Source organism: Natrix helvetica (genome assembly GCF_964273705.1).
Source record: "Natrix helvetica genome assembly, chromosome: 2".
Lineage (NCBI taxonomy): Eukaryota > Metazoa > Chordata > Lepidosauria > Squamata > Natricidae > Natrix > Natrix helvetica.
In genome coordinates this window covers 293,346,992-293,491,170 of record NC_138552.1, presented here as the reverse complement: position 1 = coordinate 293,491,170, position 144,179 = coordinate 293,346,992, and the positions used below count along the sequence as shown (strand labels likewise).

Genomic DNA, 144,179 nt, shown 5'->3' with positions numbered 1-144,179 from the left:
TGGAAGTGAGATGTTCCCCCTAAACGAAGATACAAGGCGGCAGGATGAAAGAAGAGAAGGCTAAAGGAGACACAATAGCAGCTTTCCAACATTGAACAAAATAACAAGAGTTGGAAGGGACCTTGGAGGTCTTCTAGTCCAACCCCCTGCTCAAAGCAGGAGACCCTATACCATTTCAGACAAGGGATTGTCCAGTCTCTTCTTAAAAACCTCCAGTGTTGGGGCACCCACATTTGAAAGGCTGTCAAAGGGAAGATTTGGCTTTATGTTTACTCTCTGTAGCACCAAAGGACGAGAACCATGAAGGGGAAGCTTTACAAGGGGTAATTTCCTGCGAGAGCTCTTAAGGAGTGGGACAGCCTGGTGGTTAACTTTTTTTTCTGGAACGGTATAATTATTCCCGCCTGTCGCAGCGGGTTGGACTTGAAGACCTCAAAAGTCCCTTGTATGTACAGGTGGTTCTCGACTTACAACAGTTCATTTAATGGCTGTTCAAAGTTACAACGGCACTGAAGAAAGTGACTGAGGACTGTTTTTCACACTTACGTTGCAGCTTCTCCGTGGTCCAGTGGTGGGTTCCGGAACCCGTTGCAACCGGTACGTCATGCACGGGGCCGGGCATCCTAGTCGGGCATGCGCACCGTGCACACGTGCGCACAGCACTGCCCTGTGACACCCAGCTGCTTGGCGGAGGTTGCGCAGGCGCCGCACGTTGTGTGCGCGTGCACAATTGGCCAGTCGCGTTATAAACAGCTATGGAATGCAGGTGGGTGGGTGGGCCAAACGAGCCACCATACCGGTACGGTGGCCGCTGCTCCCAGCTACTACTGATACAGCCGTACAGGGCCGTACGACCCGGAACCAACCACTGCCATGGTCATGTGATCAAAATCAAAGAGTTTAGAACTGACTCGCACTTATGACAGTTGCAGTGTCCCGGGATCACCCGATCCCCTCTTGCAACCTGCCAAGTCAGTGTGGAAGCCACATTTATTTAATAACCATATTGCTCAACAACTGCAGTGATTCACTTAATAAATATGGCACAAAAGGTCGTAACATGGGGCAAAGTTCTCGTAACAAATGTTTCACTTAGCAACAAAAATGTTGGGCTCAATTGTGGTTGTAAAGCCGAGGACTACCTGTATGTTCTTTTTCCAGTCGCACCGAACTTACCCCACCGCTATTCCTTTCCTGGGCTTTTCCCCAGCAGCTACGCCATTTAAAGCAGAAGCACCAACATTGGCATCGGAAACCTCACATATTCTCTCTTCAGAATTAGACAGGGGGTCTGAAGCGCAAGCCAAAGATCTCGGGGAGGCACGCCGACTGCTGGGCTTCGAGTTTCCTAGGCAACCTGAAAAAAAAACCAAGAAAGGTTTCTCATGATGCTTTTTCCAATCTTGAAAGAATGTACATCTAATACATAATACATATTTGCCACAAGCAAGTCGTACCTGGGAAAAGGCAGGATTTTTGTTTTCCATCCCTATTGGTTTCAGACACAAATTAAGTTTAATTCTACCAGATCCATCAGCAACAACATGGAAAGCTCTGTGCAACATAAATGCAGATTAGTCCTCAGCTTACAACCCTAACTGAGCCCAAAATTTTCACTTCTAAACAAAGGCAATTGTTAATAGCAATAACACTTAGACTATGTATATACCACTTCACAGTGCTCTACAGACCTCTCTAAGCGGTTTACAGAGTCAGCCTATTTTGCCCAACAATCTGGGTCCTCCTTTTACCCATCTCGGAAGGACGGAAGGCTGAGTCAACCTTGAGCCAGTCAGGATCAAACTTCCTGGCTGTGGGCAGAGTTAGCCTGCAATACTACATTCTAAGCACTGCGCTTCCAAAGAGGGAGGGGTGGGAGAGGAAAGAAGGAAGGAAGGAAGGAAGGAAGGAAGGAAGGAAGGAAGGAAACAATAACAATAGTATTATATACTGCTTCACAGTGCTTTTACAGCCCTTTCTAAGTGGTTTACAAAGTTAGCATATATCCCCCAACAATCTGGGTCCTCATTTTACCCACCTCGGAAGGATGGAAGGCTGAGTCAACCTTGAGCCTGATGAGATTCGATCTGCCAAGCTGCTGGCAGCCGGTGATCAGCAGAATTAGCCTGCATTACTGCACTCTAACCACTACGCCACCGTGACCTTTGCCCCATTTTACGACCTTTTCTGCCCCAGTTCTTAAGCGAATCATTGCAGTTGTTAAGTGAATCTTGCAGTCATTAAGCAAATCTGGCTTCTCCGGTTGATTTTGCTTGTCAGAAGGTCACGGAAGGTGATCACATGATCCCGGGACGCTGCAACCATCATAAATATGAATTAGGTTCCCAAGTCCCCTAATTTTGATCCTTCTACTAGGGCAGTGGTCGGCAAGCCGCGGCTCGCGAGCCACAAGCGGCTCTTTACACATTTTAATGCAGCTCTTCTGTGTGCCGGATTATTATCCTCCCTAATCATTGTGGATCGAAAAGAAAAAAGGGAAAGGGGCGCTTGTTTTGAAGTGCCCGAGAGGAGGGAGGGGAGCGGGCGCTTCAAAACAAGCGCCCCTTTCCCTTTTTTCTTTTCGATCCACAATGATTAGGGAGGATCCTGAAGTCAGGCGGGGACCAGCAAAAATCTAACCGGGGAGCCGGGCAGTAGCAAATTAGCCAATCATGCGAGGAAAGCGAGGTCTGACCGGGTGGGCAGCGAAACTCCAGGGCTCTCTGTTCTAATTCCCCGTGAAAACTGTTGCCTCTGAAGCGTTTGCTCTACTGTTTGAACCTTTAAGCATCCCTTTCCCTTTTTTCTTTTCAACCCACAATGATTAGGGAGGATCCTGAAGTCGGGCGGAGACGAGAAGCGAGGAGGCAGTTCCCAAGGGGGAAGCTCCTTGGCCTCCGTCTCTTTTTCTCCCTCCTCGCTTCTTGGGGCTCCACCAATGGGGGAGCAAGGCCCAGCACCAGGCTTTGGGCTAACACAGGGGTCTGCAAAGTTGGCTGTTTTAAGACTGGTGGACTTCAATTCTCAGAATTCTGGGAGTTGAAGTCCACCAGTCTTAAGAGCCAATTTTGCAGATCCCTGGGCTAATATGATTGATGCCCTTGGTGGACTTCAATTCTCAGAATTCTGGGAGTTGAAGTCCACAAGTCTTCAAGCTGTCAGGTTTGAAGACCCCTGGGTTTTTTTTTTTCTAAAGGGTTAGGGGTGCAAATGCCAGAGTTTATTGAAACTAAAAACAGTGTACCATCCTATGTATTTTCGGTTTTAAAAATGTGGCTCTCAAAATAAATTTCAATCGTGGTTTTGGCGAGATTTGGCTCAGTTGAAAAAAAAGGTTGCCCACCACTGTACTAGGGGGATCCTGCGACGGTCGTCAGTGTGAAAAAGTCACTTTTTCAGTGCCATTATAACTTCAGTCACTAAACGAATGGTTGTAAGACAAGGACTATCTGTAATGGTGTGTCATTGGATGGGTGGGCAAAATCTGAATATTTTTTTTCCTGTATATGCACACGCTGTAAACTAATCTTTTTCTGAACCATACGGTCTTTTTGCTCACCATAGGAAATCCTCGACTTACAACAGTTTGCTTATGACCGTTTGAATGGCACTGAAATAAATGACTTACGACTATTTTCCACACTTATGACCGTTGCAGCATCCCCACGGTCATCTGATCAACATTCAGAAACTTGGCAACTGACTCATATTTATGACCATTGCAGTGTACCCCCTGGGTCGTGATCCCCTTTTGCGATGTTTCGACAAGCCAAGTCGACAGGGAATCCAGATTCACTTAACAACCAGGTGACTAAATTAACAACCGCAGTGATTCGTTTAATGAATGTGGCAAAATGAAAAGTGATAAAATGGGGCTTAACAAAATTTCTCATTTAGCAACAGAGATTTTGGGCTCAATTGTGATCGTAAGTTGAGGACTACCTGTATTTGACAAAAAGCTGTTGGCTCTTCGCCAACTTTAAATAATTCTGTGGGCATTTCATCCTGCAGTCATAGGTGTTTTGCTTTATGTTCTATTGTAACTGCTCTAACAGCAACCACAGGAAAAACCCATGTATAGAAGAGCAAGAATCTATAATATAGAGCTGGAAAAATGGGGGAAACTTTGGGAAATAAATTTGAAACTGACCATGTGGGCAGCATACAAAACCAGTACAAGATGTTTTATACATGGCACCTCCTTCCTGCGAGGCTTGTGAAAATGTTCCCAAATATACCACCACCATGTTGGAAGTGCAAAAAATCATATGGGACTTATTACTATATGTGGTGGACATGCGAGATGATGAAAAAATTCTGGACCAAAATTAAAAATAACGGGGGATCATATAGACTGGAAGCTGGAAGTATTTTTATTAGGTATAACCACAAAAATGTATAGCAGAGAAATACTGTATCTAATCCTACATATTATAACTGCAGCTAGAATAACGTATGCCCAAAATTGGAAGAACAATGTAGTACCAAATGGTAGTGATAAGAAAGATTTTAGAATGTGCCAAGATGGACAAATTGACGAAGGAAATACAAGGAAATACTATTTAATTTGGGGGAAATGATATAAATGGTTAGGGGACAGAAATAAGAAATAGGGAAATATTAAATAACGATGTAGTAGAAAGTTAGGACATAGTGATAAGATAGGAGTCAGTAAAGATAAGTTAAGATAGAGTAATTAAATGATAGTAAGAATATAAAGCATAATATAGGTAAACGATATTTTGATATAAATAGCTAAGTATAAATAAATATAGAATAGTACATAAAAATGGATAATGAATAAGGGGACCATGAATGTAAGATAGAAATGTATAGGAGGGAAAACTCTAACTGTAAAGACACCGATATGTGTATGATATATGATGGAACCTCTAGTTCCTATGTTGTTTTAAGTCATGTGTTTGTTTTTGTTGATGTGTTTATGTGTTTAAAATAAAAAAATGTATTAGAAAAAAGAAGAGCAAGAACCTCAAACCAGCAGCAAAATAGCATTCAAATGCACACATATTCTACAAATATGTTTATACCTTCAGAGGAAAGCTGACAGTCTGGCTTCAAAAGAATATTTCCATCCCCACAATCCATTGCTCTTCGCAAAGAGAGGCTGCCTGCTGCTCCTGAGCGATTACCTTTAGTTGAACTGTTTTTCTTATTTGCGGCTACAGGATTAAAAAACAACAACACTTCAGCTTTAAATACAAATAACATTTTAAAAAGAGAGACATAAGGTATATCTGGCTGAGACTTAAAAGAGAGATCACCCCTTATCGTTACCATTATTTTAGAACTTTTAAAACAAGATATTTTGTCTCAGCTCAAAGATGGGCATTTTCTTCCTTAATTGAGACTCCCATATATAATTGGGTGGTTTACAACCCCAGTATCTTCCTAATGCCTGGGAATTAACTCTCAAAATTCCTGAGCCAATGTGGCCATTGATGAGAATTCCAGCAGTTAAAGTATACATATCTGGAATTTATTAAGTTTGTCGAAACTGTGTTATTGCTACATGTTACTATTTACTATCCATACCATGTGTACAAAATGCACAGAGTACAGGGAACAAACAAGACAAACCAGAAAAATTAATGCAGGAAGGTGAATACTGGTAACCTGGTAGCCAAAACCTAAATGGAATGTAAAGACTTAAGGGTATATCTTATTGAAAGGAATAGGCCAGACTAAAGGATTAATAAGATCTATCTATCTATCTACCTACCATCTCTTTCTCCCTCTATCTCTTGTCTGTCTGTCTGTCTATCGAAAAGAGCCACTGTGGTGCAGTGGTTAGAGTGCAGTACTGCAGGCTACTTCTGCTTACTGCTGGCTGCTTGCAATTTGGCAGATCGAATCTCATCAGGCTCAAGGTTGATTCAACCTTCCATCCTTCTGAGGTCGGTAAAATGAGGACCCAGATTGTTGGGGGCAAGAGGCTGTACAAACTGCTTAGAGAGGGCAGTAAAAATAATATGACGCGGTATAGAAGTCTAAATGCTGTCGCTATCTTATATCTATCTATCAATCTATCAATCATCTATCTATCATCTATCTATCTATCTATCATCTATCTATCTATCTATCTATCATCTATCTATCTATCTATCTATCTATCTATCTATCTATCTATCTATCTATCTATCATCTATCTATCTATCTATCTATCTATCTATCTATCTATCTATCTCTCAGCTATCTGTCTAGCTATCATCCATCCATCCCTTCATCTTCCTCACTGACTTTGCTTGGGTTGGCTGGGAAGGTTACAAAAGGTGATCACATGACTCCAGGACAATGCAACTATCATAAACGTATGCAAATTGCCAAGTACCCAAATTTTGACAGGTGACCATGGGGATGCTGCAACGGTCATAACTGTGGAAACCAGTCAATAACTCACTTTTTTTCAGTGCCATTGTAACATCGAATGGTCACTAAAGGAACGACTGTAAATGTCAATGTGAAAAGTGCAGCATTAAAGCAACGGCCATCAGCAATCAATGCGTTGGCTAAAGCAGATTAATCTTCCCAGCATTCAGCCTCTGTCTGTTCTCAAAGTATATGGGATTGCAAAGTTTATGTTCATTTGAAATCAGCACTTTTTCAAGGCAGGCATAATCACGTCTGCACACAAGGGGGTCGGTAAATGGCTCCCTTCTTACAGAAACCCCTTTCCACTTACTATTCCGAATATAGCAGCTAGAGAGGGATGATTTTGTCAGCAGCTCCCTCCCAAGTTCCTGCAGCTTGTTGTAGCCTTCTGTCCCACAAGCTGCCAAGGCTCCCTGGTCACCAGGGAAGACGTACGTGGCCTGCCCATCCGAGGAGCTGGTGTTGCTACTCCGAACCTCGGACAGCTGGTTCTTGACATCAGACATTTTACTCCGTACTTCAGCCATCTGACTCTTCAACCTCTTCAGCATTTTCAAGTCTGGTGGGACACGCCACATAGCCTGGTGCCTCCGGTGGTCTTTCTCTGTTAAAGAGCCAGGAGGGTTAACAGAGAGGAAATGGGAAGAATGGTCAAGCTCTCCAAAAATGTTTCAAGGGCACCTCACGGTAGCATCCATAGGGGATTACGGCCTTGGTGACAGGGTTTAATTTCCACAGAACTCTTGTCATTGCTAGTCCTAAACCTGGAGGAGATGGGAGGAAAGTCTCATTCATACAAAATCCCTTAAGAGCAAGGCGGGTGGCATATGTCAGGTTTCTGAAAGATGCCCTAATTAATTCATGAGCCTCGAGCCAAGTTTCAAAAGAAATCCAGTCATTTATTAGGAACCCCATTTCGCAATTCCCCACTGCAGTCAGATCTGATCTCATTTAAATTATGGCTGAACTTTGCCCACGTTTCTTCCCTCCCCTCAGTCTGTGTCATAAATCACATTCCCCAACAAGGTGCATGCCTCACAAGCCTGCTGTAGTAATCTGAGATCCGACTCTAGCCGAAGGTTTGCGTGGAAAGCGCTCCCCCCGCTTTCCTCACCATGGCAACTTATAACAGACATGCAAATGCTTTATGAGTGGATAGCATATACATGCAATTCAAAGAAATAAATAAAGGTTGGGCATTGGGCTAAAAACTTGATGCCCCAAAACACCAAGATTCATGTTGTTCAAGCAATAAACAATACCCCAGTCAAGGAACTATCAATTCAGACAAACAAGTTAACAATAAACAACACCCTAATCAAGGAATCACCAAGAATATTACCAACAACATGGATAAGGCAAGCAGAGAGCAAACCCCACTCCCTTTCAGCACTGATGATGTTACCTGCAGATAATCCTCGACTTACCACCGCAACTGAGCCCAAAAGTTCAGTTGCTAAGTGAGACATTTGTTAAGTGAGTGTTGCCCCATTTTACGACCTTTCTTGCCACAGTTGTTAATTGAAGCTCTGAAGTTGTTAAGTTAGTGACACGGTTGTTAAGTGAATCCCGCTTCCCCGTTGACTTTGCTTGCCAGATGGTCACAAAAGGGGATTGTGTGACCCAGAGATGCTGTGAACGTCATAAACGAGTCAGTTGCCAAGCATCCGAATTCTGATCACGTGACCCTGGGGAACGCGGTAACGGTTGTAAGTGTGAAACATGGTCCTAAGTCACTATTTTTCAGTGCCGTTGTCACTTGGAAGGGTCACTAAATGAACTGTTGTAAGTCGAGGACCACCTGCATTTGGGTAATGAAATATCTGCAAGGAAATAGCCAAGCTCAGAGAGCACCAAGGACCCCATAAAACCTATTCTACCACTGGTAAAACAATAAGTGCAATTCAATGAGATCTCAAATTGTTGGAGAGTAACTGTTGCCCAATGCCCTGTACTGCAGAGGCAGAGCTACGTCTAAGTACTGGTACTAAGTACATAATTTCTTTTAGCAATGTATTGCTAACCAAAGCCTTATACCAGACCTAGTTGAGACTTCATTCTTTTCATTGCTCATCCATAATGTTTAATGGATTAAATTTATTAGGGTATATTTAGTATCAAATTAAAATTGTATTTAGTATCAAATTAGAACTGCAGAAAAAACAATTGCTACCAATCTGCCTTCCATAGAGGACCTGTACACTGCATGAGTCAAAAAGAGGGTTGAAAATATCTAGAGACTCCTGGCATCCTGGACATAAATTGTTTCAACTTCTACCATCAAAATGGTGCTATAGGGCATTGCACACCAGAACAACTAGACACAAGGACAGTTTTCCTCCCATGCCATCACTCTGCTAAACAACTAATTCCCACACCACTGTCAAACTATTACTAAGACTGTATTACTCTTATTCTTCTCACCCTTCCCATTACCTATCTCCTCCTACTTATGACTATAACCTTGTTGCTTGTATCTTTACGATTTATATTGTTTTATTTAGTTTCCTAGTGGGATTTGATAGCTTAGTTCAGCGATGGCGAACCTTTTTTGGCTCGCGTGCCATAAGTGGGGGGAGTGCAGGGGGGTCATGTGTGGGCGTGCCGCACCCATAGTGCAATGTGCGACACCCCCGCCGTGTGCATGCACGCACTACAGGTGCGACCCCCCATTTTTTGCATGCTTTTTTCACCCTCCCCAGGCTCCAGAGGCTTTATAGGAGCCTGGGGAGGGCAAAAACAGCCTCCCCCGCCTCCCCTGGAAGCCCTCCGGAGGCTTCAGGGACCTTCAGGAGGCTTCCCTGAAGCCTCCGGAGCGCTCAAAACGACCCTCCGAGCAAACCGGTTTCCCTGAATCCTCCGGAGCAGTCAAAACGAACCTCCGAGCAAACCGGAAGTCCATTCCAGTTTTTTGCGCTCTGGAGGCTTCAGGGAAGCTCATGAAGCCTCCGGAGGGCATCCGGGGGGGGGGGGGGGGGAGAGGCTCTTTTCATCCTCCCCAGGCTCCTATAAAGCCTCTGGAGCCTGGGGAGGGCGAAAAATGGCTTTAAAAGGGGGTGAACTCAACTGGCCAGCGCGCGCATGCACGTTGGCCAGCTGACAGGGCAGCGCCTCGTGTGCCCTGACAAATGGCTCTACATGCCATAGGTTCGCCATCACTGGCTTAGTTAGTATCCTATGACTATCCCTAAGTGTTTTATCTTATGATTCTTGATGAATATATTTTTATGTACATCGACAAAGACAAATTCCTTGTGTGTCCAAATCACACTTGGCCAATAAAGAATTCCATTCTATTCTAAATGAAGCCATATCAAAATACTTTGCAAATGATCAGTTAGGAAAAGGATGATGGAGGGCTTCAGGAATGTAAGGACATGCAGACTGCAGTTCCACTGCTGTGACTTTGGGAGGCTCCCAAGTGAGAAAAAGCTAATTTATAGCAAAAAAAATACTCCCCTAAAAGAAAATCAAATTTGAAATGGCTCACTAGAGATTATAACGTTGGACTGTAATATGCAACTACTTGCAGTATCCAAATGGCATGTAGCCCCATTACCTGAGATATTATTTCACCGCAATAGCATTTCAGTAATGGATCAAAACTAGATGGGTTTTTCTACCAAACATAAAGGCGCCTCTCTGGGGGACAAATCTGCAATAAATTGCATAAAAGTAGCATAACCAGGGTGTTAGCTTTAGCTAATTTTTCCCTGCTTCCTGTTAGGGACAGACCTGTATTAAAGAAATAAAAATGTTAAGGGAAAAGGTCAGGCAGCCGAGTCTTCTCTATGTGAAATGACAAGTAGTTTACTGTGGAAGATTCTGAAAATATCACAGGGAAAGAAAAGATCTATTCAACTGTTTAAAGAGTCCTATTTTTGGCTCTTTCTCCTCTCCTTTCCTCCACCCTCCTCCTATTTCTGGCATGGATAAAACTAGAAACAAAGGCCTGATGGAGTTGCAGGAGCAGAGAGTTTTTAGGGGCTGGGAGCTGCGTATAGTGTTATACCAAGAGAGCCAATAAATGTAGTTTGCTACAAGATGGGTGGCAAATAAATTCACTAAATAAATAAATAAATATAAAATAAGGACGGGGAAAGAGGTTAAAACAAAGAAGGCAGAGTGTCTGTACGTAATACATTAAATGTCTAATTAAACTGTAAGTACTTCCACAAGACACAGAAAAAGAAAACCAAAGGAGGCAGGGTAGCATGTAGTATTATTTATATACTCGCCACTATCTAATGTTCATTTTTTTAAAAAAGGAAGGTAGCTATGAAAAACTACCTGCTTGTATTTAAAAAAGAGAGGTCAAAGAACACAAGGCAGATCCAGAAGATGGAGATACAACATCAAAGATACCCTACAACGGGGGAGGAGGGAGGAAGCAAGGAAGGAAGGAAGGAAGGAAGGAAGGAAGGAAGGAAGGGTGAAGAAGGTGAAGGAAAAGGTGAAGGAGGAAAAGAAGTGATGTGGGTCCCTGCCCTTTCCTAAGAACAAGAAGCAACAACCTTTTAAGGTTGGGGTCCCCAACCTGTGGGCTGCGACCCACTAATGGCCTATTTGGCACCGGCACTTGCAGCCCCACACGCACGAGCGGTGGGGGCCCTCACATGCCGCTCACACAAATGAAGAAGTATGTTTTATGCCTGCAGCATAAAACCACCCCCTCTTCCCCAGCCCCCCTCTCCCCAGAGCTGGACCAACCGGGAATGGTTGAGGAAGGCTGTTTTAAGGCACAATTTATGTCTCAATCAAGTTAATTAAAATCAAAAGTAAAAACTTTGCTAAACTAAAAGAATGTACAGGATCCCTATGGTGGTATTGCCAACTGCATAGTTGTTAAAATATTATCATGAATCACATCTTAACAACAATTGTCAAGAAAATCAGCCCCTTTGAGGGGGATTCCCAAAGTGAGAAACGATGGGTCCAATTTTTAGTCTCACCCTAGAAAGTCTCCCTACTCACCTCTGTTCTGCAAAAGTGAGGCAGGTGGGCGTGGCTGTAGACCCCACAGGTTTTCCATCCCATTTCTGTCTTTCAGGTCCAGCAAATGTATTAATATCAAGGGATCTATATCAAGCAAGCTGCTACTGGCAGAAGTGAGGGCACTTCCTCGCCTTGACAAATGGCTGGCTGTTGTGCGGTATGCATGGCTCCCACCTAGAAGAGGAAGAGGAGGAGGAGGAAGAGGAGGAGGAGGAGTAGAAAGAGGAAAAAGTGAGATGAGTAGTAGTTTGCAATGATTTTAGACACTCAGTAGTTCTTAGATGTCAGCTAAATTTGGATAATCTTATTAGCATTGCCAATAACAGTGAAATGAACTGTGAACACTAGCAAACCTGTAACTAAAACAGACCCATAGAGAAATAAGAAAATTACTTAGGGTATTTTGTGGAGAAACATGAGATTTTTTTCTCACAAAATAGCCTAGCGCCACAGTTGCACAGTGGTTAGAATGCAGTACTGCAGGCAACTTCTGCTGATCACTGGCTTCCAGCAGATTGAATCTCACCAGGCTCAAGGTTGACTTAGCCTTCCATCCTTCCGAGGTGGGTAAAACAAGGACCCAGATTGTTAGGGGGGCAATATGCTGACTCTGTAAACCACTTAGAGAGGGCTGTAATGGATTGTGAAGTGGTATATACAATAATACAATAGCAGAGTTGGAAGGGACCTTGGAAGTCTTCTAGTCCAACCCCCTGCCTAGGCAGGAAACCCTATACCATTTCAGACAAATGGCTATCCAACATCTTCTTAAAGACTTCCAGTGTTGGGGCATTCACAACTTCTGGAGGCAACTTCTGTTCCACTGATTAATTGTTCTGTCGGGAAATTTCTCCTCAGTTCTAAGTTGCTTCTCTCCTTGATTAGTTTCCACCCATTGCTTCTTGTTCTGCCCTCAGGTGCCTTGGAGAATAGCTTGATTCCCTCTTCTTTATGGCAACCCCTGAGATATTGGAACACTGCTATCATGTCTCCCCTAGTCCTTCTTTCTATTAAACTACCCAGTTCCTGCAACCGTTCTTCATATGTTTTAGCCTCCAGTCCCCTAATCCTCTTTGTTGCTCTTCTCTGCACTCTTTCTAGAGTCTCCACATCTTTTCTACATCGTTGCCACCAAAACTGAATGCAGTATTCCAAGTGTGGCCTTACCAAGGCCTTGTAAAGTGGTATTAACACTTCCCGTGATCTTGATTCTCTCCCTCTGTTAATGCAGCCTAGAACTGTGTTGGCTTTTTTGGCAGGTGCTGCACACAGCTGGCTCCTATTTGAATGGTTGTCCACTAGGACTCCAAGATCCCTCTCACAATTACTACTGTTGAGGAAGGTACCACCTATACTGTACCTGTGCATTTCGTTTTTGTTGCCTAAATGTAGAACCTTACTCTTTTCACCATTGAACTTCATTTTATTAGATAGTGCCCAATGTTCAAGTCTGTCAAGATCCTTCTGTATCTTAAGCCTGTCTTCTGGAGTGTTGGCTATTCCTGCCAGCTTGGTGTCATCTGCAAATTTGATGAGTTCCCCATTATATACAAATATATAATGCTATATATATGCTATATACCATATAGTGGTATATACAGATCTAAGTACTACTGCTATTGCTAACATGGTCTCAAAATCTTGTACTTGCGAAGACAGTAATGCAGGATAGAATATTAGTTTCTTTATACATTTAGAAACGTAAGAAGAGGAAGCAGAATCTATATACCCAACAATTACAAAACATGAAGATTGGTTAATCTGATTTTCTAGCAATCCAAAACAGAGGTGCTAGATATGGATAGATCAACAAATGATGCTAAATATGGGTGGGATATGTGCCATCACAAGAATGAAGACAAGAACCCTTTCCCTGTTGACGGACGATCCATTTAAACATCTTTAAAAATTAAGATATAAAGAAATCTGTATCAATCAGTGAATAGCTGAAGTTTTTAAGAAGAGACTGGACAACCATTTGTCTGAAATGATATAGGGTTTTCCTGCCTGAGCAAGGGGTTGGACTAGAAGACCTCCGTGGTCCCTTCCAAGTCTGTTATTCTGTTATTAAATAATGTTAAAAATGGAACTGCAGATACAGTATGAAGGAATGAGGAAGATCCAGGAACAAAGTTAAAAATCCAGAAGCCAATACAAAATCAACCATCGCCTAACAACTATTAAAAAACACTTAAAGCAATAAAAGTATTGTTTACATTATTAAACTATATTTAAATTGTTAGTTAGGAGATCTCTTGTCTCCCTTATTATGAGCTCTCTTTAAAAAGGAAGAAGAAAAGTTGGGTAGTATTACCCCTGTTGATAAGTAGCCTAGAATTAATTTTATAATGGATTAATTTAACTGGGAAGTCAAATTCCCATTTTAAAGCTCCCTAAAAACAAGATTTAGAACAAGAAAGGAACAGAATGGGAGATCCTTTCACATGAGTGGGCTACAGAGACTATTAACTGAGGATTTCACCAACATCAAACATTTAAAAACCTAAATAATGCATTCAATCACTTTGCTCGGAGACTTCATGTCTCCATTTCTGCTGTTGTAAAGGGAGGTGGTATTAATCAGCTAAATACCAATTAATTTTCTCAGCTCACAAGAAATTCTGTCAGAGGTATAATTTGCCTGCCATATGCCAGTGATTGTTATCTAAGTCACAAAAGGATTTTGACAGTTATAAACGGAACTATAATATGAAATTACGGATGCTATTCTCTGCTGCCCATTCTATGTGTATACCTGGAAAATCTGTCCTATATACCCATATTTGCAGCATAATTTTACCAGCCTTGCAGTGCTTTTTTAAAAACAACCCTTTTCCAATTATTAAAAAAAATCTCATCAAGTACAGATAGTCCTCGACTTAACAACAGCTTGTTTAGAGACTGTTTGAAGTTACGACGTCACTGAAAAAAAGTGATTTTTTCACATCACACCGATGATTGTTGCAGCATCTTAGTGGTCATGTGACTTACATTCGGATGCTTGACAACTGACTCACATTTATGTCGGTGGCGAAGTCCCAAGGTCATCTTTTGTGACTTTCTGACAAGCAAAGTCAGTTGGGGAAGCCGAATTCACTTAACAACCGTGTTACTAACTTAACTACTGCAGTGATTCGCTTAACAAATGTGGCAAGAAAAGTCGTAAAATGGGACAAAACTCACTTAACAAATTTCTCACTTAGCAACATAAATTTTGGGCTCAATTCTGGTCGGAAGTTCAGGACTGCCTGTATAAAGAATCTGTTACATTTGAATTACATTCAAATCAACAATCGAAGAGATAGATTTATTGAAATTCTTCTCCATCCACTGCCTAAAAAAACCTCTTTTATTTAAATTCTTCTCTACCTACTACTTAAACTATCTCCTCCCACAGTAAGACGATGTACATCAGAAGAACATCAGAAGTTTTAAATGAAGGCATTAAAGCTTCTTAGGTTATAAAGGCAGGAAGGCCCAAGGACAATCTTTTTCTTGAAGTAAGGCAAACCTCTCAAAAACTCAAGTTTCTCTGATAGCTTTCCCCAAAACATAATCTCACAGCTAGTATTATACCGACATGCTTTTTTTAAAAAAAAAATCCCAGCTGCAAGCCTCCATTGAATTTGAGCTAATGGGACGACTGCCCTACATTAAATAATCTCTACATATGATGTGTGATGCAGCAGTTCCAAAAATAGAAAATCCTACAGAATCCCCAACTCCACGTGGCTTCTGATGAGGGCAAAGGAGGAAGGGATGCTTTATACAGAGATGCCGTTATAAAAAGGATTTTCTCTACGTATACCTGAAGCCCCTGCTGGGGCAGATGTGGCTTCTTCTACAAGGTCTCCTTCCTCCAACTCCATGTTGTGAGTGTATTCCACATCGTTCTCTCCAGACCTTGAGGGCAAAGTAAAATCACAAAGTTCTTGCTAAGTTTCAGGTTTGAGAAAAAGTCCGTTCTATTAAATAGAGCTTGAAGAATTCTGAATTGCACTGAAATTCTGAATTGCACTGAAATTACAATTTCACTGTAATGGGGTAAATGCTGAGCTCACCTGCACCTAGGAGCATCTGCAACACAAAGTAGAAACAGTGACCTGTGGTAATAGAGTCAACTGTACCATTACAGAGTGAAAATGAGTAAAGTAAAGAACCCAGAGAGCTATCTATTTAAGGCATTCCTAAAGTGGGGGATTTTTATATCTGAAGTAAGATTGGTTAGATTAGCTGATCTAAGATCCCCTTTTTAGAATACAGATAGTCCTCGACTTATGATCACAATTGAGCCCAAAATGTCCACTGCTAGCGAGACAGTTAAATGAGTTTTGCCCCATTTTACAAGGGTTTTTCCCCATAGATGTTAAGCAAATCATTACAATTGTTAAGTGAAACTTGCTGTTGTTAAGTGAATCTGGTATCCCCCGTTGACTTTGCTTGCCTGAAACCAGCTGGGAAGTTACAAATAGTGATATGACAACTGTCATAAATACATTCCAGTTGCCAAGTGCACGAGTTTGATTGTGTGAGCATGGGACTGCTACAATCTCATAAATGTGGAAAGTGGCTGTAAGTCACTTTTTTCAATGCCATTGTAATTTTGAACCATTCAGTAAATGAATGGTTTTAAGTTGAGGAATACCTGCATGCACTTTACAAGTTCAACAAAAAGAGAAACTCTCAGAGGTGAAAAAAAATAGTTCAACTAATTTGAAACCCTTTGTCCCCAATCCCTAGGCTGTGAAGCAGTACTGGTCTGCGGCCTGTTAGGAACTGGGCTGTGGAAGCGAGCAAAGCTACATCTGTCCATGCGCCAGATCTAGGTGGTGTGTGAAACCAATTCCACCACCACTACCCACTCTGTGGGAAAACTGTCTTTTCTGGAAACTGGTCCCTGGTTCCAAAACATTTGGGAACTGCAGCTTGTGAACCTAAGGGGTTTTGGCCGCCCGTCCCATCACCCCAGCCACCACTAGAGGTATGACAATTGGCTTCCATTAAATCAGGGGTGTCCAAACTTGGGAACTTTAAGACTTGTGGACTTCAACTCCCAGAATTCCCCAGCCAGCATGGCTGGCTGGGGAATTCTGGGAGTTGAAGTCCACAAGTCTTAAAGTTCCCAAGTTTGGACACCCCTGCATTACATTGTGGGTGCTACATCACTGGAGGTTTTTAAGAACAGATTGGACAACCATTTGTCTTACCGAGACGGAAGTCAACTTTTTATCAGATGCAGAGATCACCAGATCTAAAGTTAAGAAGGGTAACTCAGATGTTCCCCTACATCTTTTTTTTTTTTTGGGTTGCCTCAAAGAAATAGCTTGTTTGCTGAAACTGACATCTCTTGGGTCACCTGATACAAAGCACCTGAAGGCAGGACAAGAAGCAACAAATGGAACCTAATCAAGGAGAGAACCAACCTAGAACTAAGGAGGAATTTCCTGACAGTGAGAATAATAAACCACTTATTTGACTTGCTTCTAGAAGTTGTGAATTATCCAATACCGGTGGTTCTTAAGAAAACATTGGACAGCCATTAGTCTGGAATTGTATACGGCTTCCTGCCTAAGCAGGGGGTTTGGCTGGAAGACCTCCAAGGTCCCTCCCAACTCTGTTCAGTTATTCTGAGAGTTAACACCAACTTTTGGAGAAAATGTTTATCTATCCCTTATTTAGGAGGTCTCTTCCATCCATTAAATTCTATGTACTGTATTTTTCGGAATATAAGACGCACCTTTTTTCCTCAAAAAAGAGGATGAAAATCTGGGTGCGTCTTATACATCGAATACAGCTTTTTTTTGCCTCCCGAAGCCCTGTCCCCTTCACCAAAATGGCCGTGCATACCCCTATGGAGGCTTTCAGACAGATCCTGGGGGCTGGGAAGGGCAGAAATGAGCAAATAATGGGCCGCTTTTTGCCCCAGCCCCCAGCAGCACTCTATAAGCCTCCATAAGGCTATGCATGCAATTTTTGACAAACGGGTCCGTTTTCGTGAAAAACAGGCCGTTATTTGCTCGTTTTTGGCCCCCCACACTCCCAGGAGCACTCTGCAAGCTCCCCCCCTCCAAGGCTATTCATGCCTTTTATTTGAAAAAAAACGGGCCCGTTTTTGCGAAAAATGGGCCGTTTGGGGGAAGTTTGCAGAGTGCAAAAACTGCCCCCCTCCCCTTTCGGAAAGCTCTTTAGTTAGAGTGATTGATGAGAATTACCATTGATCAAGTGCTGTCCCAGCAGAAACAAGTCTTAGGTGCTGCAGGTTGTCAGCGATTTCCTTCTCCAGCACATGGATAAATACACCTGGAAACATCTACCTACCTACCTTCTCTCTCTCTCTCTCTCCCTACCTACCTACTGTATTTCTCTGTCTCTCTCTATCCCTCTATCTACCTACCTACCTACCCACTCTCTCTCCCTACCTACTGTATTTCTTTCTCTATCTCCCTCTACCTACCTACCTACCTATCCACTCTCTCTCCCTACCTACTGTATTTCTTTCTCTATCTCCCTCTACCTACCTACCTACCCACTCTCGCTCTCTCCTTGTCTACCTACTGTATTTCTCTCTCTCTCTCTCTATCCCTCTACCTACCTACCCACTCTCTCTCCCTACCTACCTACTGTATTTCTCTTCCTCCCTCCCTACCCTCTCTCTCTCCCTACTGTATTTATCTCTCTCTCTCCCTCTCTCTCCCTATCTACCTACTGTATTTTTCTCTCTCTATCCCTTTATCTACCTGCCTACCTAACTACTCTCTCTCCCTACCTACCTACTGTATTTCTCTCTCTTTCTCTCCCTCTCTATCCATCTACCTACCTACCTACTTTAAAAAAAAAAGCCTCTTCAAAACCTTGGTGCGTCTTATACTCCGAAAAATATGGTATTTATCTGTAAAAGACCTCTGACCTTCCAATCTGATTGCCAGGTTTACAATTAAAGGGCTTCCCAACGCAGCTTAAATATATGGATTAGTTGCAGTCCAATCCTACGCACAGGAAGTCTCACCAAGTTGAGTGGATGTGGGGGAAAAAAAGTCTCGGCTTTAGGCTTATATGAACTTAAGTTAAGCCTTCCTGGTGACATTTTTGGAACATCGCTGAAGGGTTGGGGATTTTTACTCAGAGACGTGAAAGGGGATTTACATGCCAACGGACGCAGGGAAAGGAAATCCCTGCCGTGACTTACATGGTCTCTTCGTCTATGTCATTTTCCTCAGTGTTGCTGGTGGCCGTCGAGCTCACGGAGGAGCTGCTGCCATCCAAATGGTTCGCCTCCTCTTGCCCAACAAAATCGACATCCAGATCGCCGTCAGAGAGTTCGTGCTGCAATTAGAGCAGATCGGGGGTTGGTTGCTGGCAGCATTACTGCCGGTTCGGCGTGCAAAATAATGTGCACCTAAAAAGATCTGCACATGCGCACAATGTTAGAAAAGGGGGGGGGAATACATTTTTGCAATGAAAATTGTTCTGTGCATGTGCAGGACCAAAAATCAAGATGGCGGCGCCACCGATAGAACCGGTTCAGGGGGCATGGCAAGGCCACGTTACTACCTACTTGGCCGAACTGGGCCGAACCAGTAGGAACCCACCTCTGGAGCAGATGTGGAAACAAAACACTTACTTTGAGTAAGGGCTGCAAAGAAAGCAGCAGTTCTCACACAAACAGCTAATTAGAAAGAAAAAACGCGACTCTGAAAAATTCAGGAACACAGAAGCTTCCATACGTACTTTTCAAATCCTCTGTTTATAAAACCAAAGAGATGAATTACAGGTAGTCCTTACAAAAGTTCATTTAGTGACAGTTTAAAGTTACAACAGCACTGAAAAAAAGTGATTATGACTGTTTTTCACACTTACAACCGTTGCAGCATCTCCATGATCATGTGATCAAAATTCAGATGCTTGGCAACTGAATTTTTGCCATATTTCTGATGGTTGCCGTGTCCTGGGGTCACGTGACCATCTTTTATGTCCTTTCGACAAGCAAAGTCAATGTGGAAGCCAGATACTTAACAACCGTGTCACTAATTTAACAACTGCAGTAATTCATTAAACAATTATGGCAAAAAAGGTAATAAAATGGGGCAAAATTCACTTAACAAATGTCTCATTTAGCAACAGAAATGTTGGGCTCAATTGTGGTCATAAGTCGAGGACTACCTGTATTTTCTTAGTGACATGAGACAATATTGGGGGAGGAAGAAAAAGCAATGAAATGTAGCATTACTGATCTTTTTTCACATCGTAAGTAATCTTTAATAACTTCAGGTAGTCCTCAAGTTACGATCACAATCAGGACCAAACTCTCCATTGCTAAGCAAGGTGACTGCGAAGTAGCAGTGCCTAATTTTATGACCTTTTTTCCCCACGGTTGTTAAGTAAATCACTGCAAAGATGAAGCAAATCCAGCGTCCTCTATTGACTCTGCTGATCAGAGTTGCAAACGGTGGTCATGTGACCTTAGAACGCGGCAACTGTCATACAGGCCAGTTGCCAAACCCCCACATTTTGATCACATGACCAACAGAGATACTGTGATGGACACAACAACGGTCTTGCTTAGCAACAGAAATGTTGGGCTCAAAGGTGGACGACCTGTGCTTTCCATTCACTGAGCAGAAGAGCCACAGGTGCTGTTGATTAGGCAGTAAATTCACTGGAGCAGGGGGCAAGAATACAGGTAGTCCTCGAGTTACGAATGCAATGGAGCTTGCCCATTCCACTTGCAACCCGAGGATTCGTGGGAGTGAATCTTATACCGTGAACAGGGAGCACTCCCTCTTTTTGCCCACACATTCCCTAATCGAATGTGTGGCTCCTTAGACACACATGGGTGTTTCAGGGTGGGGAAGGCCATGGGGGGTGCCTAGTGATGCAACAGGCCACCTGCTAAAGACCACCCAAGGTCTCCTTAACCCACTGAAATACTTCATGCTCCCCACAACTGCTTTCCCCCCTCCCAACCTGTCGCACTGGGTCACTTATCATGGGAAGATCCAGCAAACTGTCTCTTCTCCAGCCTTTCGGCCGCGCACGCCCCTCCAACGCTCCCTTTGGGCCTTCACAGGCCTCGCCCCCCACTCCCTTTCAGAGCTCCCTTTCGACCAGCAAAGTGCAGGCCGAATGTTACAGCTCCTCTGTGGTTGTTCGTAAGGGCAAACAACTGCCGTGGTGCAGCAAGATTTGTAGTTTCAGGACTTGTTCGTAAACACTAGGGGGCGCTGGTCGCGTAACTTCGAATGTTCACTCAGGGAACACTCACAACCCGGGGATTATCTGTACTTACATTAAAGTCTTCATATTGTACTTTTTCCTCCTCTTCTTGTTTTGTGTTTCTGGGAGGTGCTGTACCGGCCACTGCCTCAAGAAGCACTTCTGAGTTTGGTCCTGATTTCTTCGGTCTCGTTTCCGGGCCATCATCGCTTTGTGGGCTGAGGTGAGTATCTGGAGGGGAGACGCCGTGGGATTTCTGGGTCCGGGAAAGCTCGATCGCAAGCCTCTTCATTTTTTTTTAAACAAGTAAGCAAAAAAAGAGGGAAGAAAAAACAAAGACGAAACTTAGAAGTTGTGTTGATGGGCTTTCTGAAAGGAGCGAGAGCAGGATCCGACCCAAACTAACATGTTCTAATTTGGGAGCATCCCTGGTACAAGAATCCTCTGTAAAGATGATACCGAATCAAGTGTTTTTCTAAAAGTTTTGAAATGATTAACAATTTAAAAGTAGTTAAAAGGGATGATTTAATAAAGGGAAACTACGAAGGAGTAAAAAACAACATGTTGGGAAATCAAAAGGGGGGGGGGAGAAATTCTGAACTCTGAGGAAGATGGGCGGTTAAGAAATAAAAAATATTAATAACCATAGTTAAGTAAAAAGTGTCTCGGTAGCATATACATGAAAAGTGGCTGAATTATATACAGATAGAGGTACAAAAAATGATTTAAGTAATTATGACATTGTCTTAAGAATATGGATTATGCATTAATCTCAGTAAAATCACCTTAAAATGTGTAACCAAAAACACATGTCTGCATTTGAAGGATTAAATAATCTTATGTCATTTGTTCATAACTAACTATCCAAACATCAAAATACCAAGAAAGGGTAGAGGAGTGAGTGGAAAAATGAGGACCTGAGCAATCCTTGGGAGATTTCTGCGTGCCCCCAAAAAGAGGCAAAAGTAACGCCATCTTGTTAAGCACATGAAATGACAATGGACCAACAATCCCTCCAAACTAACCAAGTCACCAAACTATAACATAAAGCCCTAAAGTGAGTGGCCTGGAATGCGAAACACTGGACTCCTCCAGTTCTCTCTTCTCTGAAGATTCCTTGGTGTTCTCTGACTAGGTTGTTTTCTTGCAGACGTTTCAGTACCAAAAGTAGATAACTTAATCAGTGTCTAGCACTGTTGATGTTACCAAGTTGGGTAATGAAATGTCTGCAAGAAAACAACGAAGCTCAAGACAGCACTCAGTTCAACCCTGAGCTACACTTATTCCCCTTTATCTGACTTTTCTACTGCAGAAGAAACTAAGTCAGTGATGGCTAACCTTTTCTGGACCCAGTGCCCAAAGCGCTTGCGTGCAAGAATGCACATGCTCGCCTGAATCCCCTAAATGCAATGAGTTCCCCTTGCATGTGCCCCACTCCCTCCGCATGCACGCACATACCACGCCCCTGCACATGTATGCATCACTACATGCCCCCTCGCCTGTGTGCGAGCCCTTCCTGCACAAGCCCCGCCCCAGCGCATGCGCAACAGAGACCCAAAAACCACTGCCCAGCAGGAAGCATGTGCCGAAGATGAACTGGGGGGGGATGGCTCACATGCCATCAGAGGGCGCTGCATGTCACCTCTGGCATGCGTGCCATAGGTTCACCATCACCGGACTAGGTAACAGAAATGGATGACACGAATCCTTTCTTCCACCTGGTCTCCACAATACACAACAGATTGGCACTGTCACTCAGATTCAGCTTCCGGATGAGTGAGATTTAGCAGAATGATAAGAGTTGGAAGGGATCTTGGAACACTTCTAGTCCAACCCTCTGCTCAAGCAGGGAACTCTGTACCATTTCAGACAAGTGGCTGTACCATTTCTTCATGAAAACCTCCAGAGCTCCCACAACGTCTGGAGGGAAGCCATTCCAATGATTAATTGTTCTCAAAGTCCTAATTCTAATTTTTCTGTGCAATTCCTGTTCCAATTTTTCCAACAGATGACCCATTAAAAATAGATTATTTAAACTGGAAGATCTAATGGCTATCATCAGAATTCCCATGACATGTATTCAATGAGGTATGCATAGGGTTTGAGATTTGAAGTTTAAAAAGTGCGTCAGGGAATTTGTGGTGTTGATGATAATACTAAACAAGATTAAGTCAGTTTTTTTTAATACAGGTAATTCTCAATGTATGACCCCAATTGGCACCAAAATTTCCACTGCTGAACACATGCGCATCCATTTTTATGACCATTTTTTTTGCCACAATTGTTAAGCGAATCACTGCAGTTAACTGACGCACATGGTCATTAAGCAAATCCTGGTTCCCCCATTGACTTTGCTTGTCAGAAACCCAGGGAAGGATGCAAGTAGCAAGAGCACTTAGACTTATGCACCGCTCCATAGTGCAATGGAGATCACATGACCCGAGAAGGCAGCAACTGTCAATTGCAGGTTGCTAAGCACTTGAATTTTGATCATGTGACTGGTGTAGGAATGCTGCCATGGTCGTAAACGTGAGGACCAGCCGTAAGTCTATTTTTAGTGCCATTATAATTTTGAAAGGTCACTAAACAAGTGGTTGTAAGTCAAGGACTCTCTGAATATCTTAACTTGAACCTTGTTACACATACTTCCAGCTTGAATTAGAAAAAAAAAGGAACGCATATCAGTTATTACAATCTTGGAAAGGCAGTACAACATAGGAGGCTGTGTTAGTATTTTAATGCTTTAATCTAATTTCATGGTTTTAATATGAGTTACATGTTGTTTTACCTTTAGATTGGGAGCTGTCCAGAGCTGGTTAGAAGATAGACGGCTATATAAATGTTTCAAATAAATAAATAAATACCTACAGTATGTTCTGCATGAAGTAGTACTGCTTACCTCTTTCAGATTATTTATTTGCTGGACGTAGCTTGTTTGAGCAGCTTCCAGCTGAGAAATGTACCAGTACTGATCCCGACATTTCTGGAAGAACGTAGGTGAACGCACCTGGAACCTTTAGAAGAAACAGCACGTCAAAAGGTCAGCTAAGCTTACCCCCAAAAATGCAAGTCATTTCAGCATTTGGATTCTCTCCAACTTCCTCCAGTATGTGTGTTTCCATAGTCCAAACAGGACGGCTTTATTAGGAGAAGCAGGGTTGTGTTATCCAATGCTATCCCATTTACTCCAAGGGATTAGGGCTTTAAACTGCATTCCGTTAATTAAACTGGCTAAGGCTAAAATGTCACCTTTTGTTTATTGATGTTTGTTTACTTGGCTTCTAAAACAGGACTGGGAAAACTGTGTTTCCTTTTAACACTTAAGTGCTAGCTGTTATTCGTTAAAGTGCAATAATCCCAATAAGGAACCTGCTAAGAGATTTAAGCAATTATCTAATTTTGCTTAGGGTCCACCAATTAAAAGACGCAATTAGTCATTTGCATTTAACATTTATATGTAATTCTTTAAAAAAATCAGATTTCCCCAGGACGACTTACAACAAACTAAAAATGCCCAAAGTTCTAAAATGATCAAACTATACATTGAAACATTATAATTAAAATGTGCAACATAGAAACAATAAAAGGAGCAATAAAAGGTTAAAATCTGGCACAGAAAAGATAATCAAGTCTGCAGGATCCAACCTGAATCAGTCACCAGGACCATAAGTTTTTTCTTCCGAGCTTTCGGATAAATGCTGGAGCCCATCTTCAGGGAATTTCTCTCTAGCCTGGAAGACAAAACCTCCGTTCCCGGTAACTGACCCAGATTGGATCCTGCAACATTATCCCGGGACAGATATAAAGTCTGCCTCAAATATCCCCACTAAAGACAATATTCCAGAGAAGAAGGGCTACCAATGAAAAGATTCCCTCTTCTTATTTTTGAACCCTACACAATGTATTTTCACAAGAAAAACATTTAAGACCAAAAGCCACTAATGTGGCATAAAAAGATTTACCATTCCTATTGCCATGAAGACCAACCACGATGCCCTTTCATAAACTTTCTTACCGTAATATGACCGTGTCATTTTGTCTGTTCAAATAGCCTTCATTGGCAAGCAAATCCAGTCGGAAAAACCTGTTGTAACCCCAGCATTCCCCAACTTCAAAATCAGATGCAAATTCTCTAATGATGTTCTTTGCAGGATCATTAGTGGATTGATGGACCATCTCAACACGATATTCATATCTGGAAGGAAGGAAGGGTTCAGTATTTCATTATTCCTACATTGTATCTGTGCATTCCCATATTCTTTGCAGGTAATTTTCAGATCAACTTGGGTGTATATAATAAGATGAAGTGAGGAAAATAAGAACTGCAGAGATTGACGTAACACATGTGGCAAGGAAAGTCATAAAGTGGGGCAAAACTCACTTAAGAAATTCCTCACTTAACCACACAGATTTTGGGCTCAATTGTGGTCATAAGCTGAAGGCTACCTGTACAGAACTAGTGTAAAGTTTAGTATGCAAAACCCATATTTTCCAAAATTTTAGGTACACATTAACGATTGATGGAGATCTTCTCAACCAAAAGAATGCAGTGAATAAAAGTCAAAAGTTCTGTTTTCACTGGGTTACCTTAGACTTATAAAATAGCCCAACGTCTTACATTATCTGGAAGATTTACAAGATATTAGTATACCTTATGTTCTCAAGGATGCATGTTCCAAATCTATATTTTTGTGGAGTGTATAAAATATATACAAAATCTTTCATTAGAAAAATGCATTAAATACATTAAAAGGTACTACTGTGGTGCAAAGCAGAGAAAGAAAGAAAGAAAGAAAGAAAGAAAGAAAGAAAGAAAGAAAGAAAGAAAGAAAGAAAGAAAGAAAGAAAGAAAGAGAAAGAAAGACACAGACAGACAGATATGTAGGTTCTGGCCTTCCCACGCAACATTGTGCACTGCAGATGGTGTGGTAGCTTGGTATTAAAATGCCACCAAATGGTTTAGAATGAGAGGAGACAAATAAGTACATAACCAACTTGGAAACTTATCTGGAAGATCTAAAGCAGTGTTTTTCAACCTTGGCAACTTGAAGATGTCTGGACTTCAACTCCCAGAATTCCCCAGCCAGCGAATGCTGGCTGGGGAATTCTGGGAGTTGAAGTCCAGACATCTTCAAGTTGCCAAGGTTGAAAAACACTGATCTAAAGTATGCAGTGAGAGTTGAAAAACTGAAGCAATCAAGATAAAAACTAAATCTCACTCCAAATGTCCAAGCTTTCCCAAAAGAAAGAATTCAGATAAAGTATATTAAATAGCAACCGGGACCAGGATTTTGATTTTTTGATTGTATGGAAGCCAGGCAAATTTCTCAGCTGGGCTTCTGTTCCCTGCCAAAGTTAAGGTATCTTCTCTACAGCAAGTTCAGCACAACACCCAGTTCAGGAATCTTAGCCTGCTAGGTTTGGCTAGTCTAGAGAAAAGAAAAGACTGGGAGGGCATGATAGCTATCTTCCAGTATTTGAGAGGCTGCCACAAAGAGGAGGGGTTTAATTTATTTTCCAAAGCACCAGAGGGCAGGACAAGAAATAATGGATGGAAACTAATCAAGGAGAGAAGCAACCTGGAATTGAGGAGAAACTGCCTAACAATCCAGACAATTAACCAGTGGAATAGCTTGCCACTAAAAGCTGTGGGTGTTCCATCACGGGGGATTTTTAAGAAGAGACTAGATTGCCGTTTGTCTGGAATGATATATGGTATGGGGTGTCCTGCTTGAGCAGGGGGTTGGACTAGAAGACCTTGAAGGTCCCTTCCAGCTCTATTCTGACTGATTGCTAAAGATGACTGGCAAAAAACACAACCACTTTTCCCATACGCAGAGCAATTTAATAGCCACACGTAACAGTCTAGTGCAATGCTCAGCAGGCAAAGCTAATGGAGAAAGCCTGCACTTTCAAACTTCTAACAGTTTCACATTTAGAAAATAGTATTTATTGGTCAGGGTTATCCTAGCCCTGAGGATGTTACCTAGTTTGGTAAACAAATGTCTGCAAGAAAACCAAGCTCACAGAGCATTAAGGACCCTGCAGTTTCATATTTCACAGAACCATTTCTAATCCAGAAGGTGATTTCTGAAGAGTAACATGGAGAATACTAATTTTTGCCAATTTCCCTCTTTTCATATCACTGAAAATTCATTCTTTATTGTTTATTTTTTACTCACCTTTCTACCCCTCTGCAATCCAGAGAACCTTATGGTTTACACAGAGTAGGAGACAAAGCAGCAGCAATACAATGATAAAATGGTACCATGTTTCCCCGAAAATAAGACAAGGTCTTATTTTCTTTTGGACCACCCCCCCCCGAAATAAGCGCTTGGCCTTATTTTCGGGGAGGTCTTATTATTTTTGAGGTGCAGGAGGTGGCGAGCGTGGTCACCTCATGGCTGCTGCTGTATTGCAATGTTTTCGGGGAGGGCTTATTTTAGCGCATGCGCTCAAAAGCCCGATTGGGCTTATTATCCGGGGGAGGTCTTATTTTCAGGGAAACAGGATAAAATAAATTCCGCACCAGCAGAAAACTACAAAAAATTAAAATAGAACAGGAAAGATGGCTTGATGAACTTTGAAGGGTCTTTGGAACATCTCTAGCCTAAGGCATTCAAAAGGCCACCAAGGAGACGGTTAGATTCTCAGCTGGGACGCTGCTCTACGGCATTAGCAGTGTCACACAAACGCACCTCCTCCTCATTTTAGCTCCCAGGCCTCCCCAAAATGGAGGGTCAACAGGAGACTCTCTTTGTGCCATTGAATTGAGCGGGCTGATGTCGGATGGAATTGGTGGTCCTACAAATGTTATGTTGTGAATCATGTGGGAAGTGCAACATAAGATCAAGTTTTTCACTCTAAGGCAGAACAGTTGAAATGAGACTACCACCTGTCATTTTTCCCTTGTAACTCCTAGCCAGATGCTGGGCGTTTAGCAAGTTAGATTTATAAAAGGCAAAGTCAGACACATAACTGCGCCTATGCTTACATTAACACAACATTAATTAGGGATTGTCATCTGGTAGGACCACAAAAATGGGACTTCTTGGTGGTGGTCCCTTCTTTATGGAAAATCAACCCACCCACCCTGAGAGCTGTCCCCCGCCCAGTTGCTTTTCTGAAAGGCTCTAAAAAGTTGGTTTTTGTCAGTGGGCCTTGGGGCCACAAATTACTATCATATGGGGGGTAGGGCAAAAGGTTTTTTAAATGGGTATTTATTATACGGTGGATTTTTTTTTCCAATTTGGTAAGGTGCCCAGACTAACCAATGTGAGAGTTGTTTAATGAATAATAAATAAAACATGGAACAATTTTCATTGTGGGAAAGGCATGCAGTAGATAATATCAGATGCTTGCATTAGTTCTTACTTGGATGTTTCTGGCAATCCGGCTGAGAGCTCAAGAAATACCGATAAATAGTAGCCACGTACCACGCCGTTTCCATCCTTCACACACAAATTAAAATAGAAGTTAGGAATGAATCCGGAGCAATCAAAAGAGCTTTTGAAGTTCCTATTTATAGATGCCTACTGTGACGGAAGTCAACTTTGTATCATATATGAAACTAATCAAGGAGAGAAGCAACTTAGAACTGAGGAGAAACTTCCTGACAGTGAGAACAATTAATCAGTGGAACAGAAGTTGCCTCCAGAAGTTGTGAATGCCCCAACACTGGAAGTCTTTAAGAAGATGTTGGATAGCCATTTGTCTGAAACGGTATAGGGTTTCCTGCCTAGGCAGGGGGTTGGACTAGAGGACCTCCAAGGTCCCTTCCAACTCTGCTATTGTATTGTATCAGATGCAGAGCTCACCAGATCTAAAGTTAAGAAGGGTACCTCAGATGTTCCCTTGCAGCTTTCTTTGTTGCCTCAAAGAAATGGCTTGTTCGCTGAAACTAACATCCCTTGTGTCACCTGATACAAAGTACCAGAAGGCAGGGCAAGAAGCAACAAATGGAAACTAATCAGGGAGAGAACCAGCCTAGAACTAAGGAGGAATTTCCCAACAGTGAGGACAACAAACCAGTTATTTGACTTGCCTCCAGAAGTTGTAAATGCACCAACACTGGTGGTTTTTTAAAAATAGATTGGACAGCCATTAGTCTGGAATGGTATACGGTTTGCTGCCTAAGCAGGGGATTGGGCTAGAATATCTCCAAGAATACCTTCCAACTCTGTTATTCTGTGCTGACAGCTTGAACAAAAAGTTGTCCATAATGAATCAAAGCTCAGTTTTTCTTAAGTCAGCAGAATGGCAATAGACTTGTATACAGCTTCACAGTGCTTTACAGCCCTCCCTAAGCGGGTTTACAGAGTCAGCCTCTTGCCCCCAACAATCTGGCTCCTCATTTTACCCACCTCGGAAGGATGGAAGGCTGAATCAACCTTGAGCCGGTAGACCCAAACTGCCAAATAGCTTAATATTCATTCAATAAACAAAGCGCAACAGAAAGCTACAGACTGATCTCAAGTATGAAAAACAGTGAATCTAGGATGTCTTGTACAAAACTTAGACAAGCTGTCAAAGCAAGTGACTTTTGTTTCGTATCCATTTTTGCTATATTTTCAAACAATTTGTTTGACTAGGAATGGGCTTAAACAGAAAATAATGTCCAGGCTTTCCCAAAAGAAGGATTTTAGGTAAAGCATATTAAGTAGCAATTCTGACATGACTTAGAAAATAATGAGCTTTATTTTTAATAGTCAATGAAAATCACTTGTGGTTAATCAGCTTTTTTTAAGGGGAAACAATATAGCAGTGATGGGGAACCTTTTCAGCAGCGAGTGCCGAAAAGGGAGTGGGTACGCTCACTGGGGCCACAACTCAGGGGGCATGCGTGTGCCAGAAAACGCACTTCCAGTTTCCCGCACGTGCATGCGCACCGGCCAGCTAGTCTTCCGGTTACTGCCGTGCATGTGGGCGACCATCAGCTGGCCAGTGCACATGCTCATGCCGGAAAACGGAAGACCAGGTTTTCCAGTTTCCAGCACTGCCACATGCATGGAACCCAGGTGATCGTCGTGTGTGCGTGCGAGAAACCCAAAAGACGAACGGGTGATGCTGCACGTGCCAGGCGACATGGCTATGCATGCCACTTTGGGCATTCGTGCCACAGGTTCGCCATCATGGCTATATAGCATATCATGAATGGGGGGTTGGGTTTTCTTGGCTTATCTATTCTAAAATATATTTGTTAATATTTATATTGGGGCTCTATGTTTAGTCTGCATTCCTCAAACATTACATTCAAATATCTACATTTTGAAGTCCTGAATTTCAGTAAGTTGAACAATATTCTAGGATTAATCATAGGACCAGAGTGCTGAAGTGCATCAGAAGAATAATTCAAATATCTCTTAATGCTATCAATCCTATTTCATTTTTAACATCACTTGTCTCCTTTAAAGTTTAAATTTTATATTTTATATGCTGCTTTTAATGCTATTAATATTTTATCTTTACGCTATCCAGAGTCCCTCTGTGAGGGAGATGGCTGGCTCCTAAATATGATGAATAAATAAAATTAAATAAGTAAATAAACATCAATGAAAACTTACTGGATACACTTTTAGCCTCCAACAAAGCCCAGAAATTTGAAGTGGTGGGCTGTAAACTGGATCTGCTCGCTGGCGTAAAGTGCTATTAACAAAGTTGAAAGAGAAGAATTTAGCACATAGAATGATAGCAGCCTTTGAATATAGACTAAGTTCCAAAAAGCAACCGTTCCTTAATAGCAATAGCTACAGCACTTAAGACTTTTATATGCCGCTTTACAGTCCTTTACAGCCCCCTCTAAGCTGTTTACAGAGTCAGCATATTTCTCCCAACAATCTGGGTCCTCATTTTACCCACCTCAGAAGGATGGAAGGCTGAGTCAACCTTGAGCCAGTCAGGATCAAACTGCTGGCAGTTGTCAGAATTAGCCTGCAATGCTGCATTCTAACCACTGCGCCACCACGGCTCCAAAGCATGTGTTATGCTTTGGATTCTGCTTCAAACAGGGGCATCCCAGGGTATGTGGACAAACAGATGGAACACTAAGATGTCATTCTTTTCAGCAGACGCATCTTTTCCTGGAATCCAGGGGCAGTTCATCGCAGACCCACCTCTAAAGAACTAGAATTAGGCAATGTTCTTACCTAAAATTTTCCAGGACAAAGGTAGTTGAATCATAAGCAGGAACTAACTCACTGCAGAGAAAAAGCAAAAGCATGAGACCCCTATATTTTTTTTAAAAAAGAACCTCTTGACGTATTTCCTTATTAAACTGCGGGAAGTTTCAAAGTTCCTTCACAGGATTTTAAAAAGAGATGGCAATAGTTTATTGAAATATATGGCCAAATACAAAACATACAGATGTTAAAAATAAATCCATCATACAACGTTCGATACACACCTACAGTACTCATGAAACACATATTACATACACCTGGGTAACAATCAGGTCTAAAAGCTTCTAATCTTCATAGCAATGATACAAAAGCCTAGAGGCTTTCTTATTTATTTATTTGTACCCCACCTGATTGTTTTTGTAAATCATTCAAAGCGGCAAACACATCCAACATTTTCTTCCTCTTATTTTTTACACAATAACCCTTTGAAGAGAATTGGGCTGAGAGACGGTGACTGGCTCAAGGCTACCCAGTTAGCTTACATGGCTAAGAACTAGAACTCACGGTCTCCCGCTTTCTAGCCTGGTGCCTCAACCATGAGACCAAACTGGATTGTTCAGTAGACATTGCAGAACTGCTGCATTAGAGTGATCCCAATAGTTTGTAATTAAAGAGGAATTTAATTCTGCCCTCTAAACTTGGCAGATAGGATATTTCAGAAGCAGGTGCACTATTGTCTCAATTTTAAAGTCTGTCTTAATTTCAAACTACATGAATCCTCTTGGCAAGGAATATCTAGGGGGTGACACGATAGTAGAGTTCCAATATTTGATGGGCTGCCACAAAGAAGAGGGGGTCAACCTATTCTCCAAAGCACCAGAAGGCAGGACAAGAAGCAACAAATGGAAACTAATCAAGGAGAGAAGAAACCTAGAATTAAGGAGAACTTTTAGAGAACGTTTAGGAGGAGGAGCTTCCGGAGGGAATGGCGACCGGCCTGTGAGCTCCGCATGATTGCGGGGGGCCTCCCTGATGGGGAGGGGTGCTGCCGGCCCTCTGTCCCATCCTGAGGGCCGGAAATTTGTCGACGACCACCCCGGCTTTGCCCTGGCTTTGGGCTGGTCGGACAGCCAGGCGGAGAGGCAGAGAAGCGCGCAGAGGCGCGCTAGCTGGAGCTGGAGCTGGCGACTGCCAGCTTTTGTGTGGAACGGAACGGAGCAAAGCAGAGCGGGGCGGAGCAGTGCAGCGGCAGCCCGAGGGAGGAAAGGAGTGGCGACAGGATGGGGATGACCTAGACAACCCATGCGGCCCAAGCGGCGAAGGTTTGGCGACGGCGGTGGTGGAGGTGGTCGGAGACGCCAAGCGCCAGACCCCTCGGCCGCCATGAATCCCGGACCAGCGGGGGGGCCGCGAGAGGAAAGAATGAGGCCCGGGGCGCCAGAGAACGCTAGCAAATCAGTGGGAGGACTGCAGGGAAGCTCAGGGAAGCCGAGACGGCCCTGCGTGTTCGAGAACAACAGCCCCGGGCCGCCGGGTTGCCGAGGAGGCAAATGGCCACTCATGTCTGAGACTGGATATGGAGGAGAGACGCTTGAGAGACTGGTGGCCGTTTGCTGAAGGTTAGACTCTTTACCCTTCCATCCTTGCTGACAACCTGCCTCCCCTGTTCAAATTACTATCTTGACTATGGCTTTGCCTTAACGCCCTGCTACAAACTGCCCCCCAGTACCACCTTGAGACTCCACTTTTAGACCAATCTGGCTAGCCGGCTAGCTCACCAACCTACCCTTTCCATCCAGGGTAAGGACAACCATGATCTGCTTATCCCTTTTGTAGGGAGCCCTGGCTTACGAACAAACCTATGATTTCAACCACAGCACCCGAAAATGAGCTCGCCCCTATGACAACCATATGAACTCAATACACTCAAGGTCAGACCTACTGCTACTGCGAGAGTCCCCCCTCTCGCAGGTATGGCCCCCAGCCCTCTCAAGGGCCCACCTTGATGACGGGTTTATTAACCCAGAGAGGTGGAGGAAGCGGAAATTAAGGGGTTTTTTAATCAATTGTTTTTTAACAGTTTTAAGGGGTTCCAGGATAGGGGGGAGGGTGAATCAGGCCAGGAGTGAAAGTAGAGCCAGGCAAATAGGTGTGGTCGGGAGGGGAGGGAGTGGAGTGGGGGAGGAGAGGGAAAATAGCATTCCAGCACAGGGCTCTGTCATACCAATGCTCGTGGGGAGGGGTGGGTGTGAGGACAGACTAAGAACCTGCAGTTGGTTGGGAGACCGTGGCTGTTGGTCACAGCCGGTCGCTTGTACCAAGCCCCGCACTCTAGGTGGCCAGGATCTACAGAGCCAGGGTCTGAGGCTGATGTTATGCAATGCGAGGTCCGTTGTTAACAAGGCCCCCCTCATTAATGATCTGATTTTGGAGGGGGAGCCGGACCTTGCAGGAATAACGGAGATCTGGCTGGGCCACGAGGGAGGTGTACCCCTCGTGGAAATGTGCCCACCAGGTTACCGAGCATTTCACCAGCCACGGGCCCAGGGTAGGGGCGGTGGGGTAGCGGTGATTATCCGGGAAGATCTGGAGCTGAGAGAGTTCACTGTGCCACAGATATCCGGGTGTGAGTCTCTTGTCGTGAGATGGGGCCCAGGGAGACAGTTGGGCCTGCTGATTGTATACTTGGCTCCTCGCTATACATCAGCGGCCCTGTCTGAACTACTCGAGCTGATCGCAGCGATGGCAGTTGGGACCCCCAAACTTTTAGTTATGGGGGACTTCAACCTGCCATTGATGGGAGAAGCATCCGAGGTGGTTCAGGAGTTCATGGCTTCCATGACAGCCATGGACCTGACTCAATTAATTCAGGGCCCCACACACGAGGGAGGTCACACGCTGGATCTTGTTTTTGTCTCTGGCCAGTGGACAAGTGATCTGGGAATAGGGGACTTAGCTATTATTCTCCTGTCATGGTCAGACCACTCACTTCTCCGACTTGACTTCCCTGGTGCTACCCCCCGCTGCGGGGAGGCGGAACCGGAATGTCCCAGATGGTTCCGCCCCAGGCGCCTGATGGAACCGGATAGGTTCCAGACGGAACTTGGGCCACCTCCTGTAGACCTGACCCGCCCCCGGATAGAGGACCTGGTAGCCGCCTGGAATAATGCGGCCACCGGGGCCTTAGACCGGGTGGCGCCTTTGCGGCCTCTCCTGCGGCAACGAACCACCCTGGCCCCTTGGTTTACCGAGGAGCTAAGGGTGATGAAACGCCACAAGAGACGCCTAGAGAGCCGATGGAGATCCTCCCGTTCCAAACTTGACCAAACACAGGTACGAACCTATTTAAGGACATACCTTGTGGCAATAAGAGCGGCCAAACGTCGACATTGTGCCGCTCTTATTGCGTCCGCAGATAACCGCCCTGCCGCCCTGTTTCGGGTGACCCGCTCCCTTCTGTCGCAGAGGCCGCGGGAAGCCCCTCTACAGGGCAGGGCAGAGGAATTTGGGAAATATCTGCAGGATAAAATCGCTCAAATCCGGAGGGAATGGGTCCCCCTCAGTGGGCTAGGAGGGACGCCCGAGGCGAGTCTTGAGAGACCATTCTGGGAGGAGTTTGACTCTATTGCCATCAAGGATTTGGACAGGTTGCGTGGGCGACTACGAGCTACCACATGTTCATTGGACCCGTGTCCCTCCTGGCTTGTACTGGCATCCTGGGAGGTTACACGAGACTGGCTCTTGGGACTAGTGAACGCTTCATTGGGCGAGGGGTTCTTACCAGCCGCCTTGAAAGAGGCGGTTGTGAGACCCTTACTCAAGAAGCCTTCCCTGGACCCAACGGAGCTAGCCAATTACCGTCCTGTCTCCAACCTTCCCTTTTTAGCGAAGGTTGTAGAGAGTGTGGTGGCCCAACAGTTCCCACGTCACCTGGAGGAAAATGATTATCTAGACCCACGCCAGTCTGGCTTCCAACCTGGGCACAGCACAGAGACGGCCTTGGTCGCGTTGGTAGATGATCTCTGGAGGGCCAGGGATAGGGGTTGTTCCTCTATCCTGGTCCTATTAGACCTCTCAGCGGCTTTTGATACCATCGACCATGGTATCCTACTGCACCGGCTGGAGGGGCTGGGGGTAAGGGGCACCGTTTTACGGTGGTTCTGCTCCTACCTCTCCGACCGGACGCAACGCGTGTTGGCAGGGGAGCAGAGGTCGACCCTGAGGACTCTCACTTGTGGGGTGCCGCAGGGGTCGGTCCTCTCGCCTCTCCTGTTCAACACATATATGAAGCCGCTGGGTGAGATCATTCGTGGTTTTGGGGTGGGATATCATCTGTACGCTGTTGATACGCAGCTGTACATCTCCACCCCGAACCACCCCAACGAGGCCGTCGAAATGATGTCCCGGTGCTTGGAAGCCGTACGGGTCTGGATGGGTGACAACAGACTCAAGCTCAACCCCTCCAAGATGGAGTGGCTGTGGCTTCCGCCTCCCTGGTTCAACCAGATGATTCCATCTCTGGCCATTGGGGGTGAGCAACTGGCCCCCATGGAGCGGGCGCGCAATTTGGGCGTCCTCCTGGATGCCCGGCTGTCTATGGATGACCATGTGGCAGCCGTGGCGAGGGGGGCGTTCCACCAGGTTCGCCTGGTGCGCCAAATGCGCCCCCTATTGGACCGGGATGCCATTCGCACAGTCACCCACGCGCTGGTGACGTCACGCCTAGACTACTGCAATGCTCTCTACATGGGGCTTCCCTTGAGATGCACCCGAAGACTACAGTTGGTCCAGAATGCGGTCGCGCGGGTGATTATGGGGAGTACCAGATACTCCCATATAACACCTCTCCTGCGCGAGCTGCACTGGCTCCCTGTGGTCTATCGGGTGCGTTTCAAGGTGTTGATTACCGTCTTCAAAGCGCTCCATGGCACAGGACCTAGTTACTTGCGGGATCGCATCCTGCCCCATACATCCCTGCGACCAATTCGCTCTCACAGAGAGGGACTTCTCCGGGTGCCGTCCACTAAGCATTGTCAGAGGGCGGCAACCAGGAGCAGGGCCTTCTCTGTGATGGGCCCAGCCCTCTGGAATGACCTCCCCCCCGACATTAGGATTACTACTGACCTCCGCTCCTTCCGTTCAAAACTCAAGACCCACCTTTTTCAATTAGGAGGAGCTTCCGGCGATGGCAGTCGCCTCCTGAAGCTCCAGAATACCACGGAGCTCAGCGATGGGCGAAAAGGTTATTCCCGACCCTCATTTCCATCTGAGGGTCGGGAGTCAGTTAGCATGACCACCCTGGCCCATTTTCGACCCATTTGGGTCCGCTAGGGTGAATCAGAAGACTGGAGGGAAGGATAAAGAGCGAATGATCTGTGGAATGGGGGAGAGCGACCGGCATCAGAAATGGCGGCGTGTGTGGAAATGGCAACGTTTGGAGCGTTTTGGAGCGTTGTGGAGCGTTTTGGAGAGAGTGTTTAGAAGGAGGAATTGTGAGGAGAGGCTGGAAGGAAAGAGGCTGCTGCGCTGGCGAGGAAAGAGGCTGGAAAGAGGCTGGTGAGCTGGAAATGGCGACGTTTGTGACAGCGTTTTGGAGTGTTTTGGAACATGAGGCTCGAAGGGAAGAGGCTGAACGTGAGGCTGGAGGCTGGAGCGTTTTGGAACGTGAGGCTGGAGGCTGGAGGCTGGAGCGTTTTGGAACGTGAGGCTGGAAGGGAAGAGGCCGTTTCTGCTGGCGAGGAAAGAGGTTGGTGAGCTGGAAATGGCGACGTTTGTGACAGCGTTTTGGAGCGTTTTGGAACGTTTTGCAGAGAGCGACAGGAATGGAAGAATGTGAGAACGGCAGGAAGGAGGAATGTGAGGTTGGAAGGAAAGAGACTGGTGAATAGGTGAACCGAGAGGATTGGAAGGAGTGAGCTGGTGAGCTGAGAGGTTTGGAAGGAGAGAAGGAGAGACTGGAAGGAGAGCGAGGAAAAATGGAGAGAGAGGAAAAAGAAGGAGTTGGAAGGACACTGGAAGGTGAGAGGCTGGTTCCAACAGCAGCCGCTGAAAGAGCTGTCATGGATGCCAGTAACATCACTAGGACATTGGGACTACTTAGGATCATCTACCCTTAGACCATCTCTCCTCCACCCAGACCACCATTTGGTCATCTAAGAACTCTTTCCCCCCCTTTTTTTCTATGACTGACCACTTACCATCTATAACATTTTGACCCCATCGTGTTTTTAAGATTCTGAAGATTATTTATTCGAGGTTTGACCTGCTCCGCCTGCGGGAGACCCCCCTCTCGCAGGCATGGCCCTTGACGCTTGCAAGGGCCCGCCTTGATGACGGGTTTATAGACCCCGAGAGGTGGAAGAAACGGAGGCTCAGGGGGTTTTTAGTTAAATGTTTTTTAAAAATTTGTAGGGGTTCTGGGGTTGGGGGGTGGGTGGGTCAGGTCAGGAGCGATCACAGAGCCAGGTCACCAGGTGTGGTCACGAGCAGAAGGAGCGGAAGGGAGGAGGAGGGGGAGGATATCGTTCCAATACAGGGCTCTTTGATTCCAACGGTCGTAGGGAGGGGCAGATACGAAGACAGATTAAGATCTCGCAGTCGGTTGGGAGACCGTGGGTGCTGGTTACACCCGGTCGCTTGTACCAACCCCCGCGTTCTAGGTGGTCAGGAGCTGCAGACCCAGGGCCTGAGGCTGTTGCTATGCAACGCGAGGTCCGTTGTTAATAAGGCCCCCCTCATTTACGATCTAATCTTGGAGGGGGAGCCGGACCTCGCGGGAATTACGGAGACCTGGTTGGGCCACGAGGAAGGTTTACCCCTCGTGGAAATGTGCCCACCAGGTTACCGAGCATTTCACCAGCCCCGGGCCCAGGGAAGGGGCGGTGGGGTAGCAGCGATTATTCGGGAGGATTTAGAGCCGAGGGAGTCCACTGTGCCACAGACGTCCGGGTGTGAATCCCTTGTCGTGAAATGGGGCCCTGGGAGACAGTTGGGCCTGCTGATAGTATACCTGGCTCCTCGCTATACATCAGCGGCCCTGCCTGAACTCCTCGAGCTGATCGCATCGGTGGCGGTTGAGACCCCCAAACTCTTAGTGATGGGGGATTTTAACCTGCCATCGGTGGGAGAAGCATCTGAGGGGGTTCGGGAGTTCATGGCTTCCATGACAGCCATGGACCTGACTCAATTGATTCAGGGCCCGACACACGAGGGAGGTCACACCTTGGACCTTGTTTTTGTCTCTGGCCAGTGGTTGAGTGATCTGGGAGGAGGGGACTTAACCATCACTCCCCTGTCATGGTCAGATCACTCACCCCTCCGACTTCACTTCCCTGGTGCTACCCCCCGCTGCGGGGAGGCGGAACCGGAAAACACTAGATGGTTCCGCCCCAGGCGCCTAATGGAACCAGAGAGGTTCCAGATGGAGCTTGGGCCACCTTCTGTAGCCCTGACCCGCCCTCGGGTAGAGGACCTGGTGGTCGCGTGGAACAATGCGACTACCGGGGCCTTGAACCGGGTGGCGCCTTTGCGACCTCTCCGGCGGCAACGATCCACCCTGGCCCCTTGGTTTACCGAGGAGCTAAGGGTGATGAAGCGCCGCAAGAGATGCCTAGAGAGTCGTTGGAGATCCTCCCGTTCCGAATTTGACCGAACACAGGTACGAGCCCATTTAAGGACGTACCTTGTGGCACTGAGAGCGGCCAAACGTCAATATTGTGCCGCTCTCATTGCATCCGCAGAAAACCGCCCTGCTGCTGTTTCGGGTGTCCCGCTCCCTCCTGTTTCAGAGGCCGCGGGAGGCCCCTTTACAGGGTAGGGCAGAGGAATTTGGGAAATACCTGCAGGATAAAATCGCTCAAATCCGGAAGGATTGGGTCCCTTTCAGTGGCCCAGTGGAGACGTCCGTGGCGAGTCTTGAGAAATCGATCTGGGAGGAGTTTGACTTGGTTGCCATCGAGGATTTGGACAGAATGTGTGGACGACTGCGACCTACCACATGTTTACTGGACCCGTGCCCCTCCTGGCTTGTACTGGCATCCTGGGAGGTTACACGTGACTGGCTCCTGGGCCTAGTGAACGCTTCATTGAGTGAGGGGTCTCTTCCGGCCGCCTTGAAAGAGGCGGTGGTGAGGCCCTTGCTCAAGAAGCCTTCCCTGGACCCTACGGAGCTGGCCAATTATCGTCCTGTCTCCAACCTTCCCTTTTTGGCGAAGGTTGTAGAGAGTGTGGTGGCTTATCAGTTTCCACGACATCTGGAGGAAAATGATTATCTAGACCCGCGCCAGTCCGGCTTTCGCCCCGGGCACAGCACAGAGACGGCCTTGGCCGCGTTGGTGGATGATCTCTGGAGGGCCAGAGATAGGGGTTGTTCCTCTATCCTGGTCCTATTAGATCTCTCGGCGGCTTTTGATACCATCGACCATGGTATCCTGTTGCGCCGGCTGGAGAGGTTGGGGGTCCGGGGCACCGTTTTGCGGTGGTTCGGCTCCTACCTTTCCGGCCGGACGCAACATGTGTTGGCAGGGGAGCAGAGGTCGACCCTAACCCCCCTTACTTGTGGGGTGCCACAGGGGTCGGTCCTCTCGCCACTCCTGTTCAACACATACATGAAGCCGCTGGGTGAGATCATCCGTGGGTTCGGGGTGGGATACCATCTGTACGCTGATGATACTCAGCTGTACATTTCCACCCCGAACCACCCCAACGAGGCCGTCAAAGTGATGTCCCGGTGTGTGGAAGCCGTACGGGTCTGGATGGATGACAACCGACTCAAGCTCAACCCCTCCAAGACGGAGTGGCTGTGGGTTCTGGCCCCCCCGGTTCAACCAGCTAATCCCATCCCTGGCCATCGGGGGCGTACAACTTGCCCCCGTGGAGCGGGCGCGCAATTTGGGCGTCCTGCTGGATGCCCGGCTGTCCATGGATGACCATGTGACAGCCGTGGCAAGGGGGGCGTTCCACCAGGTTCGCCTGGTGCGCCAATTGCGCCCCCTACTGGACCGGGACGCCTTGCGCACAGTCACTCATGCACTGGTGACGTCTCGCCTGGACTACTGTAACGCTCTCTACATGGGGCTACCCTTGAAATGCACTCGGAGACTGCAGTTGGTCCAGAATGCGGCCGCGCAGGTAATTATGGGGAGTACAAGGTACTCCCATGTGACACCTTTCCTGCGCGAGCTGCACTGGCTTCCTGTGGTCTATTGGGTGCGTTTCAAGGTCTTGATAACGATCTTTAAAGCGCTCCATGGCTCAGGACCTAGATACCTGAGGGATCGTATTCTGCCCCATACATCCCTGCGACCAATTCGCTCACACAGAGAGGGACTTCTCCAGGTGCCGTCCACCAGACAGTGCCGGGGGGCGGCGCCTAGGAGCAGAGCCTTCTCTGTGGCGGGCCCAGCCCTGTGGAATGACCTCCCCCCGGATATTAGGATTACCTCTGACCTCCGTGCCTTCCGTGTAAAGCTCAAGACCCACCTATTCCAAGTAGCTGGCCTGGCTCAACCATAGTCTGATGATATCGCTCCTGATGGGTTTTTTAATTTTGTAATTTTATTTAGGGGATTTTAAACTGTGGTTTTAATTGTTTCCATCCATCTGTCTACCTCCTCCACGTATATGTCTATTCTGTGTATGTATTGTCCATATTTGTATTTTATATGTTTTTACTGTACGCCGCCCCGAGTCCTTCGGGAGAGGGTGCGGCTAATAAATAAAATGTTATTATTATTATTATTATTATTATTATTATTATTATTATTATTATTATTATTATTATTATTATTATTATTATCATTATCATTATCATAATTAGCTGGCCTGGCTCAACCATAGTTCCATTTTAATCCTCCTGGCAATCTTTTAAACTTGTAATTTTATATTGGGGTATCTTAACTTTTAATCTTATTATTACTATTTTTATGTACTGTAATGATTGTGTGTGATTTTTTATACCTCCTCCGTGAAATGTTTAACTGTATATATGTGCTTTTTATTTATTGTACACCGCCCCAAGTCCCTTCGTGGAGAGGGAGCGGCTAACAAATCTAATAAATTCAATTCAATTCAATTTTCTGGCAGTGCAAACAATAAACCAGTGGAATGGCTTGCCACCAGAAATTGTGAAAGCTCCAGCCCTGGAAGTTTTTAAGAAGAGATTGGACAACCATTTGTCTGAAAAGGTATAGGGTTTTTCTTGGAACTGCTGAATGTTGTAAACAGGATAGGTGGTGTTGTATATCTCCCTTTCTGCCTCATTCACAAAAGCTTACCACTGGCTAAAAAACATATTTTCATCTAGAAATCTAATGTACATTAATTTACAGTAAAGATTGTTTGTTTATATTTTCTGTTTATCATCATCTCCCTCAGAGAACCATTTAAATTCTTCTTGACTGCTAACGGTGCAAATCTCTTCTCCAAAACTCACTAAACTATAGTGATTAATTATCATAGAAGCGTTTCCATTAAAAAAAATGTTTCTCACATCCTTTGCGTAAATGTCAGGCCTTGTGCAAGTTGAGAAGGTTACATGTTTTGAGCTCAAACGCCTTTCATTTATTATGCCCGGCTGGGGAATTCGGGGGTTTGAAGTCCACACATCTTAAAGGTAGCCAAAATTGAGAAACAAGTGATCTAGGTTAAACAACACATTTGATCGATTGTAAATACCGTAGCTGAAGCTGTACCTTGTGAAGTCTGGAGGGACAGGAGTGGTGACAAAAGAGGCCATGGGCTTCCGATGGACTTGTTGGAACATCATTAAAATCTCGGAGCTTTTTGAGATCAGTTCACTTTTACTGCACGACCTCAGCTGTAAAGAACGAAATGGAGCACAAGGTAGGCCTGAGTCGAACGTCCACCTTAAAATACAAACCAACCCAGACTGGCTCCTGCAGCATTACCTTGGGACAGGTAAACTTGCCTTCACTCATGTTAAAATGCAATGCTCATAAAATCACAATGAATTCAATGCTAGAGGGGGCTTTGTCTGACCCAGGCAAGCTCTCCTCACTTTATAAGGTAGTCTTTGACTTACAACCATTTGTTTGAGAGGGTCTTTGCTGGTCTCTGAATTGGGTTGCTTTCTTGAAGACATTTCATTACCCAAACTAGGTAACTAGCACTGAGGATGTCCATGGAGATTCTCAGTCAACCAAGCCATGTCTCAGAGGTGCTTTTTTTCAAGAGGACTTTCTGGTTTTTCTTTGAAGATGTTTTGCTTCTCTTCCTAGAAGCTTCTTCAGCTCTGACTGGATTCCATTCCAAACCATCCAGTCAGAGATGAAGAAGCTTCTTGGATGAGAAGTGAAAGTTTTCTTTTCCAAGAAAAACAAGTAAGTCCAGTTGCCTCTTGAAAAAAGCACCTCTGGGATAGCCCTGATGATGTTACCTAGTTCGGGTAATGAAATGTCTGGAAGAAAACAACCAAGTTCAAGAAAGCACCAAGGACCCCTCATTTCAACCCTGAGCTACAAATATTATCCTTTATTGACAACTGTTCGTTTAGTGACCAATCAAAGTTAAAATGGCACTAAAAAAGCAACTTGTGACAGGTTTTCCCACTTATGATTGTTTTAACATCCCCATGGTCAGTGGAGTACCCCAAGGCTCTGTTTTGGGCCCAGTACTCTTCAACATCTTCATCAATGAACTCATCCAATTTGCAGATGACACCAAGCTGGCAGGAATAGCCAACACTCTAGAAGATAGGCTTAAGATACAGAAGGATCTTGACAAACTTGAACATTGGGCACTATCTAATAAAATGAAATTCAATGGTGAAAAGAGTAAGGTTCTACATTTACGCAAGAAAAACGAAATGCACAGGTACAGCGTAGGTGGTACCTTGCTCAATAGTAGTAACTGTGAGAGGGATCTTGGAGTCCTAGTGGACAACCATTTAAATAGGAACCAGCCGTGTGCAGCAGCTGCCAAAAAAGCCAACACAGTTCTAGGCTGCATCAACAGAGGGATGGAATCAAGATCCCGTGAAGGGTTAATACCACTTTATAATGCCTTGGTAAGGCCACACTTGGAATACTGCATTCAGTTCTGGTCACCACTATGTAAAAAAGATGTGGAGACTCTAGAAAGAGTGCAGAGAAGAGCAACAAAGATGATTAGGGGACTGGAGACTAAAACATATGAAGAACGGTTGCAGGAACTGGGTATGTCTAGTTTAATAGAAAGAAGGACTAGGGGAGACATGATAGCAGTCTTCCAGGATTTGAGGGGCTGCAACAGAGAAGAGGAAGTCAAGCTATTCTCCAAGGCACCTGAGGGTAAAACAAGAAGCAATGGGTGGAAACTAATCAAGGAGAGAAGCAACGTAGAACTGAGGAGAAATTTCCTGACAGTGAGAACAATGAATCAGTGGAACAGAAGTTGCCTCCAGAAGTTGTGAATGCCCCAACACTGGAAGTTTTTAAGAATATGTTGGATAGCCATTTGTCTGAAACGGTACAGGGTTTCCTGCCTAGGCAGGGGGTTGGACTAGAAGACCTCCAAGATCCCTTCCAACTCTGCTCTTGTATTGTATTGATCAAAATGTAGCCTCTTGACAGCTGAGGTGTATTTATGACCGCTGCATAGGCCCAGGGTCGTGTGATCATCACATGTAATCTTCCTACCAGGCATCTGACAAGCAGTCAATGGGGAGGCCAGATTCACTTAACAATCGCACGTTTCACTTAACTACAATGACTTGCTTAACTGTGGCAAAAAAGGTTGTAAAATGGGAGAAAACTGCCTTAACAACCTTCTTGCTTAGCAACTGATGTTTCAGGATCCACCCTGGTTGTCAAGTCATGGATAACTTGAACTGCCAGAATATTGCAGAGGCAGAGTTTGTTATTTTAAACATAGATTTCATGCCTGGGTAACCGATCTTAAAATCGCTTTCTAAATATTGAGAATCCACAAAAACTGGTTGCCATCACCTGATGTTCTACTTCTTGCAGCAAAGACTCCAGAAGTTCCGTTTCTTGCGTGAGTGATGTCTTCTGACCTATTCAGTAGAAAAGAAACCTAAATCTAAACAAAACGACAGTATGCCAGCGCAGTGCACTCAAGCCAAAAAGACTTTAACACAAGGCCAAATCAAAGGTAATAATGTTTAAATATAAGAAGTCTAACATACACCAAGAGCCACGGTGGCGCAGTGGATAGAGTGCAGTACTGCAGGATGCGTCTGCTGACTGCCTGCAATTTGGCAGTTCAAATCTCACCAGGTTCCAGGTTGAATTCAACCTTCCATCTTTCCAAGATGCATAAAAGGAGGACCCAAATTGTTGGGGGCAAGAGGCTGACTCTGCAAACCGCTTAGAGAGGGCTGTAAAGCACTGTTAGGAAGCGGTATGCAAGTCTAAGAGCTATGGCTATCTGTGTGGGAAAACCAGAAGCCCATGGCCAGGACTGGAGAGACATGGCTTGGCAGCAGTCATATGAGAAGAGTCCAGAAGTACTTATTTCTTTAATCAAATTTAAAAATTGCTTCAATCATAATCACAATTCTAGGCAGCTCACAAAGTACAGGTAGTCCTCGACCTATGACCACAATTGAGCCCAGAATTTATGTTAAGTGAGTTTTGTCCCGTTTTATCACTTTTCTTTCCACATTTGTTAAGTGAATCCTTGCAGCTGTTAAATTAGCAACACGGTTAAATGAATCTGGCTTCGCCATCGACTTTGTCAGAAGGTCGCAAAACGTGACCCCCAGGACACTGCAACCGTCATACTTATGAACCGGTTGTTAAGCACATGATGGGGATGCTGAAACAGTCATCACTGTGAAAAACGGTCATAAGTCATCATCGTAACTTTGAATGGTCACTAAACAAACCATTTTAAATCGAGGACTACCTGTAAAAAAGTCTCTTGTGACAAAAAGGACCACTATTCGAACATGTGCACTAAAAAGCCAGTGCAAGCTGGAGCTGCGTAATAGTTTCATTATGGTATGTTCTGGTTAGGGCTTACTTTATTTGTTTATATATCAAATTAGAAACTGTCCATCTCACTCAGAGAGCAACTGTGGGTGGTGTCCAATCAAAAACATAGAAACCATGTAAAAAATATTATCAAAGGATTACATCTAGTATTGGGCATCGCACATTAGCAAGGACGCAAAGAAACTCCAGACCTTAAAGTTCTCTGTCAGGAACTGCAAGGTGGAACATTTCTTTTGTGGCCATAGGAACTGAATAAATAAGGTCAACAAAATACACAAATTTAAAGGGGCAGGGAAGATCTGGCTTGCCAAAATAAAGCAAAGAGGATATGAGAACCTGGGAATATCGAAAAGACTATCACATGCAAGAACCGGGCAGACCTATTTTCTATTGAAAAACAGAGCAGGTGTTTTGCATCAATTATAATATTCTGCTTTCTAAATGTCTAATTATATCCAGACTTATTAAGTTATAGCCTAATACTACACCAAGAAAATTCCTGCTCAGTTCAAGGCTAAGCCATCTTTGACTAATAAGCAACTCAACTTTCTTATAAAATAATCTACCCCTCCTACTGTTGGAAGATGGAGGAGACAAACACTTTGTTCATGCATTGCTGAATGCTGTGGGGACAAAGCCAATGCCAGAGGCATAAATAAATGCATAAATAATCTTGGAGACAGAATGGGAAGTCCCATTTCTTTTAACTCAAACACACCAAAACATAGTCCTTAATTAATGGTGGTAATCAGAATTTCCATTCTTAAGCAACATGCTTGTAAAGCGCAACACCACACAATCCCATTGGAAATTCCAGAACTTCCAGTTGCCACTGTAAAGAAAATCACTACAGATTGTTAAGCAACAATCTCATGTGGTCACCATTTGTGACCTCCTGCTGGCTTCCCCACTGATTTTGCTTGTACCGTGTTTCCCCGAAAATACAACCTGTCCTGAAACTAAAGCCTTGCCACATTTTTCACATGGGCAAAAATATAAGCCCACCCCCGAAAATAAACCCCCTGGACAACCCCCTCCTGCAGCCAGGCAGAGCACCGCTCACCGACATATCGGTATCCTGAAGGTGCCAAGCCGCAGTAGCCGGGGGGGCAGAGGAGAAAGGCGCTTACATTGCTTGGTGCCTTCGGGATACCGCTAGGTTGGGGAGTGGCGTTCTGCCTGGCCGTAGGGGGGAGTTGCCGGGCGGCTGCTCCCTTGCCTCAACATGTCCGGGCCCAGCTCTGCCTGCAGCAGCAGCCACCGTCGTCACGCTCCGAGCAATACAATAATACAATAGTAGAGTTGGAAGGGACCTTGGAGGCCTTCTAGTCCAACCCCCTGCCTAGGCAGGAAACCCTAAACCATTTCAGACAAATGGCTATCCAACATCTTCTTAAAGACTTCCAGTGTTGGGGCATTCACAACTTCTGGAGGCCCAAACTCCCAAACTCGACTCCTAGAGCGGCCGCTGCTGGAAGACTCGGCAGCCGAGTTTGGGAGTTTGGAACCGGAGAAGACATTATGCTCGGAGCCCCGTGGCAGCGGCGGCGGTTGCTGCAGGGAGAGCTGGGCCAGGACATGTTGAGGCAAGGAGGCATGCTTGCTGGGGGCGTAACAGACACTCGTGCAACCCCCTTCTCCAGCTGGGCAGAGCTCCTTGCACTGACCTAGGGGGTATCCCGAATGTGCCAAGCCGCGGGAGCTGGGGAGCGAGCAGAGCGCCACGTGGATTGGCGCCTTGGGGATACCCCCTAGGTCAGTGAATGGCGCTCTGCCCAGATGGAGAGGGGGTTTGCCGGGCAGTTGCTCGTGAGTTTGGTCACCTCATGGCTGCTTCGCCCCTGAGGCTGTGCCCGGCTCTTCGGGAGCCAGTTCGCGAGGGAGCAGCCGCCCGGAAACCCCAAAACAATGCCCTCCCCTATAATAAGCCCAAGGCCATATTTTATAAGTAAAAAGAAAATAAGACCCTGTCGTATTTTCGGGGAAACACGGTAAGAAGCGGGTAAAGAAAGTTGCAAGTGGTGACCACATGACTGCAGGAGGCTGTGACGTCATAATCATGAGCCAGGTACCAAGCGCCCTGACTGCAATCATATGACTGTGGGGATGCTGCAATGGCTGGAACTTTGAGGACTATCGTAAGTACCACTTGTTCAGTGCTGCCATAAATTTGGTCACTGAACAAGTGATGCTAAGTGAGGACCAACTGCATTGTTCAATTAAACCTCACAAACCACTGGCACACACCCCTCAATAAATGAGCAGCAAGAGGACAAAGACCAATCTGTCAAGTGCTAAGTTCAATTCCTGTCCTAAAATATAACACACACCCAAAAAGGCAAACCTACCCATTAGTGTTATAAGTTTGTTCTTCAGCTGGGTATCTAACCTAGCAATCATCATCTCCACAGCATTCCTGATTTCTCGAACACGTTCATCTTTCGCACTGCGAACCGCTTCAACGTTCCTTTCCTGAAAAACACACATGGCATCAATTTAGAACTGCCTGGACAGCTTTTCATTGTTTACATGGGAATGACATTCTAGGTTGTGCAGTACAGTACATTAACCTGGCTTTCAGAGTACAAGCTGGAATAATTTCTGAGCAGCTAACACCTTCATTTTGGAAACAGAGAAGCCACATAGGAAGGAAGAGAAAGTAAAACTTATAATTGCAATATAAAACATCTGCCTCTGTCACTAGGATCTTTTACTCCCCCCCCCCAAATATCAGGAGAATGTCACCTTGGATTACACCTCGGGGTTGTTATACATAACTCTAATTCCCTTCTAAACCCAGGAAAACAGGTGTGAAATTTTTATTATTCGCTGTCTCTCAACCACTGTCTGATTGCTGCAACACAGATATAATAAGTAACTTGGGAATTGGGAGGTGTCAAATTGATGATGCTTTGCTCATTTTGTTTTTTTAAAGGAGCAGCATTAAAAATATCCCCACCTTGAAAACATTAACCAGGATGTCCCTTCTCTAGATAAAGGTAGTCCTCGACTTACAACCATTTGTTTGATGATCGTTCAAAGTTACAAGAGCACTGAAAAAAAGTGACTTATAATCAGCTCTCAGACTTATGACTGTTGCAGCATCCCCACAGTCAGTGCTTGGCAACTAGCATCTTTTTATGATGGGTGCAGGATCCTGGAATTACCATTTGCAACTTTTCCAAGGAATGTCTGATAAGCAAGGTGAATAGGGGACGCCAGATTCGCTTGGTGACTGCAGAATGCACTTAACAACTGAAGTGATTCACTTAACAACCAAGTGGAAAAGGTTGTAAAATGGGGCACAACTCACTTAACGAATGCTCTGTTGAACAAATGAAACTTTAGGCTCAAATCGAGGATTATCTGTACTTTTTCTTTGTATTATTTTTTGCCAAGGCTGAAAATGCTAAGCTGAAGATTGAGAGACTCAACATCTCATCTTAGTGAAAGCTGTGAATCTGTTTATTACTGTTTCAACCTGGAAAATAATTATTTCTTTCACCTTTTTCTCCTCTCCCAACTGCCCCAGGTTAGAAACCACCTTCCAATTTCAAACAATGATCCCATTAGGAGGGCTTTGAGAATATGAAAATTATCATCCTCTTTTAATGACTCCCATAATCCCTTGGGGGTGGAGTCTGGGCAACTGAATGGAGCTGAGTGTTTACTGGCCAGATGCCCTTCCTGTCACCAATGCGTAGTTTTTGTTCAGCAGATATATTTGAATATGATAATTATACATCAACAAAATTGAAAGAGCTGTTCTCACCACTTCTTGTACCAAACTTATCAACTCCATGAGTCTTCGACGAAGCTTTGCCACTTCTTCATTCACTTTTGTGACATGCTGTTCATATATTTCCGCTAAAGGCTTAAAAGTATGTCCGCCGTGCTGTTAGAAAGATGCAGATGAATTTGGTAGGGTCATCGTACCAGCTCAAAACCCTCTTACCAAAGTGAATCCCAAAGATTATTATTGGAAGAAAGCACTTTTCAACCTGCTGAATCTGTTTTTTCTTCCAGTCACACTTCCCACAAAAATCTATTCAGGTTCTTAGTGAATACATGACTGAAGTAAAACTGTCTAGCTTGCTGCCTCATTAAAGAACTATTGTAGATGTCTGAAGTTAATATTTCAGGAAAAAGCTAAATTAATTCCCCAGAAATACTTCTTATAAATGCTTAATTCAAGGTTTAAATAGTAAAAGGTACATGATATGCCTTTCTTGTCAAAGCTGATCTTCATTCATTGATTTTAAATAGCTGCACCTTAAATTACATGAACATTATGTCAGCACAGCAGATCAGAGGAAGAGTCATTGAAGAAATCCCTGCCAAATAGTGGGGAATAGATGTTACTGGGTGTTAAATAAGGGGAGGAAGATTTCCTGATTGTAGTCCATCCTCAAATAAAAACAGAACTTTATATTCTTCTTCTTGAAAGCTAATATGTTTTATTATATGCATATTATACTTGAAGAATTACTTTGTTCTTTGTTCAATAACTGCATTACAGGTAATTCTTGACATAAACATTCATTTACTGATTGTTTGAAATTACAAAGGCACTGGAAAAAGTGACTTATGACAGATCCTCACACTTATGACTGTTGCAGTATCCTCATGATCACATGATCAAAATTCAGGCATTTGGAAACCGGCATATATATATATTTGAATGAATGAATGTTTATATATATATAAACATATATATATATATTCATATTCACGATTTGTCACCTTCCTAGTTGGCTTTCAACAAGCAACGTCAATGGGTGAAGCCAGATTCGCTCAACAACTGAATAATTCACTTAACTACAGTGCTTCACTTAACAACCATGGCAAAAAAAGATCATACCACAAGGTTAATGCTTTGGTTTCTATAAAATAAACATTGCATAGATAACTCTTTGTTTTTCATCGGTACATAAAAAGCTTACTCACCATTCCACCCCAAAGTGCACACTGGTGGCAGATGCATTTCTTACACGTCCAGCAAAATACACTAAGTTTTTCATGATGATTTTCGCACCTTAAAAAAATAAAGGAAAAATTGCAATTATAGATAAATGGAACAGCAGCCATCGTAAGTTTTTTTTTTGCCCTCAATCATTTTAACAAGGTGGGAAGTGCCATTAAGGAGCTTATTTTTATTGGACATCAGTCAAAGTGAGCTACTGCTGAAATGCCAATAAAAACAGGAAACAATGTAAAATGACATACATAGAGAGGTTTCAAGTCAGCAATTCAGTTATTATTATTTTTCTCTGTGGTTTTGCAAGTACACTGAATGCTTTTGTACCAGAGATAAATTCTTTCAGTATTTAATAAAATCATCCTCCTCTTCGTTTTTCTCCTCCTCCTCCTTTACCTCACTCTATTTCCCTTTTCCCTTGCCTTTTCCCGCATGAAAATGTCTTCATTTTCATTTGTATATTCAGAAAATCTTTAATAAAAAATTTATGTACTTTAAATTAAGGAAAAATTTATAAAGACTTGGCCTCTGACTGCTTTCCACAAGCTTCTAGTTCAGTCTTTCCATTATCAAGATGCAGGTTAGTTACACACATAGAAATTGAACAGTTCCAGCTACAATGTTTAGGTTACATCTAAAATGTACTGCAAGTCAGCTTAGCTTCTCACGTAGCTTCTCTATAAAATCAATATAATACAATAGCAGATGTTCCGCAATAATTATGAATCAATAATTGGTCAGTGTACAATACAATACAATACAATACAATACAATACAATACAATACAATACAATACAATACAATACCAGAGTTGGAAGGGACCTTGGAGGTCTTCTACTCTAACCCCCTGCCTAGACAGTAAACCCTATACCGCTTCAGACAAATGGCTATCCAACATCTTCTTAAAGACTTCCAGTGTTGGGGCATTCACAACTTCTGGAGGCAACTTCTGTTCCACTGATTAATTGTTCTAACTGTCAGGAAGTTTCTCCTCAGTTCTAAGTTGCTTCTCTCCTTGATTAGTTTCCACCCATTGCTTCTTGTTCTACCCTCAGGTGCCTTGGAGAATAGTTTGACTCCCTCTTCTTTGTGGCAACCCCTGAGATATTGGAAGACTGCTATCATGTCAGCCCAAAGGCTTTTTGTTCTTGATGCAAAAGGAAAGGCTTTTTATTTTCTATCCTTTCATCCAATGCTTTCTTTCTATTCTAGGCAAAATTCCAGGTTGGCATAGGACTAGCAGGAACTGGATGCTTGGAGAACTACCAACATCCAGTTTGCTTGAATGGAGGAAGTCTGCTTTCCTGCTTACATTCCTGATGCCCTTCTTCACTACAAATTGGCTATCTCTAAACAGATAGGGGCCTCATCACTTTGGGGTATAAATTGTATGCAAATGCTGTTCTGGAAAAGCACGTTTAGGAACACAGAGATCCAGCTATTTTCCCAACAAATGCTCCTTAAATGACAGCTACCAGGTTATCCATGTCATCTTTAATTAAGAATTATAAAGCCTATGTTTAACCTCAGCTCAAGCCTCCTTTGGAGAATGCTTGGCAGGTGATCACTTCCTCATAAAATACATTCATTCAGTAAAGCCTTCCACCCTAAATTGTGGGTCTGTTTGGTATGCACCAGTGAAGGATACCTCCTATCCTTGTAGGAATATGAAATTGTGAGCTGCGGAATAGTTTTCTACTTGCTGTACAAGTGGTTTTTAAGACCGGTTGCTTAGCTACCATTCAAAGTTGCGGCAAACCAACCCAGAATAAGTTACTTATGACCCAAAGTCAAAGTCCCAACATCTGCCCTCCCCCACAGTTAAAGGACTAAGTTTTAGGGGCTTGGCAACTGGCCTGCATTTACAACTGTTTGCAGTGCCCCATAGTCACTTGATTACAATTTACATTTTTGCCAGAAACCTACATTTACTTCCCGTTTTCCAGGGGGGGAAAGCCTCATAGCTAAGAAGGGGTTTGTTTAACAACTACAGTGTTTGCTTTATAACTGCTGCAAAAAATTAAGTCTAAAATTAGATCTGGTCACATGGTAACCCACTATACCATCATCATGATTTTAAATGAAAATTGTGTGCTCAATTACAGTCCTAAGTCAAAAACTCCATGTAGTGGATGGAGCACATTGTTCACAGAAATAGGAGGGGGTATCAATGTTTTTACTTACCATATTTTTTGGAGTATAAGACACCCCTTTCCCCCCGCTAAAAAACGGTGAAAATTTGGGTGTGTCTTATACACTGAATGTAGCCCCACCCACCCTTCGCCTCTGCCTCCCAGCAATTTACCACCTTGCAGCAAACGGGGAAAATAGGGCTTGCAGAGGCTGCAATAAGCTATAGCCATCCCTGCAGCCTGAAACAGCTGGTGACCGGGAGGTGCGCTCCACGAGGCAAATTGCTGGGAGACAGAAGCATTTTTTTTCTTGTGCTAATCAGGCTGTTTGCTGCAAGGAGGTGAGTCAATAACTATAAATGCCTATAGAATGTTCAAATTATTAGACTTATTTTTTAAATACTGCTTTATTATTGTTCTAGACAGCTTAACAAAATGAAGAAGCTTTTTAAAATAAATGCTTGATCTGAAGAGGCCCAGGGCTATTGTATCCTCTTTTAGCAGAGAATAACTATACTTCCAGAAAGCCACATCAATTTTAACAGCATCTGTACAAGTATAGTCTGAAATATAACACTACAAATAGTGTATATTGTCTATACCGTTTGCTGTTTGTTGCAAGGAGGCAAATTGCTGGGAGGCAGAAGCAGATTTTTTCCCCCTTGTTTTCCTCCCCAAAAGCTAGGTGCGTCTTATACTTCAGAGCATCTTATACACCCAAAAATATGGGTAGCTTAACTTTTTGCTGTTCTGTAACCCTTCTGGGTTTGTAAAGACAGGCCTTTGTTCCTTCCCATGACTGCATCTAAAAATTCTATGACACCCCTGACCTAAAGCAAGTGGGAGGATGGTTGGCACACCAATGACACCCTCAATCCATTACAGAAGACAAACTTCACAGTAAATACCAAAGTGTTCCATTTTAACATCTCACGTAATGTAACTGTAAATCCACTCCAGGAGAAAAAAATCATCAGTTTTTAAAACGTCTTGATTATGAACGAATTTAGGGGTAATGCATGACAAACCCTTCAGTCTACAGGCCATTTAAATCTACGTACTTGTCTTTTTCATTTTCTTCATGCTTGCTCAGATTACACAACTGGAGTGTGTCAAGTTGCTGGGTCACCTCCTCTGCCCAACGACAGTTGACAAGTTCTCGCAATTGAAGTGGAGCTCTGCAAGGAAAAGTTTTGAGTAAAAATCCTGCTTCTTAGAGGAAAAAATAGAATAGAATAATTCTTAATTATTATAGAATTGAAAACAGGAGTTTATGCAGATGCACAAGATCTTTATCCAATCTCTCTACCTTTGAAGCATTTAATAAAAACAGACCATATTAGAGGTTGCAGGTGTTCAATTAATAAACTACAATTCAGGCACTCTAATTTGAAATGTTCCTTCTAATTTCTTCCACATTCAGAGGAAGCTAATTAATGAAGAATGGTAAATAATTTCATATTCATTCAAGGAGGGAAATCTTGTCCAACAGATTTTGAAACCAGGAATAAAAAAAATATTTGGGGGGAATAAAAGCTTGGATATAGCCAAAAGTTTAAAGATTTAAAGAAGAAATAGCATTCATAAGTTTGGGATTTACAGCAGGCAGAGAAAGCATTTGTTCGTGATGGCTCATAGGATGGAAATCGCAGAACCTGAAGTCAAAGGTACTATAACAGGGCTTCCCAAACTGTGAGTAGGCTTCCCCACAGGGGAGATGAAGACTGATTCCAGGTGAAACGTAGAGAACCTTTAAGTATAGTGTTACAATAAATCTATCTTTAGTTTCACTGTATTGTTTTCACTATCCATTTGTATTCATTTTGGTATATGGATATTTAGGTAAGTGTACATTAAGATTACAGTAAATGAAAGTGTGATGACAAAAAGTTTAGCAATCCCTGTTTTAGAGGGAACTAGGTTGTCTACACTTTGACCTAGGAAGAATTGTTCAAAGTTACATCAGAAAAGCTGGCTCTTTTTCCCAGAACTTTCAAAAACTGCTCTTTTATCCTCAATGAGTGACAATTATGGACAATTTTTAAAATTGTACCTTGGCTAAACTTTCATTCATGACTGTCAAGAAGGTAACATTCCATCATGTGCCAAATTTAAATTATAACCTGTCTGCTCCTCCCAAATATCAGCAAAAAAAGCCACCTGAAATAAAGAATTTGCTTTGGGTACCACAACAGTCCAAAGGGCTTCAAGTGAAAGCTTACCGACAATGTGGGCACTGAGCTCTTTGTTCCGTCAGCCAACGCTGTCAAACAAAACAGGCATATTATAAAACACCAGAGTGTTCCAGAAACATTAGAAAAGCATAAATCCTATAAGCATGGACATATTTCTTCAGCATAAGTAAATTATCCTTAAATGGAATTCACATGCTGCCGTCTATCCCTATTTATTGTATCTGTATACTATTGCATTCAGAAAATGACTCCCAATGCTAAATTATAACTTGTTGAACGGGCTGGATCACACACAATGGCTGAATTCCCAGAACATGCTCAGATATAAACTAGCCAATCCCAGTTTAATTTAAAATGCTGTGCAAACCGAGTCTATATGTTAGTCTAGATTTATATTTATTTGTATCCCTCCTTTCTTATTTTTACAAATAACTCAAGGCAGTAAATATATCCAACACAGCTTCCTCCTCCTATTTTCCCCACAATAACAACCCTGTGAGGTAGGTTGGTCTGAGAAAGAGGGACTGACCCAAGTTCACATAACCAGCTTTCATGACTAAGGGGGTTTTTGAACCTGTGGTCTGTTAGTCACACATGGAGCTAACAATTAATCAAGAAAGTTGGTCATGGCACTTCTTTGTATGTTATCGATGCATTAAGCCTAAATATTGGTCCAACCCTATTTAATTATTTTGTTCAGAAAATTAAATGTGTAAAAGCTCTCAGAGAATCACTAGTCCCAAAACAATTGTGATTGTAATAAACTTCTGGGTTCTTAAGAAGTTTAACAGCAACATACAAATCTAAGTATATAAGGAGATTCTCCGTCATCCAGGTCATGGTTGTCCCAAAGGTTGCTTTTTTCAAGAGGCCACTGGACTTTCTGTTTTTCTTTGAAGACGTTTCGCTTCTCATCCAAGAAGCTTCTTCAGCTCTGACCGGATGCTGTGGAATGGAAGGATTGATACTCCTTGCAGACATCCTTCAATTCCCCACTATCCAGTCAGAGCTGAAGAAGCTTCTTGGATGAGAAGCGAAATGTCTTCAAAGAAAAACCAGAAAGTCCAGTGGTCTCTTGAAAAAAGCACCTTTGGGGATACATATCTAAGCATAATCGGAGGAATAAGTTCAACTGGTTGAAAGGTCTGAAAAGAAAGCAACATTTTTTAGCTCTTGGGCTGAAAGAAAATATGAAAATAAGTCAGAATTAATCTTTAGTTTTGGAAAAAATATCAGTTTACATTCAGAACTGCTATTTTTTTAGGGAAAATACATTGTTCCAATATTTTCTCTGGGCAAGGCTACTAGTAAATGGAAAGCAGGCAGGCACCAGAACAAAAGGTTAACATTGTTTTTCTTAGTGTGCCAATAAATTAGAATCCTTGTACACTTACATCTGTTTTGAAGTATTTTCAAAAACACACATCCAAAATCCAGTTACTATTTCCACATGAGTAACTTGGCTCCAAATTTGTGATTACTTACCCGAATACAACTGAAACAACATAGCTTGGAGCAGTGTGGACACAGGCGTGCATCACGCAACTTTTCCATACAAATGAAACATCTAAATACTTCAGCAATACTCTGCAAGAAAGAAACACAATCAAGACAAGTATGGGTCAGCTTTATCTGTAACTGCATCTACATTATCTTATTCATATCAACTCACATTTTACTTAAACTTAGGCTCAACTACATTGCTCTGGGATACTATACAACCGTGTCTGGAGAGGAACCAACAAGCAATTATTTTTAAATGTCATTGTTTAAACGAAAAAAAATCATTTGCTACATCTACACCTCAGTATCTTGCTAACACTGCAACCAAAGAGCAAAAAATAAGTATGTATATAATTGTTTAGAAGACACTCTAGAATATGGGTGTCCAACCTTTTGGCTTGCCTGGCCGCAATGAGTGGAATTGTGTTGGGTCGCCTATAAAATATATAATATAGTTAAAGTATATAAATCACATAATATTGTTAAGAGGTTTACAATCTTATGGGCTTGCATTACTAACGGCCCAGAACTGTAACTGTAGACCACAGGTTGGACACATCTCTATAATCTTGCAGAATACAACATCCCCATAAGCAGGACGAGGGCACGTAAACCAACCCAACCCATTGGTATGTTTCTAAGATGGACTGAAATGCATGATTCATAAAATGCACATTCCACAGTACTTTTTTTGCTTCAGGTAAGATTCAGAAAGATATGAAAACAAATCACGTTTTATTCTTGCTTTCTCTTGCTTTCTTGCTTTCTGTGGAATACGATGCAATCCAAAATTTGCACTTTTATACGTTTACATGTTAAACTCATATCTTTCCTTTCCTTCAGGAGCTCACGGTAATAGAGGTAGTCCTTGCTTAAAAGCCATTCATTCAATGACTGTTCAAAGTTATGACAACACTGAATAACTACAATAATACTTATGGTCAGTCCTTAAAGTTATGGTCATTACGGCCACATGACCAAAATTTGGATGCTTGGCAGCCAGCCTGTATTTACAACCAGTGTGTGATGGCCTCACAAGTGGCCAGTAGCTGTCTCTTCCAGGTGCATGTCATCAGCAGCAGGAGGAAGGGTGAAGATCATTTGGGAGGGCAGGGATAGATGGAGGAGTGTGAGGCAGCCAAAAGGGAAAAGATGGGGAGGGAAATGGGGGGGGGGGAGTTGAAGCAGATGCAAGCATGACAAACATGGGAGAATTGTGAGGTCCTGGCCTAACAACCCCATTGCTAAGCAGTTTGGTCATGTGATGTTTCATCTAACAACTGAATCATTTAGTGATGGAAATTCTGGTTCCATTAGAGTCAGTAAGTGAGGACTACCTGTATATTTAATACACCCTCTGATTATATCCTTATAACATCCTTGTTAGGTTGAGACTATTGATTCTTCCACTTCTAATCCCTTCCCATCCCATGTATGAAAAAGGAGATTTATGGCAATTTCAAGTTTGGATCTAGGAATTCTGATGCTAAAACAGAGCATGCTCTAGATACTATAACCTTATCCATAGAAAAAGGTTTTGGGAGCTCTGTGTCAAAACATTCTCAAACAAAACAGAGCACAGAAACACTAGCATCATGGATTCCTGCCTGTTTAAAGAGTCAGCATATAAGAGAAGTGAAAAAATTATCAGATCCCGGATCTGTGACTTCACTGCATTAATTTGTTGCATTAATATTTCCCTGCAGCAACTCAAACAGGAGATATATCAGTTCACAAACTTTCAGGAACCACAGTACCCCTTTCCCGTTTTGACTTAATTGCAACAATTCATGTATCAGGGAAAGAAGAGACCAAGTGTGCTGAATTTATACCAACCCAAAGAACAATAATGCCGTCTACTCAATCTGGGAAACTAGAAATGTACAGTAGTTTAACAGAAAAGTGAATTGTTGGTTATGAATATCAAACTGGCAAAGATCATTTATTAATTAACAAGATCTAGATCCTTTTCCAAAAATGTCAAGATGGCTTATTTAAAATAAAGACAATAGTCAGCACTATTGTCAATTTGGTCATAGTTTGACTTTAGTGATTAAGACAGGCTAGAAAATGGGAGATGGTGACTTCTAATCCCACTTTAATCATGGAAACCAACTGAGTCAGTTTGGGCCAATTCCTCTCAGTTCATCTCACCGGACTGTTGTTGTAGGGAAAATAAGAGAAAGGAGGTGTATTACCTGTGTTGATAATTCATAAAAATAATGACGGTGGGATATTAAATAACCATGCTAATATCGCAGAAGTCCTTGACAATATAAGAGATATATTGTTTGTACTATTTTTGTGTAATTTACACTTGTTTTTTCTTAAATATTAATTGTAGTTAAACATGATTGCCACACACCATGTTATCAATAACATTCCTGTTAATTTCAGTGTCTCTGTTCCTATTTTTTTCCTTTACTCTCTCCTGCAACATGTACAACACTGAAGTCATGGACCAGTAAACAGCACAGACAAACCCAAAACAGAGAAGATTCATGGGTTACACTTTGCCCAATTCTATCATCTTCAATGAAAACTTTTGTTGTTTTAATCTGACTTGCATTATAGTATTTATACAGTTGTGATGTTTTTTTTTAAACAAGTTTTATTGATTTTTACAAATTTTTCCAAGGAAAAAGGGTTAAAAGGGTGTAAAAACATTTTGACAGCTACATCGTGCAGGGGAGAGCAGTCCCCCCAAGTCTCACAACAGTTGTGATGTTTTAATGTCCGATTGGTATACTGTTCAGAGTCGCTCTGTGAGGGAGATGAGCAGTTTCTAAGCGTGATAAATAAAATAGACATAAATAAATCTAAAGGTTTTGAAAGGTAATCACAAGGAGGAAGGGATTGCAGGTAGTCCTTAACTTACGACCACAATTGAGCACAATATTTCCATCAGTAAGCAAGACAATTATGAATTTGGTCATGCCCATTTTGCAACCTTTTTGCCATGGTTGTTAAAACCAAATCATTCCAGTTGTTAAGTAAACTGTGTTGCATTTAAGCAAACCTGGCTTCCCCCCATAAATTCAAACTTATTATTATTGACTTTGCTTGTCCGAAACTGGTTGGGAAGGTCACAAATGGTGATCATAGCATCTCAGGACAGTGCTATCATCATAAATGCATGACAGTTGCCAAGTGCCCAAATTTGATCACGTGACTGTCGGGATGCTCAACAGTCATAAATGTGAGAACTGATCATAAGTCACTTTTTTCAGTGCCATTGTAACTGCAGACACTAAACGAATGGTTGTAAGTCAACAACCACCTGAATGTCACATTCACCTAAGCCAAAAAGACATTTTTCTACCCTCTTTCATGCCTGCCTGTTCCATTAGGAGAAAGAGAAGCTTAGGAGTCCCAGAAGGGCTTTTTCAAGAGGCAACTGGACAACGATAGCCTGGGATGACTGAGAATCTCCATAGACAAGAAGCTCAGGAGGTTTTGGTAGAAAGCAGGAGAGAGTCTTCTTGGTGATGGCCCCAATTTCTAAGCCTCTGTCCTGGGGTACCAGTTTCCTTTACTGGTTTTTCAGGGTCAGGCAGGGAGGGAGCTGCTGGTTTTCAGAGGTAGATTTCCAATTCTTCATTTTCCTGGTTTGGATCCTTTTTTTTTCTTTTTTAAATTCTGCACAGGTACTCCTCGACTTAAACCATTCATTTAGCATCCATTCAAAGTTACAACAGCACTAAAAAAAAGTGGCTTTTGATCAGTTTTCATACTTACCTCCCACAGCATCCCCGAGGTCCCGCAGTCAAAAATTCAGACGCCCGTCAACTGGTTCCATATTTATGACGGCTGCAGTGTCCCGGAGTTGTGCAATTTCCCCCCTTTCGAGACCTTCTAACAACACAAAGTCAACGGAGACGCCCGATTCACTTAACAACCGTGTGACTAATTTAAACAAACCAGGGGTGATTCACTCAACAACCGTGGCAAAAAAGGTGGTAAAACTGGGGTGGGTGGGTGGGGGGAACACATCACTTTACCAACCGTCCCGCTTAGCAACAGAGATTCCCTGGGCTCAATTGTGGTCGTATGTCGAGGACTGCCATTCTGGATGCCCTCAAAACAGGAAGGGTAAATCATGTTCATGTATGTCAAATAAATAAACACACATGCAGGAATTCTCCCCCCCCCCCGCATTTCAGGAGACCCTCCCCACCTAAAAAAAACTCCTTTGGAGTCCTGTCCATGGGGGGGGGGAAGGTCCTCCCATATGGGGGGTCTTTTTTTGGAGGGAGAGGGCAGGCACCCCTATCCCACCCAGGATAAGACACCCCCCCTCATAGATCCCTCCCCCACCCCTATCCTGGGTGGGGTAGAGGTGGCTGTCCTCCCCCCAAGGTCCTCCCCTGGGGGGGGTGTCTCCTTTTGGTAGGAGGGGGAGGGCAGCCACCCCTATCCCACCCAGGATAAGACCCCCCTTTTAGATCCGTCCCCTACTTTTTGGGGGGGTGTTTCCTATCCTGGGTGGGATAGCGGTGGCTGTCCTCCCTTCAAGGTTCTACCCTGGTAGGGTCTCCATTTGGGGGGAGGGGGGAGGACAGCCACCCCTATCCCACCCAGGATAAGAAACCCCCCAAAAGTAGGGGAGGGATCTTATCCTGGTTGGGATAGGGGTGGCTGCCCTCCCCCTCCCCCCAAAAGGAGAAACCCCCCCAGGGGAGGACCTTCCCCCCCCCCCAGATAGACAGGACTCCAAACAAGAGTTTTTTTAGGTGGGGAGGGGCGTTGAGGGGGAGAAGCCCCTCCCCCGCTCCAACAGGTGCACCCCTCCCCCCCTCACCGCCCTTATTATTATTATTGTTATTACCGCAATTCCGAAGGCTTCTTACCTCAACACTTTGCTCGTCCATGACTGGAAACCGCCTCCCTCGAGGTATGGTTGCCTCCGTCTCCTCAGTTTCTTCTCCTGAGGAGAAACGAAGGGCGTGTGAAGCCCCCCCCGGGGGAGAAAAAACGGGGGTCGGGGGTCTCTCTTTTTTATCCTCCCGCCTTTTTTTTCATCCCACAGACTCTCCCTCCCCAATTCCGGCCATTTCTCCCCCTCCCCTCCGCCCCCGAGAGGAGAAAACGGGGAAACCGAGTCATTAACGGCCCCGCCGGCTGTGGGGACGAGGGAATGGGAGGGGGGGTTGAAGCCCCCCTTCTGCCGCCTTACTGCGCCTGCGCGGTTATGCTCGCCAACCGAGAAGCGAAGATGCCGCATTAGCCGGCGCGCGCTGAGAGCGCCTCAGTGCGCCTGCGCGGGAACCGAGCGCCCGTTCGGATTTGCCGGAGCGCTTCGTTTCCCTCCGGATTTGTCGGAGCGGGAGAGTAACGGTACGCATGCGCGAAAGTGCTAGTAAGGGGGAGGGCAGCCTCTGGAGCAGGTGAGTAGGAGCAACAGGTTGCAACGGGTTCAGAAGGCTTGCGTGCCGCAAAGGTGATACAGGTAGCCCTACGACTTACAACACTTCACTGAGTGACCGTTCAAAGTTACAACGGCGGACGTATGGCCGTTTTTCACACTTGCGACCATTGCAAGCATCCCTGTGATCACGTGATCAAAATTCGAAGGCTTGGCAACTGGCATGTACTTGTGACAGTTGCAATGTCAGGACATCAACTTTTGCAACCTTCTGACCAACAAAGCCAATGGGGGAAGCCAGATTCACTTAATGACCGTATGACTAACTTAACAACTGCAGTGATTCACTTAACAACTTTGGCAAGGAAGACCGTACAATGGGGCATAATTGCACTTAACAAACATTTCACTGAGCAATATAAATTTGGAGCTCCCTTGTGGTCGTAACTGGAGGACTACATATATAAGAGAGAGGGGTGTTACTTTACAACTATGATTTCCAAACTGGGCAGTTCTAAGAATTGAGATTGCAGCTTGGCTGGGGGATTCTGGGAGTTGAAGTCCACACATCTTCAAGTTGCCACGTTGGAAAAACTCAGGTCTGTAGCAAAAAAATAAAAATAAAAAATCAGGAGGAGGAAGCTGGTAGCAAACTAATCTCAGGTGTAAATTGTCAGGTATGACAATTGCTTTGTTGTTAGTTGCGAAGTCATGGCTGACTCATTGCGACTCCATGGACCATGTTCCTCCAGGCCTTCCTGTCCTCTACCATCCTCTGGAACCCATTTAAGCTCAGGCCTTCTGCTTCGGTGACTCCATCCAGCCACCTCTTCCTCTGCCGTCCCCTTCTTCTTCTTTTGCCCTCCATCTTTCCCAGCATGAGGCTCTTCTCCAGGGAGTCTTTCTTCCTTCTCATTAAGTGGCCAAAGTCTTTCAGTTTCCTCTTCAGGATCTGGCCTTCCAAAGAGCAGTGAGGTGGATCTCCTCTAGGACTGACCGGTTGGATCGCCTTGCAGTCCAAGGGACTCCAGCACCAGTCCCCATCTGCGGTGATCTTGGAGCCCAGGAAAATAAAATCTGTCACTGCCTCCATTTCGTCCCCATCTATCTGCCAGGAATTGAGAGGGCTGGATGCCATGATCTTAGTTGACAATTGCTAGATGGGTGTATATATCCTGACTGGAGGAATGACCTGTTTTGATTGTGGTTTGTTGAAGAAGCAATCGAAGTGGCTCTTTTTAGAAGTACAGCTAGTCCTTGACTTACGACCACAAATTAAACCCAAAGTTTCTGTTCCTGAGTGAGGTATTTGCTCAGTGAATTTGGCTCCATTTCACGATCTTCCTTGCCAGATTTGTTAAGCGAATCACTGCAGTCGTTAAGCGGGTCACACGGTTGCTGAGTGAATCTGGCTTCCCAATTGGCTCTTGCTTGTCAGAAGGTGGCAAAAGGGGATCACGCGATCCCGGGGCGCTACAACCGTCATAAACGCGAGTCAGTTGCCAGGCATCCGAATTTTGATCGCGTGACCATGTGGAGGCTGCAATGGTCATAAGTGTGAAAAACGGTCATAAGTCACAGTTCCAGTGCCGTTGTGACTTCAAACAGTCACTAAACAGCTGTTGTAGGCCGAAGCCTGGCTGTATTCTTAAACTGGGGCTAAAGCAATTACATCATGGTTTGCATTTTTGCAATAGGCGCCCCACAGTGGGCAATTCAAACTGAATAATGGGAGTGGGCTTCAGAAATGTCTTGCCTTGTCAGTGTGAGTGGGAGTGTTGTTTTCTGCTTGGGGGTACCTGGATTATTGTTTTGATTGTTGGTCTGAGTTGGTAGTTCCTTGATTAGGGTACTGTATTGCACTGCCAGGGCTAGCCACCTCTATATAAAGAAAGAGCAAACCCTTCTCCCTTCTAGCACTGTTGACGTTACCTAGCTGGGTAATGAAGCGTCTGCAAGAAAACAACCAGGCTCAGAAAGCACCAAGGACCAAATAGTTGTCGTCCTCTCCTTCCTTCCTTCCTTCCTTCCTTCCTTCCTTCCTTCCTTCCTTCCTTCCTTCCCTGCCCCCTCCCTCCCTCCCTCCCTTCCTCCCTCCCTCCCTCCCTCCCTCCCTCCCTCCCTCCTTCCTTCCTTCCTTCCTTCCTTCCTTCCTTCCTTCCTTCCTTTCTTGTAAATGCCACGTTTTAGCATTAATGATGTTACGGTACCTAGTTGGATCATGAAACATCGGTGTGAAAACAAGCAAGCTCAGAGACCACCAAGGACACCACAGGCCTCTTCCTCTCCTCAACCCCCACTCCCTTCTAGCACTGATGACATTACCTAGTTGGGTAAAGAAATGTCTGCAAGAAAGCAGACAAACTCAGAGAGCACCAAGGGCTTCAAAGCCCACCTCCTTCACCCCATCTCTTCCTCCTCTCTTGACCCCCCCCTCCCTTCTAGCACTGATGATGTTCCCTGGTTGGGTAAAGAAACGTCTGCAATAAAACCACCAAGCAAAAGAAAGCACCAAGAACTCCACAGTCGTCATTCCCATCTGTCTCCCTCTTCCTCTTCCTGCTCCCCCTCCTCCCTGCAAACCCCTCTCCCTCCTAGCACTACTGATGCTATCTAATTGGGTCATGAAACGTCTGCAAGAAAGCAACCAATCTCAGAGAGCACCAAGGACCCCACAGTCGTCGTCCTCATCCCCCCTCCTACAACTCCACTCTTTTCTAGCACTGATGATGTTACCTAGTTGGGTAATGAAACGTCTGCAAGAAAACCAAGCTCACAGAGCACCTATAGAGCACCCAGAGAGCGTCTTCTCTTCCTCCTCCCCCCATGTAAATGCCACTTGTTAGCACTGATAAGGTTAGCTATGAGTAATGAAACATCTGCAATACAGTACAATATACAATACAATAGCAGAGTTGGAAGGGACCTTGGAGGTCTTCTAGTCCAACCCCCTGCCTAGGCAGGAAACCCTACACCACTTCAGACAAATGGCCATTCCAACATCTTCTTAAAGACTTCCAGTGTTGGGGCATTCACAACTTCTGGAGGCAACTTCTGTTCCACTGGTTAATTGTTCTAACTGTCAGGAAATTTCTCCTCAGTTCTAGGTTGCTTCTCTCCTTGATTAGTTTCCACCCATTGTTTCTTGTTCTGCCCTCAGGTGCCTTGGAGAATAGTTTGACTCTCTCTTCTTTGGGGCAACCCCTGAGATATTGGAAGACTGCTATCATGTCTCCCCTAGTCCTTCTTTCTCTTAAGCTAGACCTACCCAGTTCCTGCAACCGTTCTTCATATGTTTTAGTCTCCAGTCCCCTAATCCTCTTTGTTGCCCTTCTCTGCACTCTTTCTAGAGTCTCCACATCTTTTCTACATCGTGGTGACCAAAACTGAATGCCGTATTCCAAGTGTGGCCTTACCAAGGCCTTGTAAAGTGGTATTAACCCTTCCCGTGATCTTGATTCTCTCCCTCTGTTGATGCAGCCTAGAACTGTGTTGGCTTTTTTGGCAGCTGCTGCACATGGCTGGCTATTTAAGTGGTTGTCCACTAGGACTCCAACTCCTTTCACAGTTACTACTACTGAGCAAGGTATCATCTATACTGCACCTGTGCATTCCGTCATCTTTGTTGCTCTTCTCTGCACTCTTTCTAGAGTCTCCGCATCTTTTCTACATCGTGGCAACCAAAACTGAACGCCGTATTCCTAGTGTGGCCTTCCCAAGGCCTTGTAAAGTGGCATTAACCCTTCACATGAAGTGCAAGAAAACCACAAAGCTTAGAGAGCACCAAGGACCCCCACAGTTCTCTTCCTTCACTCCTTCTTCTCCTTCCTCCTCTCCTCAAACCCCTCTCCCTTCTAGCACTGATGACGTTACCTAGTTGGGTAATGAAATGTCTGCAAGAAAGCCAGCCAGCTCAGAGAGCACCAAGGACCCCTCATTTCAACTCAATATTCTCTTCTATCAGAGGAATGTCAACAGCGTGGATGGACTGCTAGGACAATAAGTTCCTTCCAGGAAGATCTGAAACGCCAGGTAGGGAACAGGTAGTCCTGAAGTAAGTCTAAGTACTTTCTCTCATAATGAGTCAATCAATCAACCAATCAATCAATCAATCCATGACATGATTAACAACATGTCAGAAAACCCGTTTTTGCACAAAGGGAATACTTTGTTTTTAATCTTAAAACCAAGATGGCAAACCTACAGCACGGTGCCATTGGTGGCACGCAGCGCCCTCTATGGGTAGATGAGCTGTTGCCCCAATTCAGCTCTGCCATGTGTCATGCCTGATACCATGTATACGTATGTGCCTCCCGCCAGCCAGCTGGTCTTCGGATCTCTCATGCATGTGCGGGGCCCTGGGGCACATGTGGGCAGGAGCATGTGCATACGCGGGGAGGTGTATGCGGGGACTGCATGCATCCATGGGGGCAGGGCCCATGCACGGGGTGTATGGGAATGCACGGGAAACATGCATATGCATGGGGGCGGGGCCCATGCACGGGAAACATGCATATGCATGGGGGTGGGGCACATGCACGGGAGCCGTGCACGCATTGCATTTTGGTGGCTCAGGGATGCGCGCGTGTGCATTTCCGCGCTTGCACGCTTTGGACATTCGGTGCAGAAAAGTTTAGCCACCCCTGTCTTAAGTATATCCCATCTATTACTGTAGCACTATTGATTTATCCAGTATAAGAACTATTTGAAATAGGTCTGTTTCTCCCTTATGTGTTGTTGTTTTTTTAAAAAAGGACTCGCTCTCAATAATTATTCCATATCTTAAATGTTCCGCAATAATTATGAATCAATAATTGGTCAGTATACAATGCAATACAATACAATACAATAGCAGAGTTGGAAGGGACCTTGGAGGTCTTCTAGTCCAACCCCCTGCCTAGGCAGGAAACCCTACACCACTTCAGACAAATGGCCATTCCAACATCTTCTTAAAGACTTCCAGCGTTGGGGCATTCACAACTTCTGGAGGCAACTTCTGTTCCACTGATTCATTGTTCTAACTGTCAGGAAATTTCCCCTCAGTTCTAAGTTGCTTCTCTCCTTGATTAGTTTCCACCCATTGCTTCTTGTTCTGCCCTCAGGTGCCTTGGAGAATAGTTTGACTCCCTTTTTTGTGTGGCAACCCCTGAGATATTGGAAGACTGCTATCATGTCTCCCCTAGTCCTTCTTTCTCTTAAGCTAGACATACCTAGTTCCTGCAACCGTTCTTCATATGTTTTAGTCTCCAGTCCCCTAATCCTCTTTGTTGCTCTTCTCTGCACTCTTTCTAGAGTCTCCATATCTTTTCTACATCGTGGCGACCAAAACTGAATGCCGTATTCCAAGTGTGGCCTCACCAAGGCATTATAAAGTGGTATTAACCCTTCACGTAATCTTGATTCTCTCCCTCTGTTGATGCAGCCTAGAACTGTGTTGGCTTTTTTGGCAGCTGCTGCACACGGCTGGCTCCTATTTCAATGGTTGTCCACTAGGACCACTAGTATAATTTAGTAAACATAATTGAGCAAACCCAGGTAGAATTAGGATCTGTTCATTGTGGCATTGGCTAAACATTTAGGCTGTATATAGGCAGTTGGTGATTTAAAACAATGCTTTTAGTGATCATTTGAGATTACAACAGCAGTGAAAAAAATGACTTATGACCATTTTTCATACTTAACGGCCGCTGCAGCGTTCCCCCTGGCCACGTGATCCAAGATCCAGACCCTTGGCAACTGACTCGTATATATGACGGTTGCAGTGTCCTGCGATCTTCTGACAAGCAAAATCAAAAGGGAAGCCAAATTAATTTAACAATTGCAGCAATTCGCTTAACAACGGGGGCAAGAAAAGTCGCAAAATGGGGCAGAATTCTCTTAACCAATGTCTTGCTTCGCAAAGGGAATCTGAGGCCCCACTGCGATCATCAGAGGACTGCTTGTACATTTTTCTTTTCGTTTCAGTGTTCAGATTTTAACAAACCACTAACACAAATGAGACCCCCCCGAACAGAAATGTGGAACCTGGCAGCCCCCATCCATCAAACGGTGTTATTTTATTTATTTATTTATTTTTAAAAATATCAAATGAATGCATGAACAGTATGGCACCTGGGTGTCATACAAATAAAACTAATAAAATTAATCATAGTTATTACATTCAATCAACTTATGTAATTCTAATAATAATTATACACATTTATATTAGGTTATGGTCCATCATTATTCAATTATTCCATGTTATATCTTGTTATTACTTTTATTATTATAAAGCGTATACACTAATATTCCCCCTTCTCTTATTTCTATCACTTATTCTAGCTTTTAATCATGTCATACTTTATTAACAAACTTTTTCTGTCTATCCTAACTTCTAATCATGTCACCTACCTAAAAAAAGAGAGAGAGACAGAGAGAGAGAAAAGGAAAAGCAAATCAGAACAACAAATGAAAGGATTATCCATCCATCCATCCTCTCTTGCCTACTTGCTTTAAAAGAAAGAGAGAGGAAAGGAAAAGCAAATCAGAAGAATAAAAAAAGAGAAAAGTCATCTATCTATCGTCTCTTGCCTCCTTCAATACTTTAATTGCTATGCTTTTTCCCAATTCCTCTCTTAAATCTTTATCTCGATCTACATCTACTTCTTGGCTATTCAATCTAAGCACTTCTCCCACTTCTATCCTCTTCCACTACCCAGTTTCTAAGGTTTCTACCCAGACCCCTGTCTTCCTTTCAAACATATCTTCCAACTCTCTTAATATATTTCCCTTAATATGTGTTATTTTTCTTAAATGCCTTGATTTTCTCTATACAGAAAGTTGTGGGGTTTTTTTAATACCTCCCAAGACGCTGAGATCTGATTGTACTTTTGGTTCAAAGGCGCCCAGGTGAATTTACCTTGATGCTTCCTTGAGGAGGGCAATATAATAAGTGATGCTTTCCCTTCTGAGTGTTTGCAGCTTGGTTGTTCAGAGTTACCAGAAGCTCCAAGCAACAAACTCGGAGAAATTCTCTCCCAGCAAGCAAACATTTTCCCATCCCTTTAAAGAGGAAGGATTTTGCAAAACTTCGCTTACCTTTCTGGTGTGGACTTAAGTGGGATTATTTGGCACTATCTAAATAACAGATTTGCATTTTAGCCCATCCCAGCATTTGGCAAAATTGCAGGTCTATTTCCTGAATAACTAAATGCGGCTTGGATGAGTCAAAATAATTAATAGGATCTCCCAGATCTTTAGAGAGCTAATATATAATATATTATTATAATATATAATTTGTATTAGCTTTTATATTAATATTTTAAATTAAATCATAAAAGCTGCCAAACCGGTCAGTCCTAGAGGAGATCCACCCTGACTGCTCTTTAGAAGACCAGATCCTGAAGAGGAAACTCAAAGACTTTGGCCACCTGATGAGAAGGAAGAAAGACTCCCTGGAGAAGAGCCTCATGCTGGGAAAGACTGAGTGCAAAAGAAGAAGGGGACGACAAGAGAAGGAGGGGACTGGATGGAGTCACGGAAGCAGTCGGCGTGAGCTTAAATGGACTCCAGAGGATGTTAGAGGACAAGAAGGAACATTGTCCATGGGGTTGCGATGTGTCGGACACGACTTTGCACCTAACAACAACAACTATGTGTGTGTGTTTCAGCATAACTCTGGAATGCCTTGAGCAATTTCAACCAAACTTGGTGCACAGATGACTTACTCTCTGGAAATAAATACTGAGGGAGTAAGACACCGCTAACGCCCCTGGTGTGTGTGTGTTCTGTTAAGATACAGCCTGTTGTGCCTTCAAATGGCTTCTGCTGTACTGCTGTAAAATGGCTTCTACTGTACAGCGCTGTGGAGTCGTCATGGTAACGGCTTCACAGTACTCCACAAGGGGGCTCCCTCTGGTAAGGGGGAAAATTCAACATTAGATACTACGTTTCGTCTGGACATTTCCCCCCTATAAATAAATTCCCAGACAACGCCGAGTTATTGGCTAGTTAATAATAAATAAATACTATCAACCCCTCCCTCGTGCCTAACTTCCCATCCCCTTCAGTCCAATGGCAAAGAAAACCCAGAGAATCCTGTCAGGAGAATAATTTGTGGTTCCAACTTGAGCCGGGGTTATGTAAGAATAAATAAAATGAGACCCAGACCGCAATGAGGAAATATTTATTCCGAAAAGCAAAGAGTTTGCCTTGAGGGGCAGCTACAGAGAAATGGGGTGCAGCAGCGCGGTATTAAAGGGGAGCTTGTCTTGGGTGTGGAGGTATCTACATGCTGATTTTGGACAATAGAACGTGTTTTGTCCTCCTTTTCATTGTAAAAAAGTTGGTCACCTTATGATTCTAGGATGACACTTGAGGGGCGTGTGTGTGTGTGTGTGTGTGTGTGTGTGTGTGTGTGTAGGTGTCACCTATGATGTTTATTCTTGTGACCATGCAGTTCCACCCAGAAACCTAATTTAATTCACTGCATTTGTGTTTACAGACCTTCTCCTTTGATATGCGGATTAGGTCTGGGTAAGTCATTTGGGCTCCAAGGAACTTTTCAGTAGAAGATTTCCGGTTTGCTATTTTTACTTGATTCATTTAGCATCAGCTTGACTGTCAATTGTCTAGTGGAGGACCTGATTCTCAGTCCATTGTGGATTCTGTTAACGTTTTAAGGGAGGATGAAAACAGCATAAAGAATAAAATATATTTTGATATAGAACTTCTCCTTTAATGTCATTGGTCTAAAAGTTGAAGGTGACCTACTGAAATTCCTTTCTCTACTCTCCTGCCAATAAGCTCCCGTAATTATTTTCCTTACACTGTGCATAAAACAGGAAGAAAGAAAAGGAGCTTTTGTGCTTTGAATTATAAGGGGGGGGGGGGGGGACCCTGGACACTCTTGACTCTGACATCATACATTTAGCTTTATTTCTTTTTCCTCAATACATTTACGATGACAGAACTTTGTTTTAAAAGTTTACCATTATGGCTGTTTACCCAAACAGCACCAGAAACGTATATTTATTTGAATACAACATGAATAGAATGAAACGGAACGGAATTGCAATAAGAATAGAATAGAATAGCAATAAGAATAAAATGGAATAGAATTAAGAATAGCAATAAGAATAGAATAGAAATAAGAATAGAAATAGAATTAAGAATAGAATAGCAATAAATAAACTAGAATAAAGAATTGCAATAATAGAATAGCAATAAGAATGGAATAAGGATAGAATAGAAATAGAAATGATAATAGAATATCAATAAGAATAAAATAGAATAGAATTAAGAATAGCAATAAGAGCAATAATACAATACAATACAATAGTAGAGTTGGAAGGGACCTTGGAGGTCTTCTAGTCCAACCCCCTGCCTAGGCAGGAAACCCTATACCGTTTCAGACAAATAGCTATCCAACATCTTCTTAAAGACTTCCAGTGTTGGGGCATTCACAACTTCTGGAGGCAAGCTGTTCCACTGATTAATTGTTCTCACTGTCAGGAAATTTCTCCTCAGTTCTAAATTGCTTCTCTCCTTGATTAGTTTCCACCCATTGCTTCTTGTCCTGCCCTCAGGTGTCTTGGAGAATAGATTGACCCCTTCTTCTTTGTGGCAACCCCTCAAATATTGGAAGACTACTATCATGTCACTCCTAGTCATTCTTTTCATTCAACTAGACATACCCAGTTCCTGCAACCGTTCTTCATATGTTTTAGTCTCCAGTCCCCTAATCCTCTTTGTTGCTCTTCTCTGCACTCTTTCTAGAGTCTCCACATCTTTTCTACATCGTGGCGACCAGAACTGAATGCCGTATTCCAAGTGTGGCCTTACCAAGGCATTATAAAGTGGTATTAACTTTTCACATGATCTTGATTCTCTCCCTCTGTTGATGCAGCCTAGAACTGTGTTGGCTTTTTTGGCAGCTGCTGCACACGGCTTGCTTCTTATTTAAATGGTTGTCCACTAGGACTCCAAGATCCCTTTCACAGTTACTACTACTGAGTAAGGTATCACCTATACTGTACCTGTGCATTCCGTTTTTGTTGCCTAAATGTAGAACCTTACTCTTTTTGTTGCCTAAATGTAGAACCTTACTCAATAAGAATAGGATAGCAATAAGAATAGAATAGCAATAAGAATAGAAATAGAATTAAGAATGGAATAGCAATTGGAATGAAATAGAAATAGAAAAGAATAGAATAGAATAGCAATAAGAATAAAATAGAATTAAGAATAGCAATAAGAATAGAATGGAATAAGAATGGAATGGAATAGATTAAGAATAGAATAGCAATAAGAATAATAGAGAATAGAATTAAGAATAACAATAAGAATAGAATAGCAATAAGAATGGGACGGAACAGAACAGCAATAAGAAGAGAACAGAGGAGAACAGAATTCTTTATTGGCCAACTGTGATCGGAGACACAAAGAATTTGTCACAGAAGGAGATGTACACTGCACTGACGAAACTTCCATTAACAATGGTGCTTTTGTGGGGAAATTATTATAGCATGTAGGTAGGCATTTTGAAGGTCAGCCAAGGATCTTGGAAGAATTGGTCTGTAGAAGGTTATTAACTTGATGGAGTCCTTGGGACTCTCTCAGCTTGTTTGCTTCAATCAGTTTCAAAATCCATCCTTCAACTGTTGGCATTACTTTTCTTTTTTTCTCCAGTGTTTGGAAAGCACAATCCTCACAGCCCCTCACCCTGTGAAGGAATAGCACCCCAAATTATTTTTACATTGACTTGTCCACCATGCTAAAGGAAAAGCTTCAGGTTTCATTAATATTTGTATCTTAAATATTTTTGCATTGTTATTGAACTGGGTATGTCTAGTTTAATGAAAAGAAGGACCAGGGGAGACATGATAGCAGTCTTCCAATATCTCAGGGGTTGCCACAAAGAAGGAGTCAAACTATTCTCCAAGGCACCTGAGGGCAGAACGAGAAGCAATGGGTGGAAACTAATCAAGGAGAGAAGCAACTTAGAACTGAGGAGAAATTTCCTGACAGTGAGAACAATTAATCAGTGGAATTATTTGCCTCCAGAAGTTGTGAATGCTCCAACACCGGACGTTTTTAAGAAGATGTTGGACAACCAGCTTCTAGAGTGTTCCTGGGGGCTGGGGAGGGCAAAAATGAGTGAAAAACGGGCCATTTTTTGCTTGTCCCCCCCCATCCCCCAGGACCACTGTATAAGCCTCCTAAAGGCTGTGCATACCTTTTTTGACAAAAAATGGGCCCTTTTTCGTGAAAAACATGCCGTATTTGGGAGGTCTGCAGAGTGCAAAAACTTTTTAAATTTGCCTCTTCAAAATCGTGGTGCGTCTTATACTCCAAAAATAGGGTAAGTACCAGCGATACATCATTTTTAAAAAGTTTTCTTTTGACCTGTAATTTAAGGTAAATTTTAGTCCTTTCATTCACACCGGTTCAGGCAAACTGGTAGTTAAGATTCTGTGCAGTTCGGCGAACCAGCAAATCCCACCACTGGCTGGGCATGCCTGCGCTCATTTTTGGGCTTATTTCTGGGCCATTTCCCCGATGTTTTGGGCCGATGTTTTGGGCCAAAGACGACCTGAAAACAGCCAGGAAAACAGCCTGAAAACAGGCAGGGGCGGGGCCAGCGAGGGGTGGGATTCAATAAGTTGAATCCTACCTCTGCCCTTGAAGCAATTGGCCGGGAGGCGGGACTGGGTGTAATGAATGACATCACCCATCCAATCACATGAGCAATCACCTATGCCTACCTAGCCAGAGAACTGGTTAAGTTATTCAAGTCCCACCACCGTCCATACCTTCTCCTGTTGATCTAGTGCCATGATGACGAACCTATGACACGTGTGCCCAAAGTGGCACGTGGAGCCATGTTGCTTGGCATGTGCAGTGTTGCTCGTTCCTCTTCCGGGTTTCTGGCGCGCATGCACACGCAACGATCAACTGGCCTTTGCATGTGCAGCAGGGCAGGAAACCGGAAGAGCTGGTCTTCAGTTTTCTGAGGTGAGCGTGTGTGCCGGCCAGCTGATCAGTGCATGCGCGGCAGTAACTTGCTGGCATGCCGGAAACTGGAAGTTCATTTTCCAGGTCGCGCATATGTCAGGGTTCCAAACAGCATCCAAAATTAAATCAAGAGTCCAAGGCAAAGTATTGCTCAAAGTTCCAATTTATTAAGAGAGCCACGTTGGCACATCTGGGGAAACCCGAATCTGAAAGTTTCCCGGTTTTCCCCACCCAGTTGAAAGTTCAAGATCTTGCCCCCACACCCACAAGTCCATCCCATGGTCCAATTTCCCACTGCCAGGTTGGCAGTTCCACCCATACAGTTCTGGTCAGGTGCAGAGACAAAGGATGACCTTGGCTTCCTAGAAAGGAATTTTGCTTTGGCTAAAATTCTAATGCCATACAATCCCGTCCCCCCCATTTTCCCACAATAGGAAAAACATAGTAGAATAATAGAAAGTGTGGCAGGCCAACGATCCAAAAGGAATATGGCTGCAGGCCTGACAGCATGCTCCTTGGGCAGCTCCTCTTCCTGGTCGCAGCCCAGATGAGTGTGCGTCCGTGCGTGCACGAACTGTGCATATGCGCGAAGTGCTCCCTTTTCAGCACTCACTCGCAGACTCCCTTTTCGGCACTCGCTGCCGAAAACGTTTGATCACTAGATCACTGATCTAGTGTTAACATTATATCCCGTCCGGATTTCAATCTCGTGACCACAGGAATGCTACAACAGTCACAAGTGTGAAAAACCCTTGTAAGTCGCTTTTATCAGTGCCGGGTTAATTTCGAATGGTCATTGAATGGTTGCAAGTCGAGAACCCTCTGTATTACATCAGTGCTTAGAAATGATGAAGGCTTAAAAGAATCTCGTGCAAAATCTGGTCTCGGCTAACGATTAGAAAGCAAACAAGCGAAGGTCCAGTCAACCTGTTAATAGAGTCTTCTCCTGCTTGAGCAAAGGGTTGGACTAGAAGACCTCCAAGGTCCCAACCAACTCTTATTATTCTGTATTGTGCAACCAACAAAACCAATTCGGAGCAAGTAGGTGGAGAACTGAAACAGATCAGTGCTAGAAAGGGATATTGGCTGCAGCCATGAAATAAAGAGACATCTTCTCCTTAAAGACAATGACTAACATAGATCAAATATCAAAAAATGCGGTGACATTATGCTGACAACACAAACAAGGCCATTGCTTTCTGTGTGGGAACATACAGTCCCCGTCAGAAAGGCTGAATAAAGCAAAATACCGAAGGAAATATGGGAGACTATGAACAAATCAAGGGATGCGGTGGCTAAGATGCTGAGCTTGTCGATCAGAAGGTTGGCAGTTCGGCGGTTCGAATCCCTAGAGCCGCGTAATGGAGCAAGCTCCCGTGACTTGTCCCAGCTTCTGCCAACCTAGCAGTTCGAAAGCACATAAAAATGCAAGTAGAAAAATAGGAACCACCTTTGGTGGGAAGGGAACAGCATTCCGTGCACCTTTGGCATTGAGTCATTTCCTCCACATGACCACGGAGACGTCTTCGGACAGCGCTGGCTCTTCGGCTTTGAAACGGAGATGAGCAGCGCCCCCTAGAGTCAGGAACGACAAGCACATATGTGCGAGGGGAACCTTTACCTTATGAACAAATCCTTCGATATGCCAATTGCACAGAGGCAGATAGGACGTTCCAGAGGGGTCAACGTCATTGCCCAGAGGATCATTTGTTGCCCTCTAACCTCTTTGGAAGAGCTTGATAGCTCCCGCTGCCTTAAGGAAGTTCAAACGTTCTTAATGATCCATCTCATCCTGGGCACACCTTTTTTTTTTGAACGATTACCCTCTGGCAGACAGTATAGGTCAGTGATGGTGAACCTATGGCAGGCATGCCACAAGTGGCACGTGGAGCCATTTGTCAGGGCACGCGAGGCACTGCCCTGTCAGCTGGCCAGTGCGCATGCACGCGCTGGTCAGCTGAGTTCACCTTTTTAAAAACCATTTTTCGCCCTCCCCAGGCTCCAGAGGCCTTCGGAATGCTTAAAACGACCCTCCGAGCAAACCGGAAGTCACTTCCGGACGGTCCCTGAAGCCTCCGGATGGTCCCTGAAGCCTCCAGAGGGCCTCCAGGGGGGCAGGGGAGGCTCTTTTCGCCCTCCCCAGGCTCCTTAAAGCCTCTGGAGCCTGGGGAGGGTGAAAAAAAGCATGTAAAAATGGGGGGGTCGCGCATTGCATTATGGGTGCGGCACGCCCGCACACACAACCCCCCTGCGCTCCCCCCACTTGTGGCACATGAGCCAAAAAAGGTTCGCCATCGCTGATATAGGACAATAAAAGCAAGGACAAATAGGCTGAAAAACAGCCTCTATCCCAGGGCAGTAACTACCATATTTTTCGGAGTATAAGACGCTTCCTCCCCCCAAAAAGGGTGAAAATCTGGGTGCGTCTTATACACTGAATACAGCATTTTTGGCCTCTCCAAACCCCACCACTTTGCAAAAATGGACATGCAGAGGGCTTGGGAGGCCTGCAAAGTGCTCCTGGGGGCTGGGGAGGGTAGAAATGAGCAAAAAATGGGCCATTTTTTGCTCGGTTTTGCCCCCCCAGCATCCAGAAGCACTCTATGAGCCTCCCAAACGCTCTACACGGCCATTTTTGCAAACAGTGCAGGGTTTCGGTCAAAAATGCTGTATTCAGCGTATAAGACGCACCCAGATTTTCATCCTCTGTTTGGGGGGAAGAAGGTGCGTCTTATACTCTGAAAAATATGGTATATGCCACTTCACAGTGCTTTACCGTCCTCTCTAAGCAGTTTATAGTGTCAGCCTATTGCCTCCAACGATCTGGGTCCTCATTTTATCCACCTCGGAAGGATGGAAGGCTGAGTCAACCTTGAGCCTGGTGAGATTCGAACGGCCAAATTGCAGTCAGCTGGCAGTCAGCAGAAGTAACCTGCAGTTACGGCACTCTAACCACTGTGCCATCATAGATGGAGGTCTCTTCACTCCCAGGCAAGCCAAAAGGTTGACCCCATCATGATGTAGATCTTAAATATGCATGTGACCACTTAATTCTTACAGTAGAATTGACTGGTTGAAGAAGGGAAGATCTCTAGAGATCTATTAGATAACATTGCACAATTGACTGCAACAAAACCGGAGTATATATATTATATCTTAAAAATAAGAAGAGCTTCAGTAGAATGCAAGCAATAATTATATGGCCTGGATATATAATTTGACGTATCCAGGTATGCTATTATGAAGTCTAGACAGGTTTCTGCTGCAGCTGCTCTTTTTATTTATTTATTTTTTCAGATGAAAGGAGATATTTTTACCAGCCGTTCCAATCTTTTGAGGCAAAACCTCTCTAGGCCCATTATGAAATGTCCCAATTCGGGTCTCGGGAGTTTTTATTACCAACTAGCTGATAACCTGCGTTGCCCAGGTATTTATTCATAGGTGGAAAATGTCCGGATCAAATGTAATTTCTAATGTTGGATTTTTCCCCTTACCAGAGGGAGCCCCCTCGTGGAGTACTATAAAGCTGTTACCATGGAAACTCCACTGCACTGTACAGTAGAAGCCATTTTAAAGCAGGACAGAAGCCATTTTAAAGCACAACAGGCTGTATCTTAACAGAACGTACACACCCCGATGGGTGTCTTACCCCCCGTATTTTTTCCCAGAGGATAAGTCATCTGTGTAGCAAGTTTGGTTGAAATGAGTTATGCTGGAACATACACACACACAGAGCCATGAAGAAGGAGGAGGAGGAGGAGAAGGAGAAAGAAGAAAGAAGAAAGAAGAAGAAGAACCTTAATTTCCCTTTTAAAACCCAGAGATGTCCCCTGATTCCACAATTGCAGCCATTTGTTTTTGGGTTGCCGCATTTTATTTGAAGCCAGAATGTTTGACACCTCTTAGTCTGGGGGTGTCCAAACTTGGCAACTTTCAAGACTTGTGGCCTTCAACTCCCAGAATTCCCCAGCCAGCTCTGCTGGCTGGGGAATTCTGGGAGTTGAAGTCCACAAGTCTTAAAGTTGCCAAGTTTGGACACCCCTGTCTTAGTCGTTTCAAATGTTCACTGTTTTAAGTTCATTGGCGTCCGCTTCAGAGAAGGGGGTTTGAAGCAGCTGAATTGTAACAACACTACCAGAACGTTTAGGTGTTCAGGAACATAATTGTGAAACAGCTACGGGACCACCGAACTTCATATCAAAATCTGAAGCGGGGATCAGCTCGTACCTTTATGAATTAGGAACCAACGGATGGAAATTAATTGAGATGAGAAGCAACCTGTGATGACCCGGGGCGTGGCAAAAAGGCAACACAGCCGGAGAATCGGTATGAGTCCCTTTATTAATACCAACTGTGCCCCCAACGTTCCTTTCAACTCTCCGGCCTGGAGAAAAGCTCTTCCACAAACCTGTAACAGCCTTTGGCTGAAAATACTCCAGTCCAAATGTTGTAAGCAGAAAACTTCCAAGTATAAATCCAACAAGGCAAGATAAGGTAATTAATCTGGCAGGGCAAGCAAGATAAGGAGATCCAGAAGTGAATTAGCACAGCAGTAAATCAAACCAATTGGGAGGATGCCAGGAACTCAGATAAGCAGTTAACACCAGATAAACAGTGTTTGCTCCCGACAGCCGCCCCTCCCATTTGCCTCTCCTTTAAACTCCATCCCCAGGTGTGCCTTGTGAAGGGAATCGGGGCCCTTTCCTCCTTTGTAAGCCACGCAACCCACGTTACTCTCTTCTCCGTTCTTCCCTGCGTGCCCTAGGATGAGGAGGGGGTGGGTCCCTTCTCCCTTGTACTACCTCTCCCCTATTCTGCCTGACTTTGCCCTACCCCAGTTTCCTCCACAGCCAACGGAGCCACTCTCCCGCGCTCTGTCAACTGTTCGTCTTCCCCCTGGGATTCAGACTCCAGGACGTCAGGGGCCTGACACAAGCTAGAACTAAGGAGGAATTCTGAATCGTCGTCTCATTTATTGGTTCTGTATAGCCAGCCCTTGGCTAAGCAAAATAAAATCACACACCTTATTTTATTTTGTTCTATTTCATTTTATTTTTCCGGAATGTTCAGCTAGGTCAGAAATTAATTATAATTACTGACAGCTAACCTGAGTCACGTGTAAATAACTAGAAGCGCAGGGTTGCTTACACCAATAATACAGACAAAAACAAAACAAAACTGCCCTTTGGGCAAAGGCATTCAAATCATGTAAACTGGCTGATCGTTTTGTAAACGTTTTCACATCTTCATAAAGAGACAATATCGACACCAGCACATGATTCAAAACAGCACCTTTTACACATCGGTGATCTTGCGATGTCTGGGGAACCTAAGGTGCCAAACACAGGAACAATCTCCCAACAGGTTAAAAAATATATATCTATAGACGAAAAGGTACGTGGCCTCCTTCGTCAACACCCGCCGGGAAGCAGCTTTCTGAAATGTTCAGCGAAGCATCCGTGGATTTAATGTTCTTTTGGACAATTCTGTAGGAAAAGAACAGAGTGTCAACTTGTAAAAGTGTTGCCATGACTATTATCAGGTCGGCATTGGAGGGAGGATTCCATGCATACCTTCAGCCAGAGTCAGATCTCATATTTCAACAACCTAGTTGGTGGATATGATTTATGACACAGACAGAAGGGAGGGGATAGAAGGGTAAAGTTCAAACGCAATTAAGTGGAAATCAGTTTCGGCTCCACAGAAGAACATGCCAGAATGTTGATCCTAATAAATGAATGGATTTCTTTTGAACTTTTGTCTCGAGGCTCGTAAGTTAATTAGGTCGTGTTCTGGGAACTTCACACAGAGACTGTTTTAAGCATAAAAGAAGCCCCCCCCCCTCATTTTCTTGCAAAAAGAAAAGCGCAGGTATCCCACTTTAATTCAGGCCTGGAAGCCATCTTTTGCATTGGGCCTTCGGCCTGCCACATTTTCTACTGTGGGAAAACGGGAGGGGGGATTATATGGAGTATGGGAAATATATAGTCAAAGTAACATTCTTTTCTCAGAGAGTCAAGGACACCTTGCCCTGCAGCTGCAATGGTGTGACTGGGAGGCATCTCCAGTTTTGGATGGTGCCTGATTGGGCCATGTGATGGACACGTGGGTGCTGGGCAGGGACTTGGACTTTCATTTGGGTGGGGAAAACCTGGAAGCTTTCGGATTCGGGTTTTCCCAGCTGTGCCAATATGACATCTTTAATAAAGTGGAACTCAAGCCTCGGAGTCTTCTTTCGTTAGGGGTGTTACTTGGAACCCTGACATTACGGACAAGAAGTAATGGGAATTCCTTGACTTACGGCCACAATTGAGCCCAAAGTGACTTTTTGCCCCCGTTTTACGACCTTTCTTGCCACCGCTGTTAAGGGAATCCCTGCAGCTGTTAAATCAGTAACACGGTTGCTGAGTGAATCTGGCTTCCCCATTGACTTTGCTTGTCGGAGGGTCGCAAAAGGGTATCGCGTGACCCTTGGATACTGCAACCGTCATAAATACGAGTCGGTTGCCAAGCATTTGAATTTTGATCATGGGACCATGGGCAGGGGTGGGGTTGAAAAATTTTAGCAAATGGTTCTCTGCCCAGTTGCTGGGTGGGCATGGGCATGGGTGGGCATGGCCTACTTGACCTCTCCAGGTCTGGAGGATTTTCCTGAGCCTCCAGGGGGGCAAAAATGGCCTCCTCCCGGGCTCCGGAGGCCAGAAACGCCTGTTTCTGGACTTCTGGGAGACCCGTTTTTTACCTTCCTAGAGCCTCCGCGCACTTACGTGGCATGATGAATGGGCCGCGTGAAGACTCCTGGGAGGGGAGGGATGGGCGGGGCCAGCCAGTCCTTGCAACAACGGGCGAACAGATGCAAATTAGCATCCGGTTCGCCCAAACCAATACAAACTGGCTGAATCCCACCCCTGACCATGGGGATGCTGCAATGGTCGTGAGAAAAAGCGGCCGTAAAGTCACTTTTTTCAGCAGCGTAACTTCAAACGGTCACTAAATGAACTTCCATAAGTCGAGGACTACCTGTAATGTGTTCTATAAGAGAGGTCCCCAACCCCTGTGTCCGTGGACCAGCATGCCATGGCATGCCAGCAAGTGGGCAGCGGAGCCCCATCCGAGGGATGCAGGCAGCATGCAAAACTTTTCTCTGTGAAACCGGTCCGTGGTACCCAAAAGGTTTGGGGGCCATTGTTTTATAGGAGATAGGAAAAAAAACCTCCAACTGAAAGTTTAATGATTTTATGCAAGACGTTAAGAGGCAGAAGAAAACAGCACCCGCTATTGGCTGCTTAAAAAGAAAGTAAATTAAAGGTAACGGTAAAGGTTCTCTTTGCACATGTATGCCAATTGTTCCCGACTCTAGGGGGCGGTGCTCATCTCCGTTTCAAAGCTGAAGAGCCAGCGGGCTCCAAAGACGTCTCCGTGGTCGTGGCCGGCATGACTCAATGCCAAAGGCGCACCGAAAGCTGTTCCCTTCCCACCAAAGGTGGTCCCTATTTTTCTACTGGCATTTTTTACGTGCTTTCCAACTGCTAGGTTGGCAGAAGCTGGGACAAGTCACAGGAGCTCACTCCGTTATGTGGGACTAGGGATTCGAACTGCCAACCTTCTGATCGACAAGCTCAACGTCTAAGCCACTGGGCCACCGCATCCCTATGTAAATTTAAAACCAGGTGGTAAAACAGGGGTGTCAAACTCTGTTTCATTGAGGGCAGCAACAGGGTTGTGTTTGACCTCGGGGAGCGGGGGGGCTATGGCCAGCTTGGCATCACTCATGTCGGGAGTGCCTACGGTGGCCCGAGCACTCTGCCAGTGAAAATGGGCTCCCAAACTCCATTTTTGGCTGCCCCCGACCTCCTGCACAGGCTCCATTTTCGCTGGCAGAGGTACCACGGGCCGGTCCTTCGCTGTTTTCAGGGTGGCCAGATCGACGCACTCCACGGGTCAGATCTTGTGTTTGACACCCCCGTTGTAAAACCTTAGTTCTGTTTCTAGAAGAGAGAAAAAAACACATCTTACTTACACATATGCTTCAAGCTTATCGAAAGGCCAGGATTTCACTATTCGGGACCAGAAATTTTAAAAAAAACAACAGATTTTTACGGTTAGAATTACCTCTTCTGTCAAACTTTCTATCTCTTCAGGAGTCTGGTACATTAAGTGCTGCATCGCAAGCTGTTCTTCTTCAGACAAAGAAGAGATCTGGGGGGAAGAGAATGGAGTTGATTTCACTTGTTTATTTATATCCTGGCTTTTATTATTTTTCTAAATGACTCCAGGCAGCAAACCTACATAATGCCCCACCTTCCTCCTATTTTCCCCACCGTGTGAGATGGGTTGGGGTAAGGGAGGGGGACTGGCCCAAAGTCACCCAGCTGCCTTTCATGCCTAAAGCAGGACTAGAATTCACCCTCTCCAGGGTGGCCCAAAATCACCCTGCTGGCTTTCGTACCTAAAGCAGGACTAGAACTCACTTTCTCCTGGTGTTTCGCCCGAAGTCACCCAGCTGGCTTTCATGCATAAAACAGGACTAGAACTCACCGTCTCCTGGTGATTGGCTCAAAGTCATCCAGCCAACTTGCATGCCTAAAGCAGGACTAGAACTCACTGTCTCCTGGTGATTGGCCCAAAGTCACCCAATTGGCTTCCATGCCTAAAGTAGGACTGGAACTCACCGTCTCCTGGTGATTGGCCCAAAGTCACCCAGCTGGCTTCCATGCCTAAAGTAGGACTAGAACTCACCGTCTCCTGATGATTGGCTCAAAGTCATCCAGCCAACTTGCATGCCTAAGACAGGACTAGAACTCACTGTGTTTAGGTGATTGGCCCAGTCATCTAGCCAGTTTTCATGTCTAAGGCGGGACTAGAACTCATTGGCCCAAAATCACCTAGTCAGCTTTCATGCCTAAGGCGGGACTAGAACTCACTGTCTTCAGGTGATTGGCCCAGTCACCCAGCCGGTTTTCATGTCTAAGGCGGGACTAGACCTCATTGCCCCAAAATCACCTAGTCAGCTTTCGTGCCTAAGGCGGGACTAGAACTCACTGTCTTCAGGTGATTGGCCCAGTCACCCAGCCGGTTGTCATGTCTAAGGCGGGACTAGACCTCATTGGCCCAAAATCACCTAGTCAGCTTTCGTGCCTAAGGCGGGACTAGAACTTACTATCTCCTGATGATTGGCTCAAAGTCACCCAGGCACCTTTCTTGTCTAATCTATTGGCTCATTTCGATGAAGCTTTGCAACAAACTGATAGAGGCTGTTAATTCCCAAGGCAAGTTTGCTTTTTGGTATTTTTATATTGTTTTTAGATGTTCTGAGGGCCATTTGGTAGAAAAGCAAGGTTTAAGATTTACATTTAAGAAGTAAACAGGCAAAACCTCAAAGGAAACAGTAATCGATCTGCCAATGTTGGCCAGGGATAAATTGCTTCTCACTTTCCTGGCTTGATTTTAAACCATAAATCAGAGTTCAAAAAGTACAATTAGTGTGTTGACACAATAGGGTAATTAAATTAAATCATGACAATGAAATCATAAATCATTAATAAGCTGCAACCGCTAAGCCAAACAAATGTCTTAAGAGTAACATGTTTCACTGACACATTTGATTTGAGCTTGTGGTATGAACACAGCATTTACTGTATTTTTCGGAGTATAAGACGCTCCAAAGTATAAGACACACCTAGCTTTGGGGGATGAAAGCAAGGAAAAAAATATTTGCCTCTGCCTCCCAGCACTTTGCCTCCTTGTAGCGAACAGCTTGTTTCAGTTTCAGGTTAGCCTGATTAGAACCAGGGGGGGGGGGGGGGGGAAATCTGCCTCTGCCTCCCAGCAATTTGCCTCCTTGCAGCAAACAGTGTGTTTCTGTTTCAATTTCAGCACAGCCTGATTAGCACAAGCAGCTGATTGTCGGTTGGATCAGCCACCCAATGATCAGCTGTTTCATGCTGCAGAGATTGCCATAGTCTATTGCTGCCTCCGCACGCCCAGTTTTTGACCTCTGTGCACCTATTCATCTCCACCCCCTGCCTTTTATCCCCAGAGCTAGGGTGGGGCTTTACTAGCAGCGGTGAGTTTTCCATCCCAAGGACTGGCCCATAGATTTTTACTGCTCTCCTCTCCTTTGCCTTCTGCACATCCGTACGTCAGGCACTGGACCCAGCTGTTCCTCCTCTTCCTCATCAGCCACCTCCAGATCTGGAGGCTGTTGACTCTCCATCTGAGGACTGACAACCGGCCCAGGCACTGTCTCTCTCTGCCAGCTCCATTCTCTCTTCCCCCCTCGAAGCTCCCAAGTTGCCCTTATGCTGACTGTGACTGCCACGCCTCCTCCTCCTCTGATTTGGCTGCAGGAGGGGCCATCGGCCGACAGGCCACACCATGAAAGGCGTTAAAGGTGACAACCAGCACCTTGAATTGCACCTGGAATTTGGCAATCGGCAACCCATGCAGCTCCTGCAGGAGAGGGTGATAACAGTTCAACCCTGAGCTACAAATATTCTCTGTCAGGCCTGCAGTTATATTTCTTTTTAGGATCTTTGGCCTGCCACACTATTATTTCATTATGCTGTTTCATTAGTGTAGTAATTGGGAGGGGGAATAGAAAGAATTGTGGAATGTGTTGTTGTCATTCCTTTCTAGAAGCCCAAGGTCATCTTTTGTCCCCGCACCTCTGCACCTGACCGGAACCAGCTGGGTGGAGATGCCAGCGTGTCCGAAGAAGATTGGACCATGCGATGGATTTATGGGTGTGGGGATAAAATCATGAACTTTCTATTGGGTGCAATCCCAGGAAGCTTTTAGATTTGGGATTCCACAGATGTGCCAACATGTCTGTCTTATTAAATTGGAGCTTTAAGGATAGCTCTGCCTTGGGCTCTGATTTAATTCTGCATGATATTTGGAACGCTGACATTCTCTTCTACTGGCATACCTTGAGATGTGGTTCTAACTCACTAAACCTCTGGTTGATGATAAACAATGCTGTCCTGAGGCAGGCTAGAAAGTGTTTCTGTTGTTCACCCAACTCTGGAACAGAGTTGCAACGAAAGAAAGAAAGAAAGAAAGAAAGAAAGAAAGAAAGAAAGAAAGAAAGAAAGAAAGAAAGAAAGAGAAGGTAAAATGTTGACCAGAGCATTTATACCTCTGTCCCAGTGTGCTGTTGTATTTCCTGGACCAACTTCACTGTTTTAGCCAGAGTGGCCCGGATAGCACGCATGGACTCTCGCCGCTCCACAGAAATCTTCTCCAGCTGTTCGCACAAGTCTTTGTAACGCGATTTTACTACCGACAGCTGCTGTATCAGGACCAGAGGATTTTCCTGTTTTCAAAGCAAGAAGTCCGGCGCAGAATAAGAAAGGGAAGACCAAAAACATCGAGCACATCATTAACGAACCTGTATATTGGATAACTTAGAACTGCATCCCTTTTCTTCAGAGTATTTACTTTTATTATTCTAGTTAACTTTCCCCAGGATTTTCACTGTTCTCCTTCTTTCCTTACTATTCGGTGGTTTCATTTTTGGGAGATCTCCCTATTGCTCTACTTTTCCTTTGTGACTGTAAATCCCAGTGAAATCTTCTATCTGCATTTTATTTTCAATTCTTCTTTTTCCCACCTTATCTTCCTGTACCTCATTTGTACAATGCAATACAATAAGCACAAAAATAGGGAAAAGAAAAAGAAGAAGTTAGGGGAAAGGGGGAGAAGAAGGAAAAGAAACAAAACTGGGATTTTTGAGAGCCCAAGAGAAAATGGTTAAAAGAGGAAGGAAGAGAAAAAAGAGTAGACTAAAGAGAATAGTAGTAAGATTGTTATTGTTATGTAACTAATTAAGAAATAAAGAAATGATACTATATTGTTAATGGTAGAAAAAAATTGAAAGAAATGCTCTCTATGCTTAAATTGAATTAGAGGATGTATACTGTTTATAGCAAAATATACCAATGGAGAAAATAAGAAATGAAAATTTGGTGTAACTTTGAAGGGGCAATTGAAGATATTGTTTATGTATTAAGAAAAAATAATGGAAGTGAATAATTTGGCTGAAAGTGAAAACAAAACTATGATGTAAACAGGACTATGTAAATAAGAGGATGTAAAAGAAAAGACGCGGACAACTCTTTTGTTCCTATAATATGTATAATTTGTATTAAAAAATAAAAAATCTTGAATAAGGGGGGGCAAAGAACTGCATCCCTTGTGGTCAGACTTAGGTAGTGCATACAAAATTATACGTAGGAATGTTTTACCTGTAAATGACATATTTTCTTTTAATCACAATAATGCATGCGCTAAAAACCGCTCTAAACTCAATGTAAATCGTTCTAAACTTGACTGTCAAAAATAGGATTTCTATCATAGAGTGGTCAAAATCTTGAATGCGCTACCTGATTCGCTTGTTTCGGCTACGAATTTTCAGTGTTTTAGCCACAAATTTGAGCTTCATGGACCTTACATCATACTTAAGAGCAGTGGTGGGATTCAAATAATTTAACAACCGGTTCTCTGATGTCATGACCAGCTGGGTAGGCGGGGCTCGGTGGTCATGTGACTGGGTGGACCTGACGAACTCAACGTCATTCAGGTCGATGGGCGCTTCGCCTTCGCTGTTATAATGTAATAAGGCTTAACCGGAGAGGCAGTTTCTGTAAACAGGCAGTAAAGATTAGGCTGGAAACAACACCAGAATGTTTCCTTCCTGCCTTCCTTACAGGATTAGCCCTGGAAAGTGGAAAAAAACAAAAGGAGATTTCTTCCAACAGCCGGTTCTCCGAACTGCTTAGAAAGTTAACAACCGCTTCTCCCGAATAGGCGGGAACTGTCTGAATCCCACCACTGCTTAAGTGCTTAGTAGAGGGGGCATGAATAAGTGCACTAAAATGGCACTATTGTCCCTGTATTTTTATTCTTTTATTCTTGGTTCTCATTTTTTGTTTGACAATTCTAATAAATAAATTTAAAATGTCAACTCCCAACGCTGTCATAGTGAGAGGAGGAGGGGGAGTAATCAATATTACATAATATTATGCAATATTACATAAATATTGATCCAAGGTACAGTATTAACTTATGTCTGTGGAAATTCTCGGATCATGGTTGTCCCAAAAGTCTCTCTCTTTTTTTTCCCCCAAGACCCAACTGGAATTTCTGATTTTTCTCTGGAAGACATTTTGCTTCTCATCCAAGAAGCTTCTTCGAGCTGAAGAAGCTTCTTGGATGAGAAGCAAAGGGTCTTCAAAGAAAAACACAGAAAGCTCAGTTGCGCCTTGAAAAAAGAAAGCACCTGAGGGACACTCGATAGAATCATCCAGAAAGTGAAGGAACGGATGGAAAACGGAACAAGCGGCTTCTTCACAACCATTTAAGCCAATTCCCAAAATTGACACCAAGCACTGTACAAGGAGGGACTTGGTTTTTCGGCTCATTCTATGCTGTTGTCTATCAATTTCACTGGACAATTTAAGATGTAATATTAGAACTAGACAGCATACTGAAAAGCAGAGACATCACCCCGCCAACCAAAGTGCCTATAGTCAAGGCTGTGGTTTTCCCAGTTGCAATGGATGGTTGGGAAATTTGGACCACAAGGAAGGCTGAGCGCCAAAGAATGGAGGCCTTTGAACTCTGGTGCTGGAGAAGACTCCTGCATTGAGTCTCTTGGACTGCAAGGCCATCCAACCGGTCAGTCCTAGAGGAGATCCACCCTGGCTGCTCTTTAGAAGGCCAGATCCTGAAGAGGAAACTCAAAGACTTTGGCCACCTAATGAGAAGGAAGGACTCCCTGGAGAAGAGCTCCATGCTAGGAAAGATGGAGGGCAAAAGAAGAAGAAGGGGACGGCAGAGAAGGAGGTGGCTGGATGGAGTCACCGAAGCAGATGGCGTGAGCTTAAAAGGACTCCTGGGGATGGTAGAGGACAGGAAGGCCTGGAGGAACGTTGTCCATGGGGTCGTGATGGGGCGGACACGACTTCGCAACTAACAACAAGAATTAGAATTAGAGATGCAGACTCTCAAATCTATTCTGACTGTAACTGCAGAGTGCAGAAAGCTTGTTTGGATCGAAATATTTTTTGCAAACCTCATTTGTGTTGGCTGGATCAAGAAAAACTCCGTGCTCCCATCTCCAAAATGTTAATCAGTAACTTCTACGTTAATAAGTACTTCTATATAGTTAGCCACTGGAAACATTATTAGGTCTTTGGGTTATAGTCTTAAAGAACTGACTAAACAGTCTTCTGAGGGTGAAGATAGGCAAGTTAAGACAAACCTTAAATGTATATGCATGCATAAGACATAATCACGAGGCCCCAAAATTGTCCATTTAAGATGCAAGCAAAATTATAATGGCTCTGTGGTGCTCTGTGGGTTTAGTTGTTTCCTTACAGACATTCAGTGGTGGGATTAAAATAATTTAACAACCGGTTCTCTGCCGTCATGACCAGCTGAGTAGGCGGGGGCTCAGTGGTCATGTGACTGGGAGGGAGTGGCCAAATCAACGTCACTCAGATCGATGGGCACTTCGCCTTAGCTGTTACAATGTAATGAGGGTTAACCGGAGAGGCAGTTTCTGTAAGCAGGGCAATAAAAATTAGGCTAGAAACAACACCAGGATGTTTCCTTCCTGCCTTCCTTACAGGATTAGCCCTGCAAAGTGGGGAAAAAACCCAAAATGAGATTTCTTCCAACAGCCGGTTCTCCGAATTGCTTAGAAAGTTAACAATTGGTTCTCCCAAGTAAGTGCAAACTGTCTGAATCCCACCACTGCAGACATTTGATTACCAAACTAGGTAACATCATCAGTGCTAGAGGGGAGTGGGGTTTGCTCTCTGTGTAACTGCCAAAAAGAAGACAACACACCCGGTAACACTGATGATGTTACCTACTTTGTTAATGAAACGACTGCAAACTCAGAGAGCACTAAGGACCCCAACAATCTTTTTCCGCCTCCATTTTGCAAGCCCTTCCTTCTTTTACCGCTATTGATGTTACCTAGTTGGGTAAGGAAACGTCTGGAAGGAAATATCCGGGCTCAGCAAGCACGAAGGACCCCACAGTTCAATCCTGAGCTACAAATATTCCATTGGTTATAATGGCCGTAATAGCATCATTCAAGTCATAGGTTTGTTCGGGGCTTGATAAGGTCAATCTTGAGTTTGTAAAACATGGTTTATGGATCCTGCAACCCCAAACAAGTGTGCTTATTCTGTAAAATATGGTCATGCTTAAGAACCTTAATGATAAAGCTTTAAAATATTTGTCAGAGGATGTCAGCAATGCTCTCAGTCATATGCCTAAGAAAGGTACCTCTTGGGGGAGTCCATTAGGAAGCCGTCTCATCATTTCAAACTCCAACGTTGTCTGGATGTAATCCAGATCGGATTCGGCCTTCTGGAACTAAAGCAGGAAAAAAAAAGGATCACACCCCATTAACACGATGTACATAGTGAGAAGGTCTCCCCCAAATTCCTTTGCTTAGGAGGATTTGGGGGAGGGAAGATGGCATAAGGTCACCTTGTAGAGGAGATAGGCAGCATAATAAACCAACAAGCAAACAAATAAATAGGGAGGGAAGAGAGAGAGAGAGAGAGAGAGAGAAAAGAAAAAAGAAAGTAAAAGAAAAAGGGAGAGAGAAAAAGAAAGGGAAAGGAAAAAGAAAGAAAAGAAAAAAAAGAAAAAGGGAGAGAGAAAAAGAAAGGAAAAGAGAAAAAAGAAACAAGAAAAAAGGGAGAGGAAAAGAAAGAAAGATGGAGCAATCGCACCATCGGCGCATGTGTGTGATTTTCTAACACGCAATGCACATGCATGAACGCCATCTGCGAATGTGTGCGCTGTGTGCAAGTATGCTCAGGCACATGCGCAAACACGCACACGTGTGCAGGAGAGCTCCGAAGACCAGCTGGGTCCCCTGAATTGCACACATGGAAGCCTGAACACCAGTTCGGAGTGGGGGGCGTGCATGCGTAGCTGCAGGCGAGTTGGGCGACATCTCGAGTGCCAAGAGAGATGGCTCTGCGTGCCACCTCGGGCACGCGTGGCCATAGGTTCGCCATCCTGGCACGAGGGCATTTAAAACCCAATAAATGCATTCCCCCCCCCCCCGTCTCCGGGTTTCTCTTCCCCTCATTCCAACTGACTACAGTGCTTCCGCGTTTAATTTTTCTGCAGGTCCATGATCGTAAACACTTCCATAAATACCGTACTTTTTGGACTATCAGACGCACCGGTGTATAAGACGTACCAAGATTTCGAAGAGGTAAGTAAGAAAAAAACGTTTTTGTCCTCCTGGCGCCCAGGAATTCTCTGCAGCTTTCAGCAGGGCTGGGAGGAGGCAAAAAATGCAGTTTTTATAAAAAACTGGCGGAAAATGGGCATTTTTTCGCAAAAACGGAGGCATTTTTGCCTTCCCCCCCAGCCATTGCTGAAGTCTGCAGTGTGCTTCTGGGGTGGATGCCGGAGGCCAAAAATGGCTGTATTCGGTGTATAAGATGCACCAACACTTCCACGCTCTTTTAAGGGGGGGTGAGGGAAAGGTGCATCTTATACTCTGAAAAATATAGTATGTTTTTTTTTAGGTAATATGCTTTTATGGTTATTGCATTTACACCACTGCCCATACCTCACTTTAATGGCACCTTAAGGACCGGTTTCGGTCAGATCATCCAGTTACAGCATGAATAAATGTGGTGGCGTACGGTGCGCAAATTGCATTCAGCAAACACAAGCTAAGGAGGCCGCCTTCCCTCCTGAGGATTCCCAGTCAGGCTGGGTTTTTTTTTTCCAATTTTTTAAAATTGTTTTAATTAAACAGAAACACACACACGCAAAAATCACCCTTCATTACATCTTGTAGAAAGCGTGTCGATTGGTTACAAATAGATTTCGTGCGTTATTACCACAATCATTATTTATACTTCCTTCATACAATACAATACAATAGTAGAGTTGGAAGGGACCTTGGAGGTCTTCTAGTCCAACCCCCTGCCTAGGCAGGAAACCCTATACCGTTTCAGACAGATGGCTATCCAGCATCTCCTTAAAGACTTCCAGTGTTGGGGCATTCACAACTTCTGGAGGCAACTTCTGTTCCACTGATTAATTGGTCTAACTGTCAGGAAATTTCTCCTCAGTTCTAAGTTGCTTCTCTCCCTGATTAGTTTCCACCCATTGCTTCTTGTTCTACCCTCAGGTGCCTTGGAGAATAGTTTGACTCCCTCTTCTTTGTGGCAACCCCTGAGATATTGGAAGACTGCTATCATGTCTCCCCTAGTCCTTCTTTCTCTTAAGCTAGACATACCTAGTTCCTGCAACCGTTCTTCATATGTTTTAGTCTCCAGTCCCCTAATCATCTTTGTTGCTCTTCTCTGCACTCTTTCTAGAGTCTCAGCATCTTTTTTACATCATATTAAATTGTACATTTTAAATCAAAAATCTTTTTGTATTTTGCTATCCATGTACCACCATTCTCATTTAACTAGAATTATTTAAAGGTGCTTTTATCTGGAATCATTTGGATTTAAAGACACAACCACCTACTGGCATACATCAACTATTCCAATAAACCTCCCATAGTTATCCTTTTATAACATATTCTAAGAAGAAATCAATTAATAATTGCTTTTACCAATGCCAACACATAGAAATCGTTAAACATTATCCATTAGCATTTCCTTATTGTTGTTGTAATTAGATAAAAATTATTTACTATTCATATCACATCTCCTCTCATCAGGCCCATGAAAGATGACATCTTTATAACAAAATCTAAACAAAAATTTGTTAGTAAAATTAATACATCTTTTTTTCCAGGTCTCAATTTGTAGTTTATATCCAAGTTTTGAAGAGGATGAATTTTGGTCCTTTTCCCTGAGCTGCGGGATAAGCGGGAGCTGCAGGAAATGAAGTGAGGCAGAGCAAATGGGCAGCAGGATCACTTTCTGACATCTGCAGGGAGTCCTCGACTTAACAACAGTTCATTTAGTGACCGGAGTTAGAACGGCGCTGTAAAAAGTGGACTTAGGATCGTTTTTCACACATACCACCATTGCAGCATCCCAGTGGCCATGTGATCAAAATCCAGACCCTTGGGAATCGACTCACATTTATGACCGTGGTACTCTTCCAGGATCGCGCGATTCCCCCTTTTGCAACCTTCTGACGAGCGAAGTCAATGGGGAAGCCAGATTCGCTTAACAACCGTGTTACTAATTTAACAACGGGGCAAATCCCACTTCACAAAATAGCACCGGAAATGTCGGGCTCAATTGTGGGTGACTTCAGCCAGTTCTTCTAACAATGCACCTCACAGGGTTGTTGTGTAGAAAAATATAAGGAGGAAGGAACATATTATGTATGTTCACTGCCCTGAGTTAGTAATAAAATAACATGTGTAAGTGTATGTGTATATATATATAATATATACATCTATCTATCTATCTATCTATCTATCTATCTATCTATCTATCTATCTATCATCTATCTATCATCTATCTATCTATCTATCTGGCAAATACCACTCACTCATCACAAAATCTCCAAAACCGTAAAGCCTACAAACTTGAAATTTGGCAAGCGTGTTCCTCTTGGCTTCTAGGTGCTCGCTAAGAAAGGATTTTTCTAAATGATCATCAGATTAGTATTTTTTTATACAGTAATTAACCCGCTCTTGATGCTAAGGAGTTCTACTCCCCCTCCCCATCTGAAAAGAACTCAGTTCCAACTGCCAGTTGCCTTATATTAACACGCTCTGATGCTACCCCTTTGCTAAACCGGGAGTGGGCATAGTCAGTGTGTGCGGGCTGGAAGTTTAGACGTTCTACTCCCCTTCCCCACCTGAAAACTCGCCCTCCCCACCTGTAAGGAACTCTGTTCCAACTGCCAATTGCCTTATATTAGCCCGCTCTGATGCTAAGGAGTTACACATTCTACATTCATTTTCAAGCTTTAAGTGTCCATGTATCAAGCCCGATCAGAGTTTTGTAGCGAAGCACGGGTATCCAGCTAATACATTTATAAAACAAAGACAGGATACAAATCTAACAAGAAGGAAGGATGGAAGGAAGGGAAAAAAAGAAAGAAGGAAGGAAGGAAGGAAGGAAGGAAGGAAGGAAGGAAGGAAAGAAAGAAAGAAAGAAAGAAAGAAAGAAAGAAGCATGGAAGGAAGGAAGAAAAAGAAGGAAGGAAGGATGGATGGAAGGAAGGAAAGAGAAGGTAGCATGGAAGGAAGAAAAGAAGAAAGCATGGAAGGAAGGAAGGAAAGAAGGAAGCATGGAAGGAAGGAAGGAAAGAAAGAAAGCATGGAAGGAAGGAAGGATGGATGGAAGGAAGGAGGGAAGGAAAGAAAGAAGGAAGCATGGAAGGAAGGAAGGAAGGAAAGAAAAGCATGGAAGGAAAGAAGGAAGAAAGGAAAAAGGAAAGAAGGAAGGAAGGAAGGATGGAAAGAAGAAAGGAAACATGGAAGGTAGGAAAAAAGAAAGAAGGAAGGAAGCATGAAAGGAAGGAAGGAAGGATGGAAGGAAGGAAGGAAAGAAAGAAAGGAAGCATGGAAGGAAGGAAAGAAAGAAAGAAAGAAGCATGGAAGGAAGGAAAAAAGGAAGGAAGGATGGATGGATAGAAGGAAGGAAGGAAATAAGCATGGAAGGAAGGAAGGAAAAAGAAAGAAGGAAGCAAGCAAGCATGGAAGGTAGGAAAAAAGAAAGAAGGAAGGAAGGAAGCATGGAAGGAAGGAAAGAAGAAAGAAAGAAAGAAAGAAAGAAAGAAAGAAAGAAAGAAAGAAAGAAAGAAAGGAATTGTTCTGTGAACAAATTGCAGGGTCATTGAATCACCAATTGGACCCAACCAACTGTGAAGCCACAGAAGAGACCTCACCAAGGAGACACCCCTGGACCTCCACCACAGGCAGTTTCAGAAACCTGCAGAAGCAACTTCCTTCTCCCAGCTGCCCATTCGGCAAAACGGGCCAGAATCTTTCCTTTTCAGTCTTTGCCAGTTGAAGGTGACCTCTTTCTCAACAAGGCACGTCAGAGCCCAGACCCTTTGGAGCCCAAATGGCTCCCTATCCGTAGCCACGGAGGGTGGGAGAAACGTGGAGGGATACCGCCACCGCCGCCGTTGCGGGTTCTGCTCGCAAGTGCTTTGACAATACTATTGCACTGCTAGCTGGCAAGTACAGTAGTGCAATGAAGTCAGAGCTCCTGTCAGCAGGAAAAACCTTGGGGGGGAAGAGGATGACGGAGCCGGAAGGGACCTCGGAGGTCAAGCAGGAGACCTTACACCCTCATGGACGAATGATTGTCCGGTCTCTTTTTAAAAACACCCAGGGTGGAGTCCTTGGTGCTCTCGGAGCTTTCTTCTTTTCTTGCAGACGTTTCATGACCCAACTAGATAACATCATCAGTGCTTGAAGGGAGTGGGGTTTGAAGAGGGGAGAACTGTGGGGTCCTTGGTGTTCTCTGAGCTTGGCTGTTTCCTTGCAGTTGTTTCATGACTGTAAGCACTATAAAACAATATGTAAGTCTAAGAGCTATTGCAATTTCCCTTCCTTCTCTCTCTCCCCTTCTTTCCTTCCTTCTCTCCCCTTCCTTCCTATTCCTTCCTTCTCTCCCCTTCCTTCCTATTCTTTCCTTCCTTCCTTCTCTCTCCTTCCTTCCTTCCTTCTTTCTCCTTCCTTCCTACTCTTTCCTTCCTTCTCTTCCTTCCTACTCTTCCCTTCCTTCCTTCCAACTCTTTCCTTCCTTCCTTCTCTCCCCTTCCTTCCTTCTTTTTCCTTCCTTCCTACTCTCCCCTTCCTTCCTTCTTTTTCCTTCCTTCCTACTCTCCCCTTCCTTCCTTCTTTTTCCTTCCTTCCTACTCTCCCCTTCCTTCCTTCTTTTTCCTTCCTTCCTACTCTCCCCTTCCTTCCTTCCTACTCTTTCCTTCCTTCCTTCTCTCCCCTTCCTTCCTATTCTCTCCTTCCTTCCTACTCTTTCCTTCCTCCCTCCCTACTCTTTCCTTCCTTCCTTCCTTCCTTCCTTCCTTCCTTCCTTCCTTCCTTCTCTTTCCTTCCTTTCTTCCTCCCTCTCTGGAAGCGCAGTGGTTAGAATGCAGTATTGCTGGCTAACTCTGCCCACAGCCAGGAAGTTCGATTCTGACCAGCTCAAGGATGACTCAGCCTTCCATCCTTCCGAGGTGAGTAAAATGTAAAATCGATGGGGACAAGATGCTGACTCTGTAACACTGCTTAGAGAGGGCTGTAAAGCACTGCAAAGCGGTATATAAATCTAAGGGCTATTGGTGGACTTGTACCATAGGACAAAGCGCACTCATGTTTTAATGCTTCCTAGGCAAAACTCCCCCCCAAAATAAAAATATCCAGAGGGGAAGATGGGATTTTCCATTACTGTTTCAAAGCCATCACGCGCAGCCTCCCAAATCTTTACGATAATAGGATTTCCCTTCACGTTGTCTTTTTTAGCTGACTGAGCATTACCGGCCAATGCCCTTTTAACATTGCACTGCTTTATGTGCATGTTCCCTAGTAGTACAACATAAAAAGGGCAGTGGACGGATACCTCTCACTGGAAGGGACCTCAGAGGTCTTCTAGTCCAACCCCCCTGCTCAGGCAGGAGACCTTATAACACTTCAGGCAAACAGCTGTCCAGTCTCTTCTTTAAAAACCTCCAGTGAGGGAGCACCCGCAACTTCTGGTGGCAAGCTGTTCCACTGGTGAATCGTCCTCACTGTTGGGAGGTTTCTCCTTCATTCCAGGTTGCTTCTCCATCCGTTGCTTCTTGTTCTTTGGAGAATAGGTTGACCCCCGTTCTTTGTAGCAGCCCCTCAAATATTGGAAGACTGCTATCATGTCAGCCCCTCACCAGGGGTTAGGAACCGTGGACCAGCAACGGGCCACGGCAAGCCAGAAACCGGGCCACGCAAACACGCGAAGTCCCATCCACACGATGCAGGCAGCACGCAAAACTATAACCCCTCCAAGGCATTGGTGGGACTCAAACATTTTAACAACCGGTTCTCTGCCCAGTTGCTAGATGGGCATGGCCTAGTCGTCCTCCTGCACCACTGCAGGGAAGGGGCGTTTTCGCCCTCCCGAGGGGCTCTGGAGGCTTTCCTTAAGCCTCTGGAAGGGCGAAAATGGTCTCCGGAGGCCAGAAACGGGCTTGCTTCCAGATTTCCGGGAGGCCCGTTTTTCACCCTCCCAGCGCCTTCGCGCAGGCCCTGCACTTACCTGGCATCCAAAACGGGCCGCGTGAAGACTCCGGGGAGGGTGAATGGAAAACGGGTGGGTGGGGCCAGCGAGTCCTTGCGAGTACCGGTTCAGCAGATCAGATGTAAAATGAGCGTCTGGTTCGCAAAAACCGGTGCAAACTGGCTGAATCCCACTCCTGACCATGGGGATGCTGCAATGGTTGTGTGAAAAAAAAAACCAACGGTCGTAACTCCCTTTTTTCAGCGGCGTAAGTTCAAATGGTGACTAAATGAACTTCCGTAAGTCGAGGACTGCCTGTAATGTGTTTTATAGCAGAGGTCTCCAACCCCTGTGTTAGCGGTCCGAAACGGCTGAATCCCATCCCTGCCTCCGCCCACGGAAAAACCTCTCTGCATGGAACCGGTTCCTGCTGCCCGAAAGGTGGTTTTTGGGGGGTGGGTGGGGGAAGCACTGTTCTGGACTAGACATACCCAATTCCTACAACTATTCTTCATCACAATACAAGGCAAACTCAAGAGGTCAAAAGTGACTTAGAAAAACACTGCGATTGCTGATACAGGGAATTCTTTTTTCTGTTGGATATAAAATAGATTGAAAATATTGGAAGATATAAGGCAGGGGTGTCCAAACTTGGGAACTTTAAGACTTGTGGACTTCAACTCCCAGAATTCCCCAGCCAACATGGCTGGCTGGGGAATTCTGGGAGTTGAAATCCACAAGTCTTAAAATTCCCAAGTTTGGACACCCCTGATATAAGGTAAAGATGCTGTCAAAAAATTGTTAAGTAGTATTTTATTTAATGTATTAACAAGTGAAGATTATGAGAGTCGGGGGGGGGGGGGGAGTGCCGTTTCTTGCACAATGTAGCTGCCATAATTTGTACCCTTTTCTACCACCCTTTTTCCTAAAATTTTTGTTCAAAAAAAAAAAAGAAAAAAAAAGAGGTCATTCCTGGCGGGGGGAAAAAGGGGGGGGAAGAATAGGAATACCCATCAAGCTGCCCCGTGTCATTTGGGAAATGGGCGGCATCGACATTGAATAAATAAGTAATGACTAGATAAATAATGAACAAATAAATAAATAACACTGGGACGAAAAAGCTTCGAAAGGATTGCAAGCAACAGAAGAGGCTCAATAATGAGCGCGGGCATTAAAAAGCAAAATCCGATTTGGGTTCCCATTGAGAAGTTAAAGATTTCGTCATGTACGGGCAGTCCTCGACTTACCCCCATTCGTTTAGCGACAGTTCGAAGTTGCGACAGCACTGAAAAAGGCGACTTATGACCGTCTTACACAGTTACGGCCATTGCAGTAGCAGCATCTTCGTTTAACGACCACCATAATCCCTTGCGAGGTGGAGTCTGGGCAACTGACTGGAGCTAGCAGAGTGTTTACTGGCCGGATGCCCTTCCTGTCCCCAGGGCGAAGTTTTGTTCAGCAGATATATTCTCAGGGTGCCCAGAGAGAGAAATATCTGCCTCTACCTAGGATCCTGATTGTGAGGCGAGAGCGCCACCTGGAGGTCGCTGCACCATTTCATGTGCTTTGCAGCATCCCCGTGATCAAAATCGGATGCTGGGAAACTGGCTCACATTTATGACTAGCTGCAGCGTCCTGGGGGCAAAATGTCTCACTTAACAAGCAAACTGTTGGGCTCAATTGTGGTCGTAAATCGAGGACTACCTGTAGTCCCTCTTCCTTCCCCCTCCCACAACGACAACCCTGTGAGACTGGTTGAGCTGAGAGAGAAGGAGTGGCCTCCAATCACCCAGCCAGCTTTTATGCCTAAGACAGAACTAGAACTCACCATCGCCTGGCGATGGGCCTCCTCAGCCAGTTCTTATGCCGAAGGCAAAACTAGAACTCACAGTCTCCTGCCGACTGCCTAAAAGCCACCCTGCTGACTTTCATGGCTAAGGCGGGACTGGAACTCACCATCTCCTGGCGATTGGCCCAAAGTCACCCAGCTGTCACGGCTAAGGCGCAACTAGAACTCACTGTCTCCTAGTTTCTAGCCTGGTGCCTTAACCACTAAAGCAAATTGGATCTTGCCCTTTAGCCTTATAATAATTGCGCAGTGCCAACTAGGATGAGGGCAAAAAGCTTCATGGCTGAGAATGGCACTGAATACAAGGGGCCATGCAACGTCTTGAACTTATTTTCGGTTCTCTTATGGCAGGGGTGTCGAAACTTGGCCACTTTAAGACTTGTGGACTTTAACTCCCAGAATTCCCCAGCCAGCTCTGCTGGCTGGGGAATTCTGGGAGTTGAAGTCCACAAGTCTTAAAGTGGCCAAGTTTCGACACCCCTGTCTTATGGGTAGAAATGTGCTCTCTCTACCTGGTGCTCTCCAGATCTGCTACATTGCAAGAGGAATCAACCACAGGTAGCATTTTGTATGGGCAGAGGATAAGATTTAGAGGGCACCAGCCACTCCAGAAGGCAACAGGGTTAAAGGTAAAGGTTCCCCTTGCACATATGTGTTAGTCGTTCCTGACTCTAGGGGGCGCTGCTCATCTCTGTTTCAAAGCCGAAGAGCCAGCGCTGTCCGAAGACGTCTCTGTGGTCATGTGGCCGGCATGACTCAACACTGAAGGCGCACGGAATGGTGTTACCTTCCCACCAAAGGTGGTTCCTATTTTTCTACTTGCATTTTTTACCTGCTTTCGAGCAGCTAGGTTGGCAGAAGCTGGGACAAGTAACGGGAGCTCACTCCGTTCCAGGGCACTAGAGATTCGAACTATCAACCTTTCTGATAGACAAACTCAGCTTCTTAGGCACTGAGCCAACAGAGTAAAGGAAGCCCCTAAATAATTGGTTTCAGATGACAAAACCAATCAATAATTTGAACCAGGACTTCAACACCGGCAGTCCTTGACTTACGACCACCATTTGAGCCCAAAATGTCTGTTGCTTAGTGAAACAGCCATTAAGCATGTTTTGTCCCGTTTTGCGACCTTTCTTTCCAGGGGTTCAGTTAGCAACACGGTTGTTGAGTGAATCTGGCTTCCCCATTGACTGTCAAAAGGTGATCCCAAACATTGCCGCCGTCATAAATACGAGTCAGTCATATCAAGCGGCTGAATTTTGACCACGGGGTTGCCATAGCAGCCATAAGTTTGAAAAATGTTTTTTTCATGCCAGTGTCATTTCGAACGGACACTAAATGAACTGTCACTAGAGTGGTGGGTTGGCCTAAAGGTGGAGCTCTCACCTCACAATCAGGAGGCTGTGAGTTCGATCCTAGGTAGAGGCAGATATTTCTCTCTCTGGGCACAATGAGAATATATCTCATTAATATATTCAGAGATATGTTCAGAGAATATATGCACCAAAGACAAATTCCTTGTGTGTCCAATCATTGTGTGGCCAATAAAGAATTCTATTCTATTCTATATCTGAACAAAACTCCGTATTGGGGACAGGAAGGGCATCCGGTCAGTAAACACTGTGCTAGATACATTCAGTTGCCCAGACTCCACCGCCCGCAAGGGTTTATGGCAGGGGTGTCCAAACTTGGCAACTTTAAGACTTGTGGACTTCAACTCCCAGAATTCCCCAGCCAGCAAGTTGCCAAGTTTGGACACCCCTGGTTTATGGGGTCGTTGATGACTAAACAAACTGTCATTAGAATGGTGCAGCGGCCTAGACATGGACCTCTCACCTCACAATCTGTGAGGCTGTGAGTTCAATCCTAGGTAGAGGCAGATATATATATATCTCTCTGGGCACTATGAGAATATGTATCTGCTGAACAAAACTCCGCCCTGGGGACAGGAAGGGCATCTGGCCAGTAAACCTTCTGCGAGCTCCATTCAGTTGCCCAGACTCCACCCCTGCAAGGGAATACGGGGTCATTAAATGAAGATGGTGATGACTAAATGAACTTTCAGTAGAGTGGTGCAGTGGCCTAGAGGTGGCACTCTCGCCTCACAATCAGGAGGCGGTGAGTTCGATCCTAGATAGATATTTCTCTCTCTGGGCACAACGAGAGTATATATCTGCTGAACAAAACTCTGCCCTGGTGACAGGAAGGGCATCCAGCCAGTAAACACTCTGCTAGCTCCATTCAGTTGCCCCAGACTCCACCCCGCAACACTGATCTATAGGCAGGGAAAGGCTATTTTTTCCCTTTTCAATGCAATTTACCATCCAGTCCAATGGACTTTCTCTGCCCAATATTTTTCCTTTTTCCTTCAATGCAACCAAGCATGTGTCGTTCTCCCCCCCCCCCCCCCGGCTTCCAAAGCCTTCCAAAGGCCCCATAATCGCTTGGGGGGCAGAAGAGGGGCGACCCACCACTAAAACCAACCCAGCATACAAGCCGCGCCCACACGCAGTATTGGCCACGCCCCCGCGGGGATCGAGCTGGGGGGAAGAAATGGACCAGCCCAAGAAGCCACGCCCACCGACGGACCACGCCCCCCTCGAGCAAGACGGCAGAAAGGAACGCAGCGAGCCCGCGAAACCCCCCCCTTTCGGGTTGAATAATGGGCGCGTCCAGATCTAATTCTAGGGCTCCCCCCCACTCCAGGCTTGAAGAATGGTGCAATCCGGCGGGGAGAGGGGGGGGGAGGTTTTCTTACATTCCTTCCCTCCTCCGCGGCTTTTCCACCCCTTTTGTTCCTTCCGTTCGTTTAGGCCGTTCTTCGGGAGGCCGCTTCGGTCCTCCAGGGGAACGGCGGCTCCGTTCTGCGGGGTAGCGGCCCGGGCAGCGGTCCCGAGACTTACCATGGTCTCGAGCGTAGTAACCGCCGTCTCCATGTTGAATAGTTGACATTCCTCAGGCGGTGGCATTCTCCCCTCCCCTCGCGGGACCGCCCCCTTTTCTTTGCTGAGCGGGAGAGACGGTGCTCCCTATTGGTCGGTTGTCATTCCATCCCCTTCCTCATTGGCTTCTCCCGAGGGCGTCCGTACACCTATTGGACAACGCCTGGGATAACGCCCCAAGATGAAACGACAGGCCCGATTGAGTGGCTTGGAAGCTAACGCTCTTTCCTATTTGTTGGTTAATAGCGAAGCGAGCTGGGAGAAAACTGAACTGGGAGACCGGATTGGTTGGTAGGCGTCAGCATGCGGCGCCTCATTGGCCCTTGGAGTAGCTTTTAATTTTCAAAGGCGGGCCTGGCTTCTTTCGCTCTGCCTGCCCTTTCGTTGTCCCCCCGCTTTCTCTCCGACATTTATTCTGATTGGCTCGCGTTGGAAACCGGGAAAAGAGGATTCGCTGAAAGGCCGGTCAATCAGAGGGATGTTCATGCCCATTGAAGTTTGAGGCGGATGGAACGTTGGCTCTCACTTGCTGCGCTGTGATTGGCTCCGGCGGAGTTTGAATTGTTTGGCGTGGCGATGCTGATGGCGCGTTCAGACGTGGCTACCCGCATCTAGGGAAGGTGATCAACCCGGGTAGTTTTACCGCGATCGTCCCCGAGGAAGCGTAACTTGGACACAGAAACCCTCTCTGCCATAAAATCTCGGCTCACGGGGGCACGTGAGCAACGGATTCAGTGCGTCGTGGGAATCCAGTCATTGGTCCACGTGATGGGTCAACCGTGAACCTGGGCAGCGGTTTACAGGTAGTCCTCGACTTACAACAGTTCATTTAGTGACCGTTCAACGTTCCTCACACAAGGGAAAAAAAAGTGACTCATTGACCGTTATTCCAAATCACAACTTTTGCAGATCAAAATTTAAATGCTTTGGCAACTGGTTTCATATTTATAACCGTTTCGGAGTCCTGCAATCATTTGATTGCTTTTTGCGATGTTATGATCAAGCAAAGTCCGTGGGGTAGCCAGATTCATTTAACAACCGCGTTAGTAGCAATAGCCCTTAGACTTATATACTGATTCACAGTGCTTTGAAGCCCTCTCTAAGTGGGTTTACAGAGTCAGCCTCTTGCCCCCCACAATCTGGGTCCTCATTTTACCCACCTCAGAAGGAGGGAAGGATGAGTCAACCTTGAGCCGGCCAGGATCGAACTCCTGGCAGTGAGCAGGCAATAGTACGCAATAGCACTTAGACTTATATACAGCTTCACAGTGAAACAAATGGTTATAAGATGAGGACTACCTGTAATCAGATACATCATTTAATTATGTTATTTTTCCCCATAATGCAGTGGTTCTCAACCTACTTTCGCCGCTGACCACCCCTTTAAATACCTTTTGTGGACACGGACCCCTCCAAAACTCGGGATTTAAATTATAATATTTCTTCAAGCCTTCAGGGAACCTCTGTGACACAAGCCCCCCTCCCCCAGGGTCCGCGGAGTACAATTTGAGAGCCACTGCCATAATAAATTGCTGCATCAAACTATCTCTCTCTCTCTTTCTCTCTTTAAATTCTAAAAATATGTCAAACACAGCAATAAAGATATCTGATTTCGTTATAGGTAATTTCCTGGCATGTTTCCTGGCCCTTCGCAAACAGTTCCAGCTAAGGACACGAATGAGGTTATAGTTTAGCCTGGAATTGCAGAAAATGGCCAGAGTTAAGCGACGTTGCCAAAAAAAAAGATCTAGAACGAAACTTTCCTCAAAGGAAAAAAAACACATCGCGTTTACATCTTCATCCAGTCTTCCTTCAAAAGCTTTGCCTCCAACGTAAGTTTTTCCGATTTTGCTCCAGTAACGTTTTGCAATATATATATATATACATGTTGTATTTGTGCTGATAAATAAATAAAGGGAGACTAGTATAGATCCATTTCAAGCTATTTAGCTCTCAACAGCTAGCCATACCCTTACTGGGATTTGAACCTGGGATGTGTTACATATTAGGCAGATTTGTTAGCCACTACACCACAGGCTCTCCTCCTTTATCAGCTAAGCCAGGGAAATAGGTATGTATTTGTGTTACAACCCCTGGTATGCCCAAATATGGGAGGGAGCTCACTCCTCCCTCTTTCTGTCCTTCGGCTCATCACAGAAAACCATCCAGGCAGAAAACCATATTTTTTATTTTTAATGTTGCCTTTTTGTATTTGTGTTGTATTTGTGCTGATAAATAAATAAAGGGAAACTAGTATGGATCCATTTCAAGCTATTTAGCTCTCATCAGCTTTTCTGTGATGAGTCGAAGGACAGAAAGGGAGGAGTGAGCTCCCTCCCATATTTGGGCATACCAGGGGTTGTAACACAAATACATACATACATACATACATACATACATACATACGTGTGTGTATTTGTGTTACAACCCCTGGTATGCCCAAATATGGGAGAGAGCTCACTACTCCCCCTTTCTGTCCTTCGGCTCATTACAGAAAACCATCCAGGCAGAAAACCATATTTTTTATTTTTAATGTTGCCTTTTTATATTTGTGTTGTATTTGTGCTGATATATAAATAAAGGGAGACTAGTATAGATCTATTTCAAGCTATTTAGCTCTATGGCTAGCTGATGAGAGCTAAATAGCTTGAAATGGATCTATACTAGTCTCCCTTTATTTATTTATCAGCACAAATACAACACAAATATATAGAGAGTCAGCATACTGAATATAGAATATTATCCTTAAGGGATCAAGATAGTTGTGATGCAAAGCATTGCTCGGTATACACAACTTGGAAAAAAGAGGAGCCAGGGGTTTTATTAACTTTCTGGAAAAAAATTCATACAGGCAGTCCTCGACGTACAGCCACGGTTGAGCCCAAAATGTCTGTTGTTAAGTGAAACATTTTTCAAGTGAATTCTGCCTCCTTTCACGATTTTTCTTGCCACAGCTGTTAAGTGAATCGGGCTTCCCCATTGACTCTGCTTATCAGAAGGTCGCAAAAGGGGAGCATGTTAAGACACAGCAATGGTCATAAATATGAACCAGTTGCCAGGCACCTGAATTTTGGTCACATGATCGTGAAGAGGCTCCTAAGGTCGAAACTGACAAATAGTTTTTAACTAAGTCCCATTCTTCAGTACTGTTGCAACTTTGAACAGTCACTAAATGAACTGTTGTAAGTCAAGGATTACCCTAGTGTTTCTTGATTATAGCTTGTTCATGTTTGGCTACTACTTTACTTTATTGTCATTGCACCTCGTACAACAAATTTAAATGCCATCTTCAGTCTACATTATAACTATAAAAATAAAACACAAAGACACATCCTTCACATTTTATACAAACAGCATCCCTAGTCTGTCACTTAAGACAACAACTGGGACCAAAACGTCCATCTCTAAGCAATGTAGTCATTAAATAAGTCATACATTTTAAAACGTTTATTATACAATAGCAGAGTTGGAAGGGACCTTGGAGGTCTTCTAGCCCAACCCCCTGCCTAGGCAGAAGACCCTTTACCGTTTCAGACAGATGGCTATCCAACATCTTCTTAAAGACTTCCAGTGTTGGGGCATTCACAACTTCCGGAGGCAACTTCTGTTCCACTGGTTAATTGTTCTCACTGTCAGGAAGTTTCTCCTCAGTTCTAAGTTGCTTCTATCCTTGATTAGTTTCCACCCATTGCTTCTTGTCCTACCCTCAGGTGTATTTTCGACTTATTGTCACGGCATTAAGCGAAACCAGCTTCCCCCATTGACTTTGCTCATTGGAAGATGGCTTGGAAAGTAATAAATAGCAATCATGGTTTTTGCAAAGAAAATGTTAATTTATATTTGGCTGTTGTTTTCAGCAGGTTTCCGATTATCCTCCATAGCCAAAAACGTCCGTTCTCTTCCTGGCTTTTAGCTTTTGGAGACATATTAGAAACCCTCAAACATATCCTGGCTGGCGCGGTTAGTTGGTGTTGGTGGTGCCAGAGACACGTTGCACAAGTAAGTTTGTTTTCTATTGAGGCTGCCTTATAGGGAGATGAATCCTTTAGCACTGGAAAAGTGGCACAGTGTTGTGGCCCATCAGTGGAGCTGGCCGGAGATTCGGACAGTGAGGAGGTTGGGGAGGAAGATGGGCCAGTCCTGGAGTCTGGGGAAGGCTCTGAGGAGGGCTCTGTGTCGGAGGCAGAGAGTGGGCCAGGTCCATCTAACAGTTATCAGCTACCTTCGGAGTCAGACATCAGTGGGGCAGAAGAACAGCTGGAGCCTGTTCCCAGTGTGCGCATGCGCAGAGTTGCCAGAGGAAGGGAACAGCTAAAGAACAGGGGTCGATTTGGGAGTAAGGCCACAGGTGGACGGTGAATGGCCCCTCCCAGAGGAAATAAAAGAGGAGCGAAAGGGGAGTGGAGCTTGCAGGAGATAATTAGTTTGCTTCATTGGTTGGTGACTCTCCGAGACTCCTTGCCAAGTTTTACAGATACCGAACTGGCAGCTCTCCAAGCCAGAGAAGGTCTGTGACTGTAAATCCTCCCTTGAAAGACGTTGCTGGATGTGAATGAGCAGAATTCACAGTCAATTAATAAAAGGGGTTTTTGTCGGGACAAGGAGTTTGCTTCCTGTTGTTGGGAAACATAAGTCAGAACACATATGACCGTTTTCCACTCTTGTCACAATTGCAGCTTCCCCATGATCACAAGATCAAAATTAGGAGGCTTTGCAACTGACATGTATTTATTATGGTTGCAGTGTTCCTGGGTCATGTGATCACTGTTTACGACTTTCTGACAAGCAGAATTAATGCGGAGGCTTGATTTCAGTCAATGAATGTCGGCTTTTTTGGACTGTCCCCTGATCCAAAAGGTCATTAGGGAATTTAATGGCAATCAGGTTTCCTTTGAATAAACTTAATTCTTGCCCAACCAATCTTCCTTTTGCAGGATTTAAAATGCAACCTGCGTTTGTTTGGTTATTTATTTATTTATGGGGTGGTTATCCTGCCGTTATTAATTTATTGGTAACTCAAGGCAGCAAACATGCTATGGGGTATTATAATAATACTATGAGATTAAAATGTTCCGTTCTATCAGTAACATGGTACATAATATTTGTCCTCTTTTTCTTCAAAACAACAGCCCTGTGAGGTAGCCTGGGCTGAGGGAGAGGAATCGGCCCAAAATCACCCAGTCGGCTTTCGTGCCTAAGGCAGGACTAGAACTCACCATCACCTGGTGATTGGCCCAAAATCACCCAGTCAGCTGTCATGCCTAAGGCGGGACTAGAACTCACCATCGCCTGGTGATTGGCCCAAAATCACCCAGTCGGCTGTCATGCCTAAGGCGGGACTAGAACTCACCATCACCTGTGATTGGCCCAAAATCACCCAGTCGGATTTCATGCCTAAGGCGGGACTAGAACTCACCATCACCTGGTGATTTGCCCAAAATCACCCAGTCGGATTTCGTGCCTAAGGCGGGACTAGAACTCACCATCTCCTGGTGATTGGCCCAAAATCACCCAGTCAGCTTTCATGCCTAAGGCGGGACTAGAACTCACCGTCTCCTGGTGTCTAAGCCATCATCTTATCCCCTACTATCCAAAAAGAAATGATGCTTGAATTTGCACCATTCCCTTTAACTCTCCTGTAATGGTGTGGCAATGTGATCATGAACCATAGTGGCGCAGTGGTCAGAATGCGGTACTGCAGCCTAATTCTACTGACTGCCAGCTGCCTGCAGTTCAGCAGTTCAATTCTCATCAGCTCAAGGTTGACTCAGCCTTCCATCCTTCCCAGATGGGTCAAATGAGGATCCAGATTGTTGGGGGCAAGAGGCTGACTGTTAATTCTTTAGCGAGGGCTGTAAAGTACTGTGAAGCGGTATATAAGTCTAAATTGCTATGCTATTTCTCTTTCCAGATTTTTCGCATCTTTGTCAACGCAGCATTTCCTTGGCACACGTACCTGGAGGAGCTGAAGGAGCTCAGGGCTGAAGTCAAAAACCTGAAAAGGGATGTGGCTGAGCTGCAGTCAACTCTCCAAGTTAGTTACTCCTTACTACAGTTGTAGCTACTCCAGCCCCATCCGATTGCCTCGCTTGTCTTTATGATTCCAAAGACTTTTAGTTCACTCTAGTGCATTTCATTCATGGAATCAGCACTAAAAGATTATTTCTGGTGGGGAAAATGATATTAAATTGCAGTCCCATGGGCCACTGCCAATGGTCATAACTGCGAGTCAATTACCAAGAGCCCAGAATGTGGTCCTATGACTGTAGGGATGTGTGGCTTGAGGTCATAGCTTTAGAATGGGTTGTAAGTAGCTTTCGCGGGAGTCTGTCATAACTTGAGACAGCTACTAAGTAATCAGTCATAAGTCAAGGACTACCCCCAGTACATCATGTGCCAGGTGTCCGACCTCCTGGGTATGTTGTTAACCATGTTGATATCTTGCTTTTTTTCCCAATTTTTAAAAATTTTCTATTCTCTTACATATCATTTTAAGTATACATTCACATAATTGTGATTCTTTTTTACATTTGTCATTCTAATACATTTGTTATTCTATTTAATAGGTTATAGTATACAGTTTGGGGTGCTTTATTTACCATCCCTTCCTCCTGTTGTAACAATACCATATTCTCCCTTTCTTTTTTCCCTCCCTTCTCTACTTTCTTCCTTCCTCCTCTCCTTCCCTTTCCTTCTTCCCTTACCTCTCCCCTACTCTTCCTCTTCCCTTCCTACCCTCTCTCCTTCTCTTTCTCTCCCTTCCATCCTCCTCTCCTTACCTCTTTCTTTCCCTCCCTTCCTCTCATTCTCTCCTCCTCTCTCCCTTTCTTTTTCTGTTGTTATAGGTGTCTCTTTCAAATCTCCATTTATGTTTTCTTGGGACGGTATTTCCGCAAACGCAAATATAGTTTAGTATCATTTCTTATTCCCTTTCCTTCGCTAATCTATCCTGTGTTTCCCTCCCATTTATATCTCACACTTGAATATATACTTGTATATTTAGTACTTTCTTTTCTGCTTTTCCCCCTTTTCCATTTAATATTATATCGTCTGGGTTTGGTTTTTTCTCTCTAAATGAGATAAAATGCTTGTTAAATTTGGTAGCCGTAATAAAGCTGAACTAAAAAAGGACTTTGTTTTTTGCTGGGATCTTAAAGCTCACAATTTTTTATTTCTTAATTAATTCTTATTCACATGATGGTCCCCCCCCCCCCATTCTTCTTCTAAATATTCCTTTTTAATATTCGTTTCCACATCAACCCAGTGTTTTCTAACCTGAAGATTTATGCATATTATTCTTTCTTGCAAAAAGGTTGAGATCCCTCAGTTGCTTCTTATTTATATATGTCAGGGAAGTCCCCGTCCCCCCCTTTTTAAAGTGCCATTTGACTTCGACGTTTTAATGCTTTTTAACGTTTTACTGCTTTCCGCTTCAATGTTTTAAAATGCTTTTGAAATTTGAATTGTAATATAGCTAGTCCTCGACTTACGACCAACTGAGCCCAGCATTTCTGTTGTTCAGTGAAGCGTTTGTTAAGTGAGTTTTGCCCCGTCTTACGGCCTTCCCTGCCACAGTGGTTAAGCGAATTGCTGCAGTTGTTAAGTGAGTCACACGGTTGCTAAGTGAATCTGGCTTCCCTCATTGACTTCGCTTGTCAGAAGATCACAAAGGGGAAATCACGTGACCCCCGGGACACAGCGACCGTCATAAATGTGAATCAGTTGCCAAGCATCTGAATTTGGAAATTGAAATTTTGAATTGTGTAACTCTGAAAAATGGTCCTAAGTCACGTTTTTCAGTGCCATTGTAACGTCGAATGGTCACTAAACGAACTATTGTAAGTCAAGTACTACCAGTACTAATACCCAGCTCACGGTTGCAGGAACTGGGCATGTCTAGTTTAATGGAAAGAAGGACTAGGGGAGACATGATAGCACTCTTCCAATATCTCAGGGGTTGCCACAAAGAAGAGGGAGTCAAACTATTCTCCAAGGCACCTGAGGACAGAACAAGAAGCAATGGGTGGAAACTAATCAAGGAGAGAAGCAACTTAGAACTGAGGAGAAATTTCCTGACAGTTAGTACAATTAATCAGTGGAACAGAATTTGCCTCCAGAGGTTGTGAATGCCCCAACACTGGAAGTCTTTAAGAAGATGCTGGATAGCCATTTGTCTGAAACGGTATAGGGTTTCCTGCCTAGGCAGGGGGTTGGACTAGGAGACCTCCAAGGTCCCTTCTAACTCTGCTATTGTATTGTAAGTATATTAAATAAATCTGTTTGTATTTTTCTCTCAAGCAGAACGGAGGCGCTGGGGCTCCTGCGGGAAACCAGCTCTCTCCAAATCTATTATCAGCTTCTCCTGCACATACACAACTCGGCGTCACACGGCCCGTACCTCTCTCTTCACAAAATCCAGAGATTCCCACTCCGCCAGCTCCTCCACCGCCACCCCCACTGCCGCCCCCGCCTCCTCCGCCGGCACCCCTTGTATTCAAAAGACGGAGTGACCCGAAGGTAAGACGGAAATTAAAACCTACCAGAGATACTGTAGATTTTGGGATTTCTCTTCTAAATCAAAGTCCTTCTGATGCTTGGAAAGGCTAACCTGCGCAAAACCACAGCGGGCTACGATTTAGTTCGTGAGAGATGCAAAGGACAGGAAGTCCTCGCTTTATGACCGTTCCTTCCGCAACCGTTCAGAGTTAAGGTAGCACGGAAGAAATGGTACTTGCAACCTGTCCCCAAAGTTACAACTGTAACAAAATAGGGGTGTTTGACGGCCCGCCAGTGGTGGGTTGCAGGTGGTATGCCCCGGTTCAGGCTTACCAGTGCCTGCGGGAGCACTGGGTACCGTTCCGTCACAGTGCTCCGGAGGGCCCGTCGGCCTGCCCTCCTTATCTGTATTTGAGCTCTTCGGCACTTACCCGCATGGAGCATGCAGCCTGTTGCGCGTGTTCATGTGGTGGACGCCGGGCGCCATTGCACCGTACCGGTTGCAATGGGATCTGTAACCCACCACGGCAGCCACCTGTATTACAACACAGGGAGGCTTCAATGGTAAAGCACTACGGCTAGAAACCAGGAGACGGGGAGTTCTAGTTCTAATTTAGGCATGAGAGTTGACTGGGTGACTTTTGGCCAGTGACCAGCAGAGCTGGCAGCAGATTCGGACAGTGAGGAGGGTTGGGGAGGAACCTGGACCAGTCCTGGAGTCTGGGGAAGGCTCAGAGGAGGACTCTGTGTCGGAGGGAGAGAGGGGGGCAGGGCCGTCCGACAGTTATCAGCTGCCTTCAGAGTCAGACATCAGTGGGGCAGAAGAACAGCTGGAGCCTATTCCCAGTGTGCGCATGCACAGAGTTGCCAGACGAAGGGAAGAGCTAAAGAACAGGGGCCGACTTGGGAGTGAGGCCACAGGTGGACGATGATTGGCCCCTCCCAGAGGAAATAAAAGAGGAGCGAAAGGGGAGTGGAGTTTGCAGGAGTCCATCAGTTCGCTTAATTGGCTTTTGACTCTCCGAGACTCCTGGCCAAGTTTTGCAGATGTCGGCCTGGCGGCTCTCCAAGCCAGAGAAGGTCTGTGACTATAAATCCTCCTTTGAAAGACTTTGCTGGATGGGAATGAGAGAAATTCCCAGTCAATTAATGAAAGGGTTTTTGTCAGGACCAGGAGTTGGCTTCGTGGTTTGGGGGTAGCCTAGGTCAGAACACAATCAAACCGCTCCAAGCAAACCCTTAATACATGTTTTATTTTCATGGGTGTGCGATTCATGGATTTGACTTTTCTTTTCCATTTATTCTCCTCAAATTTAGTCTGCCCCATTAAAAACAGACGTCCCTCTGCAAATAACAACCCAGGACCTTCTGAATGTGAAATTGAAGAAGACCAAGGGTGAAGCAGCGATGGACAAGGTAATGTCTGTGGCTAAGCGAGATGGTTGTTAAGTGAGCTTTGCTCCATTGTAACGACCTTTCTCGTTAAGTGAACCACCGCGGTTGTTAAGTCAGTCACACAGTCGTTAAGGGAACCTGGCTTCCCAGTTGACTTCGCTTTTCAGAAGGTCACCAAAGGGGGCTCATGTGACTCCGGGGCAAGCGGCAACCGTCATAAATATGAATCAGTTGCCAGGTACCTTGGATCACCTAACCTTGGAGATGTTTCAACAGTCACAAGTGTGAAAAGATTACCTGTGTGGTGTTTTACCCTTTTGAAGGATGAATTGGCAGTTTGTGTAAGTGTGGAAAATGCTCCTAAGTCACTTTTTTCAGTGCCATTCGAACAGTCACTAAATGAACTGTGGTAAGTTGAGGACTATCTGTATAGATAGTCCTCGCATGCGTGCACGTGCTCGTCCAGGCCACAAACCGGAAGAGGAGCTTCCCAGGGGGCATGCGCTTGCCAGAAAATGAACTTCCGGTTTCCGGAGCGCACATGAGCACCGGGCAGCTGGTCTTCCGGTTAGTGGAGCTCATGCGTGCATGACGATCAGCTGGGCGGCACATGCATGCTCACACCCGAAAATGGGAGGCCAGCTCTTCCAGTTTCCGGCACTGCCGCATGCACGAAGGTTAGCTGATCGTCGCATGTGCATGTGGGCCAGAAACCCAGAAGTGTAACGGGCGATGCTTCCTGTGCCAGGTGACAATTTATATTATGTCAACTTGCTGGAGCCTCTTTACAAGACGTGAAATGAAACGGTCTGAAATGGTGTAGGGCAGGGGTCTCAAACACAAGGCCCATGAGCCACATCCTGCCCGCAATGTGGTCAGATGCCATTCGCGAGATCATCCTGGAAAATGTAAGGGGATGGCTTGCGTCGTTTCGGGCCAGTCTCCCCAGTGCAAAGAGGAAGCATGCCAGCAGTTTGGGGAGTGGGGTTGAGGTGGTCATGCCCACTCAGTCGGCCATGCCCAGTGAGTGGCATCAAGCTGGCCATGCCCCAGAGGTCAACCACAGTATCAGGGTTCCAAATAGCATCCAAAAGTAAATCAGAGTCCAAGGCAAAGTATCGCTCAAAGTTCCAATTTATTCAGAGAGCCATGTTGGCACATCTGGGGAAACCCGAATCTGAAAGCTTCCTGGTTTTCCCCACCTAGTTGAAAGTTCAAGATCTTGCCCCCCACACCCACAAGTCCATCCGATGGTCCAATCTTCCACTGCCATGCTGGCAGCTTCCACCCATCCAGTTCCGGTCAGGTATGGAGGTGCAGAGACAAAGGATGACCTTGGCTTTCTAGAAAGAATGTTGTTATGGCTACCTAGCTTCTAACTCCGTACAATTCCCTCCTTCTATTTTCCCACAATAGAAAATGCATAGTAGAATAATAGAAAGTGTGGCGGGCCAAAGATCCAAGAGGAATATGGCTGCAGGCCCTCAGTGAAATTGCGTTTGACACTCCTGGTATAGGGTCTCCTGCTTGAGCTGGCGGCTGGAGTAGAAGACCTCCAGGGTCCCTTCCAATTCTGTTGTTCTCTGTTATTCTATTATTCTGAGATGGGAGGGTGCCATACTATTTCCCCTTCCTGTTTCAGGAAACCTCCCCATCCAAGGGACGCAAGGCGTTGGTTACTCTCCGGGACCTTCAGAGCATCCGTCTCCAGCCCAAAGCCCCCCAACCGCTTCCTCGCGCTACAAATTTCATCAAGTAAGAAGACATTTTGCCCGTGTGTGAAATTTTGGCAGACGACTTGATGTTTTCATTTAGGCCACTGAGCGATTTTTTCCCCTAACTTTAAGCCTTTCTTTTCTTTTCTTATAAAATAGTTTTTATTAAACATTATTAAAAACAGGAAAAAAACAACAACAAAAAAGGAGAAACAAGACAAACATAACAATATACAAAATAGTTATACCGCACTCTGTATCGGCATGCATATTTAGCCTTTGTAGTTATCCATTCTCCATTGCTTTCCTATCGGTTTTAAGCTCTGTAATAGTGTAATCACAGTTGTACGAGCAATTATAATGATATTAATTGTTCCGGTCGCCATTGTAATTTACATTGCGGTCAATACTTTTAAGTTTGATAGCAATTAGTAATTTTGGTTAATTTTTATTCAGTGCTGAGCGATTGTCTAATCTTTTTTTTGTATAAAGTTTTTTATTTTTTCATTTTCATAACACATAAACCACGTGTATACTATTCCATAGCCAACATGGTATTGTATTATTAAATGTTTACATCAATTCATCTTACCATCAACGCTCAGAAACAATTATTGGCTCTTCTGCTCTCCATACACCGTATTTATACCCTATTCTTTTCCCTCTCTCCTCCTCCCTACTTCCTCCTTTCTTCCCTCTGTCATCCTTCTCTTCTCTACTTCCCCTTGCTATCTCCTTCTCCTCTCTCCCCTTTCCACTCTTTCTTTCTCTCCTCCTCTTCTCCCCCCCCCCCCGCCCTCTCTTCTTCCCTTACCTCTCTCCTCTACTCCACACTCTTCGTCTCATTTACTTGGTGTATTTCAGCCTCTGAGCAAGCCCCATTTTATGTGGATGGTATTTGTAATTCCTTTTCAGAATTCATATTTAATTTTAGAATGTTATCTTACTCTTTCTTTTTTTAAAAAGAGAGGGGGAAAAAGTATACATATATAGTAATTGTACTTTTAATTTTTATTCAGTACTGAGCGATTTTCTAATCTTGTTATCTGTCCTTTTTGGCTTCCTTCTTTAGTACCCCCAACCGAGACGGTTTAGATTTCCGGAAACACTTGAAAAAAGTGGCTATTAAAAGGTAAATTAATAGTTTTTTTTCCTCCCCTCAACTAATAAAGTTTGGGGATATTAGGAGCACCCAGTTGGTATAGTGGCATCCAATGGAAAATGACCCCAAAGATCTCTACAGGTAGTCCTCGACATACGACCACAATGGAGCCCAACCTTTCTGCTGCTAAGCGAGGTATCCGTTAAGCGAGTTTTGCCCCATTTTACGACATTTCTTGCCACAGTTGCAAATTGAATCGCTGCGCTTGATAAGTTAGTCACGCCCTTGTTAAGTGAATCTGGCTTCCCCCGCTGACTTTGCTTGTCAGAAGGTCGCAAAAGGGGATCGTGTGACCTTGGGACATAGCAACGGTCGTAAGTGCGAGCCAGTTGCCAAGCGTCTGAATTTGGGTCACATGATCGTGGAGCTGCTTACAAAGGTAGTAAATTGTGAGAAATGGTAGTGAGTCACTTTTTTCAGGGCTGTTGTAACTTTCAATGTGTTAACGCTAAATGAACTGTTGTAAATCGAGGACTACCTGTATAGATATTGCTCAACTATGATCACAGGTGTGTCTGGAATTTCAGTTGTTAAGCGAGGCGGTTGCTGAGCGAGTCATCCTATGACCGAACCCAATTTTGCAACTATTTTTTGCACAAAAAAAATAATACTAAAAATGCCTAAATCAAAATGTAGGCATGTGGCAAGCAGCATGTATGCAAAATATTCACAGCATCCCGGGGATCGTGTTATCCCCGTTAATCACTTCCCCAGCTGGTTTCTGGCAAGCAGAGTCAATAGGGGGAAGCCAGATTCGCTTAAAGACCGCATGATTCACTTAACAACTGCAGGGACTTGCTTAGCCACCCTGGCCCGAAAAGCTCACAAAAATTAACGCAGTTAGCAACTGCTCTGCTTAACATCAGAACTTCTACTCCCGATTGTGGTTTTAAGCCTGTGAGGGCGAACTTTGGAACTTTGTGCCACAAGTGGCCCACGTGGGGGGCACTCATTGCATTTTTGGGCTTTGCATGGATGCACGCCCCCCGCACTCCAATTTCAGCAACAACCTGGACGCCAAAGCTTGGCATGGGGGTGCTGTGCAAGTCCCAACCCCCCCTCTGTTTTGGCTTCCTGGATGGTACAGGATGCTTTCCAAGCCCAAAATGGGGCACGGGGGGGTGTCAAGCGCCAGCAAAGAGGCTGCAGCTGCAGACTAGAAGCAGCTGCCTGCCCCTTTTTGGCTGGTTGGTGCAAGAGTCTTTCTAGGCCCAAAGCGGGGCAGGGAGGCACTGAACCAGCCCCCACCCCCACCCCGTTTGGGTCTGGAAAGCTGTCTGCTCCAACCTGGGAGCCAAAACGGAGCGCGGGGAGGCGCATGCGCAAGGATGCATGTGCGGGGAGGGGGGGTTGTCGTTCGCATTACATTTTGGGCACTTGGCACCAAAAAGGTTAATCCTGCCTGTCTTAAGCCGAGGACCGCCTGTATAGCAATAATACAGAACTATTAATTGTTAATTACATTAACATGAATTAAGATGCCATCACAGTTCTAGGCTGCATCAACAGAGGGAGAGAATCAAGATCACGTGAAGGGTTAATACCACTTTATAATGCCTTGTGGTAAGGCCACACTTGGAATATGGCATTCAGTTTTGGTCACCACGATGTAGAAAATATGTGGAGACTCTAGAAAGAGTGCAGAGAAGAGCAAGAAAGAGGATGAGGGGACTGGAGGCTAAAACATATGAAGAACGGTTGCAGGAATTGGGTATGTCTAGTTGAATGAAAAAAAGGACTAGGGGAGACAGGATAGCAGTCTTCCAATATCTCAGGGGTTGCCACAAAGAAGAGGGAGTCAAACTATTCTCCAAGGCACCTGAGGGTAGAACAAGAAGCAATGGGTGGAAACTAATCAAGGAGAGAAGCAACTTAGAACTGAGGAGAAATTTCCTGACAGTTAGAACAATTAATCGGTGGAACAGAAGTTGCCTCCAGAAGTTGTGAATGCCCCAACACTGGAAGTCTTTAATAAGACGTTGGATAGCCATTTGTCTGAAACGGTATAGGGTTTCCTGCCTAGGCAGGGGGTTGGACTAGAAGGCCTCCAAGGTCCCTTCCAACTCTACTATTGTATTGTACTGTATTCAGATGAATCATTATTAATAATAGTTATGTCTGAAGTGGTTTAGGATCTCCTGCTTCAGCCCTAGAAATCTTCCAAAGTCTTCCAACTCTGTTACAGGCAGTCCTCAACTTACGACCAAAAGTCAGGCTTTTTAATTTATGTCACTAAGTGAGAAATTTGTCAAGTGAATTTTGCCCCCATTTTGCAATTTTCCTTGCCACGTTTGTTAAGTGGATCGCTGCGGTTGTTAAATTAGCAACCCGTTCGTTCATTTTATTTGACTTCCATGTGGACTTCACTTGTCCAAAGGTCACCAATGGGGAACCATCATAACTATGAGCCATTAGCTAAGCATCTGGATTTTGATCACGTGACCTTGGGGATGCTGCAACAGTCGTAAGTGTGAAAAAACTCATGTCTATTTTTCCCAGCGCCCTTGTATCTTCGAATGGTCACTAAACGAGCTTTCATAGGTCGAGGACTACCAGTAATGTGGCATTATTATTTTTCTTTCTTTCTTTTTTTTAACCAGGAGTCCAGGGGGAACCCCAATGAATAACAAAGAAAACATTGAGACTGGCACGGGATTGACCCCACTTATGACCCAGGCTCTCCGGCGCAAATTTCAGGCAAGGCCGCATTAAAACTTCTCTTGCTCTCCCTGCTTATGTTGATTTCCCGGGAAAATTGGAACAGTGGAGATTAGAAAAAATGTCTTTATCAAAAGCCCTCGTTTGACCCCAAAATCCCCTTCGCTAAGTGAGACATTTGTTAAATGAATGTTGCCCCATTCCACAGTTGTTAAGTTAATCACTGCAGTTATTTAGTTGAAGGTAAAGGTTCCCTTCGCACATATGTGCTAGTCGTTCCCGACTCTAGGGGGTGGTGCTCATCTCCGTTTCAAAGCCGAAAAGTCAGCGCTGTCCAAAGACGCCTCTGTGGTCATGTGGCGGCATGACTAAACGCCGAAGGCGCACGGAACGCTGTTACCTTCCCACCAAAGGGGGTTCCTATTTTTTTTTCTACTTGCATTTTTTAAACTGCTCGGTTGGCAGAAGCTGGGACAAGTCACGGGAGCTCACTCCCTTACACAGCGCTAGGGATTCGAACCGCTGAACTGCCGACCTTTCTGATCGACAAGCTCATTGTCTTATGGTTATTATGTGAATTTATTGTCAGGGTTCCCAGTAATACACCCATAGGAAACAGAACTCCAAGACGGGTGAATTCCTCAAACAACAGGTTTATAGGATACTAGCCGATAACTCGGCGTTGTCCGGGTATCTATTTATAGGGGGGAAATGTTCGGACTAAAAGTAATTTCTAATGTCGGATTTTCCCCCTTAACAGAGGGAGCCCCCTTATGGAGTACTGTGAAGCCGTTACCATGGCAACTCCACTGCGCTGGCACAGTAGAAGCCATTTTTATGGCAGTACAGTAGAAGCCATTTGAAGGCACAACAGGCTGTATCTTAACAGAACCCACACCACGAGGGGTGTTAGGGATGTCTTACTCCCCACGGTATTTTTTTCCCAGATAGTTAGTCATCTGTGTAGCAAGTTTGGTTGAAATTGCTCCAGGCGTTCCAGAGTTATGCTGGAACCCACACACACACACAGAGCCATTTTTATATATATAGATATCATATCGGCACAGGCTGGTGAAAACCGATTGAATGTTCCCATGGTTTTCACCTAATTGAAAGTAAAAGTTGTTCCCCTTCCCCAAACTATCAGTCACATGGTCTAATCAAGGTGGCGTCCGGTTGCCTAGTGACTTCACTCCTCCTCTTTCCGACCACCTGTGGGAATGTCCTTGGTTCCCAGGAGAAAGTGTTTTGTTTTGGCTACAAAACTCCAACTATCTCTATCCCCCCCCCCCCTATCCCTCAGCTCCAGTGTCAGCTTCGGCCAGGTCAGCTTCAGGGTTGACATGCGCCCCCCACCCATTGTCTTGTGAACGGTTGCAGGAACTGGGTACGTCGAGTTTAATGAAAAGAAGGACCAGGGGGGGACATGATAGCACTCTTCCAATATCTCAGGGGTTGCCACAAAGAAGAGGGAGTCAAGCTATTCTCCAAGGCACCTGAGGGCAGAACAAGAAGCAATGGGTGGAAACTAATCAAGGAGAGAAGCAACTTAGAGCTGAGGATAAATTTCCTGACAGTGAGAACAATTAATCAGTGGAACAGAAGTTGCCTCCAGAAGTTGTGAATGCCCCCACACTGGAAGTCTTTAAGATGATGTTGGATAGCCATTTGTCTGAAACAGTATAGGGTTTCCTGCCTAGGCAGGGGGTTGGACTAGAAGACCTCCAAGTTCCAACTCTGCTATTGTATTAAGATGTTGGATAGCCATTTGTCTGAAACTTTATAGGGTTTCCTGCCTAGGCAGTGGGTTGGACTAGAAGACCTCCAAGGTTCCTTCCAACTCTGCTATTGTATTGTATTATATTGTATTGTCTTCACTTGACAGAAGGTGGCAAATCATATGATCCCAAGACACTGCTTAGTGATCCCCCACACACAATGACTTAAACAGGCATTCCTTGACTTACAACGACAATTGAACCCGAAATGTGAAAATTTGTTCAGGTTTGCCCCATTCTACGAATATTTCTGGCCGCAGTTGTTAAGGGAATCGCTGCCCTTATTAAGTTAGTCACCTGGTTGTTAAGTAAATCTGGCTTCCCCGTTGACGCTGCTTGTCAGAAGGTCACGAAACGGGATCACGTGAACCCGGGAAGCTGCAACGGTCATAAATATGAATCCGTTGCCATGCCTCCGAATTTTAATCATGTAACCTGCAACGGTCGTAAGTGTAAAAAAAAAAAGTCAGAAGTCACTTACTTTCAGTGCCGTTTGTACATTCAAATGGTCATTGAACAAACTGTCATAAATCGAGGACTATCTCTATTGCTTTGTTTTCTTAATTTTAGATGTTCAGAAAAAGAAGTGCTATTTTAACCTGACTCCTATCAAGTTACAGAAATATTGATCTAGAAGAAATATTTTTAATGACTCTGTAGGTAGAGGAAATCCTTGACTTATGACCACAATTGGGGCCCGGAATTTCAATGACTAGCCAGTGCGACTGTTAAGCAAGTCATTATCTGAGCGGAGTAAATTTTATCACCATTTTTACTACAGTCGTTAAGTGAAACAGCTGGTCGTTAAGGGAATCTGGCTTCCCCATTGACTTTGCCTGTCGGCTGGGAAGGTCACAAGTGGTGATCACATGACACACACACACACACACACACACACACACCCCAGGACAGGGCAAGCATCATCAATGTAAGCTTGTTAACATCTTTCTAAATTGCAATTATATGACTTCTGGGTTAGCGCAATAGTCATAACTTTGAGGATTTAATCACAAGTTATATTTTTCAGCACCGTTGTAATTCCAAACTCTTTAAACTAATATTCATTAGTCAAAGACTACCTACCTACTATAAAAGCATGTTCATTTAGCTTCCGTTTTTGCTCTGTTTTACTTTTTTTATTTATTTTGAAAAGTTGTTTAGTTTAGTTTTACTTTATTGATTAGCTCTTGGGCCATATCAAAGTGCAGAGTTCCAGACACAAATTATGACTAAAATCTGATCAAAACCATTTAAAATGGGATTGGATAATACAATACAATACAATATAATAGAGTTGGAAGGGACCTTGGAGGTCTTCTAGTCCAACCCCCTGCCTAGGTAGGAAGCCCTATATCATTCCAGGCAAATGACTATCCAACATCTTCTTAAAGACTTCCAGTGTTGGGGCATTCACAACTTCTGGAGGCAAATCGTTCCACTGATTAATTGTTCTGACTGTCAGGAAGTTTCTCCTCAGTTCTAAGTTGCTTCTCTCCTTGATTAGTTTCCACCCATTGCTTCTTGTCCTACCCTCAGGTGCCTTGGAGAATAGTTTGACTCCCTCTTCTTTGTGGCAACCCCTGAGATATTGGAAGACTGCTATCATGTCTCCCCTGGTCCTTATTTTCATTAATACAATAATACAATAGCAGAGTTGGAAGGGACTTTGGAGGTCTTCTAGTCCAACCCCCTGCCTAGGCAGGAAACCCTATACCGTTTCAGCCAAATAGCTATCCAACATCTTCTTAAAGACTTCCAGTGTTGGGGCATTCACAACTTCTGGAGGCAAGCTGTTCCACTGATTCATTGTTCTCACTGTCAGGAAGTTTCTCCTCAGTTCTAAGTTGCTTCTCTCCTTGATTAGTTTCCACCCATTGCTTCTTGTTCTACCCTCAGGTGCCTTGGAGAATAGTTTGACTCCCTCTTCTTTGTGGCAACCCCTGAGATATTGGAAGACTGCTATCATGTCTCCCCTAGTCCTTCTTTTTATTAAACTAGACATACCCAGTTCCTGCAACCGTTCTTCATAGGTTTTAGTCTCCAGTCCCCTAATCATAAACACCCATAAAATACAATTAAAAATGAAATTGGAATAAAATACAGTAATTTAATAATATAGATAAAATGAAATATGATAAAATTATATTTCGGAATCCCCTGTAGAACCTACCCCAATTGGTCCCACATATGCCGATCTCAACCGAACCATTTTGCTTAAGTGCTGTGTTGTGTTATTGGTTTATTTTTACAGCTGGCTCACCCGAAGAGTCCATCTCCTTCCTGCTTACCTACTAGAAACAGCATTGAAGAACAGAGCTATTAGATCACCTGGTGGTCTCCACAAACCTCTACGATGGATGCATTGCTGCTTTTCGGACAATATGGACGGAGAAACAAGGATTTTCTTGGCCAAGCTTTTTGCATGCTGGAATATGCTTCTTTCCTTTCCTCTCTCCTTTAAAAAAACCTAAAACATTATGTAGCAATGCATTGCTGAAAAGCTCTTCAAATATATATCCAGACATTACCTTTTCATCCCACTTGGGCATTCAAAACCACCTTAAATAAAGGTGCTTTGACGTTAAAAGCTTTGCGATTTTACCTAACTTTTGAGCCGTTCTTTCACAAAGTTTACACATCCTCTCTCAATATATATTTTTTAAAAAGAAGGTGGAGGTTTTTTGTGGGCATGTGTGACATATATGTCGAACTGAAGAAATAGCACTGTTTTTCCATGGCTTGGAAGAATTCTATTTATTCTTGGCTTCCCATGTTTGTAATGAAGCTGTGTGCACACGCAGAAATTTGTATGCATTTTATACACAAGCGGGAAAGCTTTTGTACCTGCCGTTAGAAGATGGAGGGAAGAGAAATAAATACCGTATTTTTTGGAGTATAAGACACACTTTTTTACACCTTAAAAGAGAGTGAAAATTTGGATGCATCTTATACATCAAAAGTAGCCCCACCAGCCTCCACCGTTCGGCCTCTACGCATCCTCTCAAACAGAGATTTTGGAGGCTGCAAACAATACCAATGGATACTAGTAGACAAAGGCAGAATTTCTTTTTCTTTTTTTCTTATTTTCCTCCCCAAAAACTAAGGTGCGTCTTCTACTCCGAAAAATACGGTATGTGGCATTTCAGCATGAAGGACCAATTTAGGAGTACCTTGAATTCGAGATTGGTCTTCTTGTTACTGGGGTCTCAGTGAATGTCGAATGCTTCTACATCCAGTCTTGGAGAAAGTTTGTGAACAAGTAAGAGGATAATCTGATCTTGAATTAACCCTTAATATAGGTCAGGTTGCACTAGCGTGGTTACACAATGGATTGCTACACAGGAAAGGTGTTTGTAGGATTCACATTGCAGGTGTTGTGAAGGACCGACTGCGCTTTATGTTATAAGATATATTTCATGCACCTGTTCGGTTTTGAGTCTGGAAGGCCAAAATAACTGTAAGCTGATAGCAGAAAAAAATAAAATGTAAGATCTTTATAACAAGCAAGAGTGGCTTATAATTGGGTCTCCTGACCACACTTGTGGTCATCTTATTGTCTCCAAGGGAATAGAAGATAGGGATTGCTTCATAAAAATTCTTTTTTTTCAAGTTTTTTTATTTTTTATTTTTACAAATATATTTAATCAATGTGTGAACCTTGGTGTCATACATTCTAGTACAAGTAAAACTGATAAAGTTAATCATAATTATTACATTCAATCAACTTATGCTTTTTCTAATAATAATACACATTTATATTAAGTTGCAATGTATCATTATTCCATTATTCCATGTTTTCTCTTGTTACTTTTATTTTATATAAAAATGTATACACATATTCCCCCTTCTCTTATTGCTATCACTTATTCTAGCTTTAGTCCTGTCATCCTTTATTAAAAGGCTTTCTATCCTATCTAATTTCTAATCATCCTCCTAAAAAGAGAGAGAGAGAGAGAGAAAAACAAATCAGAACAAAAATAATAATAAATCATCTATCCATCATCTCTTATCCGCTTCAGTATTTTAATTGCTATGCTTTAAAACAGGGGTGTCCAAACTTGGGAACTTTAAGACTTGTGGACTTCAACTCCCAGAATTCCCCAGCCAGCCATGCTGGCTGGGGAATTCTGGGAGTTGAAGTCCACAAGTCTTAAAAGTTCCCAAATTTGGACACCCCTGCTTTAAAAAAAAGAGGAAGGGACTCTGGCTAAGACGCTGAGCTTGTCGATCAGAAAGGTTGACAGTTCGGTGGTTCGAATCCCTAGTGCTGCGTAATGGAGTGAGCTCCCGTGACTTGTCCCATCTTCTGCCAACCTAGCCGTTCGAAAGTATGTAAAAATGCAAGTAGAAAAATAGGGACGACCTTTGGTGGGAATATAACAATGTTCCATGCACCTTCGGTGTTTAGTCATCCCAGACACATGGCAACGGAGACATCTTCGGACAGCGCCCCCTAGAGTCAGGAACGACTAGCACATATGTGCGAGCGGAGCCTTTACCTTTTAAAAAAAGAGAGAAAAGGAAAAGCATTTCCTAACAATTCTTCTACACCAGGGGTGTGCAACCTTGGCAACTTTTAAGATCTGTGGATTTCAACTCCCAGAAATCAAGAAGTCTTAAACAGGATTGGTGAGATACGCTGGGAATTACTGTCCATGGCATGGAGAAGTCTGGTTTCTTCACCCAGTTTGAAGTCCCACGTTTCTCACCTTGGGAAGTTCAAAATGCGTGAAGCTCAACTTTGAGGATCTTCATCAAAGGGAGATGGGAGATTCTGGGAAATGGGCCCCTACGACATCTGCAAATTGACATGGTGGGAGAACAGTGATTCTGCATGATACAAGATAATTCGTAGGATGCTTGGTGTTCTCAGCTTGGTTGTTTTCAATACAATCAATAGCAGAGTTGGAAGGGACCTTGGAGATCTTCTAGTCCAACCCCCTGCCTAGGTAGCAAACCCTATACCGTTACAGACAATTGGCTATCCAACATCTTCTTAAAGACTTCCAGTGTTGGGACATTCACAACTTCTGGAGGCAACTTCTGTTCCACTGATTAATTGTTTTCACTGTCAGGAAATTTCTCCTCAGTTCTAAGTTGCTTCTCTCCTTGATTAGTTTCCACCCATTGCTTCTTGTTCTACCCTCAGGTGCCTTGGAGAATAGTTTGACTCCCTCTTCTTTGTGGCAACCCCTGAGATATTGGAAGACTGCTATCCTGTCTCCCCTAGTCCTTCTTTTCATTAAACTAGACGTACCCAGTTCCTGCAACCGTTCTTCATATGTTTTAGCCTCCAGTCCCCTAATCATCTTTGTTGCTCTTCTCTGCACTCTTTCTAGAGTCTCCACATCTTTTCTACATCGTGGCGACCAAAACTGAATGCAAATATTCCAAGTGTGGCCTTACCAAGTCCTTGTAAAGTGGTATTAACCCTTCACATGATCTTGATTCTATCCCTCTGTTTATGCAGCCTAGAACTGTGATGGCATCTTAATTCATGTTAATGTAATTAACAATTAATAGTTCTGTATTATTGCTATACAGGCAGTCCTTGGCTTAAGACAGGCAGGATTAACCTTTTTGGTGCCAAGTGCCCAAAATGTAAAGCGAATGACAGTGTTGGCTTGGGGATTCTGGGAATTAAAGTCCACAGGACTTAAAGTCGCCAAGGTTGAGAAACACTGATCTAAGCAATATTTTCCCTTGCTTGCAATGGAAATTTGTCTTCTTATAGTACAGGATGGTTTTGGCCAGTAATGCGACCTCCTCTTTTTTTTTTTTTTTTAGTTTATTCGGAAGTAAAAACAGCAAAAGGCACCCTTTCCCCCTCTGATCACCTTAAAAAGGACTACAGCTAGTCCTGAACTTACAACAGTCCATTTACTGACCGTTCAAAGCTACAACGGCACTGAAAAAAATGACTTGCGGGATTTTTTTCCAGAGTTACGACCGTTGCCACGTCCCCATGGTCACAGATCCAAATTCAGACGCTTGGCAACTGGTTCATATTTATGACCGTTGCTCAGTCCCAGGGTCACTTGATCCCTTTCTGAGACCTTCTGATCGACAAAGTCAAGGGGGTAGTCAGATTCACTTAATAACTGGGTTACTCACTTAACAGCTGCAGTGGTTCACTTAGTAACCATGGCCAGAAAAGAACAGTTTTTCCCCCAATGCCATCACCCTGCTAAACAACGTATTCCCACAACACTGTCAAATAATTTACTAAGACTATTACTATTCTTCCTTCCTAGTATCTATCTCTCCCCATTTGACTATAACCATGTTGCTTGTATCTTTCAATTTATGTTGTTTTATTTGTTTAGTAGTATTGGAAAAAAATGTCCTCCTGGGTTCAGCTCCAAGTGGGGGGAAATGACACTGGAAACATGGAGACTGCTTGGAAAGATGGTTTAATGGTGGACAGGACCACATGGCTTGAGTTCTTGCGTGGAAAAGGGGGATCCCATGGTTCCAGATGTTGAGTGGAGAAGAAAAGAGAGGAAAAAAGGGTTTTTTAAAAAATTCTGTTTAGCCCCACCTCTCTGTTTCCTATTTCTGTGTGAGAAATATATTCTGATTGGTGGTCAGACTCCAATGTGGCAATGCAGGCGCAACTCTCTAGGCTGTGTTTTGAGTCCAGGTTTGGTTGAGTTCCCAGATGCCATGTGGTGAGTTTCTGTAGAAGGCTAATCCTACCTTTATTATGTAAAGTAGACTAGTTCAGGCTTTAATGGCTCATTGATAAAAGGGGGGGGCAGGAAGCTACAGGAAGCTACTCTGTCTTTAAAAACATGTTTCCCCCTTTTCACATCCAGGGAAATATAATATTCTTCCTTCTTAATATTTCCCAGGATATTTCAGTTTTCTAGCAGAGGGGTGGGTTTTAACTTCCTGCACTAGTACGATTTGATAACTTATTAGTATCCTTGACTATCACTAAGTGTTGTATTTTTTTATTCTTGATGAATGTATTTTATTCTCCTTACGTACACTGAAAGCATTTGCACCAAAGACAAATTCCTTGTGTCTCCAATCACACTTGGCCAATAAAGAATTCTATTCTATTCTATTCTTTTATTCTTGATTAATATATTTTATTCTCCTTATGTACACTGAGAGCATCTGCACCAAAGACAAATTCCTTGTGTCTTCAATCACACTTGGCCAATAATGAATTCTATTCTAAGAACAGGTAAAACAGGGCAAAACTTGCTTAACAAATGTCTCACTTAGCAAAAAAAAAATTGGACTCAGCACTGGATGGAAACTAATCAAGGAGAGAAGCAACCTGGAATTAAGGAGAAACTTCTTAACAGTGAGAACAATTAACCAGTGGAACTATTTGCCACCAGAGGTTGAGTATTTCGTCACTGGAGGTTTTTAAGAAGAGACTGCACAGCTCCCTGTCTGAACTGGGACAGGATCTCCTGCTTGAGCAGGGGGCTGGACTAGAAGACCTTCAAGATCCCTTCCAGCTCTATTCTGAGTCAATTGTCATAAATCAAGGACCCACTTTATTGGCCTAAAATCAAAGCTAATCCTCAAGCCCTACTACTCAAGTATATATATTGTTTGGGAGGGGATAAGGGCACAATTGGAATATATTGTATATCTTTTAGTTGTTATAGATCAGTGTTTCTCAACCTTGGCAACTTGAAGATGTCCGGACTTCAACTCCCAGAATTCCCCAGCCAGCTGGCTGGGGAATTCTGGGAGTTGAAGTCCCGACATTTTCAAGTTGCCAAGGCTGAGAAACACTGTTATAGATGAAGAAAATTAGGGGACTGGAGACTAAAACATATGAAGAACGGTTGCAGGAACTGGGTATGTTTAGTTTAATAGAAAGAAGGACTAGGGGAGACATGATAGCAGTCTTCCAACATCTCAGGGGTTGCCACAAAGAAGAGGGAGTCAAACTATTCTCCAAGGCACCTGAGGGTAGAACAAGAAGCAATGGGTGGAAACTAATCAAGGAGAGAAGCAACTTAGAACTGAGGAGAAACTTCCTGACAGTTAGAACAATTAATCAGTGGAACAGAAGTTGCCTCCAGAAGTTGTGAATGCCCCAACACTGGAAGTCTTTAAGAAGATGCTGGATAGCCATTTGTCTGAAAAGGTATAGGTTTTCCTGCCTAGGCAGGGGGTTGGACTAGAAGACCTCCAAGGTCCCTTCCAACTCTACTATTGTATTGTATTGTATAAGTATAAGGGTAGGGGAAACTGGGTCTCTGGAGTTATTATTTTTTCCTCTTTATTGTATTTAGATGTACTATATTTGCATTATTTGCATTTGGAAAAAAAAGTAACAAAAAAGAAGAAGCTAATCCTCAAGCGATCCCGGAAGCCTGTTCCACCACCTGACTTCCCCACTCTACATTTTTCTTCACTCTACCGCCCATAGTTACGCGAAGGATCCTAAAAGGCAGCCCGGAAGTCCCCTTCTGCCGCCCGCCTTTCGCCGCTCTTCCCTTTTCTTCAATCTACGCGTCCTTCGAACGCGAAGTAGCCAGTCCGCGCCGAAAGCCAGCTCGGATTGGCTGAAACGCCGCCTCGGCGGATATTCTACCCCCCGCGCCTGCGCCCTGAGCGCTTCTCTCCCCGGGTCCGGCTGTAAGCGCCGCTGTAAGGCTGTCAGCGCTGCTGCCGGTTGGCGGGGCGAGAAAGCGGCGGAGGGATGGTGGGCGGCGCGACCGTGCAGGGTCCGGTGAGCTTGCACGAGCTGCTTTTAGCCGGGGCTGCGGCTGTTTCGGCCCCGGCCGCTGCCGCTGCCTCGCCTGATGCGCCGCCGGCAGCCCCGGCTCCTGCGAGCGGCGCCTGCCCCGGGGTTACTACCCCGGGGGAAGAGGAAGAGGTCTGCGTGGTGGGCATCTTCGGCAAGACGGCGCTGCAGCTGGGCTCGGAGAAGGCGTCGCTGGTCAACACGGTCTGCGACCGGCAGGTCTTCCCTCTCTTCCAGCGGGAGGGCGCTGCGGGGTCTCCAGCTGGGGGGCCAAGCCCGGACCCCGTGGCTGAGTCCCCCCCTCGGCCTCCCTCCTCTTCCTCCTCCTCCTCCTCTTCCTCCTCCTCCTCCTCTTCCTCCTCTGCCAGCCCTTGCCAGGGCGACTACAACCACCTGCAGGCTTTCTACAGCCAGGAGAGCAAGGTGCTCTACTTGGTCCTCACCGCCATCAGCGACAGCCACCAGCTCTTGCAAGCTTGCAAGGACTTGGAAGCCATGGGGGGCTCCTCCCGGGCCGCCACAGCCGGCTTGGGCTTGCCGGCGGGCTCCTCGCTGCCCCACGCCGAAGCCCACGAGTTCTGGAAGCACCAGGAGAAGATGCACTGCCTCAACCTGCTCTACCTTTTCTCCGTCTGCCACATCCTCCTGATGGTGCATCCCAACTCCTCCTTCGACATCACCTACGACCGGGTCTTCCGGGCGCTCGACGGCTTGCGCCAGAAGGTCCTGCCCTCTCTCAAAGCCGCCATCAAGGACTGCCCGGTTGGCAAAGACTGGAAGCTCTTCTGCCGGCCTTGCCCGCCTCGCTTGCTCTTCCTCTTCCAGCTCAACCGGGCCCTGAAGGTGGAGCCTCCGCCGGGCCGGGGACAAGATCTCGGGGGCCAGTTGGAGAAGCCGGCCCCCAAGAAGCACTCCCCCAAACGCCGTCTCCAGCACGCCTTGGAGGACCAGATCTACCGCATCTTCCGCAAAAGCCGGGTGTTGACCAATCAGAGCATCAACTGCCTGTTCACCGTGCCGGCTAATCAAGCGTTTGTCTACATCGTGGCTGGCGGCGCCCAGGAAGGCGAAGATCCCATTGCCATCTTGCTGGAGCAGCTGAAAAACAACTGTACGGCTCGGGAGACCGACACTTCGCTTGGCTCGGGATTGGCCGGGCCGCGGCGGTACCAAATGATGCGACACGGGAGGCAGCAGTTGTCGTTTCACGCCGAAAGCAACGCCGGCGCCTCCGGGAGCAGCAGTTCGAGCTCGGGGCAGCTGGTGGATTGCACCTTAAAGGAATTCTTGTTCCAGCACGTAGAGTTGGTCCTTTGCAAAAAGGGCTTCGACGACAGCGTGGGGAGGAACCCCCAGCCGTCCCACTTTGAGTTGCCCACCTACCAGAAGTGGGTCGCCACTGCCCTGAAGCTTTACGAGGTGGCGATTGAAGGCAAGGAGAACGAAGCGTCCCCGGGTGGAGAGCTGACCTCCAAAATCATGGGCAGCATCAAAGTCCTGGAGGGCTACTTGGACATCGACACCAAGTTCTCTGAGAACCGTTGCCAGAAGGCCCTCCCCATGGCTCACAGCGCCTATCAGTCCAACCTGCCCCATAACTACACCATGACCATCCACAAGAGCCAGCTGGGTCAGGCCTTGAGGGTCTACAGCCAACACGCCCGGGGTCCCGCCTTTCACAAGTACGCCCTGCAGTTGCACGAGGACTGCTACAAATTTTGGAGCAACGGGCACCAGCTGTGCGAAGAGCGGAGTCTGACGGACCAGCATTGCATGCATAAATTCCACTTGCTGCCCAAATCAGGTGAGTTCAGAACCTTTGAAGTAGAAAAGCATGAAAGGATCTTGGAAACTCCAGCCATGCGCATTGCGGTCAGCTCTGTGAGTTCTGTATCCGTGCATGTATTTTCTTCTAGTTCAGGGGTGTCCAAACTTGGGAACTTTAAGACTTGTGGACTTCAACTCCCAGAATTCCCCAGCCAGCATGGCTGGCTGGGGAATTCTGGGAGTTGAAGTCCACAAGTCTTAAAGTTCCCAAGTTTGGACACCCCTGTTCTAGTTTGATGGAGTTTGTGGCTCTGTGAAGTCACAGAGCTTTTGCATTTCCCTTCAGGTTTCTAGTCCTCTTTGTTTTTCACAATACAATACAAGGTTGATGTAGTTCGAGGGAAAGGGGAATCTGTTATTCCCAAATTTTATTCCTCGTTAACTCTGAAAGTAAATATAACATTTCAGTAATTATATCATTATGTTAAAAAAAGAGCATACATTATTTATTTAGATATTTTTTATCCCGCCTTTACAGGTAGTTCTCGAGTTACAAACATTTGGTTAGTGATTGGCCCAAAGTCATTTAGCTGGCTTTCATGCCTAAGGCAGGACTAGAACTCACAGTCTCCTGGTGATTGGCCCAAAGTCATCCAGCTGGCTTTCTTGCCTAGGATGTAACTAGAACTCACAGTCTCCTGGTGATTGGCCCAAAGTCACCCAGCTGGCTTTTATGCCTAAGGCAGGACTAGAACTCACAGTCTCCTAGTGATTGGCCCAAAGTCATTTAGCTGGCTTTCATGCCTAAGGCAAAACTAGAACTCACAGTCTCCTGGTGATTGGCCCAAAGTCACCCAGCTGGCTTTTATGCCTAAGGCGGGACTAGAACTCACAGTCTCCTAGTGATTGGCCCAAAGTCATTTAGCTGGCTTTCATGCCTAAGGCAAAACTAGAACTCACAGTCTTCTGGTGATTGGGCCAAAGTCACCCAGCCAGCTTTTGTGCTTAAGGCAGGACTAGAACTCACTGTCTCCTGGTTTCTAGCCTGGTGCCCAAGCCAGGAGACCAAATTGGCTCCAATAATCTAATATTCAGGAATCGGACTTTGATCAACCGTCTGATTCCTAGTCATGTAGTGTGAGAAATTTTGTAAAGCGTAAAAAAGACGGATTGGATCTGGGAAATTCTCTTTGTTTTATGTTATGGACTGTGGTAAACCAACAATTTCATTCTGTTGTAGCTTTGTGGCAGCTGACAAATGGAAATGTGACAGTATTTTGTCTGGCCACCAAAAAAAAAAAAAAAAAGCATCACCTGGCCACAAAAAAATGCTAACATTTCATTGTTTGGCCTAAGAAGCAAAAGCATCCAGCCAGACGGTTGCAAAAGAATGAAACTGACATATTTTTATTCTTTCTGCCGCTTTCTATGTAGGGGAAAAAACAGAACCGGATCGAAATCCACCTGTGTTATATCATAACAGCCGGGCCCGATCGACCGGTGCCTGCAATTGTGGGAGAAAACAAGCCCCCCGGGAGGATCCCTTTGACATCAAAGCTGCAAATTTTGATTTCTATCAGGTAAATCCCTTTCTCTCCAAAAAAATAGAGATCCGTAACTGGCCCAGAGAAACACACTGTGGTCATCTCTCTTACTTCTGTATCTATGCATGCATTTTCTTCTGGGTTGGGGGAGTTTGTTGGTCCAATGGGTTTTCCAAGCTGGAAACTCAGAGCTTTAAGGTTTCTAGTCCTCTTTGTTTTTCAGAATACAATACAAAATTGATGTGACGTAGTGCGTGGGAAAGGGGTATCTGTTATTCCCAAATTTTATTCCCTATTAACTCTGAAAGCAAACATAACATTTCAGTAATTATATCATTATGTAAAAAAACATAAATACTTCAGTTTTGGAATGTAAAGTATGTAAGATGGCTCACGTTTCATAGGTCCCCGAAGCTCAACTTAAGCCAGGGGTGTCCAAACTTGGGAACTTTAAGACTTGTGGACTTAAACTCCCAGAATTCCCCAGCCAGCTATGCTGGCTGGGGAATTCTGGGAGTTGAAGTCCACAAGTCTTAAAAGTTCCCAAGTTTGGACACCCCTGGCTTAAGCCATATTTATTGTTATCATGGTTGGATTTAATCTGCCAAGCATCCCTCCCACAAATATCCTTCTCTTTTTTATTATTTTTAATTTACTTATTCGTATCCCGCCTTTATTGTTTTTACAAATAAACTCAAGGCATTGAATGTATCCAACACACCTTCATTTCCCCCATAACAACAACCCTGTGAAGTGAATTGGGCTATGAGACAGGAGTTAGGCAAAAACCACACAGCTGGCAGCACTACAACTCACCATCTCCTGATAATTGGCGCAAAATCACCCAGCCTTTGCACCAATTATCTTAAGCACTTTGTGCCTAAAATAGGACGAGAACTCACCAAGCTGGCTTTTGTGCCTAAAACGAGACTAGAACGTACCGACTCCTGGAGATTGAGCCAAACGCACCCAGCCGGCTTTCATGCCTATATTGAGACTAGAACTCACTGACGCCTGGTGATTGAGCCAAATTCACTCAGCCGGCTTTCATGCCTATATTGAGACTAGAACTCACTGACGCCTGGTGATTGAGCCAAATTCACTCAGCCGGCTTTCATGCCTATATTGAGACTAGAACTCACTGACGCCTGGTGATTGGGCCAAATTCACTCAGCCGGCTTTCATGCCTATATTGAGACTAGAACTCACTGACGCCTGGTGATTGGGCCAAATTCACTCAGCCGGCTTTCATGCTTATATTGAGACTAGAACTCACTTATGCCTGGTGATTGGGCCAAATTCACTCAGCCGGCTTTCATGCCTATATTGAGACTAGAACTCACTGACGCCTGGTGATTGAGCCAAATTCACTCAGCCGGCTTTCATGCCTATATTGAGACTAGAACTCACTGATGCCTGGTGATTGGGCCAAATTCACTCAGCCGGCTTTCATGCTTATATTGAGACTAGAACTCACTGACGCCTGGTGATTGGGCCAAACACACCCAGCCGGCTTTCATGCTTATATTGAGACTAGAACTCACTGACGCCTGGTGATTGGGCCAAATTCACTCAGCCGGCTTTCATGCCTATATTGAGACTAGAACTCACTGACGCCTGGTGATTGGGCCAAATTCACTCAGCCGGCTTTCATGCCTATATTGAGACTAGAACTCACTGACGCCTGGTGATTGGGCCAAACACACCCAGCCGGCTTTCATGCTTATATTGAGACTAGAACTCACTTATGCCTGGTGATTGGGCCAAATTCACTCAGCCGGCTTTCATGCCTATATTGAGACTAGAACTCACTGACGCCTGGTGATTGGGCCAAACACACCCAGCCGGCTTTCATGCTTATATTGAGACTAGAACTCACTTATGCCTGGTGATTGGGCCAAATTCACTCAGCCGGCTTTCATGCCTATATTGAGACTAGAACTCACTGACGCCTGGTGATTGGGCCAAATTCGCTCAGCCGGCTTTCATGCCTATATTGAGACTAGAACTCACTTATGCCTGGTGATTGGGCCAAACACACCCAGCCGGCTTTCATGCCTATATTGAGACTAGAACTCACTGACGCCTGGTGATTGGGCCAAATTCGCTCAGCCGGCTTTCATGCTTATATTGAGACTAGAACTCACTTATGCCTGGTGATTGGGCCAAATTCACTCAGCCGGCTTTCATGCCTATATTGAGACTAGAACTCACTGACGCCTGGTGATTGGGCCAAACACACCCAGCCGGCTTTCATGCTTATATTGAGACTAGAACTCACTTATGCCTGGTGATTGGGCCAAATTCACTCAGCCGGCTTTCATGCCTATATTGAGACTAGAACTCACTGACGCCTGGTGATTGGGCCAAATTCGCTCAGCCGGCTTTCATGCCTATATTGAGACTAGAACTCACTTATGCCTGGTGATTGGGCCAAACACACCCAGCCGGCTTTCATGCCTATATTGAGACTAGAACTCACTGACGCCTGGTGATTGAGCCAAATTCACTCAGCCGGCTTTCATGCCTATATTGAGACTAGAACTCACTGACGCCTGGTGATTGAGCCAAATTCACTCAGCCGGCTTTCATGCCTATATTGAGACTAGAACTCACTTATGCCTGGTGATTGGGCCAAATGCACCCAGACGGCTTTCATGCCTAAACTGAGACTAGAACTCACCGACTCCTGGTGATTGATATGACTCATTTAACAACCACCTTGCTAAGCATTATAAATTCTGGTCCCAATTGTGGTCATAAGTCGAGGACTTCATGTACCATTATTGTTTCCCTAAATTTATTTGCTGGAGAAGTCACATGGGGAGGCTCAAATTGCATTAATTACAGTTTGCTTTGCCCCTTCCAGGCTTGCGAGTGTAGTCCTAGTATAGTGATGGCTAATCTTTTTCCCATCGCATGCCAAAAGTAGGGGGAATGCAGGGGAGTCATGCGCAGGCGTGCCAACACCTATAATTCTATATGGGCGACACTCCTCTGCGCACATCCGTGCGCGACCCCCGCCCTCTCCCCCGCTTTTGGTATGTGATTGACTTGTTTTCCATTGGCTTTCTAGAAGCCTGGGGAGGGTGAAAACGGCCTCCCCCACCCCAGGAGGCCCTCCGGAGGGCGAAAAATGGCCCAATGCACAAACTGGAAATCCATTCTCGAACTTCCGATTTGTGCGTTGGGTTGTTTTTCGCCCTCCGGAGCCTTCAGGGAAGCCTCTGGAAGGCGAAAAACGGCCGAAAATGAAGGCCGAAGTCAGCTGGAGCATGCCTTATGTGCCCTAACAAATGGCTCCGCGTGCCACAGGTTCCCCATCACGGTTCTCGTATGTTTGAAACCTGCCTCATCCTTCATGCCGCCATTCTCTTTTCCTTCCCGTTACAGCTGCTGGAAGAGAAATGTTGTGGCAAGCTGGAGCATATCAACTTCCCCGTTTTTCAGCCCAGTACCCCAGATCCAGCCCCGGCCAAGAACGAGGCCTCCCCCAGCCCCCCCGAAGGGGAAGCTGAGAAGCTGAAGGAGAAGGAGCCCCAAACTCAGGGGGACAGCACCAGCCTCAGCTTAGCCCTCAGTCTGGATCAATCCACAGATAGTTTAGGGACCTACCCTGCCGATCCACAAGGTGGCGGCAACAACACAGAAGCTCATGGCGCAGCGTCCGAAGCGAAAGGGGAAAAGAGAGCCAGCTTGGTGGATCGGCAGCCTTCCACGGTGGAGTACCTGCCCGGGATGCTTCACTCCAATTGCCCCAAGGGTCTTCTTCCCACCTTCTCCAGCTGGTCTCTGGTGAAGCTCGGTCCCGCCAAAGCCTACAATTTCCACGCCGGCTTGGATCAACAGGGCTTCATTCTGGGCACCAACTACTTAATGCCCTGGGACATCGTCATCCGGACGCGGACGGACGAAGAGGGCGACCTGGATACCAATTCTTGGCCCGCTCCTAACAAGGCCATTCCGGGAAAACGGAGCGCCCTGGTCATGGGCCGAGGAAGGCGGCGGGATGACGTGGCTCGGGCTTTTGTGGGTTACGAATACGAAGATGCCCGTGGGAGAAGGTTCATGTGTTCGGGACCAGAGAAGATCATGAAAGTGATGGGCGGAGGGCCTAAAGAATCAGCCGTCAAAGCTCTCAATTCCGACATGCCCCTTTACATCCTATCGTCCAACCCAGGGAGGGGACTTAAGCCGCACTATGCTCAGCTGATCAGGCTCTTTGTGGTGGTCCCGGATGCTCCCCTGCAAATAGTACTCACCCCCCAGGTAAGAAGAAGGGCATGTAGAACCATTGAGCGTTGAGGGGGTTCTAATTGCATTCATTTACCGTATTTTCCAAAGTATAAGACACACCTTTTTTTCCCCAAAAGAGGGTGAAAATCTGGGTGCGTCTTATACACTGAATACAGCATTTGTGGCCTACCGAAACCCTGCGCCCCCCCCCTTTGCAAAAATGGACGTGCAGAGGGTTTGGGAGGCTTGCAAAGTGCTCCTGGGGGCTGGGGAGGGCAAAAATGAGTAAAAAGGGGGCCGTTTTTGCCAGCCCCCCAGGAGCACTCTACAAGCCTCCCAAAGCTCTGCATGCCCTTTTTTTTTTTGCCAAAAACCAGCTGTACAGAGGGTGCAGGGAGACCTGCAGAGTTTTTTTATTTTATTTACCTCTTCAAAATCATGGTGCGTCTTATACTCCGGTGCGTCTTACAGTCCGAAAAATATGGTATCTTATCTTTTTTAAATTTCATTTACTTATTTGTATCCCATCTTTATTGTTTCTGCAAATAACCTGAGAGGTGGCAAGCATAACCGGCACATCTTCCTCCTCCTATTTTCCTGTAACAATAATTCCTTAAGTTTTTTATTTATTTCTTACAAACATATCACGGTGTGATTAGTGTGGCGCCTGGGTATCAAATATTCAAATACAAATAAAAGCTAATAGCGTTAGTCATAGTTATTATCTTCAACCAACATATATTTCAAATAACAATACATATTTATATAAAGTTGAGAGGGGAGATCAAGTTAAGCTCTTCAATGCAGGGGGGCAGCGTCCTGACGCCCCAGCTTCCTGAAATTCCTCTGCTCCCTTCCATTCAAACAAGTACACCTGGCAGCTTTCGCCCTATTTACACCCGCTCTCTTGAGTTTTCCGCTCCCAAGAGACACGGGGGCGGGCAGGGGGCGATTGCACAGAGCACCTTGTTTTGCATGCCCAGCTGGTCAACTCCCCCAGCGCCGCCAGCTTCTTTAGTGCACGGTGGCTGACGGCCGTGTGTGTGTGTGTGTGTGAGAGAGAGAGAGAGAGAGACAGAGAGACAGACAGAGAGAGAGACAGAGACAGAGAGACAGAGATTGTCCTGTCAAAGAAATTGCTGCTGCTGCTACCTGTACTACTACTACTACTGCTACTGAGGCTGCAGGACTGCCCGTGAGAGGAGGAAGGAGAACTGCGGGCAGACCGGCAGCCTCAGTAGTGGTAGTAGTAGTAGTAGTACAGGTAGCAGCAGCAGCAATTTCTTTGACAGGACAATCTCTGTCTCTCTGTCTGTCTGTCTGTCTGTCTGTCTGTCTGTCTCTCTCTCTCTCTCTCTCTCTCTCTCTCTCTCTCTCTCTCTCTCTCTCTCTCTCACACACACACACACACACACACACACACACACACACACACACGGCCATCAGCCACTGCGCACTAAAGAAGGCTCTGCCCGGCTGCCTCTTTCCTATGCTCCCTTCCCACCAGCGACTCCGCTCAGCAATCGCCCCCTCTCCGCCTGCCCGCCCCTGAGTCTCTTGGGAACAGAAAACTCGGGGAGCGGGTGTAAACAGGGCGAAAGCTGCCAGGTGTACTTATTTGAATGGAAGGGATCAGAGGGATTTCGGGAAGCTGGGGTGTCAGGACACTGCCCCCCTGCATTGAGGAGCTTAACTTGATCTCACCTCCCTGACGGCGGGAGAATATTAACGATGACAAGCGGTGGATCTCTCCCCTCTCCCCCCCCCCCGCCCAGCATGAAGTTCTTCTGGGATAACGCAAAGTAAGTCCGAGCTGAGGACGAGACGGTCACAAGTGGCCACAGCAACCCCCTGCCAATTCGAAATGGCTGTGCTGAGCACCGTATGATTCTTGTTGCAAAGAACTTGCTTTCCAGGCAGCAGGATTGGCTCTCGCGATCTGAGCCAAATTCCTAAAGGAGCTTTTGCGCGCACGCTCTCATGATGCCTGCAAATCCTACCCCCTTGCCTCTTCTCCTTCTTCCCAGCCCCGCCAGTCTAGCCTGCAAAGCCCCCCCCACCCCCCACCCCCCGGCACCTTCCATTCCATGCTGCAAAGTTTCGACAGCCCCCTAAACGCTGCAGAGCTCCACTTCATGGCATATTGCAAACCTCCATCTTTCTCTCCCCCCCCCACCACCAATACCACCGCTTGCCATAGGTTCGCCATCACTGTTCTAGAATCTCAACATCTTTTCTATAGCCTGGTGACCAAAACTGAATGCAGGTCTCTAGATACTAAACTAATTTACATTTAATGTGTTTTATGCAAAAAATGAAAGTTGCTTCTTTCTCCTCTCATCCAGGTGCAGCCAGGGCCGCCTCCTTGCCCTATATTTTACCCAGAGAAGCAAGAGATAACTCTGCCTCCCGATGGGCTGTGGGTCCTTCGCTTTCCTTACGCTTACGTCACGGAACGCGGCGCCTGCTTCCCCCCGAAGGAGAACAACCAGTTGATGAATTACAAGGTTCTTCGAGGGATCCTAAAGGCTGTTATACAATAGACTTTGCGATCAGAACTGGTTCTGCAATTCTTGGGTTTACTATTATTATTATTATTATTATTTTTAAATATATATACTGTATTTTTCAGAGTATAAGACACACTTTCCCCCCCTAAAGGGGGATGAAAATTTGGGTGCGTCTTATACAGCGAATGTAGCCCCACCCACCTGCCACCCCTCACCCTTTGGCCTCTGCCTCCCAGCAATTTGCCTCCTTGCAGCAAACAGAAAAGAGCCTCTTTCAACTTCAGCAGAGCCTGATTTAGCACAAGCAGCTGATTGTAGGTTAGATCAGCCTCCCCGACCATCAGCTGTTTCAGGCTGCAGAGATTGCAATTGCCTATTGCTTCCTCCACGCAACCGACTTTCGGTCTCCGCATCCCATTTTTTGGCTCCGCGCACCCCATTTTCGGCCTCTGTGCCCCATTTTTCGCCCATTCCGACCCCCACTGCTCAGAACGGGCAAAAAATGGGGCATGTGATGGCTGAAAATGGGGCACAGAGGCAAAAAATGGGTTGCGAGGAGGCGGCAATACGCTATAGGAGTGATGGCGAACCTATGGCACGCGTGCCACAGGAGGCACACGGAGCCATTTGTCAGGGCACGCAAGACTGAGTTCACCTTTTTTTAAAGCCATTTTTCGCCCTCCCCAGGCTCCAGAGGCTTTATAGGAGCCTGGGGAGGGGGAAAAGAGCTCCCCCGCGCCCCCTGAAGGCCTTCCGGAGGCTTCATGAGCTTCCCTGAAGCCTCTGGAGTGCAAAAAACCGGCCCTACGGGCAAACCGGAAGTTCAGGAACGGACTTCTGGTTTGCTCAGAGGGTCGTTTTGACTGCTCCGGAGGCTTCAGGGAAGCTTCCTGAAGGTCCCTGAAGCCTTCGGAGCGCTTAAAACGACCCTCCAAGCAAACCGGAAGTGACTTCCGGTTTGCTCGGAGGGTCGTATTGAGCGCTCCGAAGGCTTCAGTGAAGCCTCCTGAAGGTCCCTGAAGCCTTCGGAGGGCTTCCGGGAGGGGTGGGGGAGGCTGTTTTCGCCCTCCCCATGCTCCTATAAAACCTCTGGAGCCTGGGGAGGGCAAAAAAGCATGCAAAAATGGGGGGGGGGTCGCGCCTGTAGTCTGCGCATGTGCACTGGGGGGGGTTGCGCATTGCATTATGGGTGCAGCACACCTGCAAACGCCCCCCCTGCGCTCACCCCACATGGCACGCGAGCCAAAAAAGGTTCGCCATCGCTGCACTATAGCAATCCCTGCAGCCTGAAACAGCTGATGGTCGGGAGATCCAACCGACAATCGGCTGCTTGTACTAATCAGGCTGTACTGAAATGGGCTGTTTGCTGCAAGGAGGCAAATTGCTGGGAGGCAGAGGCAGATTTTTTCCCCTTGTTTTCCTCCCTAAAAGCTAGGTGCGTCTTATACTTCGGAGTGTCTTATACTCTGAAAAATACGGTAATAATTCTTTGCCTCTTCACCCAGCTGGAACTGAAATGATGGATTTTGATTGCATATAGCTGGTGTGCTTGCAGCAATCACTGGTTTAATTGGGCAGAGCCACCGTGCAGGGCGGAAAAGTGTTTCAGTATTGATATGATGTGTTTAGTGCGAAGTCGGGATATAATCGTGGGTACGTCAACAGTATAGCAAAGTTGCCAAGCTCTTGTTGATCGTAATGAAGGAAGAAAAAATTATAATAAAACCTTTGTTTTTCCATTGTTCATCACAACTGTTCCACTTTATTTCCCAACAAAACTTGATGGCTGGGGAATTCTGGGAGTTGAAGTCCACAGGTCCTCAAGTTGCCATGGCTGAGAAACACTGATATTCAACGTCTATGGAGTTTCTCAGTCATCCGGGTCGGGGTTGTCCTGAAAGCGCTTTTTTTCAAAAGGCAACTGGACTTGTTTCGTTTTTGTTTTTGAAGACAATTCACTTCTCATCAAAAGAAGCTTCTTCAGCTCGGACTGGATGGTGGGGAATGGAAGGATTTATACTTCTTTTAGACAGCTGGTCATTTGCATCTTATAGAGAGCCTCTGAGGGCCACCTGGAGGTTTATCTGTCTCCTCTGAATAGTGCAAATGGGTATGGAGCCTTCTTGGAACTGTTGAAAGCCCTCTTTCAACTGAGGGGGAGGGATACGATCCCATCTATCTCCAGTCTACACCATAGTCCTTTCAGCAGTTCCAAGAAAGCTCCACACCCATTTACTTTTATTATTTTTTATTATTATGTATTAGACTTGTTAGCCGCTCCCTCTCCACGAAGGGACTCAGGGCGGCGTACAATAAATAAATCACATGTTACACAATTAGACATTACACGGAGGAGGTATAAAAATCACCACAACAATTGTTACAATACATACAACAATAATAATAATATGATTAAAAATTAAAATACCCCAATTTAAAATGTAAAGTTTAAAATTGCCAGGAGGATTAGAGATAGAACTATAGTTGAGCCAGGCCAGCTAGTTGGAAAAGGTGGGTCTTGAGTTTTGTACGGAAGGAGCGGAGGTCGGTAGTGATCCTAATGTCGGAGGGGGAGGTCATTCCAGAGGGCTGGGCCCATCACAGAGAAGGCCCTGCTCCTGGGCGCCGCCCTTTGGCACTGCTTAGTGGACGGCACCCGGAGGAGTCCCTCTCTGTGAGAGCGGATTGGTCGTAGGGATGTATGGGGCAGGATGCGATCCCGCAAGTAGCTAGGTCCTGTGCCATGGAGCGCTTTGAAGATGGTGATCAACACCTTGAAACGCACCTGATAGACCACAGGGTCTCAAGTGACCCTGAGGACACAGGGAAAACCTCCAAGTGGCCTCAAAGACTCTCTAAAAAGGCTGCAAATGACCAGTTGTCTGCAAGGAGTATAAATCCTTCCATTCCCCACCATCTAGTCAGAGCCGAAGAAGCTTCTTGGATGAGTAAGGTTTTACATTTAGGCAACAAAAACGAAATGCACAGGTACAGAATAGGTGGTACCTTGCTCAACAGTAGTAACTGTGAAAGGGATCTTGGAGTCCTAGTGGACAACCATTTAAATAGGAGCCAGCCGTGTGCAGCAGCTGCCAAAAAAGCCAACACAGTTCTAGGCTGCATCAACAGAGGGATAGAATCAAGATCACGTGAAGGGTTAATACCACTTTATAAGGCCTTGGTAAGGCCACACTTGGAATACGGCATTAAGTTTTGGTCGCCACGATGTAGAAAAGATGTGGAGACTCTAGAAAAGTGCAGAGAAGAGCAACAAAGATGATTAGGGGACTGGAGACTAAAACATGAAGAACGGTTGCAGGAACTGGGTATGTCTAGTTTAATGAAAAGAAGGAGTAGGGGAGACATGATAGCATTGTTCCAATATCTCAGGGGTTGCCTCAAAGAAGAGGGAGTCAAGCTATTGTCCAAGGCACCTGAGGATAGAACAAGAAGCAATGGGTGGAAACTAATCAAGGAGAGAAGCAACTTAGAACTGAGGAGAAATTTCCTGACAGTTAGTACAATTAATCAGTGGAACAGAAGTTGCCTCCAGAAGTTGTGAATGCCCCAACACTGGAAGTTTTTAAGAAGATGTTGGATAACCATTTGTCTGAAACGGTATAGGGTTTCCTGCCTAGGCAGGGGGTTGGATTAGAAGACCTCCAAGGTCCCTTCCAACTCTGCTATTGTATTGTATTGTACTGAGAAGCGAAACGTCTTCAAAGAAAAAAAAACAAAGACCAGTTGCCACTTGGGGGGAAAAAAAGCATATTGGGGAATGATATTCAGTGCAACTCTGTCTCATAATTTCCTTCTTTCTTCTTTAAGTTTATAAGGAACCATTAGTGACCAAACATTAAAGAATCAATGTAGAACACAAAATGATTAAAATCTGAATAAAAACAAGGGCATTTCATAGCCTGCTTGAATAAAAGTGCCATTTGGCTGTAGGGATAGAGGAAAGGTTATGGAAGGACTTGCGCAGCACACTGCCATGATCTCAGCAGCTGTTTACCTCTTAACCTATGAGCTCACCTAATTAGCTTCACCAGGCAGTACTGGGAACCTTCTGGATATGTGAGACTCTACCCTGGGTGGGATGTTCTTAAAGATTGACAAGGAGAATGTGCCAATTACAACGCTGTTGCTATATGCTCTTGGCTTTGCTTGTAAAAACTGTGTAAAAAGAAGGGAGGGATTTTGGAATGAACCCTGGGATGACTGACCTCTGAATCCATCATTTGGCATTCCACAATTCTCCATAAGGCTTATATAAAAGATTTAGTTCTTAGCTCTGGGGCAAATTGACGCACAGACAGTCCTCAATTTACAAACACCATTGAGTCCAAAATTGAGTCCACAACAACAAAAACCACAATGTATTATTAGCCTTAGACCAGCAACCGGTCCAAAATTTATATTGCTAAGTGAAACATATTTTTTTTGTAATAATTTTTTTATTGTTTTTGTCTTTTCATCACATATTACCATCTTTATATCAACAGTTTGTACAATGTTACATCGTCATATCTATGTATGTTTTCCTCTCTTTACCATATATTACAATCATTATGTCATCTTATCTATACATTTTTATGATATTACACCGCCAGACGAATTAGTGATAAAAAAAACCTTGGATTGTGCAGAGATGGACAAATTAACCCTAAAATTAAAGGACAAAGAAGAATCGGAATACTACGAAATTTGGAATAAGTGGTATAAATGGTTGGATAATAAGAAAAACAATTAAGCCGAAAACAATATACATAAATAAACATAGAACTGTATATAAAAGTAGGTAAATATGTGAAACATTTGTTAAGTGAGTTTTGCCCCATTTTATGACCTTTCTGGCCACAATTGTTTAAGCGAATCACTGCAATTGTTAAGCTAGTAACACGGTTGTTAACTGAATCTGGTTTCCCCATTGATTTTGCTTTTCGGAAGGTCGCAAAAGGTGATCACATGACCCCCCCAGGGGACACAGTAACTATTATAAATACAAACCAGTTGCCAGGCACCTGAATTTTGATCCTGTGATCGTGGGGATGCTGCAAAGGTTGTAACTGGAAAACAGTCATGAGCATCTTGGTTCAGTGCTGTTGTAACTTTGAACGGTCATTAAATGAGGTGTTGTAAGTCGAGGACTATCTATACTGCCAAACACAGCTAATCAGTGTTGGGAGAGGGGGGGGGGGGATCTCCAAACGTATGCTCATTCACCAGAGTCATTTAGGATTCCAGGCTGAAAATCAGATCAAAAGTGGGTGACTTCTCAAAGTAACTTACTGTAGGTGTCAATCACTTCTCCGCTCCGGCCAGCCCAGAAGCCTGGAGCTGCCATTCAGGGGAGAAAACCGGGCCAGCTGCCAAGACTCACCAGATTTCCCTCCTCCCCAAGCTGTCTAGCTGAGTAATCTACAAAGCTATTGATAACTGACTGAAAACAATCCATGATTAATTGCTGGGTGGTTTTCGTTCTGGGTCACAAGGGGATGGGTGTGGGGTGCAGTTTATCCTAATTACCAAGTAACTTATAAAAGGTGGTGGGGAGCACGAGGACGGCTGTGACAATTTATTCATTGCATTAGTGCTTTGTTGGTTAGTTCGTGCTGGAGGAAGAATACAAACTGCATTTACAAACCATTTCTGTGTTTGGCTGTTTTCATTAACCCTTTATATTATTTTTTTTCAAACTATCCCCTAATATTTATACGGTGGCCATTTCAGATATTCCATCCACAGAACAGGTTAGATTGTAAAACCAGGTTCGTCACAAACACTTTAAGACCCATCACAAGTTACATCTATGATGGGCAGGCTCCAATAATGGTCCTAATTTGAGATTAAACCTAAACCTCTGAAACATGATTGTGAAGACGACTAAACACTAACACTTAACCAAACCAAGAGATGAATAATATAGATCGAATTGATGCATTTTTTCCTGCCAGACCAGACATGTTGACGTTGGTGGGGTAAGTTGCCTGAAAATCGGTAAAGTACCTTTGGTTGCAGCTTGAATATTCAGTGTACTATTTTTACCTCATTGTTTTATTTATCATACCTCTATTTATTTATTTATTTATTTATTTATTTATTTATTTATTTATTTATTATTTATTTATTTACTGAGCGAAAGATGCTAGCACAACAAAGACACCCATGCAAACAGATTTTCACAACTTAACACATGAACCAAGTCCTGAGTTCGAGGATCAAACACTTTATCGTTCAGTCATTGGTTCACTATTATACATTAGTAGTTGGACCAGACCTGACATTGCACTTAGTGTTAATCTTTTATCACGACACGTAGGTAAGGCAACACAATTTCATTGGTCATGCATTAAGAAGTTGTTGAAATACCTGAAACACACTAAGCACATGAAGTTATTGCTAGAACCAACACACACTGATCAACCAAAGTTGATTTGTTTTGTTGATTCCGACTGGGCGAGCGACAAGAAGTCACGCAAAAGCACTTCTGGTTACATGATGTTCCTAAATGGTTGTCCTGTTTACTGGCAAGTGAGAAAACAGAGTTTTGTTTCATGTTCATCTACTGAAGCTGAATATGCTTGTGTTTCAGATGCTTGTAATTCTCTAACGTGGTTTGATGCTTTGATCACAGATATCTGGACACGTCCGATTCGACCAATCACCGTGATGGAAGATAATGTATCTGTTGTCTATATTTCTGAGTCACATTTTACAGGTTCTAGGTCCAGACACATTGACATTCGTTATCAAAACACAAAGCAATTAGTTAAGCAAGGTTTTGTTAAATTGCAATATGTTTCTACACATGATCAGATTGCAGACATGCTTAACAAACCACTCGCCGCAAATCAACACGAGTATCTGCGAAAGAAGATGTGCCTTAATTGATGATTTGATGACGTCAGCCCAGACTAGCAAAAGAAGGGGTGTCACGATGTTAAAAAGTTTGCTAGGCCTGAACTGCCTGAACTGACACTCAAGAGTTAAACTAAGAAAGCTTTATTGCGCAGGTCATAAAACAAAATGTTATCTGAAAGTGATTTATTGCGCACGCGTTTCAAGGTTTTGATAATAATCTTTAAAGCGCTCCATGGCTCAGGACCTAGTTACTTGCGGGATCGTATTCTGCCCCATACATCCCTGCGACCAATTCGCTCGCACAGAGAGGGCCTCCTCCAGGTGCCGTCCACTAGACAGTGTCGGGGGGCGGCGCCTAGGAGTAGAGCCTTCTCTGTGGCGGGCCCAGCCCTGTGGAATGACCTCCCTCCGGATATTAGGAATACCTCTGACCTCCGCTCCTTTCGTATTAAGCTTAAGACCCACCTATTCCAAGCAGCTGGCCTGGCTTAACTTTGATTTAACCATATCGCTCCTGACGGGTTTTTATTGGGTATTTTAATTATATTTAATTATCTAGGGGTTTTTAAATACTGTATTTTAATTGTTTTATTTGTCAGCCGACCTCCTCCTTGTGCATGTCTCGGCATATGTCTCTGTTATATGTTTGTTTTGTCCACATATTTATTTCATATGTTTCGTTGTACGCCGCCCCGAGTCCTTCGGGAGAGGGTGCGGCTAAGAAATAAATATTTATTATTATTATTATTATTATAGACCGCCCCCTCTCCCGAAAGGGACTCGGGGCGGTGTACAGTCCATATCAGAAATACATCATATAAATAACTATAAAATTAAACAATTAAAATTATTAAATAGATAAATAGATACGAAGGAGGATAAAAAAGGTTTAAAAGAACTGTACAGCTGAGTAAATAGTTTAAAACCCCTACAAATATCCGATAAAATTAAATTTAAAAAAACAATTCCCCTAGAATACCAGTTAAGAAATATGTTTGCCAGGAGGTAGCAGTTATGATTATGCCAGGCCAGCCAATCGGAACAGGTGTGTCTTCAATTTTTGTCGGAAGGAGCGGAAGTCGGTGGTGGTTCTAATGTCGGGGGGGGGAGGTCATTCCAGAGGGTTGGGCCCATCACAGAGAAGGCCCTACTCCTTGGCGCCGCCCGTTGGCATTGCCTAGTGGACGGCACTAGGAGAAGTCCCTCCCTGTGAGAGCGAATTGGCCGCAGGGATGTGTGTGGAAAGATGCGATCCCGCAGGTAGCTAGGTCCTGTGCCATGGAGCGCTTTAAAGATGGTGATCAAAACCTTGAAACGCACCCGAAAAACCACAGGCAGCCAGTGCAGCTCGCGCAGGAGTGGTGTTACATGGGAGTACCTAGTACTCCCCATGACAGCCCGCGCGGCCGCGTTCTGGACTAGCTGCAGTCTTCGGGCGCGTCCCAAGGGAAGCCCCATGTAGAGAGCATTGCAGTAGTCCAGGCGAGACGTCACGGCTGCCACATGGTCGTCCATTGACAGCCGG

General features: G+C 44.8%; 4 protein-coding genes across 8 annotated transcripts in view; 2 read left to right on the top strand and 2 right to left on the bottom strand.

Annotated features, from left to right (window-relative positions):
- TRIM37 (tripartite motif containing 37) overlaps positions 1-60,791 on the bottom strand; it is a 70,067-nt gene extending 9,276 nt beyond the window's left edge. For 2 of the 5 annotated variants that reach the window (XM_081943401.1, XM_081943403.1), the window contains exons 1-21: positions 60,330-60,644; positions 55,462-55,563; positions 54,004-54,044; positions 52,843-52,959; positions 49,619-49,706; positions 48,444-48,566; positions 47,020-47,143; positions 43,661-43,728; positions 41,408-41,532; positions 30,744-30,794; positions 30,162-30,243; positions 27,973-28,049; positions 24,614-24,793; positions 23,498-23,612; positions 20,672-20,884; positions 18,572-18,708; positions 15,194-15,288; positions 11,365-11,559; positions 6,701-6,994; positions 5,049-5,180; positions 1,177-1,357 (exon numbers count right to left, since the gene is read on the bottom strand). In XM_081943401.1, coding sequence (XP_081799527.1) covers positions 1,177-1,357; positions 5,049-5,180; positions 6,701-6,994; positions 11,365-11,559; positions 15,194-15,288; positions 18,572-18,708; positions 20,672-20,884; positions 23,498-23,612; positions 24,614-24,793; positions 27,973-28,049; positions 30,162-30,243; positions 30,744-30,794; positions 41,408-41,532; positions 43,661-43,728; positions 47,020-47,143; positions 48,444-48,566; positions 49,619-49,706; positions 52,843-52,959; positions 54,004-54,044; positions 55,462-55,563; positions 60,330-60,350 — 2,561 coding nt within the window. In that variant the 5' untranslated portion in view covers positions 60,351-60,644. The other 3 variants (XM_081943402.1, XM_081943404.1, XM_081943405.1) reach the window with 3 other exon arrangements.
- A 17,071-nt stretch (positions 60,792-77,862) lies between these two features.
- SKA2 (spindle and kinetochore associated complex subunit 2) lies at positions 77,863-99,963 on the bottom strand. Its single transcript, XM_081945513.1, has 5 exons — positions 99,769-99,963; positions 88,142-88,231; positions 83,979-84,155; positions 80,951-81,037; positions 77,863-78,324 (listed from the first exon to the last, which is right to left on the bottom strand). Exons 1-5 carry the CDS (start codon positions 99,832-99,834, stop codon positions 78,304-78,306), a joined length of 441 nt encoding a protein of 146 aa, XP_081801639.1. The 5' UTR covers positions 99,835-99,963; the 3' UTR covers positions 77,863-78,303.
- A 253-nt stretch (positions 99,964-100,216) lies between these two features.
- On the top strand, positions 100,217-120,514 carry PRR11 (proline rich 11). Its single transcript, XM_081945485.1, is given in 11 exon segments — positions 100,217-100,610; positions 101,429-101,639; positions 103,665-103,806; positions 105,719-105,841; positions 108,106-108,324; positions 109,621-109,719; positions 111,341-111,453; positions 112,486-112,545; positions 119,263-119,330; positions 119,333-119,386; positions 119,389-120,514. Coding segments are annotated over 10 exon segments (1,191 nt in total). The 5' UTR covers positions 100,217-100,610; positions 101,429-101,517; the 3' UTR covers positions 119,580-120,514.
- A 5,077-nt stretch (positions 120,515-125,591) lies between these two features.
- On the top strand, positions 125,592-137,534 carry SMG8 (SMG8 nonsense mediated mRNA decay factor). Its single transcript, XM_081944858.1, has 4 exons — positions 125,592-127,537; positions 128,935-129,080; positions 132,438-133,313; positions 135,626-137,534. Exons 1-4 carry the CDS (start codon positions 125,689-125,691, stop codon positions 135,821-135,823), a joined length of 3,069 nt encoding a protein of 1,022 aa, XP_081800984.1. The 5' UTR covers positions 125,592-125,688; the 3' UTR covers positions 135,824-137,534.
- Positions 137,535-144,179: the final 6,645 nt, after the last annotated feature.

Excerpts from the sequence above, each read along its gene's own strand:
- SKA2 (XM_081945513.1), bottom strand. The coding sequence starts at position 99,834 with ATGCCACCGCCTGAGGAATGTCAACTATTCAACATGGAGACGGCGGTT. Across the intron at positions 88,232-99,768 it reads TTACTACGCTCGAGACCATG|TTCCAGAAGGCCGAATCCGA; the intron begins GTAAGTCTCGGG and ends TTCCTGCTTTAG. Across the intron at positions 81,038-83,978 it reads AACAGCACACTGGGACAGAG|ATCTCTTCTTTGTCTGAAGA; the intron begins GTATAAATGCTC and ends TCTTCCCCCCAG.
- SMG8 (XM_081944858.1), top strand. The coding sequence starts at position 125,689 with ATGGTGGGCGGCGCGACCGTGCAGGGTCCGGTGAGCTTGCACGAGCTG. Across the intron at positions 127,538-128,934 it reads CCACTTGCTGCCCAAATCAG|GGGAAAAAACAGAACCGGAT; the intron begins GTGAGTTCAGAA and ends CTTTCTATGTAG. Across the intron at positions 133,314-135,625 it reads AAATAGTACTCACCCCCCAG|GTGCAGCCAGGGCCGCCTCC; the intron begins GTAAGAAGAAGG and ends CCTCTCATCCAG.